This window comes from Electrophorus electricus, chromosome 10 (assembly GCF_013358815.1).
Source record: "Electrophorus electricus isolate fEleEle1 chromosome 10, fEleEle1.pri, whole genome shotgun sequence".
NCBI lineage: Eukaryota > Metazoa > Chordata > Actinopteri > Gymnotiformes > Gymnotidae > Electrophorus > Electrophorus electricus.
Window position 1 is genome coordinate 8,395,624 of NC_049544.1, and position 115,000 is coordinate 8,510,623.

Below are 115,000 nucleotides of genomic sequence, written 5' to 3' on the forward strand. Positions count from 1 at the left end.
TGCCTCAATGACACACCACAGGCCACTCATTAAAGAACGAGATGTGCTTGGGAGGACTTGTCCCGTAATTCACACCTCACTGAGCAGCGCTTCCCACATAACTCAGAAACAGGACAGGAATGAGTTCTCATCTGCTGAGGCTCTCCCACTGAATTATTGTTACATGTGGACAGATAGTCCATATGAAGACTAAGTTTCCCCTTCAACTCATATTTCTTCCTTTGGAAGCAAGAAGTGCTCATTTTTTGTTGCCATGGAAACATGATGGTTTTAAAAAACCTAATTTTAGGGTCATTTTAACATTAATTAAAAGAAGTAAATGAAGCCTTAATACTATATTGAAATCATTCACATTTCACATCTTTCACAAGTTGGATCCTAAAAAATGTGAATCCTGAAAATATGCTGGTAAACATCCACTTTAGGAACCTGATCTAGTTCAACAAACAAAAGAGGATTACAGTGGCAGTACACTCATGGCAGTAGAGGCCTACGAGATCCACTGTTTACCCATGTGGCACTATAAATTATAATGAATGCAATGCAATGACACAGGGCCAATCCTTGGCAATTTACATGAATGAACTGGTGTATCATATTCTGTGAGGTATGACACACTCACTGGGCATCAACCAGTATGGCAGGGATAAAAACAAGACCTTCTTAGTCTCCTTTGTTTGTCTTATCCAGTGAATGGTTCCTGGCGAAAAGCCCCATGCATGACTCAGCACAAACTGCTCCATTCTTTCTGTCTTCTCAAGGCCTGTTGTGTACTTGCTCCACTGCCCTCTGCAGTCATGTACTCCAGCAAGGGCCTCAAGTGCTTCCACCTGCATAAAGCACACACCACACAGAAAAACCTACAGCACACAATCACATTAGACACCAACGACAACAACCAGCCTTGGCAGTGATAATGTCCTCTGGCTCGGTGTTCTAATTATTTAAAGTGGGTTGTTGTTTTTTTAAAGAAAATTTTGCCCCTTGTGAAATTGCCCTGCACTGATTCGAGCATGCACATTAAGACCTTGTGTCCACCAGAGCGTGATGAAGCCATATGCTAGACTGGAGCTAAACCCCTCCATCCATAGCAAACATGTCAGGCTGTTGGTGCAGGATGGGCTACTCATGGTCACTGCCCTGTTGTCCCCACTGCTCTTTCCCTCCTGCTCTCTCGCTAGTGCTCCTTCACCCTCACCAGAACTGAATGAGACTTTAACCTTTCAGTGATGACAGCAGATATGGGATTGCTCAGGGTAACATACTGTGTGGCCAACATGATATGACAATGGTATCACTTGGCTCCCTGTTCCTGACACTACTGTACTGGACTCTCTAATGCTTTAAAAGGTCATTTAGAAGGTTTTAGATCTTCACTGCAAACGTTGTGGTTTTACTGCTGAGAAAATGGAACAAATTATAATTATTCTTGGCGCATTGGAATTTACTGTGGACCATAGTTCAATGTTTGATCACTCTTAGATCAAGATTTTAAGTAAATATATTTCTTAAAGACAAACGCGACACTAGATTATGAGCATTTAAAGGCAGATACTTTAATATTTCTCCTCTGACACATAGATTGTGGCATTGAGAAGACATTTTAGAAGGCTTTTGTGTGGATAATTTAAATATAAGGTTAAAATACACTTGTGAGGGGTCGGACAAAACCAGACGCTTGCGGATATGAAAAAGGAGGTGATTTATTAATTGTACAGGGATAGGGGAATAATCCAAGGTACATAAAGGGGCAATCCAAGAGGTAGAGAAATAACCAGTCCAAGTCCGAAACGAAAAGAGCAATGACAAAAAGAACCAGGCAGAAAATCCGAAGGGTAGACAAAGACAAAAACCAGAAATATGAGGACAGGATACGATACATAGAAAGGTTATCCAAAAGAACACTCGGTATGCTTTAAGATAAACTGTCGGCAATACTTCGCAAAGACTACGAGTCTGAAACATTCTTATATACACTTGTCATCAAGACAGACAGGTGAGTTCATACTCCGGCGACACAGATCTGATTGGACACCTCTGATTGGTCACTTCGTTGACTGGGTGACGAACGGGCTGCTGGGTACGGTAGTCTGTATTGGGATCTGGCGTTATCACAACAACACACTCACCACCTCCTTTATTACAAATGTTTATTTATTACAAGCACCTTGTACACATATAGTTACTGATAATAGTTGGTCTTTTATTATAAGACCACTGATGGCAGGATGTGTTTGGATGGGAGATCATTCTCAACACAGCAGTGAAACTGACATGCGTATTCCCAGTAGCACTGCTGTGCCTGATATGCCCATACCAGCAAAACACCCTCCATCATGCTAATACAATAGCAGTGTCACTGCTGTGCTGAGAATGGCCCACCACCCAAATAATACCCAGCCTATATCCAGTCAGACTGTAGGGGCAAATTGTTTCTTTATATATAAATAAAAGGGGCGAAAAAGAACTGCTGAATTTATCATAGCCTGAAAGCATTATTCCCGTGCCAGCTTAGTGTAATGGGCATGTGTGAGCAAATTATTCACTAAAACACAATTTATTATTCAAATACATATTCAAATTTAATGAGAGGTAAATTAGGTTGTCCTGTGATGTTCCTCTAGCCTACCTGGTACAGCATGTAAGACAAGGTGCCAGCAATACACAGGTCATGGGTTTGATTCTTAGGGAGCACACATACTGTTATACTGACAAACTCAGCTATTTAAGTCAATCTGTATCAGAGCATCTGCCAAATGCTCTAAGGGTTTCAATCAATTTGATCACTTGTGAATTAGCCTCTCTAGGTATTGTGTATTAGCTTCCCAATAGAATAGGAGATGGATCTTGTTTCTAAGAAAATGCCTTTAACCTGTATCCTCTTCTAATTGAAGTCACAAGCTGTTTCACAGTTGGTGTATCTCGAGCATGGTGAGAATGCTATTCAAAGACATGTGTCTCTCAAATAATCAGACTCAGCTTCATGACATGAAAAACCTGAACAGTGAGTCAAAGCACTGTACTGTTCCACTGTAGACTGTTATATTCCCTGTTGCAGCTGCCAGTTTATGTGTGTACATTCGCAGCTGTTACATCTAAATATTCCAACTGGGTTCAATAAAGCGTTATCTATGTACACAGTATGGAACAGTGCAGCAGCATTTGAAGTTCACGTTCATTGCATTTGGTCCTTACAGAGAGTTGTTTTGCGGACTACACAGTACTTCTTTTTGTATATGCAAATGGATTGACCTACATTTGGCACAGTCATAACATGGAGCCTTACTAACAAGACCTTTTTTCTCACTTATCTGGAGCTTTGCATGTGTTTGTGTCATATTGTGCACAATTTAGCATGCATATATTTAGATTACAGCAAAATTAATATCTCGTTATAAGAAAGGGAGAAAACATTCTAATCAATTTAAAATGTATGCTGATGCCACCATCTTAGAAACAGCCTGCCTGTCCGGGACCCACTGGACTAACTGAGACTCTAGACCCACTGGACTAACTGAGACTCTAGACCCACTGGACTAACTGAGACTCTAGACCCACTGGAGTAACTGAGGCTCCACATCTACACTGACATGGCTACTCAGAGTACAAATAACAAAGTATGGATTGGTACTAGCTGGGCCACCCAATGGAGAATGGGTTCCCTCTTGAGTCTTGGTCTTCTCAACTTTTCTTTCGAAATCCAACCTAGGGAGATTTTGTTGTCACCTTTGCCCCTGGCTTGCTCATTAGGGATCTGGACCCACACATTTGTAAAGCTGCTGTGTGATGTGTGTTGTAAAAAACAGACACACTATATAAATTAATTTGACTTGACTTGAATAGTGTTTTAGAGTGTTATGTGTTCTCAGAGATGGGGCTAGCCGATGTTATAGGGAACATATGTTGCATTATCTACCCAAGCTAATACATTAGATTATCTGACCAAGCTAATTCACGAAGAAGTAACACTCGAGGCACCAAGTGAGGCTTTGAGAACAAAAAGCTGGGAAGTGTGGGATCAAACTGCATACTGCCTTATTTTCCAGTTGTCACGGTACCCCCCCTTCCTTGCTGGTGTCTACCGGCAACCGGCGGTGCACGTGGACTTTTGTTTGTTATTCCTGTTACCTTGTCAAGTCTTATGCTTGTCCACAGCTTCCTCAGGTGGTGTGTGTTGGAAACGAGTAGCCACACCACCTGAGGGTTATTATGTTGTCTGTATTTAAGCCTGTTTAGTTCGTATGACTGATGTTGGTCATTATTGTTTTTGGCGCGTTTGTTCGCTTTAGTGCACTTGTATGTTCGGTTTCGGTCATTCCATTAATTACTTCAGTTGGAAACTTGCATTTGCTCCTCTTTGTTTATTTTATTAGCCATGTCCTATGGCCGTGACACCAGTGCAGCTGAACAGCCTCCAAGCATTCACTGCACGACTCTACTCAGCCATGTTTCTCTTTAGGGACTCTGCTTTCCACTGACAGACACTCAACGAGGAATATTCTTGACAAACACTAGCAGTGTAGGGAAGGCCTACAATGAAAACATGTTCAAACAAAATTGTCTTGTCAGAAAAGGAGGAAGACCTTATTCTGGAATAAATAACATTTATTTAAACACTGGAACACCACATCGACCCCGTTTTCCGGAAGTCTATTAAGCACAGAGCCTGCTTTCATTCCCTCTGAGGTGACAACAGATTCACATCCATACACAACTAATCTAACATCATCCTGACGAGGGTTTCAGGGCAGCACTGCAACTACCTCAGTACACAGCATGCTTGAGACATTCCTTATATCAAATGCACATACAGGATTCAAAAGTCTATCCTTTGCCATGTTGAGGTTGCTACTCTAATCAACAAAGACCTACTTTAACACATTATGAAGATTGTCGACCAATATTTCTTGTCTAGTATAAATAATTACTCCCTGCAGCTATGGGAATGTTTTTTTTCCCTTTTTTTTTTTTTTTTTTTTTACAAAAAGAACAAAGTAAATGTGTTGAGTATCAAGTCATCATGCAGATTATCTAGCAGTGCTGACACAGTATATGTGGATTAGAAGAATACAGGCCAATATACAAATGCCATAGTAAAACACAGAGCTTCTTTAAAATACCCTTTGGTACGTTTACATACACATATATAAAAAGTCAAACAGCAAAATCATTGTGAAAGAAAATGATTAACATTGTTGACTATTAAAATAAACAGATTCTATTTCATTTGATCATTGACATGGTACCACATTTGGTAAGTAAATCTAAAAATAGGTAACTGGTGCGTTTGTCTTTATTTTTTATAAAACCCACCATATGCATGTTCTTAGTAAACACTTGAACAATGCTTTAGGTGACTAGAATTCTCAAGATCTACTGTGCAGTGTTGTACAAGGACCAAGTGACAGTACTGAACGATTAACTTGGCCCACAGGAGCCCGATAGATAGAGGCAAGAAATTGTCAGGACTTTAAGAGTGGGAGGATGGAGGCAAACTGAGGGTGTGTAGCGTTTAGTTTCTCCCCACATTACGTTGGCTCACTTTGTCCACTCGGGTGCAAAATGAACAAGGGGAGAGAGCAGCTGGAGGTGTGGGCTGTGACGATGGCAGCGCAGTGATTCACAATGCGAGTCACCCTTCTCTTTCATAAGTGCTAAAGGAAGACCCATTTCGTTCCTCAGAACACAGAGACATACATATTATCGCCTCCTTCCTGTGAGTGAGGGACACGGACTATTCACTAAATAATTCAGCACTGAAGAGTGAAGCAAATCTATACAATTGAGAGCCAGAGACACTAATCCAGTAAATTGGTGACAAAGTCATGATGAAATTATATAACTTGAGGAAAGAAGAAATCCTTTCTATTGCATGTAAGAGGATATACCATAGGTATATGATATTTCATGATATTTTAAGACTACATCATTAGCTACAGAGAATGTTCTAAGCACTTATGGTCATTAAAAGCTTCTCACAACACAGTTTTCTCAAGAGTGCACAACTAGGATTACAATGTTAGTTTCGTCTGTTTTCAAGAGCCAGCTTGCAAAAGTTCTCTTTATTCCAGTTTTCTAACTTGTCTTATTACATTTTCTAAGTAGGGCAGCACCAATTTCATGAAATATTTGCATTACAAAAAATAAGGGCATTGGCTAACAATCACTAAAAAATTACTTTTATAAATGTATTTTAGATGTTTACAGTGTTTAAAGACTTGGCACTAGCTGAACTTCACAGTGTGTCACATACAACAAAATATTTGTATGATATGCTACAGTATATTTCCTCATTATCACAAGGGCCAACAGCCTCCAAACAGTTCTGAGTTTGTGCTTTTGTGTTACAGTCGCTACATCAAATATCTCATGCATGATAAACAGTAGGAATCATCAAAAAATAATGAGGTCTATCCAGAGGGCAAAACAGAACAACAAAACAGACATGTGGATAAATACAGTGAATACCTCAGTGTAATAAACATGTTCTGATCAATCTTCACCCCCTTTTTCTTTGTAATAAACAGTGAAAAGGCCTTATTGGCTTGCTACTCTTTAAAAGCTAGGGTGGTGGAAGTGCCCTTGTAGAAAATGTTTCTGGTATTGTCAGGACTGTTTCCTCTTTCAGGAATCAGGATCATATTGCTCTTCCTGCAAAGGGTGGAATTGCGGCTCTGGGGGCCATTCTCGCTGCTCTCCAGCGGGGTAACGCGGATAGTGGAGATGGCCTGATGAGGGTGGTGGTCTTGCACTGTGTTGGATAGGGTGGAGACAGCAGAGATGGTAGGGAGAGTTGGCACTGTGGCAGAGACTGGAGCGGTGGAGTTTCTCCTTTGTCTGTCTGTGGATCCATAGCCATCCTGAACCACCTCTGAGCTCTCGGAGTCTCGGTTTAGGTCGTTGAGCTCGATGGACTGCCTGAAGGTGCTCTGAGACTTCCAGGTCCAGGAGCCGCTGCCATCAGTGGAGTGAGCATGCACGAGTGGCCGGCTGTTCTCAGGGTGCGCCTCCACCCTCACAATGGCCCCCATGGAGCCCTGGCTGGCAGCAGCTAGCCCAGGCTCCTCTGTCAGGCTCTTGTAGCGGTGCAGGGGAGCAGTGGAGCTGGTGTGGCTGCTGCTTTCTGAGCTGGGTGAGCCTGTTGGCAGCAGACCCTGCTGCTTAGACATAGCAATGACCTGCATGACACGTGGCTGCCCATTCCCGTTAGTCCTGACGGGGGGCACCCCACCCTTCTCCATGCTCTTCAGCCAGTTGTCCTGCATGGTGCTGCCTGGTGAGGTGCTGACACACTCCTGGCCTTCCTCTGGAATGTGCACCAGCTGGGAAGAGCCTGGCCTGGACTGAATGGGTATCCTAGTGCCTCCTGCAATGCCGCTGGGGTTGCTGGGTAGTGTAGAACTCCCGGTGGTCAGTTTGAGGCCCTGGCGTTCCCCGCTGATGCCCACGGCAGAGGGCTCGGAGCTGGAGCGTGTCTCCAGGCTTCCAGGCACTGGCTGGCCTGCTCCTCTCTCCATGGCCTGCAGAGACAGCTTGCGGCTCTCAGTCTTGCTCTTCCACTGTGACAGCAGTTGCTTGGAGCGACTGGAGTCCACGGAAGAGTGAACGGTGGCGCAGCGCCGGGCGTCATCGTCCATGGCAGCCGAGTGGATCCGGGGAAGAGTGTGGCTGAAGGTCACCAGGTTCTCCCTGGCTATGGGGCTGATCGCCTCCATGTCAGCGCTGGACCTTTTCAGGTTGCTGAGGGAGGTGCTCTGGCGGGCCGCGGCACTGCGGTGCAGGATGCTCTCTGAGCGGGAGAAGGAGAGCCCATCACTGCTGCTGCAGCTTTTGGCAGGCAGGTGGTGGCCCCTACGCTGCCCCAGCTCGGCCAGGGGCTGCAGCGGGTCCCGGGCTTGAGGCTCGCAGCCGCCACGCTTTTCACCACTGGGCTGGAAATTCCCCACTGCATTCAGAGCCTGCATTGAGCCGAGATATCAGGATCATTCAAAGAGAGATCAGACTCATTCAAAACCACACACAGTACCAAGTGCACATGAGGTGTCTTAGCACTCCTGATTAGACTGGGAAGGAACTCACTAAGTAAACAGCAATGCTTCCTCCAAGGAGGAATCCCAGGTAGACATCTATGGCATGGTTCTTGTGCTGGATGATGCGGGTCAGGCCGCATATGATGGCGCTGATGATGAAGGAGAAGATCAACAGAGGCTTCAGTAGTTTTGATGAGTCTGTCAGAGTGCTGTTGAAATACATCTATAGAAACAATTGCACTTGCATTAAAATCTCAGTTACACTAGCATGGAAAAATAAGACTAGTGTTTGACTCCATTCCACTGACAGTGGCGACTTTCGATACAAAATTCATTTTTGTCCAATACTGTTTAAACAGTGTCTGAGAAAATAAGCATTAACTCTAATCAAGATGACAAAAAACTAATATGTGTGGTTCTAAGCATAGCTCAGTTTATTATTGGTTAACAGATGGACTGGCTTAAGTTAATTGCAACAAGATGGTACCGGATTTGTGACAAAACGGTAACATCTGTTCACTCTAATTTGAATCCAGTGTTTTATATTGATTGAGGATTGAGCAGATCTCAGCCTTATGCAGCTTCTGGGACTGGTCCAAGGTATGTGAGTCAGCGTACTATTCATAGTCACTTCATTAATAAGGCAGATTTATTGCTTGTATTCGCAGCATGAACACACGCCTGCTACTCCAGGGTACCAGGGCAAGGCCAGGCATTGAGAGGAGAGCCTACTGCACCTTGGCTGATCTTGCATTTTTTGTGGTTTACGCTGACTTTTTGCTTACAAGAGAGAACAGCCTAACTGAGCAACAGTGAAATGCATCAACAACAAGGCAGAATTTTGAAATATTCTCTTTATCATTGCAGCATGCAATATTCAAGTACGGTGGATTAGACTTCATATGAAAAAGCTTTGTGTGAGGAGGTAGAATGGTGTGAAGGAGACAATATACTCTGCGTAGGAATAACATGCTACTCACAGAGATGTAGACAGCAGCGAAGGACGCCAACGTGGCATGCTGGGAAGGGAAGGATTTTCTGAAAATGAAAGCATCAAATCACACTGGGTGCCATTATACTGACTTTATCAATAATAATTTAAAAATTCCTTTTTTTCCAAAAGTGCCGGGACAGCAACATAACTGCCTGTACTATTGTAGTCTTTAAACCAATGATCAACCACAAAAACATCAAATGCCAAAAGTTAGCTTTCATTTTATTTTAACAAGTAAATGAGAATAGGTTCTCTGGCACATCAGATAGCAAATGAATTTCAAGTAAATCTAAACTATTTCTGCAAGTGTTCCAAGGTGAATAATCTCACAAAAGGTGGTGCACTGCATATGTCTATGACTTGTGCCATTTTGGGTGTTTCCCAGTGCTGGCCTGAATTTAACGGTCCGTTTCCTTGTTCTGGCTGAAGGATAAATAAAGCTGCTCGTTTTTGCACTCATTGATAGGGACACCAAAGGAACCCTGAACTAACTCCATATTCAAGCACTCTGTAGAAAGGTGGCCTGAATTTCTGCAGTCTAATCCTGCCGTGCAAGGAAACAGTGTATTTTTAGGCTCTCCATACTGAGGGATACAGGGAGATGCAAAATGATCCACTCAGTAATATTTATAAAATGTCTGTCCAGTTGAACTGGTCCAGTGTAAATCCCACATGTGCTCTGCATTCTGTGCTGAGTGTGGCTATATTTCCAATTATTTCATTATTCACTGTCCACTCATAACATTGCCACATCCCCTGAAACCTACCTCATTAAAGTGAACATCAAAAACCTCTCAATCTACAGCCCCCATTCTTTGACTCCACAAGAGCTTCCATATCTGCGGGCTGTTGAGCTCCTTGGTTTAAAACAACACTGGGAATCATGTATTCAAACATGAGGTAAAATACAGGTCATTTGCATGCCAGGTTATGCATGCTTTTAAAGTTTCTGCATGACATGCTGATGCTCTGTGTGGACTTCAATTCCCCAGCATCTGTTAGGGTTGGGGATGCACACTCAGTTCTGCATAACATAAATAAATCAATCAATCAGTCTAGCCTGGGCTGGAAGCTTCCTTTACACCCTTTTTCCTCACCCTGAACTATGCCCCCTCAGCACTTTGCTTAACTGCTTATTTACTTTGAAATTTATAGTTTGTCATCACAACCATACAAATTTACTGCTGACAGTCCCTGGGTTTTTATACTCGCTAGTTTTATGCCGGTTCTACCTGCCAGCATTGATGATGGCAGTGTCAGGCCCAGAGCAGATGTCCTCCAGGATGAAGGAGCTCTCGTCACACGAGGTGTTCAAGTAGGTGTAATTGGGTTTGCAGACAGTGAGGAAGTAGGGTGCTGGATAACCCGTTGACAGCTGGATGATGTCAGTTATTAATGCAGTGGCACAGAGGCCAAACACATGAACCCCTTTGAAAACACATTTTGAGTACAGTTCAATAAATGTCAGAGACTATACATTCACTAAATCCAATTAAAAGAAATCACTGCTCTCAGGAGTGCCAGTGGAAGCTGGGCTGGTAGTTTAAGTGACCTACCCACAAACCTGACAGCACGACGGATGTAGGAGTTGAAGTTGCAGCCGGCTGCATTAATGTCGGCCTCGGCTCCAGGGCCGCTCTGAGTTCTGGACACACAGCAGAAGAGAATGCCCTCTCCTATCATTATCTGTAGACAGAGGAGCCTCAGGGTCAGAGGTTTTTTCATTCTACAGCAGGGACTAAAGGCAAGCTGACATCCTGTATTAAAGGTCTTTTATTAGAGAGTTAATTTCACTTTGTGGATGTGAGTCAAAGATAACTAAAAGTATCTGATAAATGGTGCCATACTTTGAATATGCAGTAATAATTCTGCAGGAGTTAAAATTTTTTCTCTTGATTTGCTCTTGATTTAGTTGTAGTCAGGTGCAGTGATGAGGGTGTCTGACACCAGTCTGTATAGCACATCACTGCATATCTTTTATTCCAGTCTGGCCATGAAACACTGTGGAACATCTCAACAGACAAGAAAACTGTCTCCATCACATAAAAATGCAGGCACCCAGATCACTGGTGCAGTATTTACAAAAAAATGGTAATCAGAAAAATGATCACTTCTTTCATCACATACTCCATGCAGGGTTGACTGGAAATGCCATTTTCATGAGCCATTTTTAACCGGCGCTAACTTCTTACCAATGAGGATGAAAACCATGGAGCAAATCTGCAGCTCTGCACCTGTGCATCCCACCTGTGTATGGTTCAATCTGTCCCTGTCTTCCCATGTGGCCTGTTCTGGCATCACCACAGGCATGGAAGTGGAAGACTACACAGTGTAATGATTTTGTGCTGCCCTGGTCAGCATATCAGCAAAATAACTGCAAATTTTGTCAGCATACATCCATCCCAAAAGCCTGCTTAGAAAATCCTCATTTGGTTTTGTTTCTAAGTGCAGTATGATACTCAACCTTTACAGTCAGGCAAAGCTATTCTAAACATTTTCTGCATATATCACATACATACCCACATACATACAACTGCTGCTTCCATTCCTGTGTAGACTAGACTGCTTTGGTTGCTCGGTGAGGAGTTTAAATCCCGGTGGGACTGTGCGTTTGATGTGTACAGTGCTCCACACGCTGCCCTGGCAGGCAAGGTGCTAAGGATACAGACTGAACGTTGGCTTGATGATGTGTCACGCAGTGAGCTGAATCAGAGCCCAGAGAGCATGCGGATCACAGCACACAGCTCCATCTGACTGACTCCAGCACTCCAATTACCAGCACACAGCCTCTCTTCTACACCGTGACAATTGGCAAAACCACAGGAGTGCCCACAGCCTGCAGTCACTTCCTCCCTAATGCTAAATCTGGCTTGTTAGGTAAACAGACCCCAGTCAAAGATGAGCTAAGGAAAAGGAAAGAAGTGATCTTATAACCCAGGATTCATGGCCAAATGTGTATTTCTACATAGGTATTAGTATTAAGGCAGTGCATATCAAATTAAAGAACATGCTGTAACAAGTAAGTGCTGTAACATAACACTCAGCTTAACTGAAATAAGTTGAAAAGAACACATTTACTTATTACTTACTTTTTTAATGACAAATCATATTTTGTAACATATGAAAACAGCAGATGTATTTATTTTTAATCTGTACTTGAGAATTACATGAAAAACCCTGAAACCTTCTGCAAACTTCTAACTGCAGTCAGGTGTTGAGACTGTGCGCATATATGCTGCCATTTTTGGCTAGGCTCTAAACTGCAGTTCTTTCTGGGTTACAGAAAGGCCAACTGTGGCCAGCAAATGAAGAGTAGGGTCTTTTCATACTTTAGACTACAAACCCATTTAGCCATTGTGTCATTTATCTAAAAATGTACCAATATGCCTCGAGAACTCAATGCCAAATCAAGTGTGCAATAATCAACACATTTGCACCTGACTGACACAAACTCTTACCACAATAAATCTCCAATAACAGCCTAGTGTGACACAGCCCACCAGAAAGCACACTGCCTGGTTTGAGCCCTGGCCACCCTCTTGCTCTTCCTCAGCTGTATACAGATGAGGGAAAGCAGGTTCACCTGTGCTTCCATGACCCTCAAAAGGACAGCCAACCAGCTGGCATTGACTTCCCAGCACCAGGGAAGGGTTGGTCCAAAGTCTTTCTGATTTTCAGAATGGTTGGAAATATGGGACAACCCCATTCTGTCAGCATCTCATAGGAGGTCTACTTTGCAAGTTTTAACTGAATGCACCTGTGCCATATTACCTGTTGTTTTCATATAGCTGTTTATTTCAGTTCATCATTGCGAGGTATTTCCTATTCTTATAAATGCATACCAAGCGGTTTCTCCGTTTTGTGTCTCCTTTGGTTTCAACCTTGTTAGTATCTTGGATTACACCTCTTTGGATCTGCCCATCTGTTTGGTGGTCATCTCTTAACCTACTCGGTTCTGGACTTAGCCCGTTATTGTTTTTGCTCTGGAAACACCTCTTTTGTATTTTTTGCTCTGCTCTGGTACTGACCTCTGATTGTTTATCATTTATGTCTCTGGATTAATGGATCATGATAAAAATACAGTGGAATGCAGCAGATCTGTGGTGATTTAACCAGCAATTATTTATTTTTCTTTGTGTGTTTTGAGTATAAACTAGTGAAACCCCGTAATGAGTTAATATGACAAATCCACCTATAAAGTGGGTTAAGTATGACAAACCTACCTATAAAGTATAAATAGACTGCAACCAACCATGAATGTTTTATTTAAAAGGAATAATCTGAAACAATACAAACAATTTTACTTTTAATGCAAGCATAACAAAGCAGTGTCCTGATTTTAAAATCCTACATGAACAATGCTTTGGGAAACAGTTCCCACTCAGCTGACCTAACAAACAAGCAAGCAAGAGTACATTTTATGACTTTTCAGCATGCTAAGAGTAGAAGAAGCCCTAATGAGGAATACTGTCTGTGTATGAATGTGTGTGTATATATATGTGTGTGTGTGTATGTGTATATGTATGTATGTATGTGTATATATATGTGTGTGTGTGTGTGTGTGTGTGTGTGTGTGTGTGTGTGTGTGTGTGTGTGTGTGTGTGTGTGTGTGTGTGTGTGTGTGTGTGTGTTACTAACCGTGATGGCAGGTGCAGCAAAAGAGAGGCTGAGGAGCATGAGGAAGGGAATAACCTCGTGCATGGGCTCAACATATGGCAAACTCAGACTGCGGTCATGGCAACTGAACCCCCAGCGCACTGGCTTGAAAATGTCTGTCCACTCTAGAAAGTAAAGGCTCACCACAGATGACACCAGGATTGGAAGCTGGAAGAAAACAAAACAATATAATGAGAGAAAATTACATCAACAGAGCATCTCTAGTGCATTTCATTTTAGGGAGAATGTGACTTCTGCAAGGGTAAATCCTACTAATTTTTAGATCTCATATGTGAAGTCTGTGTAAGCTACAATACTGATTTTCTATTTTGCCAAGACAGAGAATTTAACATGGCTATTCACAAGAACGATGTAATACATAACCACTGACCAATGAAAATCAATAAATCAAACCAACCAAATCAATCAAAGAAATGCCCAACTGGGACCGAAGTCTTGTTTACATCTGGGCCTTGCAACCCAAATCAAGTAAGACACAGTAAAAGCTAAACCACATAAGATAATGTACTATAGCAAATAACAAAGAAACACACATATACCCCTGTATCAACCATAAAACAGAAAATTAAAACAAGAACACTCCTTGTTGAAATTTAAATGGGCTTAAAGTAACCAGATAAGAAAGAAATGCTACTGAAATTAACCAAACAAAAATGACCAATAAAACAAAATGCTTTCTTTCTTCAGTGATGCTATAAATGACTTGCCTGTAACACTGCTTTATCAGGCTATGAAAGGATGCACCACTGCACTGATCTCTTATTGTTATGTCTTGGTTCCCATACAAAGAACACCAATTATCTTTAAGTGCTTTGAGAAGCCCGTTCTGTTAGGCACTCTTTCCTCAGAAGATGTTGCACAGTGCAAACATTCTCATTACTAGGGTTGATGTTTAGGTAATGAATTTCCTGATCAGAGTACATTTCACTTTACAAGGTCCCGACTTCAATCAATAACAACTCCATCTCAACTCAGTTTTGGAATCCAACAATAATTAGAACCGCAACATGGCTTAATTTTTTCCCCCCTTTCTTTCCAATTTGAAAATTTAGGTTCAAAGACACTGGTTTCAGTGTGCTGCCACCTGCCAACAGACATTCCACAGTAGGCAGACGAAACACTGTACAAGGTCCATTCCTAGCCAGGAACAACATCTGTGAAGGGATAAGGGCAGCACCTGAATCCATTGTGAAAGTCATGTAAGAGGACATAAGGTATCTGATAAGGCAAAATGCACTAGGACTGCAAACTGATTTAGTTAAGGTCCTAATGTGTGCTGGGGGATGAAATTACTGACTGGGCAGCTTTTAGAAGCATCTCATGCGTTATGAACCCATACTCACTACAATACATGGAAAAAGAGGGACTTAAGGATGTCGCTTGTAGCTGGAGAGAATACTTGTGCAGCTTAACCGACACAAGTATGCTGTTTATGAGTGGCACTTCCGCATGGGGTCCAAGTTCAGAAATTGGATTCTTCATACAGCATGATTCAATATTCAAGGATGTGCTGAAACCCCCCACTACCTGCTGACCTAAAGGACACATCTTGATGTCAGACCAATCTGACATCTTGTTAAGCTAAGAAAGGCTTAGAAATCCACCACTGAACTCAAACCCACAGCTGGATACAGCATACCCAAAGTGCTAGAATGATAATACTAGAATGAGAAAGTAGAAACCTAATGACAACATAATCTATTAAGGCTCTGCATTTCATTTGTCAAAAGAAGGCAGAAGACACTTCTAAGACACTTTTATTCATGTTTTGCCATTATGAAAAGTTCAAAACCTCAGAGGACAGTGACTAAAGACTGAGGTATGTGTGAAATGATTATTTATGGAAGGGTTGTTCAGAATGCTGTCCCTGAAACTGAATACAGATCTACAGCGGAAAGGAAGAGGGGCTGCCGGATGCCTTATCACTCAGTATCCAAAGAAGTTGCAGATCTCTGTCCCATATGTTCATCCAAAATATTACCTTAAGCATCTCTCTCTCTCTCCCTCCCTCCCTCCCTCTCTCTGCACACACTTCTACTGAGGAGAAATCATAGGTCACTGGACACACCTTGAGTACAGTAAAACTCAGCAAGCAGCAAGCAGTCACAGCTGCTCATTTTAACACAGTGCATATTAAACAGAAGTGAACCCAAAGATCTTCTCGTTCTGCAGCATAACTTACCCCCAGATCTCACTCATTTACTGCATAATATACCCCAAGCCTCAACCCTTTAGTTAATTAATGTCAAAGACCATCACAATCACCATACACCAAGGCATATCATATAACACTGGAGTGTAAGTGATACCTCCTTCACTCCTGGAACACAATTAGGGTGTTAGGGTGGAGCACAATTAGGGTGTACCTCAAAGATGCGGCTATAGTGCCACGTAGTGTCTCAGATTCAAAGAGAGGCAGGCACTGTAAGAGTTAAGCATGGCTGCAATTTCAGATACACATCAGCCAATCTTAAAAGATAGATTAGAATTCCCCTCATGCCTGAAAATGGCCTTCTATGCTTATTCAAGTGTATCATACCTCAAATTGTGAAAAAAATGGGAGGAGGAGGTGGTACTGAAGTTTAAATAATACATTAAAACAAAGAGAGGCTGCTTAGGTTTGGGTTAGCCACTTTAAATACTCAAGGTAGCTGTATAGTTACATCAAGCATGGAACACTTCCCACTGGTGATAAAGGCTTACTAACCAATTCTTTTTAAATTCTTAGACAGTAAGAATTTAACTAATTGTCCCAAAGACAGCAGTGTACAGAGATGTGACCGAGGAGTCAGAGTAGTCACATAAATAGGGGCTTCCACCTCCTGAGTCACCAAGTACAGGAGAGGTGGAGGTGCATAGCATGACCTGAACCAAGGTATACCACCACACAAACACACTCCCACCCACATGTATGAGTACTGGCTCAAGCCTCTGTCTTTCTTGCATTATAATTTCCTATGTGTCCATTCTGTTCTTTGCTGTAATGTAATTCTACATTAGGTCAAATTGGTGGATGAAGTCTCTCTCCTAAAACACACAGACTAAAACACCCATTAAGAATATGTAAAGAAAAAAAAAAAAAAGGTTAACTACACAAACTCAGGGCATAATGACTGTGAGAGGTAAACATGAAAGAGCCAGGGTTCCCCATAAAAGTACAGACATGTTTTAATTAAAAATGAACAAGTTCATTGTTTTTTCTCCTTCTGATCTGGAAGCCTTTAAGAAAGTGTGTCAATGATTCCAAATTTGACTTGTATGAAAAAAAATACTCACATGAAAAATGGTGTTATGGCATGTTTGTTTATGAGTAACTTTTGTTTGCAAACTGTCTCCACAAGTGTCATGCAAAGCCAATACTGATATGGTGACTCATTTTATTTTCTGTATTTTAAAAGAGCCAAACTCTGCAGGGAGCCGTACTGCATTTCATTTTAAATCAAACAAAATGGCATCACGGCAGGTATCTTTATCGCAGGATTTCGAGCGAGATATTTACATTTATCAACAAAACTCCCCATTAGGTCCAAAAAGATAACAATTTAAAGCGTACTTAATCACCTATGTCAGCATACGCGGAGTGCATTTTCTCAGCTGGGGTTTTGGTAAAGCTTTGCCTGTTTTAATTGCCAGTTTCTACGGTAGCACATCGTAGTGGTCAAAGCAGACTGTCACGACAGACATCCAAAACATTCAGTGAAGGAAAAGCCAATCAAAACACAAAGTAATCCATAACCTACCTCAACGAAATAGAAGCATGGTAACAAAGTAATGCTATCCTTAGTCGTCCTTGCACCAAATCTTTCTCTCGAAGACATGGTTATACCTCTTCTTTCCCCCCAGCCAACAAGAAACCCGGATAACTTGTAGCCTTTTTAGTTGACCGCGACCACCTTCAACCGACAATTCAAGGCGACTGTCACAGCTGCTGTTTGCTCCATACGTATCGCCAAGGCTGCAGGGACTAACTACATGGGCTATTACAATATCTTACTAAATGGCCACAATTAAATATCCACCTTTTACGACTCATACGCGCATCGGTGTATAACGCTCATATTCTAATTCGCAACAGCCAGCGAGCACAACAAAACGGCCAAATTACACGAGAGAATGATGGCTTTGGAAGTGCTGAAGCGCATGCGCAACATTAACTACGCTTTGCATTCCTCTGATCTCATATGCTTACTGGAGCGGAAAGGCGCTAACTATTTATTTTAGGTTATTTATTTTACATTTTGCTTTACTACTTTCTACTATAACATTAATATTGTACAATTACATACTATAAATTACATAATATAAAAAACGTTTTCATGGATTGTTAAGGTAAATATTCATGCATTCCTTGCATGCTTTCTTTGCATGCTTTCTTCTAATATAAAGCCCTACTTTTTCATGAAGAATTTTGCAAAGAATTTTTGGAAAGTGACGCTGTCCAAATTTCAATTCTAACTATTACAAAGAAATCCTGCTGTTGTAAACTAGTTTCAGCTATACCTTTATGGTAATGGATTTTAGATACTTAAAGCATGCTTCCTTTGTATTCCTTGAGGTTTGAAGAAACTATTAAACATAACACTAATAATTATATAAACACAGCACTGATAGCTATATTTCAAAATTGCTGGCATCTCCTTATAAAACGTGGTATAATTATGTGATTTTCAGTAAGATACATTTTAAAACAAAGTTTTTGTTTGTGGAATTGTGAAATATGGATAGACTATCAAGCTGGAACTGTATTTCCTACGTTACTACTGTCATTACTATGAGTTAAAACACACTGGTGATTGTACCTGTGTAATCAGTAAGGACTATGTGAAATGGGTCAGGGTGCTCAGATCACACAACTAGCCTGTTCTGAGGTTTGAGAGAGCAAAAATAAAGGTGTAGCAGAGGGCAGTGCTATCAGAACTAACTAACGGATTGTAGATGGATTGTGTCTGGCAACGTTTCTTTGTAAACTTGCCCAAAGTCCTGAACTATTTTTGGACCCGAAGTGGCACCATTTTATTATGAATATGAAAAACTTTATCTCACTGGGAAAAGTTTAGTAAAGAATATGCAAAATAACATAATATGGAAACGATGAGGTCATACTGACATAACGTAGGCTAGATTTAATCAAGTCATGGATCAAGTTTATTTAACCAGCAAAACATCTAACAGCAAACTATATCATATCTTAAACAATTCAATCTCTTTCTGTGTTATATGGGAACTCCTTGACGGTTTTTGTTTGAAAGCTACTCTGTTGTCGGGTTATGTTACTCACTGAAACCACAAGAACGTGGAAAACCTGAGCGTTGTGGTGTGGATGTCTTGTGAACAGATAGCCTACGTGCTATCAGATGGAGGGAGAGGACCAGGTTATGTGGAACGTTGGAAGAACCGACCATTTGTACAGAATGTAAGGGCGACTCAAAGAGCGCATGCGCAGTAGCGTATGCAGTAAAGTAAATGAATAACATTGCCCGGTATGTTATAAAGTGTTTACAAATGTGTGGCAGCAGAGACGAAGCTGTTTCTAAACGTTGGCATAATTCTAAATCAAACAGGAGACAGTCAAAAAGTAGAGTGAGAAAGAAAAAACGTAGTTTGTTCAATCTCCAGGTACCTCTGATACTGCACTGCTAAAACTCGAACTTGATACGGTAGGACTTTCTAATACATCTTGTCATATAACTCACATAGCCTCCGGTTATTATTTAGCACGTGATGTCTGTCCCGTGGTTACAGTAAAAAGAGCAGTGCACCATCGAGTCTTTGCTCCTGTATGGCTATTTGCCTACTCAAAAGCTAGTCATCGAATGTCTCCATAACACCTGTAAAAGCTCGGGCAGTAGGTTACAAAGTAAGATCAGTTTTATTTAACTTATTCAAGTGCTGGTGTGGAGTATTTGTAATTCACTCTGATGGGTTCAGGGAGAGATTGATAGGGAAGAAAAAACAAGGATAAGAGGTGGTGTGGTTCATGGGAGTCATACAGAACTCCATTATGTATTGTTTACTGCAGGAACAATAAAATGAAGCATACACATACAATAAACTAACATGGATACGTGTATTTTATTAGACCTTATGAGAAACTGATAGGAAATAAATAGGAAATATATCGTTGTTTTTTTTGGTATGTTGAGACTGTACTTGAATGTACACTGCACACTGAAACAGTTTCTTTTATATCCTGAGGCATTGAATGTTGATGAAGCCCAACAGTAGACAAAAAAATAAAAATAAAAAAAAGAAACAGGAGGAAAAGCTGGAGCTGTGCTTCTCAGTCTTGATCATGGAGAAGCCTTGGCATGCACACTGAGGAGTTCTCGCTCCCTCTAGCTTATTAGCCTTCACCAGGCTAAAATGAAAATGTTAGTGTGTGTCAATGAGGAGAACTCTAATATTTGCTGGAAAGAGGGACATCAGGAACAGGGCTATGAAGCACTGTGCTACAGAAGGTAAAACGTGGAGATTTGCCTGCTCACTGAAGAACAATCATGTTTTTATACAAAGTTCACATCCGCTGTGATTGAGTCTGGTTTTATTTGTTTGTTGTTTTTGGGTGAGGTCACTCAACTCCATTGCACACAGGACAATGGCTGAGATTATTAGAAGATGGTAGAACGAGTATGGTGGTAGAGGGAGTATGATGGTAGAGGGATTATGATGGTAGAGGGAGTATGGTGGTAGAAAGAGTATGATGATAGAGGGAGTATGATGGTAGAGGGAGTCTAGTGGTAGAGGGAGTATGATGGTAGAGGGAGTATAGTGGTAGAGGGAGTATGATGGTAGAGGGATTATGATGGTAGAGGGAGTATGGTGGTAGAAAGAGTATGATGATAGAGGGAGTATGATGGTAGAGGGAGTATAGTGGTAGAGGGAGTATGATGGTAGAGGGAGTATAGTGGTAGAGGGAGTATGATGGTAGAGGGAGTATGATGGTAGAGGGAGTATGGTGGTAGAGGGAGTATAGTGGTAGAGGGAGTATGATGGTAGAGGGAGTATAGTGGTAGAGGGAGTATGATGGTAGAGGGAGTATGATGGTAGAGGGAGTATGGTGGTAGAAAGAGTATGGTGGTAGAGGGAGTATGATGGTAGAGGGAGTATGGTGGTAGAGGGAGTATGATGTATAAGGAGTATAGTGGTAGAAAGAGTATGGTGGTAGAGGGAGTATGATGGTAGAGGGAGTATGGTGGTAGAGGGAGTATGGTGGTAGAAAGAGTATGATGGTAGAGGGAGTATGGTGGTAGAAAGAGTATGATGGTAGAGAGAGTATGATGGCAGAGGGAGTATGGTGGTAGAGGGAGTATGATGGTTCAAGTTCAAGTTTGGTTTATTCGTCACATACATAGTCATACACAGTATAACTCACAGTGAAATCGTAGAGGGAGTATGATGGTAGAGGGAGTATAGTGGTAGAAAGAGTATGGGTCTTAAGCCTATAAGCACTAATGCTTTTGATTATTCTGTCCTTAGTTGTGTTGTTACTTTTGCCAGTGTGGTGATTTTGAACTATTGTGGGGTAATTAATCTTTAGGAAAATGTAATAATTCATGTACATTTTTTTAATCACATAAATATGTTTGTTTTTTTTTGTAAAAATAACAGCATAACACATTTTAAATACAATACAAAGACAATTTATTAAAGTTATGTTGAATTCACTTTAGTTTTTTTGAAAATGAGGCCATCTGCTGGGGTTTAAGCAGATGCATTTCCTTACGCGTCTTCATTGTGAATTACTGCTGGAATTTAGCTGTGTATTAATAAAGAGAAAGCTATAGTATTTTGGTTTTATGAATAGTAATAAATAATATAAGCAAAGCAATACAGATATACAGAGGATGACAGTGTGGAAAGGTGACTAAAAGTTAGAAAAGTCAGGAAATTTGGGTAACTGGCTCCATCTTGTGGATAATCTTGGTAACATATCTTTCAATTAAAAATGTTAAACTTGTCTTTTTTTCAGGCCTACAAGAGAAAATGCCTTCTGAAAATCATCAGGGCAAATTCTCCTTTTTTGTGGAGGTAGGTTACAATGATACAGCACTATGGCTAGTTCATCTCTTATTTAGCAGATATCGATTATCTCTTGTAAGCAGCACGACTGGTCTTCAATCTTTCGAAGTTCACATGTCATTCTACTGCTGTGTAGTCTGCTCCCTTCACTGGCTGCGTAGTCTGCTCCCTTCACTGGCTGCGTAGTCTGCTCCCTTCACTGGCTGTGTAGTCTGCTCCCTTCACTGGCTGCGTAGTCTGCTCCCTTCACTGGCTGCGTAGTCTGCTCCCTTCACTGGCTGCGTAGTCTGCTCCCTTCACTGGCTCTGTAGTTTGCTCCCTTCACTGGCTGTGTAGTCTGCTCCCTTCACTGGCTGCGTAGTCTGCTCCCTTCACTGGCTGCGTAGTCTGCTCCCTTCACTGGCTGCGTAGTCTGCTCCCTTCACTGGCTTCCAGTAGCTGCCCACATCAGATTTAAAAACTTGATGCCTTCCTACATAGCCCAAAACGGACTAGGCTCCATGGTGGAACGAATTTCCACTTGCAGTCTTTCAACACAAACTGAAGACCCATCTATTTGTGGAATTTGTAAATAACCACTGATCCTGCATCTATGTTGACTAACTAAAACTCTAGTACTTATTGTAGGGCATTGTTTATTGCACTGATTGTTGTCTGCTATAGAGCTTATGTATTTTGCAAGTCTAGACATTATGATTGGTCCCTGTATTTCAAGAGTATTCTAGTTCATTGGTATCTTGGACTCTAACCTACTGTACTGGCTTGGATACTAAACGCCATAAATGTAAATATATTTTTGTCTGAGGAGAGCCCTCAGCAAATTAAATATATCTAAAGTGTTAATGTGGTCTGTTGATAGGAAAGGCATTTTACTTTCATAGTTTTAAGATAATAGATAAATAAAAATGTGAAAATGTCATTTTTAGCAGGTTAATTTGGCAGGTTATGGCAAACATTATTAAAGATGTTTGATTTTCACCTGAAAGGTGCAAAGGCAGTTTCATCAGTAGGTTATTATCACTAAAGAGCAACACAACATTGCAATAGGCCTCACCTAGGCCTAGGTAAGGAAGATTGTGACTCTGGAATGAGTGTTAAGCAATAATTTCTCCACGCCTTCCATGTAAATCCTCAAATAATGGTACATATTATTGTGTGACCCTTGGCTAGTCTCTTGAGCAGTGTAGAGTTCCAAAGAAACAAACAGTTAGTGGTCAAATTGTGGCTGCTTTGGTCACAATCACAGCAAAACGTTTATTGTGCCAAAAGGAACAGTCTTGAAACTCAGGCAGAGTCGGAGAGTAGTCACAGAGTGGAGCTCACTAGCAGGAACAGACGTCTACACCAGGCTACTTTACTGAAGTGCAAAAAAAGGTCCCAAAAATACTATTAGAATTGTACTGGGGCTGCAGTGCTGACTCAAACATTTCCTATTAGCCATAGTTCAAGATTTAATACAGCATTTTACCAAGTTTTAAAACTCTAAGGTGGTCCTGGTCCTAACACAATTTGGCAATATAAGATGCTTTGTTTCTACTTAGCTATGTGATATCAGTTTCTTACTTATATTAAATGCTCCACACTTTTCTCATAATCATTAAATTTGGGTTCTAGATTTTGGTCATAGCAGAGCAAAAATATGCTGTGTGCCATATTAGCATGCGCATTTGTGATACATCATACATCATATCTGTTTATAAATAATAATGCTTACCTGTAAAGCCCTGGATCCTACAATAACACTTTTCCTGGGTTAATTTAACAAATTTGGCTCTGTGTGAAGGTTATCCACAGATGAGATAAATGTCCCTATGGTGTTAGTGTGGACTGTTCTCTGGTAGAGAGAGACCCGTAAACCAGTGCAGCGGTACAGGGCAGCTGGAAAATGGACTCAGGCTCATCCAGTATCTCCCAAAGCCAAAATGAAGAACCTGTCTTCTTAAGTCTACCATTCAAACCTCCGAATTCAGCAATAACCTGTGTACCTGGGATAACTATATATATTCCATTGGCTTATGTGTGCAGACAACAGAGATATTGAACATTGTTCTGTCTGTGCTTGGCCTTGATTTTAACACCACACCACAGTATTTGTTCAATCAGTGTAATGTATATACTAACCTTCAAATATATAGTATTACTATATATATAAGCCCCTGACATCTGTTTGAAACTGAAAAACACTCCAGGTTTTGCAAAATATTAAAGCTGAAGTTAAAAAGTAAGGGATCTGGTCTTCACCATGTCAAATCAATTTATAAAGAGTTTGTAAGGAGCTATCATCATCCAATCTCCCAAACTCCAAAAACAGAAGTTTAAATCACTGTAGGGAAGGAGTGTGTGCAAGCGGGGCCATGGGACTCTATTCATTGGGCTTTTGTTTTCAGCCTATAATGAAATGCTTGGTCATCTCTCTGTCTTGGCCCAGTCTCATTAATCTGAGGAGTGGAGGCTGGCGAAGACATGCTGGAATGGGGCGGCTGTTTGTCATGCCACAGCAATCAGTGCAACACTACCCTGTAAATATCTTCATTTAGATGAGATGCCTGGTTTGGCTCTGTAGGAGGATGACGAGCTTTGAACCTACTGCTTTTGAGCAAATATAATTTCAAAAAGTAACTGCTTGGTGAATGTGATACAATTTATGATTCATTTCACTGTCATTTAAGATGGCTGTGCAAATTAGGTATTTTCTTTATGAAAGTCATAGTGATCAAGAACATTAGATGGTGCCTACAGAGTGGTCATGAAAATTGTATTTATGATGCATGATTTTTTATATTACCAAGTAACGTATGCGTAGTAATAATGTGCCATCAAATAGATGAAGAGCATTTAAAAGCATTGTTTTGCCTTGAATTTAGTTCCAAGTGTCCTTGATAGCCCTTCCTTTTCCTCATAAGCTTTCCTGATAGTTCCTTTTCTGAGGGACCACCAGATGGCACCTCATTTTCACATAGAATTTGTCATATTCAGAATTTCAGTGTTAAACTAGCAGAGAGCATCTTTGAAGCTTTTCTCAGTAAAACTGGTTATTGTTAGCAAGAGGTGAGTGATGTGGTGTAAAGTAAGGGGATGAGCTCACAAAATTGTGTATGAATTACCACAACTTGAATTCTGTATGAATAAACATGTAAGAAAAGTTACCAATGTGAAAATCCAAATTAGACCTTAGTAGCCATTTGCAAATATTTATATAAACTCGGTTGTGAAACTTCTTACAAGTTTGCATTTGTGAGATAATACTGTCTAAGGTATATCACTTGATCTTGACAATACCAAGATGCACCACATATACCAAAAACATCGCGAAAGCAGTGTGTATAGGACTACTTAAAAGATGTATTTGCACTTCATGAATAGATCTGAGCCCTTGTTCTCTTGTTCACTCACTGCCTGTGGATGGATCCACAAAGTTATGATCTAATGCAGCTGTAAAACTTGGGTCAGTGTGATGCAACATGATATAAAAGAAGTAACACAGACCTAACTACTGTATTGCAGTATTTCTCATAGGAACGCACCAATACCACACATATTGCACAGCCAGTACCTGCTCCAAAGATTGAACTCATTCCTCTAGCATTTTCTTTGTAGTCATGGACACTTGTGTACTGTACATGTCTATTAATGATTTCTATTTTTGGCTATACATAATGAGTCTGCTCCTACTGTATAAAGTCAACACATTCTTATTTCACAAAGTAATGTGCACTGCCTGGCCAAAAAAAGTCACCACCTGGATTTAACTAAGCAAATAGGTAAGAGCCTCCCATTGGATAATTACTGCATGGGTAATTATGTTTTAGCTGGCAACAAGTTATTTGTTAAACAACCATGTCGAAAGACATCCTGTGGTCGTGGAAAAGATGTTAATCTGTTTCAAAGGGTCAAATTATTTGCATACGTCAAGCAGAGAAAACATCTAAGGAGATTGCTGAAACTACTAAAATCAGGAACTGTCCAACACATTATTAAAAAGTGGAAGGACAGTGGGGAAACATCAACTCTGGACAGAAATAAATGTTGTGACATTGCAGAAGCTTGTGTAAACTATGCCACAGCAAATGCATGCCATAATTAAAGCTAAAGGCGGTGCAATGAAATATTAGAGTGTTTGACCTTTCTTTTGGCCAGGCAGTGTAGAATAAAAACATATTTATACCATTAATGATAATATTACCATAAAGCTAACATTGATTACATACTGATATATTCTATATGTTATATGATCGTTATATCATGCAACTTTCTCAATAACTGGTCTCTTTCAGTGGATACACCTGTTTCTAAATTCAGTTTATCCTAAGGTGTGCCATGGTGTCAGTTGAAATCATACAATACTTGCTGGTACTTATAAATAATGCACATTATTATTAACATTATCAGTCCAATCAATTACACTCTGAGTAGTCACTTAAATATAAACCTACCAGCACTCAATTTAATAGATACACTTATATTACAGGTACACTTTTTAAGTTGACAATTACATCTTGTTGCAGACACAATTCATCAGCTAACTTCTGCCCTGGGTAGTGGACCACACTCTGCAGAGCATGATAATGGCATGATTGTGGATATTGAACTCTAATAAGTTCATCAGGTACAGCAGTGTGGCTGGGTTTTGTTACACATGATATTACACATCACCACTGGGTTTTTAATGGCCCAGCACCCAAAAATACCTAGCCAACAGCAGGCCTGCAGTCAGAAACTGACCATTGACGAGGGGCTAGAGGATAGCAAACACTAATCATAGCTGGTGATAGATGGGCTATAGAACCTACATGGTAGAAGTTGGTGATAAAGTGTCTGTTGAGTGAACATAGCCCACTACTTCAGTCAGTTTGAATGCCTAAAGCACAGGAGGTGAAGCAGCTCAGGGCCCAGGGGACCTTCAGCATGTCAGTGTGCCTGATAACATATCATTTGTTTGCTTTTGCCACATTTTCCATACATAAAAACATAAACACTCACCTGATAGTGGTTTCTGCAGCTCTATTATATGACATTATAGCCTCTGGTATTCATGTTTATCATCCTTTGTTGTGAGCCCAAATGAAGTTAGGGCTTACACCAGTTCATTTGTGGTTACATTTATGAATTGATTTTAGATTACAGTGGCTCATTTATGGCTTTCTGGTACAAACAGAATTTCAAATGCAGTGGAAGACATGCTTGCACATGCCCATGCACTTCTCTGCTGTGCTATCATAAACATCAGTTAAATCTCTAAAGACTTATTTCAAATTTGATTAATTATTCATGAGAAGCAGGGAAAACTCCCTTGACTGGAATCTTTTGATCCTCAGGTTACTGAGGTGACATTTCTACACATGGCACTTGCCTTGGTACCCCGGCTCTAGTTAAATGGACAGGATTAATATTTTCAACCCATACCTTATTTAGAAATAGGTATTTTTCTTCAATTATAACAGTGTTGCATGACCTCACTGAAAGCTTTACCACTGAACAACATATTGCTCTTTTGCACCTGTTTACATTTCTAAATGTAGCAAGATGAAGAAACATTGTGTGACATTTTGGAGTGAAGGACCGAGGTGCGAGTGAGAGTAAAAAAAAAAATTAATGGAAAAACAACAAAGGAAATCATGGGAGTGAACTCAGGGCAAAAATGTAACAGAAAGAAGTAACTAAGCAAAAGGTGAACAAAGGCGAATGAGAGACTGAATAGTATTGGAGTTCACAGGCTTGTGAAACATGTTCTCATACTGGAGAAGGTCAATGTGAAGCACTGATGAAATGGTCCTGTGGCCTTAAATAAGGAAGATGGAATGAGGTGCAGATGTGCATGATTATTAATAAATAGGTGATTGTGAACATGGAAGTGGTTGTGTGTCGTGATTGATGGAGGGACTGGTGATTGACGGGCTGGAGGTGTCTGATTGGCTGGAGGAGGGTGAATGGGGATATGTACGTGATAGGCTGTGTGTGTTTGGTTGGGTGTGGGCTGGAGCATGAGAGTACCCCTCCCACCGGTTTCCCTCACTGAGGACTGGGAGCGAGGGCAACCAAGACGTCGAGGAGAAGGCCTAGAAGGATGCACACAATGGAAAGATGCTACTAAATCCGGGTCAAGGATCTGGGCGGCCAACACCCAACTATGCTCTTCAGGTCTGTATGCCTTCCAGTCCAGTAAATACTGAAGCCATCCCCTGCGTCTGGACTGGAGTCCAGAAGAGCCCTCATTGCATACACCAGTTTGCCTCCCATGTCGACAGGAGAAGGAAGAGCAGAGTCAGTGTCTATTTCATTTAGCAGAACTACAAAGAGTTTTAGGGCAGAGACGTGAAAGGCAGTGGACACCCACAGGTAGGTTGATCCCGTACATGACTTCATTAATCTGTCCCTTGATGGTGTATGGGCCAGTGTACCTGGGACTAAGCTTACAACTGGGGCCTGCCCTGCCATCCTAGGTGGCCACTCATCTCCTGGTTGATGTGATGTGATGGCGCATTCTAGGCAATGAGGTCCTAAGCATATAGAGCAGGTTGATACCCCAGTACACAGTCAAAAGTAGTGAGTCCTGTGAAGGCATGACAGAGGGAGATCTAGGAATATTCGGCCCATGGCAGCTGTTGGCATACTCATGGCTGTGCAGTCTCAGGAACTTGCTCAGCCCTTGGGTTACTCTTTCCATTTGGCAGTTGGCAGTTTAGTTTCTTCATGAACTCCCTCCACACTCTGGAAGTGAACTAACTGCCTCTGTCCGACATGACGTCTGGCGGAAAGACACATTGATAAAGCAGTGTAGCAGCTTCACAAGCTGTTGGGAGAGCTGGGAGGGGAATGAAATGCACCAATTAGAAAAAAAAAAACAATCGATAATGGATAGAATGGTGGTATTACCTTCTGATTCCAAGATATCTGTAATGAAGTCTATGGCAACGTGCCTCCAGGCCTTTTCTGGTATAGGCAGTGGCAGCAGTTTTGGTGCGGGCAGGGTACATGGCACCTTGCTTCTTGCGCAGATGGGACATGACTTCACATACTTGACCATATGTGGCTGCATGGATTGCCACAAGTAGCGTGCAGCTAATAGTTGTCCTGTGTGGGTGGAGCCCAGAGGACCTGTTCCTAGGGAGGTGTGAGCTCAAGTGATGAGTGAGGAGCAGCACTGCTCTAGAAGATACAACCTGCTGGGAGGACAGCCAGGATGTGGTTAGTCTGTGATATTACATGGTTGAGGTCCCATTTGATGGCTCTCAGGAAGCAAGACGAAGGCAAGACAGGCTCCTGCCTGGTAGGGATTGCCTTGCGGTCAAACTGATGTGAGAGAGCATTCTTGGACATTCTTGGACCTGGGTTGGTAAGTGATGAAGAACATTGACCAGTGGGCCTATGTAGAGTTAAGGCGCCTGAAGGTATGGGTAGTCTGAAGGTATGGGTTTTTGTGGTCTGTTATCACCACAGATGGATGTTGCGCTGCCTCCAGCCAATGCCTCCATTCCTCAAACACCAGTTTGATTGCCAGGATGCTGCGATTCTTCTCGTTTTCTCGATGGGTGACAACCTCCGGAGAAGAATGCAACAGGCTTTAATTTAGGGTTGGTTCCAGAGAAAGGAAAGCTCTGCTCCCACTTCTGCATCCACGTCTACAACAAATGGCTTGGAGGGATCAGGATGCTGCTGGACAGAGGCAGTGGTGAATGCCTCCTTCAACACAGTGAATGCCTCTTCTGCAGCTGGGGTCCACCAATGTAAGTGTACCCAAAAACTCCCATAAGACATCATTAATGAACGCCTGAAACACAGAAGGTAGTGTGGTTATGTTGTAGACAGTAGGTTAGGCAGTAGGTGGACCACTGGATAATCTGCTCGTTGATCCAGGAGATGAGGGGATTGTGTGTGTGTAACCATGGGAGACTTAAAGTGATATGATGTGTAGGTGCACACCATATATGACTAGTTAAACCTCACTTTGCTGAGGAAGGGCAGTGAGGACAGCAGCCAGCTACATGGGCTCAGCTTTGGGCAGGTGGTCTGCCACTGGTGATGTACACTTTTGTGGAGAAGAACAGTGTTTTTCTTGTAGAAGGCGATCCAGGGAGATGGCTTGCTCTATCGCCCTATTGAGTTTTTGCCTGTACCCTGCAAGTTAGTTCCGCTTGGATGTCACTTCTGATACCGTCCACGAACATGTCCACCAGTGCCTCCTCATTCCATCTGCAGGCTGCAGCCAGAGTGTACAACTGGAGAGAGTACTCTGCTGCAGAGTGGGAACCTTGCTTTAGACGTAGCAGGGCTGCTTTAGATGTGGCAGGTCTCTACTGCATGCCCTACCCCGTTTAGGGTGATGAAAAACCACCCTCAGTTGTTGGATGAACTCAGGGTATGTGTACCACAGAGGAGAGTCACTGGTAACAATAGGAGCACCCCAAGCCTTAGACCTTCCCATGAGCAAGCTGATAAACGCTGTCTTGGCGTGGTCAGGCATTTGCGACTGATTGGCGAAATATAATTCACATTAAACTATAAATGCTGTGTATTGCTCCAGATTACCATTGTAAACCTCTGGATATGGTAGAAGCAGTTCCCACTAGCAAGAGCAGAAGCATCATTACCAGTTGCACTAGAGAGAGCCTCCATGCAGCTAACCGGCCTGTCAACGCTGGCATGAAGTTGCCCAATTCCTGTCCCTGGTCATTGAGCATTTGCTGTTGCCTCCCAACAGCCCCTTGGAGGCTAACAGCTTCAGCCAGAGAGATTTCATTTGCTGCACTTCTAGAGTCCGGCTTTCTGAGACATTTTGGAGTAAAGGACAGAGGCACGAGTGAGAGTAAAAATATTATTTGAATGGAAAAAATTAACAAAGGTAAACACGGGAGAGATATGAAGCTTAATCACTTGCCCCATTTAACTATATATAATACGCTATAGTATTTTATAGCTTCTCTTGCTCTATAGACTCCTGAATGGTTCTGAGTCTGTACTTTTCCAATCATGTTTTCATGTGAACACTATAGATTCACTTCCTATATGGACTCCTGTATGGTTCTGAGTACAGACACTGTACTGTTCCAATCATGTTTTCATGTGAACATGCTTTGGAACAGAACATTTACAATCCATGCTCAACTGTTTTTTTCAACATGGTTAGCTAACCATGCTCAGGGCTACAGTCCGTTAGGGAGGGATGACTTAATAATGTAGGGATTCGCTGATTGGTTCTACACAAATGGACATAAGCCTCTTCTTGTTGCCTTCTCTCTTGTTACCAACATTCGGCATTGGAATATGTCCTTTATGTGTTTTGTACACATAAAAAAGAAGCACTAAAAACAGTCTAAACAATTCCTGATTATCCAACTCATCAGACACATGCAGCGACAGGAGATGTTTAGTGATTTTTAATGTTTAATTATGATGAGAACCACTGCTGCCACATATACTACCTTGTTCCGATTGTCAGCAACCAAAAAAAAAAAAATGCAACCAGTCTCAGGAGTCCAAAACTCCTGTAACTGCCTGACACGGCCTGCTGGGCCCTACAGTGGAAAAGAAGTGGCCTTTGTAGTGGCCTTTGATGCAATATTGGCCTTTGATGCAATTCTCATATCCAGCTATAATACCTCATCAATTACATACATCTCTAATACCTTAATCATCACTCACGTCCATACTTTGTCTATGATCTGTCCCATCCATCTCTAATACACTATAATGCCAAAAGTATTCGCTCGTCTGCGTTTGCGCGCATATGAACTTGAATGACATCCCAATCTTAATCCATAGGGTTTAATATGATGTGGGCCCACCCTTTGCAGCCATAACAGGTTCAACTCTTCTGGGAAGGCTTTCCACAAGGTTTAGGAGTGTGTTTATGGGAATCTTTGACCATTCTTCCAGAAGGACATTTGTGAGGTCAAACACTGATGTTGGACGAGAAGGCCTGGCTCTCAGTGTCCTCTCTAATTCATCTCAAAGGTATTCTGTCAGTTTGAGGTCAGGACTCTGTGCAGGCCACTCAAGTTCTTCCACACCAAACTCTCTCATCCATGTCTTTATGGACCTTGCTTTGTGCACTGGTGCACAGTCATGTTGGGGCCATCCGCAAACTCTTCCCACAAAATTGGGAGCTTGAAATTGTCCAAAATCTCTTGGTATGCTGAAGCAAAAATTACACTTGGCACAATGCAGTCAGACAAGTATAATTCTCCTGGCAACCAACAAGCACAGACTCATCCATCGGATTGCCAGACGGAGAAGCATGATTCGTCACTCCAGAGAACACTTCTCCACTGCTCTAGAGTCCAGTGGCGGCGTGCTTTACACTGCTGCATCTGATGCTTTGCATTGCACTTGGTGATGCAGCTGCTTGGCCATGAAAACCCATTCCATGAAACTCTCAACGCACTGTTCTTGAGCTAATCTGAAGGCCACAGGAAGTTTGGACGTCTGTAGCTATTGACTGCAGAAAGTTGGTGACCTCTGCACACTATGCGCCTCAGGATCTGCTGACCCTGCATTTTACGTGCACTTTGTGGCCGAGTTGCTGTTGTTCCCAATCGCTTCCACTTTGTTATAATACCACTGACAGTTGACTGTGGAATATTTAGTAGCAAGGAAATATCATTACTGGACTTGTTACACAGGTTGCATCCTATCACGGTACCACACTGGATTCACTGAGCTCCTGAGTGTAACAGTGAGCGGTGAGGAGGTGGACGCATGTGCGGAGAAGAGCGAGATTTATCAGAGTCGTTGTAGTAGTCCAGGGTCATATTACCAACACAGAGAGCACGGGGATATATGATCAAACAAACAAAACACACGAAAGCAAACAGGGGAAGCAGGCTATAACAAAGGCTAGGAAACACTCGGAGGCTAAGAAACACAAAGGCTAGGATAAACACAAAGGCGATGGAGTACAAACTTACAGGCTTGCAAAAACATCAAAACAACCAAACGCAATGAAGCCTAACAACCACAATGAACAGCCAAGACCAAGGGCACAAGGAAGGGTTTAAATACATGAACTAAACGAGGGACAGGTGTTGAAAAATCGAGGGGCAGAGAAACGAAACTATGGCATGGAACTAAAATACACAAGACAGGGAAAACACGGAACACGGAAGCTGGGAGGGACTAATCATGACACGATTGGCCCATTCTTTCACAAATGTTTGCAGAAGCTGTCTGCATGCCTAGGTGCTTGGTTTTATACACCTGTGGCCATGGAAGCGATTGGAACACCTGAATTCAATTATTTGGATGGATGAGTGAATACTTTTGGCAATATAGTATACTTCATTACTCTTTAATATCTCTAATAGTTCATATATTAGTAATAATAAATAAATAATTGGTTAGAAAATAGTAAGCCTACCCTTTAAATAATCTGACATTTTATGCAAATGTTAATGTTTTGAAAACAGGAATCATTTACACATTTTGAGCAACCTGTAGTACACTTGATCTTAGAGTAGAAAGTATGCATATGCATATGCAGTATACAGTGCTATACAATATATAAGCAATAGTCACATTTAATTAGGCTGCTTTTCTAACATGTCAGTGTAATGAAAGAGCGCTAATAATGTAATAATAAATAATAGCTTCCATACTCTAATAGAAGAAAAGTCACAGAAAGTTCTCAGAATATCTCTGAGGTAATAACACTTCTTTGGTTCTGTTACTCTTTGTAACATACAGAAGACAGAAATGTAAAGTGTAAAACTGAAGAACAGAAAAAAGACCAACTTTGCACGACATATAGTATAATAGCACTGCTGTATGCCCCTTCCTTTCATATTACTTGAAATGTTTCATTAATTTTGAGATAACTTTGATCTAATTTGCCACAATATGAATAAGCTCCATCAGAATGTCTTAATTAAGATCATGTCTTTTAGACAAATAAAGCATATGTTTAAAGCAGTGGTGCACGTCTTTTAAATAAAGCCTTGAAATCTTCTAAAAGAATCATGAGTCGAATTAATAAATTATAGAGCAAGCAGCTCAATGAACACAGCCAAACTTTCAGAGGGAGAGAGCAGTGCTGTCATTTTATAGTGTATAAATGAGTAATACATTAAAGTGAGCACTGGCCTTTGATGTGCATCTCTCTCACATCCATCTCTAATACATTGTAGGCTTTTTTCATTAGAGCACAGGGCTCCTCACAGTCCTGTCGAGTTCTTAAGATAAGATGTGTCCCTCACAGAGGCCAGGCACATCAGGAGCCTGGAGGCTAATGCACACTGCCTGAGCAGAGAGAATGCGTCAGGTGAATATCAGAGCTTAAATACACTGCTTCCCACTGTCAGAACTCCATACTTGACCCCCAGACTGAACCTTTGTGTCACTTTTACAAAAGAGAACTGTAGTCAGAAATTCTACAGCAGTCACACCCTGTGTGATTTTGGTTGTGGAGTCTGGGAGACAGTCTAGTGCTTGTACGGAATCATCAGTAATGGTGGCGTGACAGCTCATCTGGGACCAACAGTAGAAGTAGACACTGATCTTGCAGTCTTGGTTCCATTAGCTGACGTATATTGAGTAGGCAGATCTGCATTTCACTATGTAGAGCTGCTTTGGAAATAGTTGTGTCATGTGGAGGAGTTCTGGTGGAGATCTCTGAAAAACAGGCTTTGGAGGAATAATGAGACACAGAACTCAGGTAAACAAGCAGGGTTCCAATTGCAGCATTTGACATATTTACATGTATTATTAATTAAAACAATAATGACCAAAGAGAGATCCTTGATGAGCTTGATCTACTTTTTAATTATCTTCTCATCGTTCACCAGGAAACACACTTGTTTACATGATATGCAAAAACCTACACACAAATAGCAGAGCTTCTTTTGCTGATGTATAGTGAGGACTATGGTAAAGTATATCCTCAACCCTGGATTCCCTGCATTTGTTCATGTTTTTTTGTGCATTACCTTAAATGTTCTTAAATTTTAAATAGGCAAACAGTTCATTAGTGCTTCTTCATCTTAAGCATATGAACAAGGAAAAGCAGAAAAATAAGGCACTTATGTTGACCTTTTGCTTGAGGCGTTTCCTCTTAAATAAAACTTCTTGATTTTTGAGTCATTTGTAAAGGAACTGCTCTAGGAGCAAAACACACAAATCAATGTTTTTGCATTGGTACCTCTTAAATTCATAATTGATCCCCGAGCCTTTTGACCTAAATCAGAAAAGGTTGAGACATATACTGCAGTTCTGCTGATATTATGCACTGTGTGAACTCTCTTCCTCCCCTTTTGATATTAGTCAACCAGGCACTGTCACAGTAGGCTGGTCTGCCAACAGGAAGGAAACGTCCACTCGCAATAGGGATCACCCCACTTACCAACCTCACTCCCAATCCCCAGATTATTGATTGTGCATACCTGTCCACACTAATTGTACGACTATTTAAACCCACAGGTACACAAGGACAGCACTGCACATTAGCGGACGATCCCTCAGCATTGCTGTTGAACGTCGCTACGCTGCCTACGAACCAAAGATTACCTTTTGTGTTTTGCTTAGCTAGTGCTTCTATTTCATTATTATCTATGGATAATAAAGAGCACTTCGCCGCAACCCCGCCTCTCGCTTCCTCTGTGCTGCCAGCGTCACAGGCACAAATATTTTCTTTCAAAGAATGAATGAATGAATGAATGAATGAATGAATGAATATAAAGAGGATCCCTTTAAATCTTTTTTGAAGACAGGGCATGAATGAATGTATGAAGCATGAAGCAGCTTGACGTGCACTACTTTTAATGCTTCCTATGATATTTTGTTTTTAAAAAAAATGCTCTTTATTTAAACGTGGTGTTATAATAAAAAAAGCCTGCCCTTAATCCTGTTGTTTTAGCACAGGATTAGCTTCCTAGTTCTGATTGTTTTCCACCCCATTGTTATTCTTCTGGCATTTGTTTTGCTTTCTTATGAAGATGCCATTAACATAGTCGGAGATTTTGTTGACGTCATATGTGGACGGATGGATAATGAGTCTTGGGTTGCTCAGTGTAGGTCTGCATGTTCTTTTGGTAGCTTCTATATTACAAAGTAAGCTTTTTATGTTTGATAACATAAGGTTAACATGAGGACTGGTAAGAGCTTGCTTTTATGCTACAGAACCTCGGTGGCATAGATTATAGAATCCTCATGATTCATTCTCAAATAATAATGAAATAATCTTAATATGCTTAATTACAGGATCTTTAAAAAAATGATAAATGCCATGTTGTGAAGAGAGTTTAATTGCTTTCAATTCCTTATTTTAAATTCTGTATTATTAGAATTTACATATAATTCACATACTCTTCCACAGTTGCCGTTTCCTTCTCTTCCATACTCGCAGTGAGACAAATGCTGGCACTCAAACTGATTGAGATAACAGCTGCCCAATTACCATGATTAGCTTTCAGAGCACAGCAGATGTGCAACTCCATTCCTAGTGTATACCAGATCATCACCCATAATGCATATGCCAGCTGAGTAAGTGAATATCTACTAGGTTAATGTGAACATCTGGGGGTGTGCAAGTGCAGGATCATCACCTTCCAGGACCCCTATTTAGTTTTTTATTAATTCTGAGAAGCGATTAACCCCATAGGGTTTCAGAATAGCCTTGCAATGACATTATGAATAGGTAAAATATAGACATAAGCACACAATCCAAAATCATTAATTTTGGCACATACTGAAAAAATAATACTCTAATCTGACAGACATCTAATTATTTAACAGAATTAGCTCAATTAATTAGTTAAAGCATGCAACCTATCTCTTCTCCCTGTAGAGATTTGCATAGGTACTGACAAACAGACAATGGTGTCACTGTAACACAATATACTGTATACCAGACTCCAGAAGATTACAAAAATACACTGTGCTGGAAATGACTGTATACACAGTAACAGGATGTGTCCAATCCTTCTGCCTGGTTTCTATCTTGAATAGAGCCATTACTCTGGTCCTGTAATTCTGTTTCTAGTCCTTTGATGCCTACTCTGACATTCGGAATGGTGTAGCGACAAGGTCAGACTTTAACCTACTTTGGCAGATATATTCATTCATAAAACTGTGCGTATCTGAAACTAAAAAGTTTATTCTGTGTGTAAACATATTTGTGTCATCCTTTCAAAATGTCTTTTAAAATCTATATGTTAGGTGCTGCTATATATATATATATATATATAAATATATATATACACACTGCCTGGCCAAAAAAAAGGTCACACACTAATATTTTCGCCTTTAGCTTTGATTACGGCACGCATTTGCTTTGGCATCGTTTCCACAAGCTTCTGCAATGTCACAACATTTATTTCTGTCCAGAGTTGCATTAATTTTTCCCCAAGATCTTGTATTGATGATGGGAGATTTGGACAACTGTGTAAAGTCTTCTCCAGCACATCCCAAAGATTCTCAATGGGATTCAGGTCTGTACCCTGTGGTGACCAATCCATGAGTGAAAATGATGTCTCATGCTCCATGAACCACTATTTCACAATTTGAGCCTGATGAATCCTGGCATTGTCATCTTGGAATATGCACGTGTCATCAGGGAAGAAAAAATCCATTGATGGAATAACCTGGTCATTCAGTATATTCAGGTAGTCCATTGACCTCATTCTTTGGGCACATAACGTGACCTAGACCAGACCAACTGCAGCAACCTCAGATCATAGCACTGTCCCCACAGGCTTGTACGGTAGGCACTAGGCAGAATAGGTGCATCACTTCAGCCTTCTCTCTTCTTACCCTGATGCACCCATCACTCTGGAACAGGGTAAATCTGGACTCATCAGACCACATGACCTTCTTCCATTGCTCCAGAGTCCAATCTTTACGCTCCCTAGCAAATTGAAGCCGTTTTTGCCGGTTAGCCTCACTGACAAGTGATATTCTTAAGGCTATACAGCTGTTTAGTCCCAATCCCTTGAGTTTCCTTCGCATTGTGCATGTGGAAATTCTCTTACTTTCACTATTAAACATATCCCCGAGTTCTACTGTTGTTTTTCTGCGATTTGATTTCACCACACGTTTCAGTGATCGCCAATCACGATCATTCCAGATTTTTTTCTGATCACATTCCTTCCTCGAAGATGATGTTTCCCCATTGTCCTTCCACTTATTAATAATGCATTGGACAGTTCCCATTTTTAGTAGTTTCAGCAATCTCCTTAGATGTTTTCTCCGCTTGATGCATGCCAATAATTTGACCCTTCTGAAAACATCTTTTCCATGACCACAGGATGTGTCTTTCGACATGGTTGTTTAACAAATAAGAAGCTACTCACTGCATCAGTTAGGGTTAAATAACTTGTTGCCAGCTGAAACATAATTACCCATGCAGTAATTATCCAATGGGAGACTCTTACCTATTTGCTTAGTTAAATCCAGGTGGTGACCTTTTGTTTTGGCCAGGCAGTGTGTGCTTGTGTGTGTGTGTGTGTGTGTGTGTGTGTGTGTGTGTGTGTGTGTGTGTGTGTGTGTGTGTGTGTGTGTGTGTGTGTAATCTAAGCAGAATAAATCTGGTACTTCACACACAAACCCACAGACTTAAAGTTGGCATGGTCCTCAAAGAAAGTACCAATTTTTAAATTGGTTATGATGAATGGGTAAATTGGATTAGGTACACAGTGCATCCATGCTTTAGTGACGTATCGGCGGGTTCTACCTGGTCTGTGTTGCGACAAGCAGAAGTCTGATGACTCATTTGGAGGCTGACTCGAGAAAACAGCTCCCTCTTAGCACAGATTTCTCGTTTCCCCCGCTTTATTCCTGAGTGGGTGAAGCAGGCTCACGCGCCAGTCCCCATCATTAGCTGCCCGGGGCGAGGAAGACCTGCCGGACGCGTCGCAGACCTGCGCGAGCGCTTATTTCGCTACCCCTCCCCAACGCGGTATCGTTCTAGCTCGTGCGGCGAAGCGAAGTGCCATGCCAGTGAGCGCGTTTATGCGTGTCACCCTCCGATGCCTACCGACGAGCACTAGATGCGGTCAAAATGTGGGGGTGGCGGAGACTCTGACTATGTTTCTGCTCTAAGCAGACGAGGGGAATGAAGACGGTCAGGCTATTTTGCCTAAGAAAAGGGGATTGGTAAATGTTTTTACCGAAATATTTAACGATCATGCTTTATTTTCAGCTGGTGATAATGGCGGGGACAGTCATGCTGGCATATTACTTCGAGTACACCGATACGTTCAACGTGCACGTCCAAGGATTTTTCTGCTATGACAACTCCTACACGAAGCCCTACCTTGGACCAGAGGAAACGAGCGCTATCCCACCCGCCTTGCTGTATACGTTGGTTGCAGGTGTCCCGACACTTGTGGTGAGTTTCTCTGTGGGAGTAGGAAATAGACTCCGTGGGAGTTTAGCTAGGAGAACAAAAGAATGATACTCAAACGCCTCTGTAACAGACATTGTGTGACATGCTTTGAGTATTATTCCACGATTTTATCGTAACTGCAGTTTCCGTTATTGAACTCGTGGGTCGAAACTTTTAGGCCACATTTTTGTGGTGTTTTGCATCGTTGAATCTGGTAAATATTTATATTAACTAGAATAGAGCAAATAGAAACTAGAATATTAAAATAATACCAAATCTTACCTTGATGTCAAACACTAATGAATTTGTGTAAGCTATGTTTTAGCTTTAACCTGTATTTATAATCTCTCTTTCACATCAATTGTGTACACTGAATATATTGAACTGAATATGTCATGAACTATGAACTGAACTGTGAACTGAATATATCATGAAAATATGTCCTCTTTTATTTCATGGGGGGCTTTGATGCCATCCTCTATAGTGATGCAATATGTTCTCGGTATGATGTTATAATTAACTTGCCCTTGTTTTAAATGTTGGCACAATGTATTCACAACCTATCATTGCAAAAGGTCTCAGTGGTGATGTGATTGTTTGCCTCCGACACTTTATAAAGCCCGTCTATAATGGCGCCAAAGCCCTTGTATTGCACATTACAGCCACTAACTCACATAATTAGTTCCATCACTGTGGATGCTCTGTCCTCAGTTTGATTCTAGTAGGTCTTCACACCCACTGTTGTAGGGGCATTATTAAGGTACAGAAGGGCTGCTTTTTCAAAATGCACACGAGTTCTATTCATGATCATGCTAACAAAAACGCACACCTGCACGCTCTGAAGACGTCTGTTAAGTAAGCACTACTTGAGAAACAACACTTGACACTGCGCAAATCATTTATTTGGCTATTTAGCTTGGACTATTACTCAGTTAGTCTATTGGTATAAGGCTCAAGCACAGTGTGTATGATCTTTCACATCACATTCAGCATGTCTGCGTTTGCGAGTGCAGTGTCTTGAGAAGTATGCTGTCATGTTGTCACTCTCTATCCTTTCGCGTTTAATCAGTAATGGAGTACGTTCCACTCTGCATTGCTACTTCATGTGAATGTTTATAGGCTTTAGTGAGTGTTTACTTCATGTGAGTGTTTATGGGTAGGGACTGGTGGGGCCTCTGGTGCAGTGAGAGCTCTTGTATATACTGTCATTTCTTGGAGGAAATTGACTCTGCTGACAGGAAAAAAAAAAAAAAATCTCCTTGTTGATTCCAAAGGGAGTGGCAGACTCATGCAGGTGAAATTCTTCACTGATGAAGGCGACAGCCTGCATCCAGCTTCTCCTGCATGCTCTCAGACTGAGTCCCAGAGATGAGTGATACGGCTCACGTTCACCTTGATACTGGACTGGAAAAACTAAAAGGAATATCATCAGGCTTTTCTCCAGCAGAGCTTAGTGTGCTGACTGAGCTTGGTCCCCCCAGGACCCATGAGCTTCTCAGCTCTGATTTGTAGTCAATGGCTGCTAGCATCACTGACTATGGATTGCAAAAACAAGAGTGAGACATAGTTTCACTAAAACCGATAAAAGTTCACATTGACACTAATACATATCGAAGATGATCCCTAAACCAAGGTGTGAGAATAGTTGGACAAACCTAAATCCTTTATATCTGTTATACAAGTAGGGTGCAGTGTAATGTTCAGGATCTGTAATCTACAGTTCTGGAGCTTTATTCTATACACTATTCCTAGCTGCTATTATTTATGTACAGGTTTTTAATTTTTTAAGTTGATCGATATTGCTCGTGAGACTTGAAATTTTAAATTGGAGTGACAATGATTAACTGTCTTCACGATTAGACAGATAAAGCATTTTATAACAAGTGTATTTACTTCTTTGGTGCTAAACCTGCTGAGCTATTGCAACCACAGAGAGTTCAAGAGATTGTGCACATCATTTGGATAATGTGTGAACAAAATCATCTGGCCCCATTTTATTTTACTTTTAAAGCCATTCTTTAAAACCCTAAATAATGTTATTATGTGATCTTAAGCATAAAATCTCATATAGATGTTGCTTGTCAGATAATTTGATTTAAGTAGGAATTAAACATGTCTTTAAGACATTGTTGAAGACATTATATTGAGCAATACTATGTGTGAACTACATGAGAAATGATGTTAAATGTTTTTTTCTCAGACTCTTATACACGTGTAGTCCATCCCTACACATGCACCCACATAGTTTCTGTTTCCCAGCTCAGCAGCCCTGGCTGTGACATACTGGAATGAAAAACAAATAAGATGGCACTGAACGCTAGTCCTCTTTATTTACAAGACATGTCTGCCTTAGGAAAAAAATGTAGAAGATTACTGTTTTGTACCTTGGGAGTAGCACAGTTGTTAGTCACAGCAAATAAAGAGCCCTATTTTTCACAAAGAGGCTTATCATTAAAACTTAGGTGGTAGTAGGCAGTGGTGTGTGTGGATATTTGTAAGGACTGCAGTAGATCAGAATGTAACAAAGCAGTGTGCCTAAAGCACTTGGTTTGTGAGCTGATGAAGAAACTTTAAAGTGAATTTTTTGGTACTGCATCTTCTATAGATTATATTTTCTTAAGCTTAAGGTCTTTTTAAGTGATACACATTAAAACCAGCCATTTTATATTCAAAGCCGGATAGTACAGGGAAAAAAAACAAAAAACCTTGTTGCTAAATATATACTCAGTGGCTACTAGAAACACATATTATAAGTACATATTATGAGTGTAAAATCACACTCTGCAGTGTGACTGTTGACAAGCATAAATCATGAACTACCCTTTTTTCAGTTTCCTATAGACCAGATATTATTTTTGTCTTGGAATTTTTTCACCACAGCCTGATATATTATTGGTATGGTCATGGGTGCTGAACTAGTACCAAGTTATCTGGCTCACTAATGCTGTTTTTACATGTCATAGTTACTGCTGAGCTGAGAGTGGCATTCTACACACAAATATCCAGTCAGCAGCAGCGTGGTTAGACGCTGACCATTGATGAGCCGCTGGAGTATGGCTAACTCAAGCTGTGCATGGAAACTGAGGGGCTGTGGTCTAACTACACCTACAAGGTGTTTCTGTTTAAATGGTCTTTCTGGTAATACTTGAATACTTGCATTCAGTAGCATAGGCATTTGCCAGAGATGCAGCAAACAAGATGCAAGTACATATTGTACTATAGATGTTGCACTGCTTACAATGCAGCAGACTGATTTGGGGCTTACTGTGTTTGGCACTTCACAACTTATAGAAAAGTGGGGGCACTACCTGGGCAATTTAGCTGTGATTTAGGTCTAGCTGTAGAGTTTAGAGAGATGATTAAACTTGACCTCGTACTCTTTGGATCCCTTAAACAGATATCATGAATTATGGATGCTGACGCTAGGCTCTAGCAGGTGGTTTGTTGTTTGACAGCTGTAGCTGAACTCTTTATGTTGCCATTAAATGAACAGCTGAAATAAAACTGTTGAATGAGTTTTGAGGATACTGGCATAATCTTGGACATGACGACACTTAAAAAAAAAAAAAAGTTTATTTAATATTATATTTTGGACCCACCCTTGAATGGGTCTGGTTGAGTTGTATTGCCTCTGTTTTTGCTTATAATTGTCTTTTACAGTTCTTTCGTTCAATAAAATATGTGCTGGGCCATCCTGGGTGTAGTTAATAAGTGCCAATTTTGGTTTTATGTCCTACAAATTATAAATCTCTTCTCACTTGTCAGTCTGCATGACAGCCTTTTTCTGAAACACGTTTATAGCCTTGCAGGTAATTAAGGGCCCTGAGGCATCAATTTGGCTTGAGTCTTGACCGATTTTAAGTGATTTTGATAGAACTTTGTCATTTTAGCCATTTAGGATTGTTGTGTAATCTGTTGTTAGCTTTAAAGAATGATATATTATTTTGTTGCTGTGGCTTTGAATGTGATATTTAGCTCTCCGTGATGTTTGTTATTTCCCAGTATTCCATGCGTGTTGCTTATTCATAAATACATAAATCAGAGTGTGTCAGCTGAAAATAATCCATTTCAAAACATGAAGGGGTAGGCAGCACAATCTGCAGTATAAATATTAATGACATCATTGGTAGATTTCCAAACCCTTGGATGAAATTTATGAAGGACTGCCAAGAATTCTATAAAACCCTTTTAACATATTTTTGGGGAAAAACTGCAAATTGGTTGTTAGGAAACATGACAGTTGTAAGGTACCCACAAATTTATGGTAGTGAATAAATCTGTTTAAACACAGGGGGTTACTTAGATCGTATCACTTAATTCTCAGTGATTATACTGGAGTGCTCCAATCTCTCGGTCGTGCTTAAATCCCTGACCGTTCCATTTCAATGGTCTTAATTTATTTATAACCTCATGCAAATCACTCTCTTTTTCAACATCCCACCACCAGTGATTAGAATTTCAGTGGTTTGAGGGGGGCTGATATATTATCTTATGCTCCCTTGAAAAAGTAATGAGGAAGAAATTGTCCAATGAAGCAAGATTCTTGGCGCCTAAGATTGGCTTCATTTTTAAAGCACTGTATCCCTCCCCATCTAGTATGCTTATGAAAGACCACAATAACTTCTTGGGTTTAAGCACCTCATTCATCTGCAACCCTGTGAAAGAGCACCTACCTTTCTCAGGGCTGACTGATGAGCTCAGTCTGTGGTCCAGACAGACATCCGGCTTATTCTCATGGTTTTACAGTAACACTGCGGTTTCTGTGCTGGCTGGAAATGGAGACACAGTGTGCAGCCTCTCCCTCTGGAAGTTCAGAGGAAAGACATCTCTGTTTTAGCCTGAGATTAACCAGCCTGTACAATTTGCACAAACAACTGACAGATGTTGACACATGCTGGCTCAAAGCTTGTGTCTTAATTGCTTTTATTGTGTGCTTGGCAGAGGGCTGGACAAACGCATCCTGGCTCACTGCAGGAATAACTGGCATTAGAGGGCCAGGAGTACAGCAATACTGTTAGCAAAGAGCTGCAAGCAAAGTCTTTTCCAAGGTTTCTTGGCAAGGCAGTGATGATAAAACATATGTGTGTGTAATTTAGAGATGGAATAAAAGTTTTAAGGTCTTAAGTTGGTAACCAGTTGTAACTTTGTCTTCCTGCATCATGAGCACTACTGCTTTAATCTGTGGTTTATATCTATTAGTCTTAATGGAATGGTAATGTCATGCAAAGCAAAAAGGCAGACAAGAGATTATTTTTAAGAGATAAATAGTTAGAAAATAACTATACCACTGCACTTATACTATCTATACCCATATACACACTATCTATACCAGTATACTCACACTAACTTTACCACTACACTATACCACTACACTCAAACTATCACTATATCACTGCACTCACATTAACTATACCACTACACTAATACTAAATATATCATTACACTCACAGTAACTATACCATTACACCATGCTAACTCTACCACTGCACTCATACTATCTTTATCACTACAATCATGCTCGCTATACCAATTGTAATGAAGGCACACACATGAGGGAGAGGAACCAGCTGCAAAAGGTTGTTTTTTTTTTTTTATGTGGCAAGTAGGAACCGTAGGGAAAGGTTGTTGGGCTTGGAGCTTTCCAAGTCAGGTAAGAGGAGTTAGGCGGGTAATTTTGGTGAGGTCGGTCTGAGGTTGAAAATGCGAGGCAGAGTACGGAAGGCGTCCAGGGGTCAGGCAGGACATACAATTATGCCATTATACCCACATTACTATACCACTACACTCACACTAGCTATACCACTACACTCACACTAGCTATACCACTACACTCACACTAGCTATACCACTACAGTAACACTAACTATTCCACTACACTTACACTAACTATACCATTAAACCCACATTACTATACCACTACACTCACACTAGCTATACCACTACACTCACACTAGCTATACCACTACAGTAACACTAACTATTCCACTACACTTACACTAACTATACCATTAAACCCACATTACTATACCACTACACTCACACTAGCTATACCACTACACTCACACTAGCTATACCACTACACTCACACTAGCTATACCACTACAGTAACACTAACTATTCCACTACACTTACACTAACTATACCATTAAACCCACATTACTATACCACTACACTTACACTAACTATACGCCTACACTTACACTATCTTCATCACTACACCCACACTAACTATACCACTACACTCACACTATGAGTCACATCACCAGGCATGACACTGAGAAGGTCTGGTCTGAGCTGGTTCCCTGCAGCAGGCAGAAGGGAGCCTTGGACAGGTGCTGGGGAGCCTTGGACATGTGTTGTAATTGTAAGGTTGGCATTTCAAGTCCTACCATTGCAAAGTTGCCACTGCTGGGCCCCTGAGCAAGGCCACTGGACCCTTAGATTAGAGAGCTGTGCAGAATTTATACTTGCGCTTTTACTGATTTATTTATTTTTTCTTACATGTTCTGCTTTGAGATGGGGATCCCTTCTGTGTTTTCTTTCCTTACATTACCCACTGTACTTCATTCTCTGACTATCAGTAAAACTTGCACCTGGCTACAGACCTGTGGTCCTCTATGCACAGAATAACACGAAGGTTCACATCAGTGAGGTCACTAATCTGCAATATACACTGACGTGCCAAAAGTCATGGGATAGCAGTAGATATTTTGTCATTACTTCAGGGGATGGCTTGGGAACGCCCACACCTGTATAAGTTGTGAAGTGTTATCTTGTGAGTGATGTTAAACACAGCATACTCATGACAAGGTGACGTGAATTATTGGAGTGAATTATTGAGTTATTGGAGTAACGAGGCATGATAGTGGGTGCCAAAAGGATGTGACATTCCATTTCTGAATATGTGCTGGCATTTAACATTCCTCGATCCACAGTGGTACATGTATACCAGGAATACGTCATAGAAGGCATTACCACCCACAGTGGACTGCGCAGTGGCCGCCCACAGGTTACTTAATGATCGTGACCAGTGGTGTCTGGCTAGAACTGTCCGTACGAACAGACAAGTGACTCTGGCAGAAATCACATCCACATTCAATGCAGGAGGACCCCCCACACACATATCATGCAGGTCAGTGCAGCATTGTTTAGCTTCTATGGGATATGGGAGCACAAGACCCACCAGAGTGCCTCTGTTAACACCACAGCACCAGACACAGCACCCCACCTGGGTTCGTGAGGTTGCTAACTGGACCCTAGTGGACTGGCAACATGGCATGGCCTGATGAGTCACTGTACCGATGGCTTGGGCTGATGGTAAAGTTCTGTGCAACCTGGTGGTGGTTCCATACTGGTGTGGGGTGTGATCTCATGTCATGGCTTGGGTCCGCTGGTCCACCTAAACATGTCATTGTCTGGTGCTTGCTATGTTTCACAGCTTGGTGACCATTTTCAGCCCTTCATGGACTTCATGTACCCCCACAGTGATGGGATATTCCAGGAGGATAATGCACCTTGCCATTGGGCCCAAATTATCCAGAATTGGTTTGAGGAGCATTCTGGAGAGTTCAAAGTACTGGTGTGACCTGCATGTTCAGCTGACATGAGCCCAACTGAGCATTTATTGGATGTGGTGGAGAGGTGCATTCACTCATTCACATTTGAGATCATGCACCTTCAAATACCACAGAGTTGTGGGTGGTTATTCATATACCATGGCTCAACGTCCCTCTAGACGTCTTTGTCCACTTGTGGAATCGATACCACGTTGAACTGCAGTTTGCGGGGCTTGAGGGGGTCCTACATGATACTAGTGTCTGTCCTATGACTTTGGGCATGTCAATGTTCAATAAAGCCTCTTATTACCTTTAGGGCTTCCAGTCTACAATCAGGTGAGATGTTAAACAATAGATGCAGTGAGATAACCAAAAGAGAGACTGAAGCAATCAGTGAAATGCTGTGAAATGCTATAATTAAAAAAAAAACCTTTAAGCATTTGCAGTTGCCAATGGAAACCAGGAAGAGAAATGGAGCACAAAATAGGAGAGGCATATTTCACAGTTTCAATTAGCCTTCCCCTGCACTGCAAGGTTTCACAGATGGTGGCTTTACAGCTAAACCTGTCTGTGGTTTGGTGCAAAAACTTGTTCACTTATGGATTTTCAAATAACCATTTAGGAAATGACTTTGCTGTGTTGGTGCCTGTGAAGGGGGTCTACAATATTCATGAACCATGAATTAGAGCTGGGTCTTGTGTGCACTTTTTCTCTGTGCATCATTAGTGAAAGGACACTTAACTGTAGTTTCCATTCAAAGCTTGTTTTGACAAGGGCTATAACTTTGTGATATAATGTGATGTACCTTATATTATACTTTTACTACATTTTAGTGACCATGACACTCTTTCACTTAGCAAGTGTTCTAATGTATCAAGTCATGATTTAAATTAATAAAAGCCCCACATTTGGGAATCCTAACTGTCCCTTAAGGATGCCATTTATCAAAACCGAATGTTCCCATAACCATATAATATAAACACAGGTATAGGTACAATAACTCATAGGAATACATTAAAGCCAACATACATTGCAGGGCCATTGATGCAGTCCCCCTCCATGCTGTGTTCTGAGCAGCTTTCGGCTTTTGCCAGCATATAAATGGGGTTATATGAGAGCACAGTTTAGGACAGAGACTATTCAGAGCCAGGAGAGTCACACACACACACACACACACACACACAAACACAGAGGATGAAAAACACTGGGAGAGTTCAGCTCAGCATAACTTCTCATCAGTTTTCCATCAAGGACTGTGTGACAAACACTTTCAGTATCTTTGTATAGGAAACAGGAAATTGGTTTAATAAAGAAACAAAAAGCATGGATGTGACAGCCTGCCATTGGTACATTTTTTTTCTCTCTGTTGTCTGTCAAGAAATGAGATCAAAACACTCCAGTATTCACAACCTGCATAACTTACATTCATTAGCAACCCATCTAAGATACATGTGGGCCTAACAGCAAAGGGGCAGAGCGTGTTGCATTTACAACTGGGTGGAGGATTCTCAGGTCTGGGGCTGTGGCTTTCTGCAGTACATGGCCCTACTCTTCTTTCAGAATTATGGCTTTGTCACGTTAGGCCTGGGCCTTGTGACTTCAGAGCTCAAAGCATCAATTTAATTTTACTGTCATTAAGTCCACCTGAGTTGTTAATCATTTTCTTTTTTTTTAATCTCCCCTGGTGATTTTTGTGCTCTTGAAGATAACGGTGACGGAAGCAGTGCTGTTCCTGATGCTGTACACATCAAAAGACCCAGACAGTCGAAGGAAGACCATCGTGACCGGAGACTGCTGTTACCTCAACCCTGTGGTGCGCAGAACCTTCCGCTTCTTGGGTGCGTCCCTAATCTCACCATTGTAGTTTATGACACAGGTAATTTTCCATCATCTGGTTCTCAGAGCAGAGCCAGCACTTTGCTTCTAATGCCCTTGTATTACACTGCTCCAGCCATGTTTTGCAAGCTGATGTCTCTATGAGATAAGGATACAGTGGTAAAGGGGATTATTAGCCTCGACCTCAGAGGAAATCCACTCCCATCTTTTGTACTGCTTTTAGCTTCCTTTGGAATACGCCCCCTTTTTCTCTTCAAGTGACTTCACTACCACCACTGCAATGTGTGAAAAAACCTTAATCATTATGGTTTATTTGATTTATATATTTATTTATTTTATTTTTTTTCCTTAATTACTAAGTAAATAGGGCAGTGGTAGCTCAGTGATTAAGGTACTTGACTTGTAGTCGGAAGGTTGCTGATTCAAGCCCCACTACCAAGTTGTCACTGTTGGGCCACTGAGCAAGGCCCTTAACCCTCAATAGCTTCAGTTGTAATTGTAAGACACTTTGGATAAAAGCATCAGCTAAATGCTGTAAATGTTACATTTATAGAAAACATAAAGAAAGCTTAGTTAGATGTGGGATCATTTTTCTGTTTTCAGATCACTTTGGGTCAGGCAGTGGTAGCTCAATGGTTAAGGTTCTTGTCTAGTAATCAGATGTTAGGCCCTTGAGCAAGGGACTTAACCCATACTTGTTCAGGGTGTATTCTATCATAATTATTAATAAGATTTTTTGGATAAAAGTCTCAGCTAAATTCCATAAATATGTAGAGTATAGAGCAGAGGACATGAAGGTGCTAGCTCAGACAACAGATTTTCTCCTAAACCTTGCCTCAATTATTGTCTTAATCCCACTCCACTAATATGGCTACAAGAACATCGGTGCTAGTAGCAATGCACTTACCCTGAACTATATTTAGTCTTTCAGTGACTTCTCCAGTAGCTCCTTTTATCTGCTTGTCCCATGTTTGGTCTGGAACAGTGTGTTCTTTTGCCATTGCGTATTTCCTTTGATATACTATAGCTAAGGCGATAAAGAGAGGGATCATTTCCAGGGGCCCATTTTGCTGATGTTTATAATAGTGGTAATTTCAGCTCTTTGCATGTCAATAGAATGAGTTGAAGTGAAACCAGTTGATTTGCCATCTCTCATTATTTCCATAATGACTCACATGGTGCTGTTTTTCAGAGGAGATAAATTTAGAAAATAGCTTTAGGCCTGATCTTGCCTAGCTCAGACACTCTTCTGCTTTGCATTCTGGGGTTCTCTTCCTCCATTTACTTGCCACCTCTGATGAGGAGAGAATCTTTGCTACTTTATACTACTTATTTGAATGCATAGAACCGGGAAAAATAAACATTTGAAGATGGCTTCAAAAGATGTCAGTTCTGTGGTGTGTCATGCCGACTTACCCCTGCCCTTAGAACTAAAACTAAAACTAAGTTACTGAGCAGTGTTTGAGAACTCAAGTGTTAAATCCATTTCCAGGGGAAAGAAAAATTCTGCATTTATCACGACTCATCTAGGAAGTCTTCAGATCAAATGTACCATTGATTTATTTATTTCCATTTTGGAAATGCAATCCCTGGACTGAGGGATATTAATCTCTTTGATAATTGACTGAGACGAAAAGCCCAGAATGTTGAATAAACTAGTTATAGTACAGTCTGTTAAAGACATTTGTACTGACATGATAGCCAGGATATCTTCCTTTCTGAGACACGCACATGTAACAGACACACACAAAAATACACTTTAATCGGAATCGGCATCTCCTAGCAAAGACGTAATGGCCATGCGCTGTGGAGAGAGTTGCACCTGTGCCTTTGATGTGCAGCCAGGGCCCAGTTCTGATTGCAGCCTGATGCAGTGAACCTCAGTCAGCATCAAAGTTATTGAGGTCACCCAAGCACTTACAACAACACCCGCCGCATGACCTGCCTGACACGCACCAAAGCTCAGGTGGAGCTACAGTTGGCAGGCTGCAACAACTGAAGCGTTCCATCAATAATAATGCTATAAGACCACAAACACCAAGATGTTTAGATCTTTGATATTCTGTATGATTAATCTTTGAGCCAGTTTCAGGCTGCAGAGGTGGTGTTAAAGCAATACCCAAACTAGGCTGTACATCTAAACGTGTCTTTTGTATACTGTACAAAGCAGTGGTGTGTAGCTGGGCATATCAGGCTAATGAGGCTAGATTTGTCCTTTATTTTTGATGCCAAATTGGAAATTTGCTGTGTCTTCAATTACACAGACTTCATTAATTCTTGGATTAGTTGTCTTTGGTAGTCTTATTTGTGGTATCATTAGATAAATGTTATTTGCTCATGCTTACGAACATGACTCACTGTTGACTCATGTCATCTGATGACTATAATAGTAGCTTTGATTTTGCTTTGGAGTTCATTTAATGTGCAAAAATTACAAATCTGGTGACAAGTGAGATTTAAGACTAGACAAAAGGAAAACGGCATTTCCCAGAGATAATAGGGAAGACTTGCATACATGGTGCCTGACTGCAAAATCACCATTAAAGTAAAGTGGAAAATGCTTTGTTAAGAAGCAAGGACAAAAAACAGGTGACAGACCGGAAGAGGCCTTGGCCAGTGTCTTATACCTGAGGTACTCTTACAGGTCCTATTCCTACGGCACCATTATACTCTCCAAGTTGCTGTTTAGGAAAAACAAGTTTGCCTTAAAAGTTTACTTTCTCTACAGCCAAGTGCAGTCTAAGTGTACTTTTCCGGTACTCTAAAATGAATTCAAACCCTGGTGGAAGAGTTAGTAGTCTCTTCCTTGTGAACTTGACATTTATGTCTCCTTAAGTACGTGGCACGTTAGCATTACACAAGGAGGTGACAGCTCAAAAACATTTAGAAGTTTAGAAATGAAACGTTGAATGTCACTTCAGTGTTTGAAACCTCCTGAGTGCTTTCTAGTCTTTTGAGGGGTGGAAGTAACAAATATTAAATGATGAAAATTAAGCCTATATAAATGGATGTGAATTAAAATGAGAGTAAATAAAATGCATGTGAATTTAACATTTGAGTGTTATTTGATAATCAAATAACAGTTTAATTTTTAAAACAGTGCTGACCTGATAAAATGTGATTACAAGATGATTAAAAAGCATGTGTTGGTGTCTTGTCATTTATCATTTAACTCAAGCCATTTTTGTTACTGGCATCATCATTAGTGATTTTATTACTTGTCTTACTTATTTAACATTAGTCATTTTTTATACTGGCCCTGTTTATTGTTGAACACAAGTCATGTTGGTACTTCAGCCTCTCGCGGTTAAATGTCATTGAGAAAGTTCTGCCTGCCTACTCTCAATGATTTGCTCGACATTCCTCTGCTGGTGTCTATGAGGGGTATTGGTATGAATGTAGCCCACTGGTGTTTCGAAGTTAACAATGCCAAATGATGTTCCAAAACCTCTAATGCCAAGTTTGCCAGCTTGCTCAGGGCAAGCACAAGCTTTAGATTCTTTAGGCACTGCAGAAACAACACCTTAGACAGAGAAATCAGTGCTTCCCATTCATACGTGTGTTAGTTATTTTACAGTAATAGCTCATGCACCTTCGTCTTGCAGAAGTTGGAATCTGCCTACCCTAACCTTAAATCCATCTAGTACTGAAAACGTGCTTCACCATCATATTGATTAGCTTCAGTCATTTACTGACAGCACACAAACCAGCTATGTTGAAATCCATGACGGACTAATGGAAATCGTTAAGGAGGTCGCAGCTGAGGAATATTAAACCGTGACCGTCCTACTGCTCCTCGTCTGTCCGGTGTCAGATTAAAGGGACATTAGCATTCTGCAGGCGATTCTTGGACCACGACCTCAGCTGCGACCTCCTTAAAGTCTGACAGGATGAACTCTTACACTTCCTGCTAGAGATCAATCACCCCCATTGTTATAAAATAACTAACACATGCACAAATGGGAAGCGTTGATTTCTAAAAACAATGTTTCATAAAAAGTGATGTTCTGTGTCTAACGTGATTTTCCTGTAGTGCCTAAAGAATCTGGCAAGAAGCCTGTGCGTGTCCTGAGCAAACAAGGCTTGAATTAAATGATAAACAACACAAGACAACAAAAATTACTCAAATCATTTAGTAAAACGTACATTTTCCTCATGTAAAACCCCTCCTCGTCAATGAATAATAAAACATATTTGATTTAAAAATGATATTTTACCATATCAACACTGATGATAATCAAATAACAGTTCATTTCTGTCAAATCAATTAACTTCCACTCAGATTTTAAATTCATTAATTTTTAGCGAATCTAATTTTATTTCATATGCATTTTTACCTGCTTAATTTTCATCATTTAATATTTGCTACTTCCACCCTTCATATTAATTATATTCTGAGTATACTATTTTAAAACATGATTCTGTTCCCCACAATCCAACAACAGCAATGTGTAGTTGATTGATTGTCTGCTTTGCTCTCACAGGTGTGTATGTGTTTGGCCTCTTCACCACGGACATCTTTGTGAATGCCGGCCAGGTTGTAACGGGGAACCTGGCCCCTCACTTCCTCACAGTGTGCAAGCCCAACTACACAGCACTGGGCTGTCAGCAGGCTCTGCGCTATATCAGCCACCAGGAGGCTTGCACAGGCAACGAGGATGACATCCTACGCGCCCGCAAAACCTTCCCCTCCAAAGAAGCAGCGCTCAGCGTCTACGCTGCCCTCTACCTGGCTGTGAGTTACTCAACTAATGGTTCCTTCTCCCGTCCTACGCCAAGCTGGACATTAATTATGCAAACTCATTCATTTCGATGAACATTTCCAAAAATCCAGAATGTTCCGCATAATCTAAGTTTTGAGGAAGACCATGCATGTTTTGGTGGGCAGAAGTGCACCCGTGTCCTTCCTTCAGGTTGTCAAAATGCCCTGTAATCTGTTTGTCCTTCAAGGAGCCAGAGAGATGCCTAAGTAAAAGCTGTTCTGCAGTTCCCAAGCTGGGGCCTAATGTCCCTCACTCCGCTGCTCTCCTGCTGTGTGCTGTTATGAACAAAAGAGACTGAAATGTGTCTCGGTGCAACCTCCGTGGAGCATTCTAATCTGGCACGCAAGCGAAGGAGATGACATCACTCTTGGCTGCTTTTGAAATGCAGATGTGCAGTTGCAGGAGGTGAATTTGCTTTGTGCTCATCAGGCCGAGAGAATGCGCTGAGAGGGAGACAGGATGCAATATGGCGTTTTTGAAGGCCGTGTTTGCTAGGGGGTTTTTCCTTTACAAGTGCCAAAGGAAAGTAGGAGCTCTCATTCTGGCCTTGACTACCATCTCTCCATCATGCAGTCTGTTAATCTAATCCATTGCTGACACGAAAAGAAACTTTAGGTTAAAATCAGCATGATGGGGCCAAATCTCATCCATCAGAACTGAACGTTCTAATGCACACTTTCCAAAACTGTGTTCTGTGTTGTTTAACAGCACAGTTGTCTAAACATCTTCAGGTCTAGGTTGTTTTGGAAATGAATGTATTTGTGGTATACTGGGAATACTGGGTACATAGCTTTGGGAATGATTCATTCTATAGAAGCTTTCTTCTTGAAGCCCCAATATATGCCTCTCCCTGTGTTTCTGTAGCCAACCTTTCAGCTTCAGTCTCTCCCTCCCCCCAACAGGTTAGGGAAATTAATACCTTTATGACTCTCATTCATTTCTCAATTCACACTCCAACTATGCATAATGGAAAGATTTGATTTGAGGCAGACTGCATTCACAAATGAAAAGAGAAGGAGACAGAGGATCCAGACTCATTTGTTAATGAGCATCTGTTTTATTTGAGGCCATCTCATTTCCGATTTGGAGCCAGGTGTGTGTTTGACACATAGGCTGTGCAGCAGGGAGCGGACGTTCCCTTTGGGTGTTTGTTAAAAAGGCCTGTTTGGTTAGTGTATTAGAATGGGTCATGAAGAAGCAGAGAGCTGGGTAGTGCTACTCAGAACCTCTATGCTGAGATCTGTTGTGTGGGAGGATGATCGTCTATGTTCTGTCCTCATAATGCCACAGGCACAAATTAGCAGTGGACATTCATGAATTACACACATGAGCTTTTCAAGATTCTCTTCATGGTCTATATTGTTGATGCAAGACTAACCAAAAACAGCATGGCATTGAGAAGGCATAGAACATATGAAATTATGTAAAATATAAAACTATGAATGATGCTGAAACGTATGGGAATTTTAGGGTGTTGAGATTTGAGAGGTTTTAACGCCAGTTAATGGTGTTTCAGGAGAATGTGAAATATCCTCAGTAGAAGATGTACAGACTTCAAAATAAAACCATTAAACTGAGAACCTTTGATCAAGTGATAAAATAAATGTTCTGTTAATGTCACACATTCAGTTCATAATTCTTAAAAGAGGTCCCAGTGAAATGAAAAGGTGATAGTATAAATGTTCGGCTAATGTCACACATCTGGTTCAGAATTCTTTTAAGAGGTTCAAGTAAATTGAAAAATATTCCTTTTTGGGCATTACATGAGGTAAATCAAGTTGATACTATAATTTAGCTGACTGGCTCAGCAGAAAGGAAGGTCCCCTGTGGATGAGAGACTGCTTGTGTGCAGTGGGGTGTAAAATTGTATTTCTGACAGCTGACACGCTCCAGTCTTCAGGATGTCCACATGTGCTGTCCTTGACCCCAAAGGCAAAGTTTTGCTGCACATGCAGAGACAACGCAATATCACATTTGCTGCAGCTGCAGATGACGGAGGATCTGGGCCTGTGTTGAAAGCCCACTCTGTTTTAGATGGTGAGGTTAATGGCTGGAAGACTTCAGCCAGGTAGTTTTGCATTTTTGTAGGTTGAAGGTTGTTGAGCAGAAAAAGAATCAGGTTAAACATGGCATAGAACTTTCTGTAGAAGCCATTTGTTCTATAGTTTATAATTAGGTTCAATGTTTGTATGAGCAAGTACTTATATATTAAAAGCCAATTAATCAATCAAACCTCTGAGTCATTTTTGTATCACACACTAATAATTTCTATTTGGAGACAGAGGAATAGAGAGAGAAAACTAATTGGCTTATTATTTAAACATAGACCTGTCCTGTTATATACATACATATAAATCTGAAGAAGATTCTGTGTGAGTGTGCTGTATTAAGAGATGTTGTGATATTCAGAATTGTAGTAAAGTACACAGAGTTTCCACAGAAACAGAACGTTTCAGACAGAGGTCCTTCATCAGCTGTGCATGCAAAGTGCTGTGAAGCACAGCTGATGAAGGACCTCTGTCTGAAATTTTCTGTTTCTGTGGAAACTGTGTGTGTGTGTGTGTGTGTTTTATTTATATATATGTATGTATGTATATATATATATATATATATATATATATATATATATATATATATATATATATATATATATATATATATATATATCTTTATCTTTCCCCTTGAGATAAGGTGATACAGCATCATAGCATGGTGACCTTTGAGTCAAAAGAAATTGTCAAACAAACAAGGGAGGTGGTCCTGTGTAATGGCTCAGACACCCATGGGATTACAATTATGGCCTTTGTCTGTTGCCTTCTCAGGACCTTCAGCAGTGCCATGCTTTTAGAATGTGAATCCACAGGAAGTGAAGTTTTGTGTGAGCGCCATCTCCGCCATGGAGCCTCAGCTCTGTCTCATTTGGCACGGGTCATCTGGCTGCCAGACAGGGCTGCCCCAGGCATGCTGTCCGCCTCCCCCACAGCCGGCCCGATTTAGCCCAGACCGCTAGGCAGCTGCACACTCCCCGTACATGCACACTCCTGTATATGCCTACTTCCCACACATGCAAACTCCTGTACATGCACACATCCCACACATGCACACTTCCCACACATGCACACTCCTGTACATGCAAACTCCTGTACATGCACACTTCCCACACATGCACACTCCTGTACATGCACACTCCTATACATGCACACTCCTGTACATGCACACATCCCACACATGCACACTCCTGTACATGCACACTTCCCACACATGCAAACTCCTGTACATGCACACATCCCACACATGCACACTCCTGTACATGCACACTTCCCACACATGCACACTCCTGTACATGCACACATCCCGTACATGCACACTTCCCACACATGCACACTCCTGTACATGCACACTTCCCACACATGCACACTCCTGTACATGCACACTTCCCACACATGCACACTCCTGTACATGCACACTTCCCACACATGCACACTCCTGTACATGCACACTTCCCACACATGCACACTCCTGTACATGCACACATCCCACACATGCACACTTCTGTACATGCACACTTCCTACACATGCACACTCCCCACACATGGCCATGCACATGCACATATGCAAGAATACAGTCCCGGCACCCTTTATCACACAAATGCTACATATAAACATGTACTATATGTGTAATGTTCTTCAACTGCATACCTTATTGGGCATATTGCCATTCACAGCTCTGATCTGTTGATTTACACCCCCACATCCTCATTCAATCCCTTGTACACTGCCTGGCATTTCATGGGCATAGCTGGATAAGACCTTTTCTAATGGCTGTCGTTAGCAGTGACGGAGAAACCTGGGCAGCCCCTATAAGTGTGTCGGATCTGTTTCCGCTCCCAGACACCAGGCCCTGTTTCCTCTCTCAGGAATTCTGAAGCTGCAGTAATCCGGGTTTATGCGCTACACCCATTAATGCTCAAAAATCCATTATCTGAGTGATGAGAAGAGGAACAGGCTTTAGTGCCCGTGGTGAAGTGAACGTCACTCACACTTTTTTGTTTCTTTTTATTTCAGATGTACATCACGTGCTCAGTGAGAGCCAGAGGAACAAGGCTGGCCAAGCCGGTCATGGCGCTAGGCCTGATGTGCTTGGCCTTCCTCACAGGCCTCAATCGGGTGGCAGAGTATCGCAATCACTGGTCAGATGTAATCGCCGGTTTCATCATTGGCGTGGCCATCGCCACCTTCCTGGTAAGGAGCTTTCAGCTGTGTGTCTGGCTTTCTCATGTTCTTTGAATGATACCCACCCCTGGTGCAGATGCCACACCCCCAGCGTCTATGCCACGCCCCCTGGTGTGTTGTCTACTATAACTGCCTCCTGACTAGCACAAAGCAGCCATCATTATGAGTGTCATTGTGCAGGCTGGCTGCAGGGAGTGATGAGCAAATAACACGTAACACAGGAACATGGTGCGTCATCATGTTTCCATTGCACTTTACACACTTTAACTCCTAGTAACCAAACTATTCTCTTCTCACAGACTCAGACAGTTAATTTAGCATTACTGTGAGGCATATTGACTGTGCTACTGCCCTTTCAGGAGATACAAGATCTAATGAGTACATTGTGAATGAAGGTTCTGTTGGACTATTGCACTTGTGCCCAATGTGTGTTCCAGGGGCCAGCCCCTGTAGGTGGCAGTGAACCAGAGCTGCAGAGACACTGCCCCAGTACTCAAGGAGGCAAAAACACTTCTGCAATGACTAAGACCCTTACTTTCTCTTTCGCTCTCTCTCTGTTTCTCGCTTCCTGCCTCTACTTCAACATTGCTGCTCCCCCTAAAGACATTTTGGCTGTTTGGGGTTAGCATGTATGGGCAGATTAATTTTTCTTCTGACTCCAGCAACCCACTCTGGATTTGTCCCTGTGCAGGCAGTGCACAGCTACTAAGAGCTTGCTCCTCAGCTCTGGGAGCTTAGTACTAATGGCATTGTGGTGAAGGAGATAAACACAGTGGCAGCTAGTGAATGTGTTATTTATGTCTGGGTGTCACTCGCCCTCACAGGGCACAGCGGTGACACTCGCTTTGGGCAGGTCCTCCAGCCACCTTTTAAAACGGAATAAGAAGCAAGGCCTTCATTTTCATTGTTTAAGTATAAGTTATGGCATGCACGCTTGTCTGGTGGCCAATGTGGCCTTGGGGTAAAACCTGCCTTCTGTAGAGAGTAGAGGCTATCACGCTTTGTGACTGCTTTGTGAGGGCATGTATCTGAACCTCCATCAAAGTGAGACTCTTGCTGTAGGTTCTGTAGGCCTTGCTGATAGAAGGACAGTAGAAGCTGGGGAATGGGATCACATCTGCTTGGTCAGATCATCACAGTTAAATGGCTTTCAGAGCTTTTCTATGTTCTGTGGAAGCACCTTGCAGATTTTACCTTCAGATTCTGTAATATGTTCACCTCTCACCTTCAGGCTTAGCCTCAGTGTGTCTATATGCTTAAAGTGTGTGGGTGTGTGTGGGTGTGTGTGTGTGTGTGGGTGTGTGTGTGTGTGTGGGTGCGTGTGTGTGCGTGGGTGTGTGTGTGGGTGTGTGTGTGAGAATTCATTTGATAAGGAGGATAAGAGACCTAGTCCAGTGGGATACTGACACAAACACAGCAGGGTGTAAAGAAGTCTTACAGCCAAGTAAGTCTGAGGAGTAACAGTATAGAGACAGTATAAAGGAGGTGCTTGGTTGCCTGGGCACCCATCAATTTACTGCAGGGTCTTCACGGATCTGAATGACCAAATTGGGTTCATTTAGATGGTAGATCATAGAAATATTTTTTTTTATGTTTCTTTCACTGTGTTTTGTGAAATAATTTTTATTAAGAGCAGTAATATATACAATTGGAATACATTTTGTCCCCCTGATGGGCAAAAGGAGTGGATGTCTCATTTAATGTGTTGCCAAGGACAGAAACCTTCGGTTCATATTTGATTGACTCTAGCAATTATTTCTGTAAGAGGCCACGGTTTGTCAGAACTAATCAAAGGAATACAGTTTTTTTCTTTCAGTGGTGTCTAAGTGAATGTGATGTGAAAGCATAAATAACTGATCCCATTGAACCTTCTTCATAGCTGCAGTGCACTTAAAAACTATAAGCTATATTGTGTAGGTACTGTACTTTGTGATGCTCTAATATCATAGCACCAATCACTGTCATTATTGGCTCTGCTCATAGACACTGCTCTTTATGACTGGTTTACTCTTGGTTTACCATCTGTAATGGATGTAATGACTTCAACTAATCACAATTACTATACTACAATTACAAGTGCTACAATTACTATTCTACAATTCTCCTACCCTGCTTACCATAATTACCAGCTCTCTTCCTGTCTATGGATTATGTGGAGCTATTAAAATAATGATTGGGCCATTTCAGTGCAGTCTTGGATATGGAGTTGTGTATTGCTAGAGAAAGCTCTTAAAGCATGAATATGGCTGAGCAAACCATGAACCGTGAACGTGACCAATTTTGCTCCTATTTGCCTTGTAGGTATGTGGTGTACCGCATCAATTATCCAAACCTCTCGGCCACAAGTACTATCCGGCAGTGTGAATAGCATTAGGCAGCGTTAATAGCTCTGGGAGAACGTGAGTGTTGGATAAATGTGAAACGCTAGGCAGGGAGAGATAGAAGAGGGCACTGCAGTAACCCGGCACAGAAGAACCGGGGCCTCACATATTCATGAGCTTTAGTCAGGGCCGCAGGGCAGCGGTCTGTCAGCTAATGAATGGCAGAATGTTAAAACCTCTCATATGACACACTGCACTCATTTCTTCAGTTTTGTCTCATATAGCACATAATTGAGCTTCATACCCTAAAGGCGTTCGTGTCTCTTCAGGATAAACATACGCTCCCTCCAGGAGACCCTAGCCAAAAGCGCAGCTGTGTGGAGAGCCGTGCACCCTTCTGATGCCATTCAGGTTTGAGTTTTGCCATACACAGCCAGATGGCTGAGGGAGCACAACTGGTTTCCTTAAGTAGGAGTTAAAGACAGAACTCGGTGTCTGTCCTCCCAGTGCTCCCGCAGTATAGCAGCACCTTCCCAAAGTTGGCTGGGCCGTTATGCATCAGAGGTCATGTGACTTTATTAGGCAGAGAGAGAGAGAGATGTAGAGCTGTGAGCTGAGGTGTGTACAGCAGATCCAATTCACAAAGTAAAAATCCTTTCTCAGGATTTAGTTCCATCTGCTTGCATTTGCTAATTAGCTCATCAGCTACAATTAATTAGTGCAGTCTTCTGGGTGATGCAAAATCACCACAGGTCGTTTACTTTTTGAAGTTGAAATTATGTAGATGTGGCTGCAGCCAACTGCACTGGGAATGCAACTGAATAAATGCAGCTCAATTGTGAAAAACAAACCAAGCTAATTTGTTAAAATGTATGCCACACAATTCCATTTTGAATTTGTTGCAGTGGGACAGAACGTTATGAGGTTGGCTCCTGTCTGCATGAAACCAATATAATTTGACAATACTGCTTGAAAAATTACCCTCATTTTTGTCTTATTTTTAGAATAATATAGTTTAAGACTCTCTCCTTCCTGTGCTGTATGTGAGGTTAGACAGCATATTGCATCAGTTTCCTTTTGTAGGGTTGCCCACTGACACTGTTCATTTAACCTTCAGATATACCTGTGCTGTGTGTTTGGTTTCTTTCCCCAAATTCACACATATGTAAATGACACATAGTCTGCTGCTGTTTCAATCCCTTGTGCAGGCCTTTGGTCCTGAATTTTTTTAGAACTGCTGTTCTGTACTACGTTTCAGGTTGTGTGTGTGGTCCATAACTTTAAAGGCACGGTGCTGTTAAGTGAAGACCCTCAGCAGGAGAGTGTGAGCAGCGGTGCCATGATGAGCATGCCCCGGGTGGAGAGCCCCCTGGAGAAGTACATGGCCTCACAGGTACGGTGCCGACGTCTCACCACACCACAGTCGTTCGCTCGTCCGGGACTCGTCCTGCTCGGAGCGCGGGACTTCAAAAAACTCACGCTGAATGATCATGTAGCCTTCATCAACATCAAACCCAGACACTTTCAGATGTGCCAAGCACTGTCTCTGTCCTGATAAGTCTGTGTGTGTGTGTGTGTGTGTGTGTGTGTGTGTGTGTGTGTGTGTGTGCGCATGCCTGGGTGTGCACGTGTATGTATGTGTGTATATATGTGTATGTGTTGGTGTGTGTGCACGTGTGAGTGTGTGCGTGTGTGCGTGTGTGTGTGTGTGTGCGCATGCCTGGGTGTGCACGTGTATGTATGTGTGTATATATGTGTATGTGTTGGTGTGTGTGCACGTGTGAGTGTGTGCGTGTGTGTATGAGTATGTCTGCGCGCGTGTGTGCACACGCATTTGTGCCTGTGTGTGGGTGGGTGCATCGTGGCTGATGCTCAGATGGATGAGCTGAGGGCGGAAGAGGAGGACACTGCACCCCGCTCACTGAAAGGGCACCTCCTGAAGCTCTTGAACTGCATCGTGGGAAAAAAACGCCGCTTCAGGCACCCGCAGAGCACAAGGCAATAAACGTATGAGCACCTGCGTGAAGAGTGGCACTGCCAAGCCTCTGGATACACTGCCATGCCTTTACCTCCATGCAAGAGCCAATCACGTTCATTCAATCTGAGTGAAGCAGTGACCTGTGCGGAATGAACCTGTATCCAGAGTCTTCTGCTCTGCTAGCTCAGTGCTCCTGTCTTCTGTGACTGCAATGAGCCAATGAGGGCAGCATTAATTGTCTGCCTTGATCATGCAGTACAGTCTTGCTATTCTGGCATGTTAGTGTGGCTCCAGATCTGACTTAACTGGTGTAATTCATTTGAGAAAATCAGAGAAGTTTAAAACCTGGTCAGCTAATGTGTACTGATTGTCCAGCTGAGTCAGGGCTGACTGTCCTGTATTAAAAATGAGTTGTCATGTGTCCTGAGTGGCTAACCAGTCCAACAGGTGTATTGGTATCTTTGAATTTGTGACATCTATTTCAAAATATTCTACTTTCTTTAGCAAATTTATCTGTATTTAAATCCCCATTAGAAGCTATCCTCAATGGTCGAGCAGTGTAACAATTCAGACCAGGCATTCAGCTGTTAATTACACCACATGCTGCACTCCTACCACTGGGCTAGAATAATTACACTGTAGGTACGAACCTTTAAACACAACTTACAGGACTTACAATATTACCAGGCACACAAGCAAATGACTCAACGATTTAATCCCAGTTTGCTGCGTTGATTCGTGTTTTAATAATATTAGGGATTAAATGCATTACTTGCCTGTTTGTTCAGTTAACTGAAGTAGCGATATGCCTGGTGTTGGGACTGGGGCTGCTTTCATTGAAACGCATGGGTTGGATTGAATAACATTAGAGTTATATTTCCACCAGTAAAAATGCTGATGGCCTATTTTTGCGTGCCCCAAGGCTCATGGCTGAAGAAAGCAGGCCAACCTTATGAGTGAGATTTGTCTTTAGTGACAGGGCACAGGCAGGTGAGGAGTGTGTGTGTGAAGAGGCTGGCGGGCCTGCACGTACCACCATTCTCTCTGCTGCCTGTGAAAAGGCTGCTGCGACCAGGCCTGGATCTCCGGCGCCTTACATGGATGATAGCACGATGGGAGGCTGACTGCACTGCAGTTGCTCCTCCCTATCCCTTGCAGAAGTGCTCTGGCTCAGAGCAAATGTCACTGGAAGCTGGATTAATTTTGTCCGGTGACAGGATGAGTGTCCTTACCACTGTTTATACTGGGGTCATATTATATTTCGGCAGTGACCTCTAAATACAATGATCATTTATCATGAGTCAGTGATGAAGATAATCATCTTCATCATTGACTGATTCTAAAGCTTACATTTGATAGATCAGTGCAGCAGGTTTGTATGTTCTGCCATAGAACTGATAGGAGAGTCTTGGTTTAATACTGTTCATGTCAGTGCAGAAATTAATTTAATAATCAAACGATTCCTCCTCCTATGATACGAAGGGAAAAAATATTCCTGTATGAGACAGTAGGTTTGCCTAGCCTTTTCTGAGTGAATCCTGTTTGCCATGACTCTACAAGAATACTACATCTGATGGGAGCTCCTTTGCTTTCAGATTTGGCTCACGGACAGGGGTTATATCACAGGCCAAATTTCTTAAGGTAGCAGAGAGCTGCTAGTGGCGGCATGGATGCATGGCATGCTGTCACCTGCGCTTTCCCCCAGCACCTGCACAAGTCTAAGGGTGGCAGGTTTGGGCTGATCTGAAAGCACGAAACTGGAACAGCAAAATTGGATGGTCCTCTCCCCTCCTCCCCCCTCCAGACTGGCTCCAGAATCCTTCCTGAAGATGTCTGATATAGATGCCAACATCCAAGCCAAGAAATGCAAGGCATTTTTATCCTAACACATTAACGTACCCTGACAGTTTACTGAAGTGAAATGTTGTAGCCTGTGTTTGCATGAAGGATAAATATGGTCATCTCTTGGTCCAAGAAAATACCCTATATGGAAAGGCTTGTGTAATTGGCATTCCCTTATTCTAAGTATAAATAGGTGTTCTTGACATATGAAATGTTTGTTGATATTTTTCCTCTGTCTCTCACAGAATCACATCACCTTCGATGAAGTCACATGACCTTGATTCAGCAGTGTGGCAGACACATTGGACATCCACGCTCTTTACCGTGCAGTCGTCCTAGTCAAGGTGCAATGCTAACCACATTAGTTATGTCCTCCGTAGTGTTGTTTTGGCTCATTCTTCCCTGGCACGCACGTGTGTTTGTGTGTGTGTGTGTGTGTGTGTGTATGTGCGTGTGTGTGTGTGTAAAAAATGTCAGTCATGTCAATGAATAATAGTGTCCCTCCCCAGTGTTTTGCTCTTGACCTGTCACAACTGGAGCATAAATCAGCTCAAAACTCACTGTGTGTAACTGCAGAGACTGTGTCTGTGTAGGAAAATTATCTGGTGACAGATGGAATTTGCCACTTTTCAAAACTGAACTTATTTCTGTAGATAAATGTATTTTCTTCTTTATTTTTCCACAGTATTATATATATATATGACAATACTTTTGTGACATGCCTTTATTGACAAAAATGTCAATACTTGTGTGGCATAATTTTTAATGCATTTGTTTAAAAAAATCAAATTGGAGTTGCCTACACCTAACAAAAGTCATCATACATGTCATTGATATTTATTGGTGCACTGGTGCAGTTTAATTAATAATTTCGTGTCAGTAACACAACAAGAAACCCTTAACTGCAGCATATTTAGTATAGTATGGATGGGATGTTTTTCAAAAAAATAATTTTAGTTCTAGTTATTTTGCTGATATTCCATATGAACCACTACTCAGACACAGTGGCAACATGTTGAACTACTACAGTAAAACATTAAGGCACTCAAAATGAGCATGGCCTTCCCTGCAGCGCATGCTTCTCCGTGAAGAATGGATCAGCCATGCAGACAATCACGAGTGTCCTCTCATAGGCATTCTGGGTAATTTTCCTAAATGGAAGTCTAACTGTCGTTCACTCTGGACCAATAACTTAATTGTTGAGAGTAGTGATGCATCACTTGAATCAATGAGTTAGGCAAAGACCATTGTGCGACCCAATTCCGCTTCTAGCAGGCCCAGAATATGGCTGTTGCTAGGTTATTTTTAGTGTCTTCTCATTTTCAAATGTATGTTAACTGCTAGTCTAATGGCTAACGTGATAACTGATGTGATTAGTTTGGATATGTCCGCAAAACCTAGCAAAAGATGAGATGGAGCCCCCTTGACCTTAAGCTAAATCCAACCAAGATACCTCAGATGCAACGAAGAAAATGGAAGGACTTCATCATTATGAATTCGATTCCAAATCTAGGAAATATGTCCAGCCCAGCATCGCACCCTGTGGATGAACAGCTCTAGATACCTTCTCTTCTTCAGCAGCATGCTTTGTCATTTATAGGCGCAATTTCCTGCTAATGTGACCAGTTCATAGAAGAGCAATAACATAACATTTAAAGCTTTCTCTTTCATGAGTATCAATAAAAAAGATCCTGTTGACATGGACCCATTTGGCTGTGTCCCCTAATATGGTATATTTTTATAATCCTTGCTGATGCACACAAAGGTCAGTATAATAGACACAAGAATTCTAGCACTTTAAAACTAAAATAGCAACTGCAGAGAAAAAGGGAACACTAGTTTAATTGCTGCATTAATGAACATAGTTATGATCAGGATCCAGTAGTATTCTGGTCAATGTGGACTAAAGTTACTACAGTGCTTGTGACAGTATCATATCTAAAGAAACACAAAGAATGCGTACAAAGAGTGAAACAGATTTCTCAGATTTTCTTGCTGTTTTTTCTTATGTTTGTGTAGTGTGCGTGCGTGTGTGTGTGTGTGTGTGTGTGTGTGTGTGTGTGTGTGTGTGTGTGTGTGTGTGTGTGACTATCAGTAAAATTACAAAAGTACATACTATACCATATGTACTTCATCCTTATATTAAAAAATGACAGTTAGTTTTGTTACTCATGGAATTGCTGTTCAAACCTGATGGCTGGATATCATTTCTCATTTTTAAATAGCAATTTGTTTATACTGATTATATTTTGCATATTTATGTTCACAACTTCTATCTCCTATTTGTTTTATAGTTTGTACAGGATTTTTGATTGTAAAAGGTACATCCTTACCTACTTTTTTAATTGCTAATTTCTATCTATGTTGTTAGCCATTACCACTTGTTTAGCTGTTGGTTCTGTATGGATGTGGTAGAATGGTGTACTATTGATTTTACATGGTTCCAGCTCCCTGCGTCCTTTAAAGACTTTCATCTAATCAAGGCATAACCCTTTTACACAGTAGAGGAAATGAAATTTAAAGTCTTTGAATAAAAAAATTCTATTCTAACCTTGTTTCTGTCAGGTTTGTCAAAGTGATAACTTCATAGACCTGTTCTGAGTAAGGAAAAAAGCACATTTTCTAGTGAATGGATTCAGGCCTCCAGACGCTGAAGCACCTTGAGGTGTCTCGGGACCCTGACCTCAGGAAGTCTGAATGGCTTGCTCTGTAGAACTTCAAGAATGTGCAATAAGGTGACATCATGAGAAATTGTGGACGACTCACTGTTGCCTTGACATCCTGATTGACACAGCATGTCCTATGATGTACAAACACACAAACAAGCCATCAGGGGAGATGAAGTAGATCTGTGACTTCAGATCTGTATCTGTCCTTGACCAGCCCTGAGCTGAGCTTGCCTGCCTCTCACCATTAAGCATCCTGCTCCTGTTCTACAAACACTTCCTGCTCTTGTGCTGTTTCCTGCAGAGAATTCCCCTCCTAGTCCACCACTGGTCCAACTCATGCATCCTGAACTGCTGAAGATATGAGGCCACCTGCCACCAGTGGGGCTGAAAGAGGCTTGCCATTGTCCTTAAACATGCTTCCAGAAGCCACTATACTGTGAGACTCTGAAGAACAAAACAGTGCAGAGCACACAACTACCTTAATTATGCCTTTGTTATGCATCTATGCATGGTATTATGAAAGGCTGATTTTTCATTGTAAATCTAACATTGCTTTTTCCAGTCAAATCACTCCTATTGAAATATAATATCAGTTAAACATCTTCAATCATATATTTTGTCTTTTTGAAAGGAAAAAATTGTGTTGCTCTTGAATTATGAATTTGAGGGAATATGCACACACATCTCCTACTTCAAGAACGAATGAAGTTCTGGAGGAGTCTTGAGCAATGTCTTTCCTCGTGCTAAATGTTCAAAACCTATTGTGCAGTGCATCTTTAGTGCTCCGGGCTTTTCAAGAATGGCATTGTCTCACTCTGACGCATACTTGGTTACCATGGATGCTCATTTTTGATCTACCATGGGCTTCTAAAGAGTCACAAAAGGCATTGTGTATGAGATAGAAGTGAAAGATATTTGGAAAGAAAAAATGACTCTTTCTTGCTGCACCTTAAGCAATCTAAAAATAGCTATGTAAAAACATTTCTCTGAACAAAGACTCCATCTGAAATAATGTGCAGGCTAAGTTTGGAAAACTATTTTCTCTCGACCCTAAATCAGTTCAGTACCATAATAATAGAATCAATCAGCATTATCAATGCAAGAACAAGAGTTTGCAACCACATTGTGTCACAGACAGTAATGTTTTAGTGTGTATTTTTTCAATGGATTTTTATCACAAGTATATGGAATTTATATTTAAACCATGCAGTGAAGAAGACAGTGAATTAATGCTATAGTGATAAGATTATCTGTAGGGTGTTTAAAGCCAAAATGCACTTTATTTTGGCAAAGGAAGCTTGGAAATAAGCAGCTTCTTACCAACAACATGCTCGCATTTGAAGAACCGATGGAAATGTCTCCCTGCTTCCTGTGAAATATATGACCACCATCTTGTCGGCTAATTTTTCTGCTGTGTCCTGCCTCTTCTCGCATTGCTCTCTGAACACGGCTATGCTGGGATTGCTTGGGTGCATGTAGTAGTGGGACCAACCCACTGTAGTCTTCACACAACAGGTCTGCACTTTTAGCCAGCGGGCTCCAGAGGAAGCTCTGTTCCACATGGTCACCTTGCATCTGCGCTCCCCTGGCCGTTTCCTGGATCACAGACCTGATTCGGGCCACTGACAGACCATTTCTTGGTGTCTGCTTCTCCTGATGGGCCAAACTGGCCAGCTTGCCATGACAGTGCTCCAGCCTCCAGGCAAATGCTCTTTTCCATAGATGTGGAGATTCAGCAGGCCTTGCTTTACGGTTCACAGACGCTAATCCTTGACATCGCCAGGCCACCGGCTCCTCAGTCGCCTGCACACGATATTTAGCAGGAGCCCATCGTATCAACGGCAGGCTCCGCTTCAGTTTGCACTGAATGTGTGTTTGCACTGGACTAAGACTATAATTGATATTTTGTTTATGGATCATCAGGTCAGTGGTCATGTTGGCATTTGTTGGAGCACTGGCTGTGTCAGGCACAGTTTGGCTCAGAGACCTGTGCTCTGCCTGGAGGGCACCAGATTTAGCAGAGAGCACATCATCATAAGACGTGTCCCAGCTTGGACTCAGCTCCCCCACCACATTCCTCTCCTCTGGGTCAAAGCAGAGTGGGTCATTCAGTAAATGATGGGACACCACAATGTTCCTCTCATTCAAATATCTGCATTTGTGCTTTACTTGCTCTTTAGCCTTCTGGAATCCAGAATATATATCATCTGCAATAAATGAAAGAGGATTCATGGTTACCGACAGTGAAAGGAATTACTTTCATCCTGTCTGGGGTGTCTGTCAAAGCACTTGAATAGGAATAAGTTCATTAAACCTCTGAGGGTGTCATGGGAAGAAGCATAGCTGAACTAAATCATTTACATTCAAGACATTCTGTGATTAAATGTTACCATGGGAGCGGGTAGCACTGCTTGTTGACAACAATTAAGCGCCTCCCAGCTCACCTTGACTTTCCCCAGTCATTGACCTTACCTCTTCCTGTCTAATTTAAAAACAAAGCAAAACAATATTTTTTGGGTAAACATATATTCATTTTTTTAAATCAATACGGCTTGGTGTCCATTAAAGCTGTCCCTCACTGATTTCTTTCCCTCCTGTTTATGCTCTGTTGGCCGTGTGTGTGTGTGTGTGTATGTGTGTGTGTGTGTGTGTGTGTGTGTGTGTGTGTGTGTGCGTGCGTGCGTGTGTGTCTGTGAGCTAGAGAGAGAGAGTGGATGCTTTAGGGAGGCCCAGGTCTTGTTAGGATGATGATTAATCACAGGCCATGATCATAAATGTCAGAGCTAAAGCTGGTGTGGCCTGCCTCTGATCGATGACTTACTCTGTGGCTCTCTCTCACAACACTATGAGAAGGAGGAACAGGGCACCAATCATTACTCCAAAATACCCCAGGGAGGCCTATGGAGTGCTTTACTTCACAATTTTTAAAGCTTTCTAGTCTCATGGAGGGGAATAAAACTGAAAACAAAAGGTATTACCAGTATGACTGAAACCACACCTATGAAACTAGATGCTGTATGTCTTGTAGTGTGTGTGATTATGTATGCTGAATCCTCAAAAGGATTGTATATTATTACACGTTTTGGTGGATAAAAGCTCAGTGCTCCTTCCGCTGCAGTGGAAATAACAATAGAAAAGAGCAACTTCCAACAAACATTTACAAATGAGCCTCACGGCTTGCGTGTCAGTGTGAATAGAAGTCTCTGCACACGGCACTTCAGGCAGGAGCCTTTCAATCTCCACGTGCACCACGCAGCCCTATTGATTCCGACTCATACTGGGAATCAGGCTCTGTTCATGTCCTGTTCCCAGCACGGAATTCATCATGACAGCAGGTAAAGGAGCGGTGTGATTAGAGAGGAGGCGCGCACTGTTGTGCACGTTGTAAAAAAGCGACCCCATGGCCCATTATCTTCTCTCCTGCTGCTCAAACTAAACCATGTTTAAGAGTAGTGCAGAGGAAGTGTCTGTTTATGAATTGCTAGAGGCTTTTGTGCTACGTGTTGGATAACATTCTCCGTTATTTCGTTCCTTTCACTCAGGTTCGCTACAGAGGCTGGCTTTAGCATTCTCACTATTACCAGAGTAGAATCATACTGGGCTGAATAGGTTTGATTGCTTACCCTTCAGTCCATTATCAGACAGGACTGAATAGGTGTGATTGCTTACCCTTCAGTCCATTATCGGCATCGTAGATCTCCCAGGCTTCCAGGAGATTTTTCTTTTCATGTCTCCTATTGGCAGATCAGCAACAGAAAAGACCAGCATCTTCTGAATTTGTTCATTAAAGCGGTGATTTCAGCACTTTGTAAATGCCATGTAAGAATTATAATTTTAGGTAAAGTAAGATAACATTTTTGTATGGTTAGTTTGTTTTGAACAACTGAGTTGGGATCACACTTCAGACACTCAGTAAATATGTACTCGTCACAAATACTAGAATACTTTTTTCCGTTTTCTAAATCCGAATTTATGGCGATCTCAAACCACACTTTGGTGTTACTGCATGGAATGACTTGTGCTTTGTTTGCTACAATAAAATGAGATCAATAAAGAAAACTAATGGCTTTTGGAATAATGGATATTTCTGGTTTAAAACCTCATCTATCACATATATCAACTTGCCCCTGTGACTGGGCCAGCCTTGCTGGGGAAAATGAAACAACAGCAAAAAATACCTTGGCTTCATTGTGTTTAGTTGGGTTGCTCTGGTCTGGTAGCTACTGTTGTTTTGGTAACAGCCAAGACAAAGGCTGCTTAACCGTGCAAATGACGTTTAGGCCATGAAAACTGGTAGTAAGCAGTAAAATAAAACAAGTGTCCAGGCCTAACAGTCTCTGTGAGTGAAATGGTCCGTTTTTGCACGTCTCATCGAACCTCTCAAAGGAAAGTGGCTGCACTTGGGAATGCCTGTCCAATGAGTCCTGAAATATTCATAATTATTCCAGTGGAATGTGGCCTATTACATCTGATCAGATCAGCCCTATAGATGACTCTACCTGTGGCAACATCATACAAAATGGCTTTATTTATTCTATCCATGGTAATAACCCTTGTCCAAAGCATTGGCAAGTTATTTCCCCTTTCTCTGGTCTACTTTCAATTCTGTATATTACTGAAACTCTTATCATGGTCTGCCTATGGCATCCCAGTCCTTTATTCTCTGATGGCTTAGAGGCAGAATCAGAGAGATGAGGGCAGACTCAGCCACTGAACTCATCAAGCGCTTTTGGGAGCATCTGGAAAATAGGCCTACAGAGAACAAATCAGAGAGACTCCTGCCTGGTGAGCACTGATCATTACTCCCTGTTTTCTGATGTCAGAGAGCAGCTGCCAGCCTCCTTCAACCATGCTCTCCTCAGTGCTGCTTATGATCCAAGCGATCCGATGAGAGCTAACACTTTACAGCCCAATGAAAGCGCTGGCTAGCTTTAGATCAAATTACATTAAATTACTGGAGCGAGTTCACCTAACGTGTCATTTGAATTCTTAAAGAAATTGATCAATTTTGCGTCTTATGAGGAGAGCATTAAAAAAATAATGAAAAACAACCAAACATACCTTTTCTTCTTTGGTTTATTTTCAGCAGAAACCATGTTCCATCGTCACCCACGGCGACACTTATAAATGGTTGCAGGGCTTTCACATCCAATGACTCACTGGCTGACTGAGACATACAACAGTAAGGAGGGACGAGATAATGGATCAGCAGTAGCAAGAGGTCAGCTAGATCAACCAGAAACATGTATAACAGGTTCTCCTTAAACACATAGGCCAGTCTCTTATCCCTTAAGGCTTATATGAGGGCACCAGACTGCATTTGTACGGTGTATATGTTTGTTTTGATAGAAAAGTCAGCATCTTGTGCTGTAGATTTGCTTTCTGCCGTTTTTTATTTCCATTTACTTCTCTGTGCATGTTCTACAGCTTGCTAGAAACTTGTAAGAATCTTTCAGAGAAAGTTTGATATTTTAAAATTCTTTCAGGCATCAAACTAACAGCATCCATGAATATTAGTTTTGGATTCTGAGAGTAACAAGCACCTCCTAATCACATGTGAATTTAACACAACACCTCTCTAATTCCCAGTAATAAAGAAATGTTTGAAGGGCTGTACTGTGCTAATCTCAGATTCCTGATATGAAGAGTAGCTAGTGAGAAAGACAGCAAATTAATTTCCCACTATTCACTGGGCATGTTTTCATCCACATATGTAAAAGGGCTGTACAAATCATAGCTAGGCTATATGATCATGAATTTATGTCAAAACCCTTTCACACACCTATAATGTATTTGACTCAATCTCTCCATCAATGATCAATTCTAATATAAAAAAAAATGTATAACAAATGACATTTGTATATAGACATTAATAGGATATATAGAAAAAATAGAAATTATGAAGAATATACATTTTTTAAAGTAACATTTTTCAACTTGTTTCAACAGCATGCCCAAAGTTCACCAGCAGGGGGAGATATAAGGGTTGTTTGAAAGACATGGGAAAAACAAAAACAAACAAACACACAAACAAACAAACAAACCTAATAGACGGATTCAGAAGCAGCGTCACTAGAAGGATGCACATGCATTTTGGTAATGGAAGTGAAGATTTGTGCCGTTAATCCGCAGTGGTGATCTCATTTCACAAGAACAGCTAAATCAATTGATAAAAAATAATATGTCAAAGTATTGTTTGGATGTGTTAAAGCATTACTGCACTTTTATCCTTACACAATGATGATGCATGTATGCAGGCATTTAGATTTAATAATGTCCTTCAAAATAAATGTGATGAAGACACTGGCAAGGCTGACAGCCCATCTGATGAAGAGACTGGCTCACTTGAGATGACTGGTCAGACCAGCAATGGACCTTCTGGTGTTTGCATATCAGGATGGCATTGGAGTGGAGCATGTGGTTATCTACTTGCTGTACAAAACATATTCCCATCCGGACACAAAAGGCAGTGCTGTGAGGATCATGTTTTTTTATTTCTCCAGTGCATTCAACGTCACACAGCCTGTGTTACTTGGGGAGAAGCTTCAGCTGATACAGGTGGATGAATCCATCATCTCATGAATAATGGACCATATGACTAGTCATCCCCAGTTTGCAAGGCTGAAATTCTCAGATGACCCGGCCATCAAGGGATGCGTCACGGATGAAGGGTGAACACAGGAAGCGTGCGATGGAATTTGTGGACTGTGTAAACAAAACCTGTTACAAATCAACATTGGGAAGACCAAGGAGATGGTGGTTGACTTTAGAAGGCCCAAACCACCTGTCGCCAGTCACCGTCGACGGAATAGATGTGGCGGTGGTTGGTACTTACAAGTACCTCGGTGTGCACTTGGACAACAACCTGGACTGGAGGCATAACACCTGTGCAGTGTTCAAGAAAGGACAGAGCCTCCTGAACTATGAGGAGACTGAGGTCCTTAGGGTGCGCACAAAACCCTTATGGACATTTTGCCAGTATGTCGTTGCAAGTGCCATATTCTAATGCTGCTGTGTGCTGGGACAACAAAAGAGCTCTGAACAGACTGATGAAGAAGGCTGACCGTGTTGGAGGTCGTAGCACAATGATGCCCAATAAACGTTTCACCATTATAGACAATACATCACATGCCCTGCATGAAATGGCGGAAAAACAGCACATTCAGTAGCCAACGGACACGGCTGCACTGTGCTACACAACGATGTGTAAGGTCTTTCCTCCCCACCACAATAAGACTATACAAGTTTACTTTCTGCAGGAACACTACTAATCTCCTGCTCTCTGAAGTGTGCTGAGCTACACTATACAAATCCATATTAATACACACTGGTATATAGCGTGCTTCGTTACTTACTGTTGTGACACCTTCACTTTCATTTTGCACTTTAGACTGAGTATTGTGATCAGTGCTGCTCTTGGTAATCGTCTGCTGACATTCTGCTGCCTCATACGTGTATTGGTGCAATACCTGCTGATGCTGCTCATGTAAATGTCATGTACATACATCATATATGTATATAGATACATCTTGCTCTTGTAATTTTATTTCTAGGAAGTACTTCTATACCCCCCACCCCCTTCTATTTTAGACTTATTTATCTGTTTTTAAGTATTTTATGTCTACTCTTGTGCAGTTTGCATGCTACTGTGATGCTGCAATTTCCTTCAGGATCTTTAGGGAATGTACACTACATTCAGTGTGTGCTCTGCTGCCTGATTTGGACTGTGCCTGAGAAGCAATTTATAACATTTATCAAACCTATCAAATGTGCGAGTAAAATAATTGCATATACATGTATGTAGTCGGCGTATTTTGGGGTTAACAACAGAAAATCAGTTGGCTGGATGGCAGTAAATGTTAAAACATTTCTATATAGAGAAGAAAATAATGAAGTGAAACAATGTCCGGATGATTTGTAAAGGCCATAGCTGATTAGTCAGTGACATTTGGGAGAAACATGTATAGGACAAAACATCATGTTTTACACTTTTTAAAAATTTCTCTCAGGGTATGAGGTGTTTTTTAAAAATGTCATTCATTTTTTTCTACTGAGAAAAACCCTTTAGACGCAGAGTTCCTTATATGGGAATGAGGACAACTAAGATGACCCAAAACAGCACAAGTGATTAACATGTCCAGACATTCATGCCAAACCTGTGGTTTTTGCTTTCAGTCCTACCATACGATCTGAACTTTATCCATCATAATAGATGAAATGTCAAAATAGAAATCTAAAATAAAAAATTTAGTCCAATATTTCAGAACATCGCATTCATTGTCTAGAACAAAAAGAAATTATTTTAGATGTTTTTTTTATGATCAGCTTTTTAATTTCGATATAAAGATGGACTGAACAGAATATACATGGATATAATACATACAGAGCACATAATATTTGATTTTATTAAGTTAAGGAATTATTATAATTTGAGTATGAAATATTGAAATATACATGCTGGTTATACATCTATAGCTATAGATCTATAGTTACTTCTTTTAATCTATTGTAAATTACATATGTGGTTTCTACTACCTTTTGCATGTGGGTCAATCACTGCTGTAGTGTCACTAGCAGACTAGCAGATTTTCACGTGTTGTATTTAATTTATCATTTTTATTTGGATGGTGTAACGGGCCTGTCAAAAATCAGACGCTTGTGGATAAATGATATGGCTTTATGGCAAGAACACATAATGGAACAGATCACAAAACTCAAGGAATGGAGTAGCTTGAATGTGGAGAAAACAGTCCAAATCAAAAAACCAGAAAGACTATCCAAAATCCAGGCAAAAGAATCCAATAGGGGCAGGCAGAAATCAGAAACGAGATATACAAAGCCAGGGTTCAGTACACAGAAAGGTAATCCAAAATAATGCTCGGTATGCATAGAAGACTAGAGGCAATACTTCACAGTATCCCATTGTTTGAGACAGGCTTAAATAACCAAGTACACAGGCGAGGTCAATGTTCTGGTGATGACGTTCTGATGTGAAGTTCAGGATTGGTGGAGCACTGGGTGTTGTAGTGAGATGAGGAATCAGGCGATATGACAGATGGATAACCTGACCCCCAAGTGGGACAGAATTAAAAATTAATTTTCTTTGTTGAATATAACTTCACTGAAAGAATAAAATTTCCTCATATTTCTAGTGTAAAATTGATGCTGTTGTTGAACAGAGATATTTTTATAACCCCACCCCTACTGTAGTGCACTGTAAAAGTAGGAGTGTATACCATAAAGGTATTCAATTCATTATATAGTGTAGGAAAGGACAAATCCCTCCTTGATATATGAAAACTCCAAAAATACAAAAAAATCATGTATCTGCATTTGTTTAAAAATCTAAAATAGATCAAAGTGAGTTGAAATGTATTTGTTAAACAGATTTACTATTGGCACTCATTTTACACATTCAAATCATATTGGTTTATCAACATATATATTGAAATATGAGTAGCAGCAAGACTTTTCATTACAGATGGTTCATCCATTTTTGATAACTTGCATAAGCACAAAATAAGCAACATAAACAATGAGTTTTTTTTATTTATTTGATTATTACCACCACATCTTGTTTGTCTATGGGCCTGTCAACCTAGTGAATGACCAGAAAATCTATTTTCATTGCGATGAATCCATTTCCTAGACTGAAGTTTCACAGTGAGGGAATAAACAAAAGTGAACGGATAAGTATGAAAAGCCCTGTACACATAAGCTATGCATGTAAATTAGACTGCCTCAGCTACATTTTTATCAGGAAAAATGTGTTATTTCAAAATGTTACAGCTGAATATGGACAAAGTCCAACTGCTCAATTTAAAATGGAGGTCTGGCCATCTAGCCTCTCTAGCTGCATCTAATATCAGTTCCTTCAACTTGTGTAAAATGTGCTATTATTGCAGGCAGGCTAAAAATGAACTGAGCTTGTAGGGATAAATTGTTTTTTTTTTTTTGAGAAAAGGAAGTGGACTGAAAAGCAATTTCCCCTCAAAAATGTAGAGGCTTCAAATTCAGAATTACTCAACAACCATTCAAGGAACCATTCAAAGTGTGACAGGACAAAGGAATCAACTGAATAGTTGCTGTTGTTTATGCAGTACACTCACACACACACACACACACACACACACACACACATTTTCTCTCTCTCTCTCTCTTTCAAAATGGCTTTCAGATGGTGACGTTTTCTCCGGTGTTCCACTGTCACAAACCAGAGCTGTGCACTGCAGACAGAATGCCTTATTTTGTAAATTCATTTCAACCTTGCTTATGTAACTCACTTTGCCTGTTCTCATAGAGAGGGTGTAGACAGATTAACTATTGCTGCACCTCTTCAAACTCTGCATGAAATAAACTGCAGATAAAAGTCATAATTTCAGGGCAGTGTTATTTAGAAAGTGCAGATAAATGTTTAATGTGATTAGGCTAAATGGGTAACCTACTTTAGAATCCAGCCTCCTGTTCTGTCCTACCCAGAGTGAAGGGAAAATCCCAGGACAAAGAAATCAGTATTGAGCCACATGAATCTACCACAAAAAGCCTTTTCCCCGTTTCCAATTTGTCATTCTCTTTATAGCCAAATGAAGATACATCTACAAATAAAGAAAACAAGCAATGCGTTATAATTTATACAGCACACAATTAAGATAACATGATATAAATGGAACACCATACATAAACATCATGTCATATAATACTATTTACACTTTTTTATTCCATAAAATGTTTTTATTTCAGTTCCATAGTAGCAAAACTTGAGTATTTTAATAATGTAAACAAATAGGAGATCAACTTCAGATAGTAGAAGAAATTAAAAAAAAGAACAAAGAACTTGCATTTAACCCAGTAATCCCATATGTATCACATGTATGTATTAAAATGATCAAAGGTGCAGTATAATACCATAAAATGCGTATTTTCAGATTATGTAAATGCTGGACTAACTTAATTTCTCATTGCTAAATTACCAGTTATCATGCATTTTTCAAACAACCCCTGTGAATCATATAGATAAAACTTGCCCCAAACATCCCTGTGAATCATATAGCCAAACAATCAAATCATATGAATAAAGCCATGATCTAATGGCACCCAAATTATGGTAAATCCATTGAGGTTTTCTATAATAATAATAATAATAATAATAATAATACAATAATTTAAATGTATTTTCAAATCTAAAAACCAAATATCCATGTTTGGTGGTTATAATTAACCACAATCATAAAACATTTGCCACTTTTTTCTTGTATTCTACAAAGCTACACAAACAGGTTCGTCTCAGACAGTCTTACTTCAGTATTGGACAACACATCTTCTATCTTTGGACCAGTTAGGAAATTGGCACAATTGAATCCATACTGTGGCCACTCTGGGAGTGGTGTAGTGTACATCTGAAGCTTCAAGACTGTCAAGTAAAAACTTGTCTTTGGTCAAAACTGATTGGCTAAGTGCATCATGGAAGATTAGGAGTCTAATATGTTGTCTCCTTCACTGTCCTCAGTCTTCTGAGACAGCAGGAATGACTCCCACACCGCCAGACACTGCAAGAGAACACACATTCAGAATGATACCAGCACTCTCCTTCACACATTCCCTGTCTCTGTCTGTCCAGTCTGCACTTATGTATTTTAGTCTGGGTAGGGTTTTGGCCCATCAATAAAGGCCTTCTGAGTAATGAAATGCTATTTGAAGGCTGCCAACAGGACTGACACACAGTAACTTCCAATTCAGTCCCCAGTCTCATTCATGAGCTGTGGTCACAGTAGGCCTGCATGTCATTTAGGTAGCACTTGCCAGGCTTGAGATGAATGTCCTCATTCTCAGACTTGACAACCTTCTCTCCCCAACATACCACCCCACCCCCACCCCCCCAGTCCACATACACTTGCCTGGCACTTGAGAGCATGTCATGGTTGGCACACCAGAGGCAGGCTCACTGTGGTTGACTGCCTGTCAAAAGCACTTAGTCAGGCTGGCACTTCAGCATAGGACGAAGGTGAGCTCTGACCTTTTTAAAGTGCTTCAAACAAGAGCATGAGAATGGGTGCCAGATGACAACCATAAACAGCCGCCAAATTACTGCCAAGGTATATCTGCTACATTCAACCACAGATGAAGTACATAAAATAGCCAATTTCGGGTAAACAAAATTTCCAACTACCTCTGGGTCAAAGGTCAGTCAGAGCTTTCAGTGAACTTCATAATACAGAATAGTGGTAGGGCTCAACCGTATGACAGATAACAGGGGTAAGGTGTGACTAGCAGAGATTTGGAAGAGTGTAATAAGGTATAGTGTGGACTTCTTCCCTGCTCCAAACTGCCCATGGACATCTAACTCAGCAAGAACAGAACAAAAATGTGTAAGCAAGAGACAGCGTGCACTAGATCTAGAAGAAAAGAGCATCAACCACATGTTGGCTGACCTCTCCAACACTGTAGACTTAATTTACACCCAATCACATTGAACAGGAGACAGTGGGCAAGTCACAGAGCTGAAAAAGACATTTGCAGCATTTTCTGCTCGTATATTGTATGATGAAAGAGGAAGACACTAAATCTCTCAATTAGTGACTGATTTATCTGAGTGTTTTTCCATTATGCAAAAATATTCCAATCGAGGAAAATTAGACATGAATGTACCACATATGAAGTCAATTTCTCCAAATGGAACTTTCCTTCCCCTTTCTAAAGTGTCTGATTGGCCTATTTTGAGACACTATAGATGGCAAAAATGACACCAAGGAAGACTTTGGCCCAAAGTGTGAGTGAGTCACCCTCCCAAAGGCAGGAGTGCGGGGGGTGGCGAGTACGCATGTGGGGACATGAGCCTGGTGAGCCCATGATGGAGGAGGACGGGCGTGGTTTGCCACCACTCTGGCTACTACCAGGTCACCCTGATCAAGCAATGCGGGGATGTGATGCTGGCACATGCCCTGAGGAGAAACTTTGCTAAGACCTCACAAAGCATGCTGGGAAGATAGAAGTCAAACTGAATGGCAGACAGTCTATGTGAAACAAAATGCATATCATGTTGCCTTTTTTGATTGTGTGACATTTAATAATATGCCATATTACCTATCTGTTAAATTCTGTGACAAAGATTTTTTTTAACAGAGCATTGCACAGAGGAGAATGACATTTTTAATATAGGTCCAAGCACCAAAAATAAGGGGAAAAAACAAACAAAAAACAAAACCTAGTGGTGATTACTGTACAGATGCTACCATCTACTCATGTGCTGGCACAAGTGTCTGCAAAGGTAATAAACTGACCACTGAATGGTGAAGATCATGGCCGGGGCCGGGGGTGATGTCTCCCTGGGAGCTGTATCAAGCATGCAGCTTCCTCTGGCTTCAGAGTCCAGGGGAGCGTGTGTGTGATTAGAGTAGGCCCATTAGGAGGCCGAGGGCATGGCCCCATTAGCCAGCCCTGCTCCACCTACATCCAGCTGCTATTTGATCTGCTACTAAACAAAGCTAATCAGGGAAGTGCCTAGGCCATTTAGGACCAATCACCACAGCAAGACAGGCTTGTCCACAAGCCTTCATGAAAATACATGCACAAACTACAGATATATTGAGGAGACTGTAGGTCAGATCAGCTATTTCAAAGTGTGTGGTAGAGAGGTGGAACAAACTTCTGTGCACAGCGCTGTCAGCACTGGACCTGGAGCTCAGAAGAACAATGCCAAGTGTTGAATTCAAAAGGGAAGCATCTGCTATAGTGGGCTGGTACAGTGAATAATTGAAAGCCCACTGTCAACCCCTGCTGTGGCCTGTTCCAAAACAGGGACAGGGAAAACCTCAAAAATGCTCCCCAGTGTTGAAATTCATTTGAAATTAAATATAAATTTAATGACAGGATGCATGTCTTCCCCATCTTTGAGCAACATCCTTGTTGCTATGGCGTCTCCATGGCAATCCCCTGAACTTGCCACCTTACAGTGTATGGCTGATGTGCCCACAGCATTGTATAGGCCACCATGCAAATGTATAAACATTTCATTGTGAACTCATGCCACAGAACAGGTTTGTCCTGGAAGTCTTCGTGTTCCCCATTTAGTTTATAGTTAAATTCACATGTTCCTGATTACAATGGATCAAGAAAACCACTTGGTCTTTAATTACAGATGATGTAAAGATTTGGTTCTTTATTTTAGCAAAATAGACGGTAAAAAATGACAACACACCAGCCACTTTATTGCACATATCTCCCATGCTAGGTTTTGGCCATGCTCTAGCCCTTTAGCAATGGTCAGTGTCTAAAGACAGTACTGCTGCTAGCTGGGTATTTTTGGGTGGACCTCTAACAGCCCACATTAACTTGACATGTGCAAGAACCCCAGCATCACTGCTGTGCCGATACATTTGCACCAGCTCCCGCAACCATGAAACTACCATGTCAGATCGAGAATGGTGCCAGTAGCAGTGATCAGGCTGCAGCTTCACCACCCCCTCCTCCACCCTGGGTATCACTGTCTGTCTGTCTTCTTCTTACCTGTACATTCAATTTAACCATGCAATCAGACAGACAGACAGACAGACAGACAGACAGACAGACCTACTTTAAAAAGTATAGTACATAAGGTTGCTAAAGAATCAGGATGTTTCAGAAAGATGTATTGTCTAACATTTTACCATTTTTACATTTTCACATGTACATCTGTAATTATAGTATGTTACAACAGTTAAGCCCTGGAACCTTCACATATATCGTCCTCCCTGTGCAACATTGTATATCCATCTTCTCCTGTAAACTTTACTTCATTCTAGTTCTTTGCCATAAGGGGAAGCGGTGGAGCAACCTCCTCCAGGCCCTGTTGGTCCCATGTGCCTCATCCCCTTGCCTCTCGTTATTGAGGTCAATGTGACATGCATTAATCATTCAGTGGACCTGGGCCTGCCATAGCACCTGCACACCAACTCTCCCATGACACCATATTAACACCCAGTAATGTGGCCTCACAACAGGGCCCACAGCAGCTGCCCCTCCAAACTGTCTTTACTTATTAAGACCTCAGACTTGCTGTCTCCCTCGCTCTCTCTCTTATTCCTCCCCCTTTCACCTCGCTCACCAGTTCATTCATATTTTGGATGCTGCCAGGCTTTTCCTGGATATTAAACAAAAATGGAGACCTAGCTTTGGGGTTACACAACATAGCATTGTAATATGAGGACTGAACCTTACTTTGGCTCCCTTGGCCACGAATCTGCAACAATGGATGAATGACCGAGAGCTATTCCATTTAGAACATTCGGAGCAATTAGCAAACCCCTGTGCTTCGCTCAAATGTACATAAATGGCATGGTGGCCTAAAGCAGCGCGATCTCCACCAATAGAAAGCTGAGAAGACTACAAGGAGGCACAAATGTGGATAAAAGAAACTTCTGATGGTCTGTCTTTTGTGGCTCCTTCGTTACGTAGCATTGGCTGTTGATAATGGTGTTCTCTTTCCTGCCTTCCTGCTCTCCTTCCCTCTCCTTACCAAACAAGTCATCCAGCGCCACAGCATCTATAGCAATCTGTTCTGGACTGTGCCACCAGCGCTTGGCTCATGATTTCTGGTTCGCCTCTGAGAAGTGCAGTAGAGGGAGCAAATACAATGAAAGGGTACATGTCTAATGACATCAATCCCAATACCTCATCCTTCAGCTGGAAATATCAGCCATCTTTATAGCAAGCTGTCAGCAGGTATAAAAATGAAGTACTACTACCCTCTACTGGCAAATGCCCAAAGCCGGGAATGTCTACAGGCAGATGACCCCATATATCCATCAGGCACTCTCTGTAAGTAATCCAAATATTTAATGTGGCAACAAACAATATAATCTGCAAGGTTTTATATACATTTTACCTAACATTCACAGTGAACACAATTTTATTGCATTTCTATCATGATGTTTCTTCCACCAATTTAAAGCTTTTCACCTTGTTGTTTTTGTGTCAAACTTACGTACTGCTCCCTGAAATAGGACAGTAAATCTATCACGGACGCACACGGACATGCACGTGTGCTCCATAGTCAAGTTGGATTCTTTCTTCATGTTCATCACCATCACTCACCTTTTCGTAGTACTCCACGTTCTTCTCTGCAGTGCGGTTAAAAACTGATCTCAAGTCAGCCCTCATTCTCTCCTGCCAGCGGTTCCAGTCTGCCTTCAACGCATTATTGGCCCACTCCAGCCGGTCATCCATCTTATCAATCTCTTCCTTTATCTGCCCAGGCACGCAAGTACATAATAAGATAACAGCACATACCTCACTTTCATTGTCTCTACAACATAGTCAAAGAATATGTCTAAAAAAAAAAAACTTGAGAAGATTTCTTTCACAAGCAATGCAGTTGAAATATGGACATTTTTATACTATTACAAAACCCAAACACATGACCTTGCTACACTGCACTCAACTGTAATGAAGCAAATGGCCAAGTCTGATGAACTTGCCCATACAACATTCCTCTCAGTAATTATGAAAATACCTAACTTGGTGCATTCTGTATTGTCTATATAAGTAAAGGTAACTCTGATGCTTTACCACAGCGACACACCTAAAGCCTGCAGCTTCTCCCAATGTTAATTCTTCACACTTTACAATACATCAAACCACACAGCACAGTTTATGTACCATATGCATGCACTTTTCTGTCTGAACTGAGATCAGTCACAATGCAAACCAAGTTGGCACCGTGCACTTAGTGGGGCTGCTGTACACTGGCGGCGTACTTGATTCCACATCCCCATCGATCTGAGCACCTCATCAAGATGTCCCTAACGACCTGTATCAGATGGCAAGAACTCCCTTGGGTCCAATTGGCTTCCAATAACACATGCAAAGTATCACTGTCCACACACGTGAGCACAGGTCGAAATGACAAGTAAACATGCTAATGGACAGCTGGCGGGTTCCAGGCATGCGTGGAGGGGCAGACGTTACATTAACAAGCTAAGATTAAGGCGAGCAAGAGCTTTGGGAAACCATCCACTTATTGACAGCTGAGCTGATGGAGGCCGAGCACTGAGTGTTCGCTGCCGCCTCCGCCCGTATCCCCTCTGGATTGGCGTGTGTGTGTGTGTGTGTGCGTGTGTATACAGCCTCTGATTCTGTGAGGCAATTTTGTTGAACAGGAGTTGGTTTGGGTGAGTGTGGATGATGCACAGAGGGACAGAAGGGGGTTGGGGCAGTGCTGACATGATCAGTAACTGTCTAGAGCTGCGTCTCCCCGGTGACAAGCAGGACAGATCATTAGTTACGCTGATCTGCCCTTACTGTCATTAAGAGAGGTGCAGACAGAGAGATTAATCCTAACACACACACACACACACACACACACACACACACACACACACTTAGTCATTAAAATCAAAGGAACTAGGTCTACATTTCATCAATAAAACAGGCTCCAACATGTTATAAGTTAGGAATCACACATAAATCGGAAGAAATCAGATAATGGAAAACAGAACTCTTTACAAAAAATCATAGCAGTCTCTTATTAAGTGAAACGTGATATATAAATTCCCATAACGCATTTAATGCCTTCTAGAAAGATGGTTTTCCATACACTTACTGACCTTTACTGCCACCTACTGGATCGAATATTATATCGCAGATCATTTCAAATGTAGACATGGGGCACAGTAAACAACTATTCTCTACCGTTGTTCATGTTGCTGTGTTCTGCCATGTGTACTATGGCAAATAGCTTGATATGATGCGTGCAATACAAAGACAGGCATCTACAGCAGTGGCATGCACCTTGTCCCAGAAGGAGGACATTCAGGTTGGGAGGCAGACACATGTAGAAGAATACCTGCCCTTCTACCCCACCCAGAAACATGACGGCATGTGACAACACGCTGTCCGTAAGCATAAGTCATGCAGAAGGAGGAGCTTGCAGCATTTCAGAGTCTCCTGGTCTCACAGGGAAAGCGGTTCATAATTGCCAGTGCGCCATTTCACATCGGAGTGCAGACTGTTGAAATTCCAGACCTCAAAGCAATGATGCTCACAAGAACCTCTAATATGAGAAGTGCGTGTAAGCAGGCGCATGCCTCACTGCGGTTATGAAAGCGGTACCTCTTTCATCTCTCCTTTAAGCTTCTGCTGTCTCTGCTGTCTGACCTCGTCTGGGTCTTTGCCCACCAGGCTGTCCCATGCTAAACTCAGGACCTTTGACTCCTTCATGGACACAACCAATACAGGAGGACACATCAGATGTAACACAGATGAAGAAGAAAAAAAACCCAAAACAAAACTTTTGTCTTTGTGCAACAACCCTGCTGCAACAACTGTTCAGAAGAAAGCAGCAGAGCTGGGAATGTGTCCACTATATATTGAGAAAGATATGGGAAGTAGGCTGATGTTTTAGTTACTTATGAGTTATAGTTATATAGCAACCCACAGTGACATTTTGCATACAAGGATAGATAACAGTGTTTGCATAGGTTTATATTCAAATTAAAACAGGGTTACATCAGGATCAGCACCACATCCCACATTCAGTGTACTTAATAAACCTAGCATAGTATAGTTTTCCAAGAGGTTTGCACTAGGGCTGTATTTAACAACCCTGCCTTATTTGCCTGAAGCCCAGGAACAGGGAGCACCACATTCAACAACAGATCATAAAAGAGAATCCATCCATTTCACAAAAGCTGTACAGCACGGAGGAAGTCAACAGGAACAGTTCTCACCAGCTGTAATTAAATTCTCTGGAGAAAGGTTATTGCTAAGCTGGGGTTTGGTGAGTGGGGCATCGAAACCTTCAAACTCTTCTCTAAAAGGACCTGGCCCAATAACAGTCCTTTCTCTTCCCCACCGGCGGATCTTCCTTGTACCCGTGACATTTGATGGAATTGATGTAAAAAGTCAAAAGCCCACGAGATCTAAACATGACATGATTAGTGCAGGCTGTATTCATCCGTATTTACTGTGTTCTGGCTGAAGTGAGTTCAGGCACATGGGGACTTCCTCTGCTTTTCATGAGATATTTTATATAATCTCACCACATTCCTCTTTAGGCTTAAAATGGATTGCCTTCAAATGAAAGCAGACATGAGTGCCAAAGCATGGCTTTATTAGTAATAATCTTTGGAAAATTGCAGGAGAGCATTGGGTGGGTTATAAGGGAAAGAGAAACAAGCCCATGTTGTACTCACTACTTCTGCTTCTGCTTCTGTCTTCTTGCCAGCAAGAGTTTCAGTCTTCGCCTCCAACTCTGCCTGGATGTTGTCTCGTCTTCGGAGCACTGCCTGCATATGACAAACAGTGGGATCAATGCCTCTTAATGAAATATAGGCCTGGATAAAATACATAATAAGCCTTGGTAAAACACAATGCACACTACCAGTATATTGATCCCAGTATTGAACCAAAGTTTACGCTTCAGGTTACAGCACAAATGACATGAAATGTTAGCAAGAGTCAGCAGAGGCAAACAAATGAAAGATGACTTTTTTATACTAAACATCTACTCTTACTTTCAAACAGTAATCTCAGAGAAAAGAAAAAAAAAAACCACCACAAAGCCTAAAATCTGTGCTTATTCACTGTCAATCCAAGAAAAATGCTTGTTTTCTCTACAGCCCTTCTAGAAAGCTACCAGTCTGTTCTAGCAGTGCAGGTTTACCTTGAGAGTATCTGTGCAAAGCACATACTCATGCAGGGTTGGGAGCAAGCTGTTGCTGAGCTGTAGGACCTGCTCCTCGCTCTCCCGGTGACACCTGTCTAGGCAGCTGGCCATCAGCTTCAGTGGCACCATCAGCTCGTCCTCGATGTCTGACCACTTGGTGTAGACGGGTGAGCCTTCCCCAAGTTCCTCCGAGTACTCTGGACACACAGCGGTTTGTTAAGACTACACTACCCATAGTTCCCTGCCTGGCTGCTTTGTGCATCACAACATGGTAATGGTGGTGGATGTTCAATGCATACCCTTCTGTTCTTTGATGATCCTTTGGGTGACTTTGTCCAAAGAGGTCATCTTCTGACTGAAGGCCTCCACGTAGTCCTGAATGGCTATGAACTCCTCTGGACGTGTTCGTACCCCACGGACAGAGGCTGCTACTGCCCGCACTGTGTCTCCGATGCGGCTAAGGAAACCTGGCCCTTGTTTCTTATGAGTGCCTAGCTCCTGCAGACAGGACCATCATGAAGTGCTGCACATGAGTTGGGCATGATTAACCAAGCCTCTTCCAGAAAAGGACTCTATGGATTAACCGCAATGCACTATAGTAAAGGACTGCAGTGAAACATAAGATTTCCAGAGTAGAGCATTACAGGAAGTAAGTTAAGTTAGATAGGTAGATTACATTTTTTTGTTGGTTTGTTGAAATTAATGCTACTACTTTCTCTTTCGCAGGTATCAATAAGAAAAAATGGCTTGAAATTTTCCTGTAGGACATGTACAGGAGGCCTTGTAGAGCTATATTTAGACAAGTCAAGGTTTCCTGTACCACCATAACATGTGAATAGAGTATCCTGGCCATCATTAAAACAAACGTGTAGTCTTAAACATCAAAACAAATCTTTAGTGTCAGTAATGCACTTAAATTAATTGGTAACAGGCTTTATATGCACAAATGTAAGACCTTTTGATAATACAGATGACTCCAAAAAGTCATTTGCAAATCATTTGTAATGGTGACAACTTTCTTGTGGTTTAAATAAGCAAGAGGAACGATAACACCTCCAGAATAATGCAGAGATCACATCCCTTCTTAAAGATTTTTCACTAATCTCCTAGATGAGACAAAAACATCAAAGACAGGTTCATCAAGAGCGAGATAAATGACCAGCCAGATAACTGTGGTACAACAGCCTGCAACCACTCAGTACTGTAAATGTATTAACACTGCCACTAAAATTACTAGCACAAATGGATCAATTGTCATATCCCATTCTTCCTCATGCATTACTGCACGAGTTGCTTATTGTATTTCTTGCAAGAGATGTAATCAGCTTTACATTGGAGGAACCAAAACAGTCGTTTTGTTGAACACATTTGGACCATCAGATTTAAGGATTGGTCATTTCCAGTGGAAAGGCATTTTCATACTAATGGGCATTGTAGTAATGACATATTGCTTTGCATTGCCAGTTGTTGCTATGGCAGCAGTAAAGTTAGGAAACTCAAAGAAAAAGAACTGAATCTACATTTTCAGAATGTTTGACGCCCATGGAATGAATGTTATGATTATGATTAACATCTATGCTTTGTAACATATACTGGCTTCCCCTCCTGGAACTTCAGAAGTACTTTGCTTGCACAGCTGATGAAGGACGCAATTTTGACTACCCACCCACATTGTGTGTGTGTGTGCGCGCGTGTATACACGCACACACACACACACACACACACACACACACACACAAAACTTCTCAAATAAACTCAACAATGTTCTCAATTCAAGAGGACTTGGAGGACATCCATATGAATTTATGATAAGGGTAGCTGTGCATATATTATTTGAAGGTAAAAAATGATCACATTAGGATGAGCAGGACATTTGTGCATATGTGTGTGAATGAATATTGGCTACCATCTTCAGGAAAGAAATGCTGTATTTATTTTAGGCAGTTACAGAGAATTATGAGTTTTGATAGAACAGACATGCTCTAAACTGGGAGTCTCTTGGATCAACAGACTGTATATTATATTTGTCTAAAATTGCAGTCCAGTAATATGGAACCATAACTGTGTGTATGTGTGTATTTTATCCAAACCTCTGCTGTGAGAAAGATCTTGAAATCCTCACTGCACGAGAGAACGGGATGGTCGGCTATCCTGTTGAGGAACTTGTGCAGTGCTCTTTTCCTCGTCTCAACAAAGTCGTCACTGAACCGCTCCATCATTCCCTTCATCACAAATTTCTCTGGCAGCGGCTACAGTACAACAAGGAGACCAGCGTTCAGTGTTCAAGTACCACAAACCTGATAAGAACATGTCATGGGGTAATTTGGAGCTGTAGATCACCATGAACACTTGAATCAATGCCTTTCTAAAATGATTTCAGCATAAACAAATCAACTGATAAATCTTCCAATCTACCTGTTGCTGATGAGTTTTGTACTGTTAAATGAGAGGAGAAGGCAGCATGGCTTCAGCACTAAAGCATGCTGAGGGTGGAATGGGTGGGAGGTAAACTACACCTACATGAACAATGAGAGTGGGATGAGTCTCCTCCAGCTTGCCTTTTAACCACAGGAAGTCTTGGTAGCGCCTGCGGACTTCATACTCACTTGAGTCAAACTCACTGCGACTGGTCTGGTGTCAAGAGAGGGGGACACAGGGATTTTCAAGCACTAATGCACCACTCATAGTACACAAGGCGTCATTCTGAGATCAAATACTCATCACTGGAAACATGATTCTTGGTGTACCTTCGTTAAAACCCTGTACGTAATAAACGTCTCAATGGCAGTCACATGGCTCTCAGGCTTATCGACTGTAACAAAAATGTCTTTAGTGTCGGGCACTTCCTCCTCCTCCTCAAACTTGTACTGGTTGACCATGGAGCCAGGGGAGGTTGGCATTGGGGAATTAAAAGAGCTTCCGTCCATGAAGGTTGCGTCCTACAGTGGAAAAAGTACATCTTCAACAAATATGTCTTGCCCATATGGACACCAAGCAGCTTCTTTACTGTGCAGTTATCAGTCTGGACATGGTAGCGACAAGCCAATGACAACAAATAATCTTGTTTCCCCAAACCCCATGATGAATTTGTTAATATCAAGTGTTTTTGTTGTACTGTGAGCTTGTCCTAGAGAATGATGGTTGCAGAAAGCGTGTATTTTAATGGATAACTTTCATTTGAAAAATGGGTTCAATGACAAGCCAAATTTAAAGCTAAACTTAAAAATATTCTTGAGCTGTCCCTCAACCATTTGAAATAGTGCATACATCATACAGTGAATAGTCCTAAAAATTATACTATGTTTAATTCCCAGCGAAAACTCAACGAAATGTGAAGCTGTATTTCAAGGATGTGTATCCTTGACAGGTCAGCCAGCTGATTAGGGTCTTTTTCTTTTAGCAAAGCATAATGTTTGATCTAAACTCAGCAACTGACGCGTGCCAATAGTTGCCATTTTAATAAAAGTTTCACACGAATGATCACGGAGTAAAGGCCCGTGTAGCTTTACCGCGCCTATGCAGAGCTTTCTTGTCATAACCAAAACTGACCGCTGTCAGCAGAAATTTCAGTTGGTGCTAAAAAAAACAAAAAAACAACCGGACACGAAGCAGTTCTTCAATTTCCACATTTTCTATCTGAATCGAACATCTGTTATTAAGAGGGGGAACTGTCACATAGCCTGTCCCCTCAGGTCTGTAGACCTTCGCTAACCTGTCAGTATGCCTACTCTATTATGCTGCAAGAAGTAGATCGCTGTCTTAGTTAGGCTGTGTGTAGGATCTTCGTAATGCCACCTGATTTATGACCTTTGAGACCCAAACGAGAACAAAACAAGGCGAACGAAGTGACGGTGCTTTCCTCCGATTTACGAAGTAAAAAGTCTGTAGCCTACTGTGTGACTGATACCAAGCCAAGTGGAGGCTTAAGCGTTACCGTACTTTAGGTTAGACACTCGTTTGCGTATTGTGTTGTAAACTCTTCTGTCACCAACTCACAGAAGGTTACAGATTTGTAATGTGGCAGTGGTAAGGCCAGACCATGTAGCAGCTAACTATCATATAAGCTCGGGTGTCATCTGCCAGCAGCCTCTCAGTTCCACTGAAGTTTGGTTTTTAAATTACCTTACTGAAAACTTCCAAGTCGTCGTCCTCATCTAGATCTAACACTTGTCCTGCGAGATCCTCCGGTTTTGTAGCAGTTGGAGTATTATTATCGGTAACAGTCCCACTCATCATGGCTCAGATCGATTCTTCTTTTCCAGTGAAATTAGAATTCATAAGTTGAGTTTTCCGTAAAAGTCTGAAACTTGACCAGAAGCAGATACTTTACTGCGCAGAAACGGAAATATCGTATTCAGGAAAAGAAGAGTGGCTGTTGATAGCACAAAACGCTGAATAGTCAATTGAGTAGAAATGAATGAAAAATGTATTTGTTTGTCGTCTACAGACACGAAGGAAAGACTAAAACAAAACAAAACCCAGAGTAACCTACACGTAACCAGTGGTTCATGTGACAGAAGTTTTTGCGATTCCAGTGCTTATTCAGGATAGCCCGGACTTTTACATTACTTGCATTTAGTTAAATTTGAAGTCCTATACAACGTTTTGTCTTAATGCCAATGAGAGATGATAAATAATAGGTTTTAGTACTATAAAGTATTTCTCCCACGGTGATAACCTTTACAATCAAAACATTTTTTTTTCGATTTTATTTTCCATATTATTTATTATTATTTTCCTTCTATTTCCTCAGTGGCTGAGGTTTTTTTTTACTTTTCACACCATTGGTGCGCATATGTTTATTATTGGGTATGTTAATAACCTATGATATACAAGCCTTTATTTTTCTGCATCAATCATAAATAGTAAAATTTTTACTTGACATTTGATATTATGCAGATGAATGTTCTTTGCATATGCACGTATGCAGATGACCCACACTACCAATAGATGTCACTGTAGCACAGTTAAAAGCAAAACAGCAATATCGTGAATTAATATGACTTGTTTTTATCTTACTGTCCGTCTCTATCATCATGATCATAAATAGAAAGAAAGCTTAATATATTGGTAACATTAACAGATACATTTAAAAGTGAGAGATGGACAGTTACATTAAACTAAATTAAAATGATTCCACTTTACATTAATATAAGGCACTGTATAAAGACACCTTTATTAATTGAGTCACTACTCTGCACTATTCACTGAAATGTGGTCTGTTACATAGTCATCACAGTTACACTGTTATATTGATTACATTGAATAGACAATTTAAATTATGTTCTTGTCTGGTTTAGTTGAAAATATAATGTAAATATAATTACTATCATTGTAAAGATTTTTATACTCTGATAACTTTGTGGTACAGGGACAGTGCCAATTTCAACTGAAATTCCCCCAAATGAGAAGTCCTTGAAATGTTGCCACTACCACACAGATTGTGTAACCTTTTGCACAAAGCGTGAGGAGCATATCCTTCAACCATTCAGATTAGGCAGTATTAGAATAATTCTACAAAGGTCAGTTCTTTACTATGCTCTACCCAGACTGGTAGAGCACCGAATGCAGAAAAGGTCACAGGCTCCACAATCATATTATCTTGCTGCCTTTTGATATCATTTGTCTGTGAGATTGATTTTAAACTGATGTTAGAGCTTTTTTTTTGTACCATGTCTAATGGCTATGTCCTGTGTGGTGCTCTTCAGATATGTGTGTGTATGGTGGTAGTGGAGTGAGACCTCAGTGTGCCGAGGTTTGATGGAGTGCCAGCATTAGCCAGAGCCGTTCAATACAGGCCATTAATTGCTCCTTAATTGTACAAAATGTGAGTGATAAACAGCATCTTGGCAAACGTAAGACAGTGCATTTAAAACTATACCTGGGCTGCTTTGCTAAACTTGTATAAATAGTATAAAATTGTTGTACCTTGTAAAAAAATGTTTTAAAAATCTACTCGTGTAGCTCTGACTGTACATCAGAAGTTGCATATTTTAACTAGCAATTACATTAACTACAGTGCATGTTCCTGTTATCAGGAAGGCTGCACAATACCATTTTCTCAGTTCATGTGTCTCCCTACTGAGCTGCTCTGCATGTGGAATGAGCTCCATCCTTTCATTTAGAATAGGGCTTTGGCTTCATGTGTCTGCTATTAACTGTGTCGAGAATGCACAGCCATATGAACACATAACCCGAGTGGGTCGTAACGCATCTTTGTTCATCTCGGCCTCACTGTATGTGTGTGAGTGTGTGGAGGAGTCTCTGGCAGCAGCAAGACAGCGCTGGCTCACTGCTCCGTTGCGTGGCCCTGGCCCAGACCTGCGCCGGCAAAATTCCACCCAGCGCTGGGCTTGCTTCGGTGGTGCTTAATAATTAGATCAGCATTATGCCACAACAATGGCTCACATAGATCAGCTCGTTTCAAATTACATTTGCTTCCTGTCAGGGCCATTAGAGTGGCCCACCAGACCATCTTCACAAAGCTCCTTATTGCTGCTGTTTGAGAGTCCTGAGGCTAGGCAGAACAGGAGACGCTTCAGACGGCTACGCCCAAACATGGCTGAATATCCCCGCAGCGTGGAGTCCGTGGGATCTGGCACAACCAATGCCAGGTCTACAGCTTCTTGTAATGTGGTGAGTTTTGTTGCCTGCATGAAGCCTGTAAAACAGCAAATGAAGACGATTCGGAGCCACCTGGAGTGAGTGCAGAAGTGAACAATTAAAAATCAATTTGCTGTCAAAAAAGCTTTGCTTTCTAATTAAAACCACATGCAGACTAGCTTCTCTCACCACTGTCGGATGCACAGTTGCGAAGCACACATTTATTTATTTTCTTCCCTCCAGACGTGCACTCCAGTTATTATCCTTTTTTTTAATGATTTTTTCATTCTTTTTGCTCTTTGAGATTTGGAGCATTCAGATGGGGACCATTATATAGGGTTTCATATGGATGTAATCATGCACCTAAATGCATTTTAAATGTCTGCTGCTGAATTCCTACCAGGTGTCCAATCCAGCAAGCAGGTTTTGATTATCACCATCATTAGAAGCTTGTACACGTCATATTAATGATCACTCATTACACCACACTACTGCTGCTCTCTGCTAGCTTGGTTAAAGTGCTTAACCAAACTAGCACCTTCCTGTGCCTTCAGTTCATTTCTCTCAGGAGAATTGAATGAAGAAGACCCTGCATGCCCCATCAGTGTTACAATGGTCTCTGAAGGTTTGCTAATAACCTAACCTCTTATCATCTGTTCATTGGTACTGTTGTGCAGAGCTGGGATACAAATAGTGATGAGAGATCTTCTATCATTCTTCTGTACAGGGTTAAAAAAGGGTCAAATGTGTAACAGGTTTCTATTTTTTCCCAAATACCCAAAATAATAAATCCCCATGTTATTTTTTGAGAAAAGCTGTGATTTATAGTAGTCAAAGGCAATCAAGGCTGCATGCTGAAATTTCAGCTTTTAGGGAGACTTTGGATGAATTTTCAGTCATAGCACACACGTTTTCTGTTTTGTTGCACACATCCTGCTCTTTATGAGAGGATGTTTCTGCAATTCTGTGTGTGGTGCTGCATATTTTGTGCTTCTCACGAGCACCCTCTTGTCTGAATGCACACACCCAGAGTTCTACAGCATGACTGTACAACTGTTTTAATGACACTGACAGCACACACCGTTACCCCACCCTACCTCCGAATGTCCCACAACTACCTACTTTAATGACACCCTCTAATTAGAATAATAATGATTATCTTGAACTTTCAGTATGTGGACCTCTAACCTGTGAAATCTAATTAAGTCTCCTCCACAAACAAATAAAAAAGCATTACTAATCAATCAGCCAGAAATAAGATAAATTGGAATAGAGAGGCGAATGATTGCAGGCTGAGCTGGGGAGATAAGCAGAGGGAGGAACATGCACAAGTGTGTTCTGTGGAATTCCAAATCACTGGGCTGCACGCACACCAAGCATCAGGTGTGGCTGCGATGGCTGCTTTTGGAATCATTCATTGTTTATTGTTTTATTATTTATTTACCATTTTGTTTTTAAACATGATGGAAGGAATATCTGAAAGTCTCACAGAAGCCGCTCAGCCATTTCATTTTGTCCTGTTTAAAAAAGAAAACAGAAAACAAAACACAACTTACTCTATATTATATATATACAAAAAAATAATTCATATGGTAAATATCAAGTGCACAAAAAAATCATGCAGAATATGTTAGACCCAGAGTCCTCATTGGCTGAGGCTGAGCGTTCTCTAGGTTCCTCTGGGAACTTGCGTGGTTGACAGACGGCTGGGTTCACACAGAGAGTGGCTATGCAACAGAAGGAGGAGGAGACAGGGTGAAGGGAGCTCAGACACACGGCGCAGCTGACTTGATTTCAATAATTAGGCTCATGGCTACGCCGTCAGTTCCTAGACCTTATGCCAACACCCCTCCTCTTACCACACATCTCTCACTCTATTTCAGTTCAATATGGTTTATTAACAACAGCAACAGGACTCCTTGTGTAATCAGGACAGGTAATGGATTCATAATGTACGTTGTGTATTAGTGAGGTCTTGTAGTGAAGTCTTCATTCCTAAAAGAATGAAGGAATTTTCATGCGTGCTTGCATTCACTATTGATTATTTTTATTAAACTAATTAAAGGTAAATCATTTCAGGTAAGCATGAGTTTGGATCATTTCTTTTCTAAACTCTTTCCTACGCTATTCTAATGCTATTACGTGCATTCGTCTGGTGCCATTAAGCAAATTTCAGTTTTGGTTTGGTAAAGTGAGGAGTTGAGAATCACAGTATTAGTAATAGAACAGTTAGAGCTGACACACCCACCACAAACACTGACCTGTCATGGTACCCCCTTTGTCTTCTCCTTCATCTCTATAGTTTTCTTCATCCTCCTCTTTTCTCATTCCTATTCCAGTGCCACTCACCTCCTTTGCTGTCTCATGATTAGCCATTAGCCCCCTTTTTTGTTTACCCTGCCGTATTTTGAAATGCTTCTTGTTCGTGCACTTCTTTTCAGTTGCGCTCTACTCAGCCCACGCCTCGCCCCATCTCCTCCATCTCTCCTGGAGCTCACATGCCTGCTGTATGCTTTACTCTGGCCCTATCATCCTTGATCCTGTCTCGGTCTGTCTCATTATCTCACTTCTCTCTCCCTCCACACTGTCCTTCCCCTCCCCCATCCCACTCCTCAGCTCTCTGCCTCCAGATACATTATGTAGATTAAACATTGCACAGCCGCACAGCGGAGTATCTATGACTGCAGCACTTTGTTTTCCTAAATAATTAACAAGGCCGGTGTTGATTTACCATCTAATGTAATACTTCCACATCCTTCTAAAAAAGAGATAGACATCTGGCTCCTGCCCATGTCTTGATGGGCCCCCAGAAGCCTCCAGTGTGAACTTGGAGCATTAAAATTTAAAGCAATGCATAGGCACCCACCACAGCACAGCCTCCTCAGCAAACAGAGCAAATTGGGTGGCATTAGACACAGAGAGAGAACCTTCAGCAGCACAATGATAACACTCTTGTCTCTTTTTAATGAGGTGGTTGTAGGAAAAATAGCTGCAACTGTAATTTGGATCCTTTTTTTTTTTTTGGTGCCTCATTTTCTCTGAGGTATTGATTTAAACTCTGGCTCTGTAATTAGCGTCCCTTGGAAGTTGGCATGTCGTTTTAGTTATGTTAATCTGCCCGGGTAGTGTGACCCCAACATGTCCACTGGGGCCTCCCCACAGGTCTTCCACTGCTAAACATGTTACCTGCTTCCCAATTACTCCAGCCGTTTGAGTCACTAACACGCTGCTCTGCTCTCCGGCCCCTATCTCATAATGCAGAGAGCTGGTTTTTATGGGAACTAAACAAACACGCACACCAGAAAAGGTCCCATTTAATCAGCTTACCCTTTGCTTTGGTGCTGGGCGACAGACTGTCTCTAGGAAGAAGCTAGCCCTGCCGTAGTTCATTTTCTCGAACCTCCACTGAAGGCTGTAATGACTCACCATCACCTTCCATTCTTCCAGTACTGAATTCCGGCTCTTCCCTAATCCAAAAGCACGGATTCTGACCAGAGCCAAAGGCAGAAAGCCCAGTTTGTATAAAATTTGGCTTGTTCATAATTTTCATAATATTGTGTTGTTCATAATTTTGTGTCATAGGAGTGACAGTGCTGTGAGTTTTAAATGTTATTTTGTAAACTAACTAACAGCAGGTTCAACTGTTGGCTTGGGCGTCTTATGAACCTGAACCAGAAGCCTACGTGTCTATTCCTGTTTCTTTTCATGCTCTTGAATACCTTCTATGTCACACACCCACACGGGAATATTTGTTATAGTGGAATTGGGAGAAAAGAAAATGCCCAAGGCCATTTTTGCCCCTCCTGTTTTGCTTTGGTCTCCTGGCAGTGCCTGAGTGGTCCAAGGAGTGTTGTCTGGGAGGATATGAAGTTTTGAAGTGGCACATTGATTCCGAAGCTTCAAAGACATCCGTTGTAGAGCCACAAAGCCATTACCAGGGCTACCTGGTTGCTCTTAATGCAAATAAGGGCCAGCATTGTTAGACCACATCATAGCAGCCCGCTCTTTCAATTCCCTCTCATCAAAAAGCAATGAGAGTGGATCCAACATCATTATTGAGCATTTGTTTGTGCACGAGCGCTCATGTGTGCACCTCTGCTGTGTTAGAGTACGAGTGCTCAAGCAAATGTGTGTGATCATGTGTGTGCCCGTGACTGGGTGCACATCTCGGCCAATACGTCTGCCTGTGTGCCTCTGTCCACATGCACCTATGTCCGTATGTGTGTGTGTGGGTGTGTTTGTGGGAATGTCTGAAGGTGAGAAAACATCAGTAAGGCTTTTACGATGAGGACAATAGGATCTGGTTCCCGTTGCTCAAGGTTCACTGCAGAGTCCGGCTGTACGGATGACAATCAGGACACTGGTCATCCCTCCCCCTCCCTATACTGATGACTGAAGGATCCTCCTCTGCACCTAGTGTCACATCATCGCCACTCCCTAATTAGGCCTGTTTTCCCTATTAAAGAGCTTGTGCACGCTAAACAACACTCCTGTTTATTGCAATTAGTTTACCCATTAACTTGCACTTCATAACAATGGGGATGTCTTGGGTGGAAATGAGTTCAGCACTATGTGCATTATGTATGAAGCAGTGTGTGTGTGTGTGTGTGTGTGTGTGTGTGTTTGGCAGGCCCTCCGAGAACATCGGCACAACCAAACTGAACGCTTTTCTCCCCTCTAGACCTCAAAATGCTCTTACACACAGTGTAAGTGCATGTCTGTGTTGGGTGTTTATGATATATTGTGTAGGTGATCTAAAGGATGGTCACTCCCTGTACATTCAGAGGGATATGAGCTCATGCCATCCCATGTATTGGTTTATTGTAGGCTCCATAAAGAAGTTCAATGGCTCAATATGTCTCTGCTCACATTTACTAGTCTCATAATGCTCTGATGAGGTGTAATGAGCCTGGTGAGTTGTGGTGCGGAGCTGTGTGAGGTAATGTTTGGGTCAGTGTGTCTCTTAAGGCTTGAGCTCATAGTGCAGTGAATCATTTTCAGGTCAGTGGGGCATCACAAGTCACTACACCATATCTCAGCCATGATATCATTTCATTTCCACTAACTGGAGCCCAATGAGCTGTATTATAGCCCAGTGATGTCGGCACAGATTTGAAAACACTGTGGAATGTATTCCTTCTACTCTTCAAATCCATGAAGTTCTTGATCTCAAGTTTTGGATATATTATATAATCAACCTTGAGATAAAGTGCAACTGAGCTATTAGATATTAGCTATTAGAACAGATTAGATATTAGCTATTAAGACAAGATATAGAGGGGAAAAAAGCTATATTTAAAGCTTTATTAATTGAATATTGGGTTTTATATAAACTGTATCATGATGCACATGGCTCTTCTTCCGCCTTGTGCAAACTATTTACAGTCCATCCTGGTAGCTGCATACATTTCCCTTTCTATCACAAGTCCCATCACATTTCCATAAGCTACTCTGATAGTGCCTCTCTCTCTCTCTCTCTCTCTCTCTCTCTCTCTCTCTCTCTCTCTCTCTCTCTCTCTCTCTCTCTCTCCGGGGACGCCTGGTCCACCAGCACCACGTCTGGTTCCCAGCTACATCTTAAAAAAACCTGAAATGCATGAATACAAATTGAAGGACTGACCTGGAAGTTGGACTTTTTGATATGACTCCCCCCCCCCCCCACTCTCTCTCTCTCTTGATCCCACCCCCCCTCCATCTTTCTCTGCTGCTCCACTGGCTTTATCAGTTCTTTTCCAGCTTCTGTGTTCCAGACCAGTGTGTTCTGCAAGTTGGACAGGGTGCTGGAGCATTTAGAAAGTGCTACTGAGCCTGGGTTTGGGGGGGGGGGGGGGCACTTGTCCTCGGCCAAAGCCCCTTCCTCTATTGACCCCGAGCTGCGTCCTGCGGTGTTGCGGATGCCCATGTCACCCTGCACGGCACTGGGCCTAATCAGCACTCTAATGCAGGCTATGGTCCTTCGGTGAAAGGCCCACGTATTCCTCCAAATTAGATTTTGGCCACAGCACTAATGATTTTCTTTTCACATTCCTGCTGTAATGCAAAACCCCTTTATTCTAATCATTCCCTGAAAAATGAGCAATTACAGTTTGCGCTAAAATGCACACTGGAGTAAAGGAAATACTCTCATGGCTGACAGATATTAATGACAGCAGCCCTCTTCACTGTTCAATTTGGCTCATGATTAAAAATACATTGAGGCACCTGAATAAATAATTCATGCTTAATGCTGAGTATGAGGGGAAGGAGGAAAGAATGTTTTTTTTTTTTTTTTAAATTCCCGGGGTGTCCTACTCCTACACTGAAAAGTGTTTTTTGCAGGGTGCGTACTCTTGGCATTGAGCTCCCCAGAGTACTTGGTGTGATTACAAATAACTGCACTCCTTCTGCATCAGGTCCATGTCCATCATGAAGTCAGAATCACCCTTCACATTTGGCCTAACGAACACAGTGACTGTTGACCGGTGAGTGCTGTGGTATGCATCTTCATTACGGTCCATTTTGATTGCAGTGTGTAAAATCAACACTGTTGGACAGCAGTGCTAGTGAAATATGAATGCAAGCATGAAGGGAGAGTCGAGAAGACTCTCTGAGACATTAGGAAGAAAGAGTCAAGAAGACTCTGAAACATTATGAAAAGAGAGTTTAGACACAGATGAGGTGCAGCACAACTGCAAATGACTATGCAGGATTTGATAGCCCATAGATGGATGTTTAACAGCAACTCTTCTATTTCCTTGGCTCAACTCTCTCTTCATAATGTCTCACATGAACTATAGTCTGCACTCACATTTCATTCATTGTTCCAAGGCCTTTGAAACCAGGTTTATGTTTACAGTATTTAGCTGATGCTTTTATCCAAAGTGACTTACAATTATGACTGAGTATAACTTAAAGGCCTTGCTCAGGGGCACAACAGCAACAACTCAGTAATGGTGGGGCTTGAACTAGCAACTATCTGTTTACAAGTCAAGTACCTTAACCACTGAGCTAGGTTTGTACACTTGGTGGACTTGGAAGAATAGAAATAATACAATGAACCTGGAACATGGATCTGTATAAGGTTTGCACATGGTGTGTGTGTGTGTGTGTGTGTGTGTGTGTGTGTTTCCTGGGTTGATCTATAGATATGCTTTACTCTGAGATTTAAGTGGAAATGCATAAATGTAATTGAATGTTTTGACAGAGTTGGACAAACAGAACTACCATACAAAGCAGCATTGCAGCACCATCCAACACCCAACAGTACAGAGGCTTCAAGCAGAAGCACACCCGAGTTCCTTAATGAATGCAATGAACACATAAGCTCTGGGAGAACACACACACACACCTTCTGGGAAAGATCCGTCCAGGCCCTGCGGTGTGTTGGGTGTGTAGGAGGAGGACGTGTTGGGGAGGGGAGAGGATGTAGCCACCTGGATCACTACAATATCACACTGTTAGGAAAGGCATGTTAGCCCCCTGCAGAGCAAACATAATTCTGAATCCATTGGCGAGGTTTTAATTGTAATGGAAATGAGGTTTGTGCACGCAAGGAGCAACGGAGCGCTGGCCAGCAGCTGGTGCGGTGGCATTGTGCTAGTGACAGGCCTCCTGACGAGTTAATGCGTGGTTTCCACAGAGCTGGAGCCTGTGACGAACTGCAGCAGCCAATGATGCCTTCAGAGCCATACCCAGCCACACACAGACTGCTAGACAGTGCCACTACTGACTCTGATACTACTCTGATACCAACACAAACACTCTCTCTCTCTCACTCACTCTCTCACTCTCACTCTGACTGTTAAGCATATCACACCCTGTACAGACTACACACGTCCTTTCCCTCAATACTCAGTGATCAGTGTTGTCAAAAGGGCTGTATTTCAGTGATCATTCCCTCATTGCCCTGCACTGTTGTCTAACCTACTACTTACAGTATTGTGCTGAAGGCCAGCATGTGGGCGGGGCAATTACATTAGGCATTATGGGGAGTGTAAAAGGCTAACACTAATCAATGCAGGACACAGCAGGGAACTGAGATATCACTCATTATAAGATACTCAGGGCTACGCTGTGTCACCGCCTCCCCAGAGATCGCCAATAATCAGCCAGCAGGCGGATCTGTGACCAGGCAGCACAGCAGACCTCTTTGGCTTTTACACTTAGGATGTTAGCTTTGAAAATGTGGCAGAATTCCTTTCATAGACATTATCTGTATGGCGCATCTTCTGGTAATTTAGGACCAAGTAATTTGTTCACATGGGTTATCTTCATTTTCGTTCTTTCTTGTTAAATCTAGCTTGCAAGTTTCTCATTGCAGATTTCAGCGGCAACGCATTTGGCAGGAAGTTGCTGAAACGGCGATGTTTTTGAAATAAGGCTCAGTGAATGTAGCTTGCATAATCTTTTCAACAGAACCCCTCCCACCGCTTTGCTCTTATTGCATGGAACTAGAGGAGACCAGATATCAGGGGATTAGCATTGACCTTTGTAGTTCTGACATTCACCAATTTTACTTAATTAACGCCAAGCAGCCTGCCTCTGACCTTTTGTCATGCGAGCTGTCACTGGAAACCTTTCTGTTGACTTGAATGGGAATGCTATTTGTTAAAATAATCAGTGGTGGACTGGCCTATGGAGCTTCGCAGGCCTGGCCCACACAATGGGCTGTGACGATTATGAGCAGGCTCATTCACGTGACACCACAGGGAGTCACGCTGCTGACAAATATCATCTCCCCTCATTAGTCATTATACTCATTTGAGTGGAGAGATGACAGGAATATTTACCTATGGAGCCACATCTCCATGATGACTGCAAAGAACACGTTCACACGACTGGCGAAGACAACTTCTGTGACCGTGTGTGTGCGTGTGTGTGTGCCTGTGGGTATTCATGTGTGAGATGGTCATCAAAAATCCTGGGATGCGAGTCTTCTCCTGACTGCCTTCGTCGTGTGTATCGCTACACTGAAAATAGGGCAGCTCGTATCCAAATGCAAGCAGCGTGCCATGCAGTGGGATTTCAATTAAGTCTTTGTTAAATACAGTTCAAAATCGCCAATCATGGTGCTATTGTTCGTGGAGCTGCAGGATCGTGGAGGCGTTTTTCAGCTTCGGTCGGGACAGCACGGAGGCACTGGGTAATGTACTGTGTAAGCAAGGGAAATGGTATTGTTGAGGAGAGCTCATGTAACAGTAATATCCTGCCTAAATCGAATTTGGAGAAGAATCAGAGCCATTAGGCCCCACACTGAGAGAGATAGAGACAGATAGTGCCATGTGCTTCTTAAAAGAGTAATGCTTCCCCTGTACCGAGGCATCAGATCGGCCTCAATGTTGTTAATGTATAAACACAGAGGGGACATGGAGGGTCCTCCTGTGGACTGAAACATGAACAACTACTGCAAATATTTGATAAAGCAGTAGTGACAATAGCAGTTCTGCAGATCACAGGTCATCCCGCCCCGCTTCTGTGGACACCTGCGAAAATTCTGATTTACATGCAAACACAGCTATCACCAAGTGGTTAGAAGTAGTAGCAATAGTAGGAGTAATAATTGCGTTGCTTTCTGTATGTTAATAGAAGTGATATATGACCTAACCAAATGGTTTCGATATGTTTTTATTGATTATCTGTCACTTCATTTGTGAAATTCAGTTTATCTTCTAAGATAGCAGAAATATATGTAGTTACAGCATATAGTCTTACAACAATATTCTATGCAACTTTAACTGTAACTTTAAAAGTATTTAGTCTAGTCATATTGCAACAGTCCAGATCTATCTGTTTTAGAGTTTGGATGTAGATTATGTCCTGCACTCTATGAGAAACCCTTACAAACAACCTGAGACTAATGTGTGGTGTGTAATTTCTGTATGATATTGTTAGATAATTACACTGTGCTATGTTTATTCTTAAAGTCACACTTCAGGCCTATGGCCCAATCTAAAAATAGTAGCTCATTTAAAAAACTGCCACATATTTAATTTCTATAATAACAGTATTTGTTCAAAATGGGTCTTCTCCATTATGTGAACATAGTGTCTCTCTGTGTGTGTGAGTTACTGTCTCACTCAATTTCTAAACAGGAGCAACAGTACACTTTGCTCTTTTTTTTTTTTTTGTTAGTGTTGCTAGTGACTGTGAATTCAGCTGTTCACCCCCCCCGTCTGCATTATTGTGAGTGTGTCCTTATCTTTGGGTAATGAGCCACTGCCGCTGATGCATCTCCACCCCCCCACACCCCACCCTCACTGCCAACTCCTCCTGCTCTTTCTCTGCACCCCCCCCCCCGGTGATGGTGACAGGGGGCTGCTAAACTGGGTGTTTCATCCTATTTGCTCATTATCGCACTGGGTTCATTGCCAATAATAAAGATTTCTTGGGCCGCAAGACTTTTGAATTTAGAGGAAATTACATTGAGCAACGGGGAGCCTGTGGCTCTAAATGTTTAATTAGGGCTGATAAAAACAAGAGGATCAATCACTGGCAGTGATCAGGGCCTCTAAGTGAAGAGCTTCAGTCAGCCCACTAGCATTTGGGCTGAGATCAGACTAAAGAAATAACGCCATATGCCACGGCATAGCTGAGAGGACATCAATGCACAGCTGTAGGATGATGTTTACAGAAAAAAAGTTCTCACTGAGATACCCAGAATGCATGATAATTATTAGGAGTGAGCATTCTCCATCTCTGTTGCAAATGCACAGCCAGATGGAGGATAAAGTCACCAGCAAAATCATCAGGAGAAAGAACAACTGCACAGTCTGTAGTGCTGTAGCGCAGTTGGGCAAATTAACATTTACAGTGCTGCATCCTCTCTGGAAAAGAGACAGAGAGAGAGACAGAGAGAGAGACAGAGAGAGAGAGAGAGAGAGAGAGAGAGAGAGAGACAGAGAGAGAGAGAGAGAGAGAGAGAGAGAGACAGAGAGAGAGAGAGAGAGAGAGAGAGAGAGAGAGAGAGAGAGAGAGAAGTAAAGGGACAGAATTAGGATGTAAAAGTAGATGGCTTTAAGAGGGTTTAAAAAGAGTTCTGAATGAGGCAGAATGTGTGAGAAACGAAGAGAAAAAGACTTTTTAAAGAGATGTTTTAAAACCCTTTAGCTAACAATCTTTGTTTAAATCATTGCACACAGCACCAGTTGGGCAGGAGAGAGTTTTAGTTTTATTGCCAGATAATTGCCAGAACAGCAAAACTATAAGGATCCAATTCTATAGCTTTACTCAGTCCATTCATGATTTTAAAAGGACAAGTTTGGCCTGGTTTGGCTGTCATTATAACAGCAGCCCCAGTGCCCCGTACAAATGTCCAGGCAAGAAGGATGGAAAGCATTCACAGGGAAAAGTACCCCTGAACATTATCATTACAAGCAGAGGTGGTTCACTGTCATTCTTGTGCCAGGAAGGACCGCGACAGTACAGAGCATAGAACAATTATAGCTGAAAGGTCTTTTGCACAGGGAAGAAACAAGTGAACAAATGAACTTGACTGGATCAGATAGTATAACAAACAATAGCTATATAATTAACCCAGTATCATTTTAAAATGGAGATTTTATTACAGGAATCACTAATTACCTAAATTATAAAGGCAGCCATATACCACTTAGTTTTAATAGAGTTTTAAATGGTGACAAAGATAACAGCATAGAGCTCACAACCACTAAGGCATTAATCAAAATTACAAACAGGAATGCTTTTTTACAGGACATGATACTAACATAATGTATACATTTTATTAGACACAGTAAAATGCCTTTAATGTACTCTCCAGTGTGTGTTCCATCCATTCAAGCTGGCCAGCAGGAAGTGCATGTGTACCACAAGGTTTACTTAATCCGCCTTGGAAGTGGAATGGCAAAATGAGCAAAACAAGTTACAACATCAAAAATGGGGGTGGGGGACATGGAGTCCACCTAAAACAAAAACACACATTCACATGACCAAGCCATGTAACAGAGCGACTCTAAGCTGGTTGACAAACATCACTTCAGCAGGAGTAGTGATGGACTGGCCAAGCTTTAATCAGGCCAGCACACCATATCCATCAGCTGCAATCCAACAACTCATGTGACCCTACAACAACAGGCAATAGGCTGTTTCTGGAAACCGAATCACCCAAGGACTTGTTCTTTATGTAATAGATCAGGTGCTCTTACATATAGCTTGCACATGGTACCAATAACAGGGAGGCTTAATAATTGCTGGACACTATGCAGGTTCGAGATCATGCAGGGTGCACAAAGGTTATTACTTGGTAACAATGTCACACCTCACTGCTACAGATCAACTGATTTCTCTTAGGGAGTTGCTTACGAAATAATCCCCAGCAGCTCTCCTGGGGCTAGCAAATGAGCTTTCCATCTCTCCATCCTCAGTTTCCACAGCTCGGACCCTGAAAAAAAAGACAATTCTGTAATGCAGATGCAGAACAAGTGCACTGGCACCACAGTGGAAAAGGTCAGCACCCATAAGGCCACTCGGACACTTACCCTGTGTGCGCCTGTGCTCAGGGGGGATGCAGGGTAAAGATGAGTCCATCCAGCACAAAGACCAAGCTTTCTGGGGCCTGAAGAAGGCTGAGATTAGTTACTCCTTTCAGGAACATGTGTATCACTCCAAGTAGAACCACGAACAAAACGTAGACAGGATTAGGAGAACAAAGAGGTTAGAAAGGGTTAAAGAACAGTGATTTGTTTAAGCGGTGACACTGCTCAACTCTTGACAACCAGTGTTACCCCAGACCTCACTACAGCCTAAAACTACAACACAAATCTTGCACATTTGATAGAGAAGTCAAAATAATTGTTAAAGAGAGAGAAAGGGAGTGATAGAGAGAATGAGAGGGGAAGAGTGAGTGAGTGAGAGAGAGAGAGAGAGAGAGACTGAATATTGGTGCAGTGCATCAGTGGGGCTCCAGTAAGTGACGGTGATCTGGGTGTAAGTCTCCCGGGTGCCATGTTTCTGTCACTCGTCGTCTGAGTGATTCACGGCTGGCTTCTGGTAAGAGCCGTCAAGCAGTCCACACCACACTGCCTTCCTGCATCAATTAAGTGCCTACTCACCCTCCCGTACCCAACCCAAAAGCCACTATACCAACACTGAGAGCAACCTGCAATGTTTTTAAATGTCTGTTCACAAATGCCAAATACGAAAATGACTCAGATCAAACAGACAGTGAAGCTCGAATATTTTGATAGTTGGGTGTTGCTGATGTCAGTTCATGACACCATGCTTCCAGTGCATCCTTTGTATAACTGCTCAGTAGTACAATTCTGGGAAGGTGTGTGTGGTTGTGTGTGTATGTGTGTAATGATATTGCAGTGTGGAAAGCAGATGGCAGTGTTGCAGACGACTGCGAGTGTGATTCAGTCACTCTCGGCCCACATTCCCAGTGTCATGTGTCACAGAAACCAGCAGAACATTTAAAAAAAAAGTGTCACTGAACCGGCGACACTTCAACTCACTCTCCCTGAACCACATAAATATCTGATCACTCAAGAGTAAACATGAGTAAACGCGCCAAAAATAAAGACCCGTGAATGAGCCGTGTAGCAAAGGGAAAAGCAAAGGAAACACAGAGTTGCAAGGATGCTGACACTTAATTCACTCCTTTTTGGGGGATATCAAACCTAATAAGTCAACATTATTATACAGTTCCGCTTCCACAGACGGCTCCCTGGAGCTGCACACATGCACAAGCTCAGTGTGTGACCTGGTGGCAGAGGAGAGCCACGCAGGGAGACTTCTTCTGCGTGTTGGGTGAGGAGCTCACATTGCTTTATTTGTCCAGCCTGTGCAAATGTCTCCTGTGTTGCACTGGTCTCACATTCGGATGGGTGACATTTCCTATGTAATGATCCAATCATAAAGCAAGGGAAATTGCACTGGTCTGCAGGTCTTTAAAAAGCTGACATGATTTCATGCATTTACCAGTATGCGCTTTTTTTTGGGTGGTGGTATCTAATTTCGAAGCTAGTTCAGCTGCTGAGATTGTGGCATTTAGGAATTTGTCACGTTTGGAAGTTCTACTCGCCCACACTCGCCTACACGTACAAACACACACGCAAACACACACACACGCGCACACACACACACACACACACACACACACACACACACACACACACACACACACACACACACACACGTACGCAGACACAGTGCAGTATAATACATATCCATATAAACACACACACATACATGCAAACACCCCCCGCCCACACACACACACACACACACGCATACACACACACACACACACAAAATACCAGCACTATGTTTATACAAAGCCACTTCTTTTTACATGGCTCATGCTGAGTGCTGACAGTTGAGCAGGCTTTTCTTCCATGGAGCAGATCCAAGTGCTTGTGAAACACACACGTGTGTGCATGCAAACACACATGCACACACACACAAACACACATGCGCACACACACACACACACACACACACACACACACACACACACACACACACACACACACACACACACACACACACATCCCCTGTGAGTATAGTGTTAATTGGATAATGAGGTGGTTTCCCAGGGCAGAGCATGGCATAGGGGAGCTGCTGCAGCTTGGAACTTGGCCTCGAGTTTGGGTCTCTCCCTCAGCCCTCAAGTTATCTTACCCCTACTCTCCCTCAGCCCTCAAGTTCTCTTACCCCTACTCTCCTTCAGCCCTCAAGTTCTCTTACCCCTACTCTCCCTCGGCCCTCAAGTTCTCTTACCCCTACTCTCCCTCGGCCCTCAAGTTCTCTTACCCCTACTCTCCCTCGGCACTCAAGTTCTCTTACCCCTACTCTCCCTCAGCCCTCAAGTTCTCTTACCCCTACTCTCCCTCAGCCCTCAAGTTCTCTTACCCCTACTCTCCCTCAGCCCTCAAGTTCTCTTACCCCTACTCTCCCTCGGCCCTCAAGTTCTCTTACCCCTACTCTCCCTCAGCCCTCAAGTTCTCTTACCCCTACTCTCCCTCAGCCCTCAAGTTCTCTTACCCCTACTCTCCCTCGGCCCTCAAGTTCTCTTACCCCTACTCTCCCTCGGCCCTCAAGTTCTCTTACCCCTACTCTCCGCCATGCGTCAGAGCTGCACGCCACATGGCACGAGGTCAATTCCTGGGTCAGTTTATGAGCAGAAGACTCAAACAGTATGGAACAATCCTGTTGCCTTTAGGTTCCCTGGCCATAAATATCTGGTGGCGTGCAATAATTTTGCTTTGTCACTATTGACAGATGGATGGCAGGATGAGATTGGCTGAGTCTCTCGACGACAGCCAGCCAGCCACAATTGATAGGCGACAGCAACACAGAGCTTTCCAGAGGAGAAAGGTATATGTCATGTGTCCACAGAGAGCTGAGGCTTATTATAGCAAGGCTTTTGTATGCACTGGCATGCTTCATTCTTTGTGTGTTTTTTTCTCTACACAAATGAGCTGTACTAAACAAGTGTTTTAAATAGCTTTTTGTCCTGTTCATGTAGTGTACATTAGAGGTACTTGTGTCCACAGCCACTGAAACACTGAAACCCACTGGGGTGGCAGATTTTCTAAACAACCTCTTCCGTTTTTAATAACTAGCAAATAATTTGCATGAGAGAGCACCCAATTTGCATAGCTAGCCGTAGTGTACAAAGCTTGTGCACATGCACATGCACGCACAGTCACAGAGTTATTTAAAAATGTAAAAACAGATTGAGAGGGAGTGGCAAAGAATGCTGGCTTAATCTGACTTGTTATATCTCTCTCGTTTCTGCTCTATCCTTTTGGTTACACACTACGACTTTCCCTTCAAGGTTTCTGAATGCATTTGCCTTATTTGGATTAACTTATCCAAATATAGTGTAGACTGAGCTTGAAAGAAGAGCTCAACACAGTCTACTCTGTTTAAGCAATGGACAGACGCATAATGGCAGAGTACGCTATACTGAGGTCGCACACTTATTGACACAATATGGCAGAATATGACTACTGCCATGGAATGAACATGAATGCTCAGATCTGATTTTGTTCATTTATTTACAATCAAGATGTTTAAAGTAAGTGCAGAGGGGAGAAGAGTGGTGGGTGAGGAAGCATTCTCCATGACAAGTGAAGATGGCTTGCGCTGGAGTTTGGTGGACTCGTCCAGTTGGTCTGGGATTTGGAGGCAGGAAGCAGAGTGCAGGGATCAGGCAAGATGTCAGTCCAAAGGCTCAGCCTGAGGAATCTGTGAAGAGAAAACAAGAGAGAGAGAGAGAGAGAGAGAGAGAGAGAGAGAGAGAGAGAGAGAGAGAGCGAGAGAGAGAGAGAGAGAGAGAGACAGTGTTAGGCTGTGAGGTTTGAGAATTTCAGATGCTCTCTGACTCTCTTGCACCCGCATTTGGCACGTATGGTGCTGGAGAGCATGGTGTTCATCAGGAGCCATCAGCAGTGAAACCCTTTTTCCTGCTGGTTTCACTTATTGTGTGTTGCTGTCCGCCACTGTGGTGTTGAGCTCGGACGGTCCTTCACCAAGGTCCTAGAGTGGGGCTAGGTGGGCTCAAGCAGGTTTGAGGCCAGGCAGGCTGGCCAGGGCCATGCATGGGTGGGCGGGGCCATGCGGGGCCAGGCGGTGCTGGGTGATTGCCAATGGAGGTGCAAATGGGTATGGCTGCAGTCCACGGTATGCCTAGTGTCACAGTAGGCAATATTCACAGAATAAAAGAAAAGGACATATAATATACAGAAACAAAGTACGAGGTAGTTTTCAAATATGCAATTTTCAAAAGTGCAAAAAATAGTATACAACAACAATACTGCATAGTACTACAAACGTGTGACCAAAATTATACCGTGGTGGAGCGGCACCTTGCAGGATATTAATGTTTCACAGCCAGGCCTTTCTGTATCAGCATGGCTCACGTCTTCGGCTAGTTAGTATGGATTGGTCGAAGTGTTACGGAATGTGATGGATAGTGTATGAATTCTTTGAACACCCTACCTGTTTACACAGGGGCAAATAGCCAGAGCTGTTTATGACACTACAAGGGTTCCAATAGAGCTGCTCAGTATTCAGCGTTCCTCCGTATGTGGCAGTACACCACGGCTGACCTTCCCCAGTGAGGTCGGCATTCCGTGCAGCAGTTCTCTGTCAAGGGCCCAAGTTTTACCAGGCCATGCACTTGTCTCACATGGTAAGAGGTAACTGTGATCCTTGCTAAGGACTCATCATGGTCAGCATACTTATGTATAGTTTCTCGTTATAACTACTCTTAGCATGCCTTAATTGTAACTCTAGAGCACACTTATTTTCAATCTGTTGGCAAATCAAAGATTGTATTGCTAAATTGTTCAGGGCATTTTACTTTCATATAGTGAGTCAGAAAATTTGTACGTCTGCAATTTTTATGTATATCCTTCAGTTAAACTGCTTAAAATCTAGCAGCTTTTTCTTGTAAATTTTCTCCCTTATCCCTTCTCCATATCTCAAAGGCTCCTAGGGGATGTGTGACGGTAGCAGCAAAGGTGCTAACATTTCATATTTACAATAATTTTACAGGAGAAAGAAACTGTGCCTCACCTAGGAACAGCTGTTCCATGGCCTCTCTCTGTCTCTCCAGTTCTGTTGTAAGCTGAAGCGGCCTGGGCTCATCCTCAGGAACGCCGGGTGCTGGTGCTGTGTAGGGTTTTGCCTGGCAGCTAGGGGTCTCCAGTGCTCTGCCTGATAAGCACAATGAACAGGCTGGACTTGACTGACCACCACTACAACACAGTAATATTTCATCTTTAAGGGGACGAGGGCTGGGAACTTTTCTTGAATATTATACGTGCTTATGTAGCATACGTGCGCTACGATGCACCTTTTTCTCCTATTCCTCCTACAAACACCAAATTACCCACGCACACACATGGACACAAGTGTGCGCAAACACCCAGGCACAACTGGGACCCATGTGTACATGCACATATAAGCAGACACACACACATATGCAAGTGTACACATTCATGTGTACATACCATACGCGTGCACACACACACACACACACACACACACACACACACACACACACATATATACAAACACATGTATACACACACTGACAAAAGAGGCAGAAAAGACTATTTAAAATAAAGCACATGAACAAATGCAGTAAGTGCCCATTCCTAGCAGGTAGAGAAGGAATGCATGGAGCCCACTTATGTCTTATAGTCAAATATTGGCTTTTTTTTCTTGTTTATTGTTAGCCAGTCCCTCAGCTGTAGCCTAAGGCGCTGGGCTCTTTAATAATGCATTCCTAAGATGTCCACATTGAGAGAAGAATGCCATTTGGTTACAGGCAGCAAGGCCTTTGCTGTCTAACCTTCTTGCTCTGTCCCTAGAGTATGTTTCAGCCTATGTTTGTTTGAATAAATTGTATTTACTGGACGTGTGTATGTGTCTTTGTGTGTACGTGTGTGGGCTTGCTTATTTATGCAAGTGTGCATGTGTGCACATGTGCATGTGTTTGAGCGTGTGTGTGTGTGTTTGTGTGTGTGTGTGAGCATGTGAATGTGTGATTCTGTGTGAAAAGAAATATTGCGCCATGTTCGTGGTGCAGCACTGTGTGTTGCAGGGGAAGGTGTTTTTTTTTTTGTTTTTTTTTCCTTGTAGCACGAGCCACAAGGTGAATTAACTGAGTGCATCACATCTGAATTAATCATCTTTTTCTATAGAGTGCAAACTCCCCCTCTGCACAAAGAGGGAATGGTTATGGCAGTTAAGCTTTTGCTAATGAAGTAATGTGTTTTAGCTAGCACCATGGACAGCGTAAATTATGCAAAGCTAATAGCAGGTCATTACAATCCACTCACCTACATGCTACAAGCTAGAAGAAAAGGGCAGGCTGAGGCTGTATGGATGATTAGCAGCAGTCATGTGATGCTTGAATGCAGTGAAATATGAAGCATGGTGGAGGAACCACGTTCCTGCACCATGTCATACTCTTTCGGTTTCTTTCCTGCTTTTTCGTTTTTCTTTAGTATTTTGAAGTGGAACAGTGATTAAAGTGACAGTCACCCATACATTATTCAATACTGATTGAAAAATACCTGTGTTAAAAAACACCTGGACCATTGCAGCATTTTTGTGGAAAGTAATTTGCCTCAGACCTTCATCAGCAAGGATGACCACTAATTAATGCATTCTCCTCTTCTGAAAGACAATTTCGATTGCTTAAGCATGATCAAACAGTGGCTATCAGCAGATATGCATGCGACTAACTCCCTTCCCATACCCCCCCACAAACACGCCGTGTGCGCGATGCCACACTCTCACCTTAATTGCTACATTGTGTGCCCCCCCCCCCCCAAAAAAAAGAAAAAAGAAAAGGCAGAAGGAGAGAGGAAAAAGCGGACCGGCTTTTCATTATGTGTATGCCTTTGTGCCAAGCTGAGTGTTGGCCTTGGTGGCATGACAACGAAAGTAGTCAGGCATCTGAACCTCACTTCTCCTTGAGAGAGCTGGAATGTGCCTCTCTCATGCCTTCAACTCCTGCGCTTTCCGAGCAGCAGACGGACTGAACGCTGCCTGTGTTTTGTATGCTCTGCTTCGCTCTAAGTCTCCACTATTGCTGTTTGTCACCTGGTGTGGTTAGCACTTGATAAAGAATTATTGGCCATTCCCCCTCTAATCCCAGTGGTTGCCTTCCCAATAAGGACTGGTTGCCTGGAACAATGAAGGCCCTGCTGCTTGTACGGCTGAGTGATCGACAGGGGGCAGTAGATGGCCGTCTTTGGCATGAAATTCACCGTGTCCGATTCCTTTGTCTGCTTTGTATTATAATCCAATAACCAGATAGAGCAGTTTTCTTTTCATTTTTCCAGAATATAGATATAATTTGTATATATTCAGTATCGGAAGAATTGCATTTAAGAACAAAAGAGTGTACAGAGGGAATGCAGGGGTTTTACACTGAGGGAATGGTGGATGTTTTTTTGGCTGAAAACACCAGTGTTCTACACCCAAGCCCTGCAACAGCTCAGCGCTATAACTGTTTGGTAGCATTTTAACAGAGATGAACCTGAGTAGGGTCACTGCACAGAAGGAACTGTGTTGAACAAGAAGGAAAACAGAACAGAACAGAACAGCTTCTTGTCTATGCATGGCATTAATAACGGTTTCCCAAATTTATGTTCATCGACTGGGAATAATCTTGGATCTAAATGCAAGGGTATACCGACTTTTGCTTATACAAATGAGACAGAATAAACGTCTCTTTCTCAGATCATTTTAGGTCTTCGTAATTGGAAATGTCAAGCCCAGAAGACAGTCCCTTTGCGGGATGTTAAAAGGCTTGTTGGCATTAAGACAGCCTTACATCACTCTCAGTGAAATTAGGTCCATTTGCTGTTTGGCTTTTTTTTCATTACAGGAAAATTCTTCCTTTCCTTCCTCTTCAAAAAGGAATTCTCTCCACTTTGGGGACCAAAGCTGTCTTTCCAAAAGTGCCACAGTCTTATAAGGCATCTGCTCATGACAACAGCACAAACCATGTTTTCTTTCCTACACAGTTAAAATCAGACTTTGCGATGTTTTTTACATTTCTCTTTTTAATAGCCAACTAAGCAGTGTCAGTCAGCATATGCTGGCCCTGAGAGGGTGGCGGGGGTGCGAGAGCAGTCATTTTCACAATGGCAGTTTTGTGATTGTGTATTAAGAGCAGTCCCGAGGGAGTAAGGGCCACTCTCCCTTTGGGAGGCACAGGACTGGGACTCTGCAGAGCATGTAGCGCCTCAGATCTCCCTCAATTAATCCACCATTAGGAGCCTCGCATCCACAACTCAGTGCGCTTGGAAAGCGCGTGTGGCTCAGATCTAATTATTCTCTCCCTTCCTCTAAACCAGGGAGAGAGAGAGAGAAAGAGACAGACAGAAGGAGAGAGAGAGGAAAATCGCAGTATTAAAAAACCCTGTAGCTACGAGGCTGTAGCTGTGGCTGTGGCACTGGGTACATTTCTCTTGCTTTCTCTCCCTCTCTTTCTCCTTTCTCCCTGTCCCTCTCTCGCTCTCCCTCTTTTTCCATCAGTCACTCACTCAGACCCTCCTCTATCTCCCTCACTCCCCTCTCTATCTCCCTCTCTCACACACACCAAACGCACACACTCTCCTTTCTCTGTCATGCTCTCTCGCTCTCTCAGCCTCTCCCTCGCGCTCCCTCTGCCTCGCTCTCCTTCGCGCTGCAAGTTCATCCCACCGTGTCGTGCAACAACTGGCTCGGGAGTGAGAAGTGCCTTTTTGATCCTCTTTTGTCGAGCGTCCCCCCGGCGAGGACGTCTGTGTCGCCACGTCCACCTGTACACTCTGGGACTGCCTCGCCTCGCCGCCTCCCTTCTGCCTGCCTCACTGCGGCTCCCCGCCAGGCTGGAGAGCATGCAGGAAGCCGTGGCCGTACTACCCAAGGCATACCGCTGCTGCACAGCCCGGGCGACTGACGACTCCCTGGCTTTCAGCTCGGCAGGAGGTATCCGCCGGACCCTGGGGCTGGGAGGGTAAGTCACTCCGCACGTGCAGACATCTCTCCACGTCCACCTCTCTCTCCTCTCAGCTCTTTAGCATACTAGACAAGGGGACGAAAAATAAAAGGCATCCTCCCATTTCTAGCAAGTGTATCTGTTCAGAGCTTTTGTACAAAATCGATTTATTATTCTATTTTCCGTATTGTGTCTTTCTTTGTTTTTTTTCCACTCATTCATTCTTTTTTTTTTTTTTTTTTGTAGCGTGATGCATATTTGTGCACTGCCCAGTCTAGAGCGCTGCTGTCAAGAGTGTTGTGCGATATTACCATATTCATGGGCTCTTTGCAATTAAATTGCAATCAGTAAAGGGTCCTGCCAGAAGTGCTTTTTTCTGTGAGGTGGAATAGGGCAGCGCGGATCTGGTGTGGAAAGCTGGGGGGAAGCGGAGTGACGGGAAGAATACGGATTCATTCAGAGATGTTCAGCAGGCGGGCTGGAAAGCCAAAAAAAAAAATCAGCGGAGATTTTCATCCCTTTTTTCGCCCTGCAATCAGCGTACCACGCAATTCCATCATAGAGACGTTCCAGAGAGGAGGGCGAGAAATCGACAAAAACCGAAGGAGCAAAAATAATGGTTGGGAGGGAGAAAGTGATTGAGTGCACCCAGAGGAACTTTGCTGAAGACAAACAGAAATAGATCTGCATGGAGACGCATTGATTAATTCTCTGAGTTGGTGAAGGGAGGAGAATCCCTGACTGGTGTGTCGAGTTGGAGAGTGTGTGATGTCTCTGAGGTGAAGAGAGTGCCCTGGGGCTATAATGCTGGGTGAGTGTGCCCTGCGTGCACATGCGCTTGTGTGTGTGTGTGTGTGTGAGTGTGTGTGTATGCGTGTGCTTGAGAGGTATGTCCCGTTGTTCAGGAGCCTGGGAGCTGTGGGGATGGGGCAAACAGGAGCAGAAGGCTGCTCCAGCGTGGGGATGCTCCAGACCTGCTTTTGTTGTGTTGAGGGCTTCAGTCCAGCTTCTCTCTCTCTCTCTCTCTCTCTCTCTCTCTCTCTCCTCTCTCCATCTGCCTCCTCTACCATCTCTCTCCACT

The 115,000-nt window shown here is 42.0% G+C and overlaps 3 protein-coding genes and 1 long non-coding RNA gene across 8 annotated transcripts; 2 read left to right on the forward strand and 2 right to left on the reverse strand.

Moving 5' to 3' along the window:
• Positions 1–4,533: 4,533 nt before the first annotated feature.
• LOC113581268 (phospholipid phosphatase-related protein type 4) lies at positions 4,534–17,807 on the reverse strand. 3 transcript variants are annotated; one of them, XM_027016292.2, is made up of 7 exons: positions 17,442–17,807; positions 13,663–13,848; positions 10,581–10,710; positions 10,257–10,452; positions 9,011–9,068; positions 8,080–8,253; positions 4,535–7,958 (listed from the first exon to the last, which is right to left on the reverse strand). In XM_027016292.2, exons 1-7 carry the CDS (start codon positions 17,517–17,519, stop codon positions 6,549–6,551), a joined length of 2,232 nt encoding a protein of 743 aa, XP_026872093.2. In that variant the 5' UTR covers positions 17,520–17,807; the 3' UTR covers positions 4,535–6,548. The 3 variants fall into 3 exon arrangements, with proteins under 3 accessions (XP_035387129.1, XP_035387130.1, XP_026872093.2); XM_035531236.1 differs by lacking the exon at positions 17,442–17,807 and having other exon boundaries at positions 4,534–7,958; positions 10,581–10,669; positions 13,663–13,836; XM_035531237.1 differs by lacking the exons at positions 13,663–13,848; positions 17,442–17,807 and having other exon boundaries at positions 4,534–7,958; positions 10,589–10,705.
• A 1,384-nt stretch (positions 17,808–19,191) lies between these two features.
• Positions 19,192–35,232, forward strand: LOC113581137. The gene is made up of 3 exons (XR_003411040.2): positions 19,192–19,358; positions 21,671–21,729; positions 35,128–35,232. It is a non-coding gene; the product is annotated as an uncharacterized LOC113581137 (long non-coding RNA).
• Positions 35,233–38,383: 3,151 nt separating this feature from the next.
• On the forward strand, positions 38,384–66,110 carry plppr5b (phospholipid phosphatase related 5b). 2 transcript variants are annotated; one of them, XM_027016064.2, is made up of 7 exons: positions 38,384–39,034; positions 48,293–48,425; positions 52,908–53,158; positions 57,252–57,428; positions 60,999–61,133; positions 61,617–61,747; positions 63,806–66,110. In XM_027016064.2, exons 1-6 carry the CDS (start codon positions 38,804–38,806, stop codon positions 61,743–61,745), a joined length of 1,056 nt encoding a protein of 351 aa, XP_026871865.1. In that variant the 5' UTR covers positions 38,384–38,803; the 3' UTR covers positions 61,746–61,747; positions 63,806–66,110. The 2 variants fall into 2 exon arrangements, with proteins under 2 accessions (XP_026871865.1, XP_026871872.1); XM_027016071.2 differs by lacking the exon at positions 61,617–61,747.
• A 10,600-nt stretch (positions 66,111–76,710) lies between these two features.
• On the reverse strand, positions 76,711–90,185 carry snx7 (sorting nexin 7). Of its 2 annotated transcripts, XM_027016259.2 has the most exons (10): positions 89,991–90,185; positions 88,616–88,807; positions 88,389–88,499; positions 87,959–88,117; positions 86,168–86,366; positions 85,866–86,065; positions 85,396–85,488; positions 84,314–84,415; positions 82,298–82,450; positions 76,712–77,775 (listed from the first exon to the last, which is right to left on the reverse strand). In XM_027016259.2, the coding sequence occupies exons 1-10, from the start codon at positions 90,102–90,104 to the stop codon at positions 77,698–77,700; spliced, it is 1,401 nt and encodes a 466-aa protein (XP_026872060.2). In that variant the 5' UTR covers positions 90,105–90,185; the 3' UTR covers positions 76,712–77,697. The 2 variants fall into 2 exon arrangements, with proteins under 2 accessions (XP_026872069.2, XP_026872060.2); XM_027016268.2 differs by lacking the exon at positions 84,314–84,415 and having other exon boundaries at positions 76,711–77,775.
• Between the last annotated feature and the right edge of the window lie 24,815 nt (positions 90,186–115,000).

Coding starts and splice junctions, on each gene's coding strand:
- LOC113581268 (XM_027016292.2), bottom strand. CDS start 17,519: ATGTCTTCGAGAGAAAGATTTGGTGCAAGGACGACTAAGGATAGCATT. Junction 8,254..9,010: donor TCGCTGCTGTCTACATCTCT/GTGAGTAGCATG, acceptor TTGTTTCTATAG/ATGTATTTCAACAGCACTCT. Junction 7,959..8,079: donor GAAGCATTGCTGTTTACTTA/GTGAGTTCCTTC, acceptor GGCTCAATGCAG/GCTCTGAATGCAGTGGGGAA.
- plppr5b (XM_027016064.2), top strand. CDS start 38,804: ATGTTTTTACCGAAATATTTAACGATCATGCTTTATTTTCAGCTGGTG. Junction 39,035..48,292: donor CAGGTGTCCCGACACTTGTG/GTGAGTTTCTCT, acceptor GTGCTCTTGAAG/ATAACGGTGACGGAAGCAGT. Junction 57,429..60,998: donor TGGCCATCGCCACCTTCCTG/GTAAGGAGCTTT, acceptor ACTACGTTTCAG/GTTGTGTGTGTGGTCCATAA.
- snx7 (XM_027016259.2), bottom strand. CDS start 90,104: ATGATGAGTGGGACTGTTACCGATAATAATACTCCAACTGCTACAAAA. Junction 84,416..85,395: donor CAGAAGCAGAAGCAGAAGTA/GTGAGTACAACA, acceptor GTGTCCATGAAG/GAGTCAAAGGTCCTGAGTTT. Junction 77,776..82,297: donor ACGTGGAGTACTACGAAAAG/GTGAGTGATGGT, acceptor GTTCTCTTGCAG/TGTCTGGCGGTGTGGGAGTC.